This window comes from Salmo trutta, chromosome 7 (genome assembly GCF_901001165.1).
Source record: "Salmo trutta chromosome 7, fSalTru1.1, whole genome shotgun sequence".
NCBI classification, from domain to species: Eukaryota; Metazoa; Chordata; class Actinopteri; order Salmoniformes; family Salmonidae; genus Salmo; species Salmo trutta.
This window is the reverse complement of record NC_042963.1, coordinates 9,650,325-9,765,221: the sequence shown is the minus strand read 5'-3', so window position 1 is coordinate 9,765,221 and position 114,897 is coordinate 9,650,325. Positions and strand designations below refer to the sequence as shown.

The following is a 114,897-nucleotide window of genomic DNA, read 5'->3' as shown; positions in this document are numbered from 1 at the left end:
GTCGTTTGCCCCAGGTAACTGTGTCCACTGTACTTTACAGGTTGACAGGTGATTTCCTGACACTTTTCAAGGCAGCTGCAGTATTTAAACTTCCTATGCTGCGGTTTAGTGACACAGTAGGAAAAAACACTTAATGAGACAGATGGGATGACATTTTAATTACTTATTTTCACCTCCCATGAGCAGGTTTCCTGCCGCAGTGCCAGGGTGTCCAGACTAACGTAAGCGGAAATCCTACAAAATATTGTCATTCATGTGTGCAAGTATCTCCAGTAGGCCTATTCACTGGAACCACAAACAAGGGAAGACTGTCTGAAGGGCATAAAATTCTCTGATCTTACATTAAACCATTTGTGAACCACAACTGGTCTTATCTGGTCCATCACATTTACATTTTAGTAGACACTCTTATCCAGAACGACTTATAGTAGTGAATGCATACATTTCAATTCATTTCATGCATTTTTTTTCCCTTACTGGCCCACCGTGGGAATCGAACCCACAACCCTGGCGTTGCAAACACCATTGCAAACACCATGCTCTACCAACTGAGCCACAGGGGGGTATGGATGGATAGCTCATAGTCAAAGCTGTACTGCCTTCATGTCGATGTTCTAGCAGCATTGGTGTTGTTAGGATATAACATTACTCAACAAAGATATGCACACAGAGAAACATTCTGTTCAATGACAACTTATTTACTATCAACCAGCGTTTCCTAAACTCGGTCCTGGGGACCCCAAGGGATGCATGTTTTGGTTTTTGCCCAAACACTACACAGCTGATTCAAATAATGAACTCATCATCAAACTTTGATTATTTGAATCAGCTGGGTAGTGTTTGGGCAAAAACCAAAACGTGCACCCCTTGGGGTCCCAAGGACCGAGTTTGGGGAACCCTGCAAGCAATGTGTCTGCTTAGAGTAATGCACTAAAGTACCTCTCATTATTGTTGTCGCAGACTCTCATCATCCCAGAGACAGTGTAGCTCTAATTGGACTAGTTGGTGCCATTTACCTTCAATGGATCGACCGTGTGCATAAACACCTGGGCCCCAGATCTGCCAGTCGGCAAGAGAGAGACTGAGACAGTGAAATGTTAGCCTTGCCAACCCTGATATGCATTGATCTGTTTGTCCCCTGTTCTGTCTGAGGATATTGATCTTTAGACGGTCATTAGTAATGCCTCTGTTTTTTCTTATTTTTCATTTAACTAGGAAAGTCAGATAAGAACAAATTCTTATTTACAATGATGGCCTACCAAAAGGCAAAATGCCTCCTGTGGTGATGGGGGCTGGGATTAAAAATAAATAAAATATAAATATAGGACAAAACACACATCATGACGAGACAACACAACACATAAAGACAGACATAAGACAACAACATAGCAAGTCAGCAACACATGACAACCCAGCATGGTAGAAACACAACATAACAAAAACATGGTAGCAACACAACATGGTAGCAGCACAAAACATGGTACAAACATTATTGGGCACATTACTGTTCATTGTGTTATTTAATTAAAAATAATTTGCTTTTAGTTTGGTTTCTTAAAATAGCTTATACCTAAATATCAGTTATTGCTAGAGGGATTACTGACAGGGTCAACTATTATTTTCTAAATTGGATAGCTGAATCCAGATGGCCTATGATCAATCTTTCCACATCTTAAATGTAGATGCCAACTATATTAGTCAATCATTAAAAAAAATACAAAAATTTAAGATTATAAAAAAGCTACGTTTTTAGCCTTGAACAAAGCTTTATATTCAGTGGTTGTTTTTGATTGGCCTGGTATGTAAACAGCATACCGTCCGTGGATTGGCTGCGCAAAACCAGACTCAGACCAATGAGAGAAAAGAGCGCGCGGGACATGGAAGTAGCTCGACAACAACATCCGACCATGTCAAAAAATTATTAGCTAGTTAGCCATCCAAATATATATATTAACGTTACCAGCATATGAAAAATATTCTCAATAACTTGCTAGCTAGCTGACTCACTTTACTAGGAGGTGAAAATGCTTGTTCTTGTTGCATACTAACGTTAATTGCCATAATCATGTCGCTGGGTGCGTCAAGTATGTGTCCCACTCAGAAAAGGACACTCTCGTGTCTGCTCGGTAAGTTGGCTAGCTAGCTAGCGGTAGCTTTGCACCACAACCCCAGGTTTTGAACTGGGTAGCTAGCTAGCGATCTACTACCCCATTCGTAGATGCGAACTGCTTTAGCGCCTATTGACGATAGTAGCGGTGCTAATTAGCTATCTGCGTCTCCAAACACCTGTGTGTAAACGGAAGACGGACGCAACAAACGTTGTCATCATTGTCACTGAAAAATACTGTCTACTGCAATATTAAAACACGGTGCATTTTGTATTTGAGAAATTATTTTGATGTGATATAAAGGTAGAGGGATTTATGTTTCTAGAACCGTACCGCAATTTAGCTGTTTTGGTAAGTTCCAGAGCTAATTCGCCTTTATTAAACAGAACATGTAAGGTCCTTGGACTATAAGGAGTAACGTTAACGTCACCTCAATAATGGACTAAATTAGCCTATCTACTTGCCACTCCCGTTCTAATCTCTTCCATTCTGTAGTTTATCTAACGTTATTCCGTAGCCTCAACTTGATCTTGACATTTGTTTTATTTTTTAGTCATTTAGCAGACGCTCTTATCCAGAGCGACTTACAGTAGCGAATGCATACATTTCATACTTTTTTCCCCCCTACTGGTCCCCCGTGGGAATCGAACCCACAACCCTGGCGTTGTAAACACCATGCTCTACCAACTGAGCCACACGGGACTGACCCATGTCTTGACTCAAAACCCTAACCAATCCTTCATTGTCAAAGACTTTACCTGACTTACAGATTTTATAATGATAAAAGAACACAGTGTTGATCCTCCCACAGCAGGGCGTGTTGGGAAGAGGCCAAAGCAGGAGAATGCACAGGAGCTGCAGGAGGCAGCAGTCCAGCTGCTGAACAGACACCAGAACCTCTCAGATCTGTTTCTGGAGGTGGGGGTGAGTGAATGAGTCCAGTCTAGACTGGGATGGAGTCAGTGGACTGTGGTAGCAAGGGGCACTATAAATAACATTTTGTGCCCTAAATTAGACCTGTCAGATTTAGACAAGTTACTTACTTTATCCTTCTTCTAGAGTCCAAATCCTTGCAATTTAATTTGCAAGGAGTACTCTGGACAGAAAAAAGCAGCCAGTGAAAGTCCCTCACCTACAATTGGGGGTTCACTTCTGGGTGAGTTTTCAGGATATCTCCTCCATCAGGTAAATACTCTCAATGTGTCAGTGGTGTATGTACTAGAATGCTACACTGTGTGTGAGATATAATTATGTAGAAATTGATATGTGTGTTTTCAGTGAATGAGTTGAGGAGGAAGGCTGGGGAGCTGGGGGTCCCGGTGGCAGCCCTGTCAGTGAAGATGGTGGTAGAAAGACTGTTGGACCTGACCGGCCATATCAAAGGGGACCGAGAGCAAGTGCTGCTCAACTCCACTCAAAGGGTTTGTGCTGGGAATATTGTCTGGATATGCATCTATGTCGATGTTTGTTGTCCCCCACAATTAAATCGACCGTCATTGTAAATAAGAATTTGTTCTTAACTGACTTGCCTAGTTAAATGAAAAATCGGGGGACAACGGGGGAGGGGTCTGTGGTTATTGTCATGTCATCTGTTTTATATGCTAGTTTATCCATTGGAATGGGACCCCCAACTCGTGGTAGACATATGTATTGTATCCTACAGAAAGCATTGTTTTCTGCAATATCTCAGACACCACTGGCTCAATTTTGACGAATCTCGGGTTAATGATGCGTCTTGCCATAGAGATTTGGCATTTACAAAATTACTCTGATTGGCCCAAGGTGGAAGCTATAGTAGTTAACTGACATTTGTTAGTCGCAGGATACCTCAATTGGCCCAAGGGGGGTGGGTGCTGCACCATTTGTGTGGGACAACATGTTTACTGTTGCCTTATTTCAAGTATGATTTTTCATCATCCAACATCTAGGCCTATAGGTAGGGGTGAAAGTAAGCCTGTCCGGTATGGAGTCCCAGCAAAATAAATAGTGGAGGTACAGTGTTCCGGTAAAACACAACCCTATCAGAATAATTAAAACAAAGATGTCTGGAAAGCTGTATGTTATTATACCGTCATTTATCATTACCGCTTGTCAGTTGCATGAAACATTTGGGAATGGACTTGAAAACAGGTGGTATACGCTCCAAAATGTGGTGTGGTTCCATGTGTACACTAACGTTTTACCAAGGCAGAGATGACTGGCCGGGGTCGAGACGCGCACGGACAGCAGTGGACGCATCAATCAGTTCAGTTTACAAGTGTATGGTGTATCAATGAAGGGATTCAATTAATCCCCCTGAACTGGGTAAGCGTTGATTGCATTAAATTTGGAACTAGACTGCCTCCCGGGTACAAGCAGGGTGGCTTGTTCTGGCCGACATGGCGAGGACGGCTCGAAACAAAAGTGATGGAGGTTAAGTGCGTGGAGTAACGAGTACGATTCTGTGTTTTCATGTGCAAAAGTGATAGATTTTGATAAAAACACTTTGGCTTTCATAATGATATATATATTTTTTAATCTTTGACATACAGTTTATTAGGTATACCACCCTGTTCACAAAAAAGGATCGCTCCTTCAGTGAGTCACGTGGCCATGGCTTGCTATATAAAAAAAAAAATATATATATATATATAAAGCAGACAGACATTGAGGCATTCGATTGAACATCAGAATGGGCAAAAGGAGTGACCTTAGCGACTTTGAGCGTAGTATGATCGTCGGTGCCAGGCGCGGCGGATCCAGTGTCTTAGAAACAACCACCCTGTCATGGGCTTTTCGCGCACGACAGTGTCTTGGGTTTACAGAGAATGGTGTGACAAACAAAAAAACATCCGGTCAGCGGCAGTCCTGTGGGTGAAAAACAGCTCGTTGATGAGAGAGGTCGATGGAGAATGGCAAGAATCATGCAAGCTGACAGGCGGAACACAAAGACAAATAATGCCGCAGTATAACAGTGGTGTGCAGAACGGCATCTCAGAAAGCACAACTTGTTGATCCTTGCCACTAATGGACTACTGCAGCAAACGGCCACACTGGGTTCCACTCCTATCAGCTAAAAACAAGAAGCAGCAGCTCCGATGGGCACGTGATCACCAATGCTGGACAATTGAGGAGTGGAAAAACATTGGCTGTTCCAATGAATCCCAGTTCCTGTTGTATCATGCTGATGGCAGAGTCAAGTTTTGGCCTAAGCAGCATGAATCCATGGCCCCATCCATCCTGGTGTCAACGGTACAGGCTTGTGGTGTACTGGTGTGGGGGTTGTTTTCCTGGCTCACATTAGGTCCCTTGATACTAATTGAGCAACGGTTGAATGCCACAGCATATCTGAGCATTGTTGCTGACCAAACCCAATAGAGCAAGGATGGGCAACTTTGATGGGGGTCAGTGCACTGTTGTAGATGCTGGAATTATTTTAGAGTGGACAATCGTGCTCAGGTATCCTGCTGTTTGAAGTGATTTGTTTGACAATCAGATGAATACATCATGCCTGGTCGTGTTCATGCCACATTAAAAGGTAATACATTTTTTACGGTTAAATTATATATATTTAGTACTAGGCCCATAAAAATAATTTGGTGGTCCCGTACCAGGACGAAATTACATCTAGTTTCACCCCTGCCTATAAGACTGTTTGAGATGTTTTACATAGCCTATGCCAGTGGTTCTTAACCTGGGTTCGATCGAACCCCAGGGGTTCGGTGAGTCAGTCTCAGGGGTTCGGCGGAGGTCAAGACACACACCCGACTCATATGATTCGTGATGACACGCCCCGCTTGGCCATCATTGGCTGCAGGTGATCACGCAACATCGCTTGGCCTATCTGTGCTGCAGGGAATTTGGCGCGCTCAGTAGTCGAATTGTGACTGTCGTGATGGTTCGTCGTGTGATTTCTTTCTTAATATTTTAATCCCTTCATACGAACTATGTCGAGCAAAAAAAGAAAGTGGTCGGACGAATATGTACAATATGGATTCACATGTATAACGGAACGTGATGAGAGTCAGCGTCCTAACTGAAGCAAGCAATTGCCACGCACTTAGATGAGCTTGCAAAGTCTCTCGACGGATACTTCCCTACAAGAGAGTCATATCCAGCATGGGTGAGACAGCCGTTCACGTTTAGTGTTGAGACAACAGATGTCAATGATGAATACCTCGATGAAATCATTGAAATTCAGCAGAGCCAGGTTCAACAGCAACTCTTCAGAACAACAACGCTCTCAACGTTTTGGTGTCAACAAATGGTAACGTACCCTGTTATTGCTAAGAAAGCTCTGGAGATTTTCATACCGTTTGTTACAACATATCTTTGCGAGCAATCCTTTTCGAGGATGCTGGACATAAAAACGAAGAAAAGGAACAGACTTTGTTGCGAAAATGACATGAGAGTGGCACTTGCCAAGGTGAAGCCGCGCATTTCTGAACTGGTCTCTGAAAAGCAACAGCAGAAGTCACACTGATTTGCAGTAAATATTCATTATTATGTTTTTGTTTTTGTGTGAAAATCATGTTTTAATGGTTTTGTTCTTTGAACACTGATGTTGATGCACGGTTCATTTTGTGCACCAGTAAAATATATACCTATGTTTTGAATTTTATTTTTCCAATTAAGAAGGGTTCGGTGAATGCGCATATGAAACTGGTGGGGGTCAGTACCTCCAACAAGGTTAAGAACCACTGGCCTATGCCTTTAGGAATGTTCACCGCCCTCTGTCCAGGTCCAGCTCGCTGTGCTTCTCCAATCAACCCGTGAGCTTCTCTCTCTTGAAGCCTTCTGCTCTAAACTCTTCTGGCAGGAGTATTGGAGGGATCAGGTGAGTGTGTGTGTGTGCACAAACCAGACTCTTGTCTTTCTACTGCCAATGCCATACCTTCGGGTTTTGGCAATTTGAGCCTATTTTTGATTTTTTGTTTCATATACCTGTTTGTGTGTACCTGACAGTTGCTACAGTTTTTTTCCATTAACTTGTCCAGTGATTTTTGTTGTCAACAGTTAGAAAGTTCTAGAAAATAGATGCGACAATTACCTGTTACGGTGCGTTTCCATTGATCTGTCTTGTGTCGATTAAAAACATCTGGACGTAATGTCACAAAACAAAAGTTTCCGCAAAAACCTAGGACCCTGGAGTGTTGAATAAAAATTGAGTGTTTCCAATATCCATTTAGGCAAATTGCACATGAATAAATTGGTGACAGCCTGTATGCCCTCCCACCTATCTGATTCATGTTCTGCAAAAGCTAGCATGGATAGAATGCATGAATTGATTTGCCATATTCTAATAATTCTCATGTGCCAACGTATCGCCATGGTCTGTGCCATGGGGAAACTTGCATCCAGAAAAGTAAAGCGAAGCAATTCGTTCTTGAAAGTCAGGACAATCCTTGTCCTGCAAATAAACATGATTTTTTTGTAGTTGAAAAAACTTGTATATAGCGTGCAGTAGGCATGTATAATTAATGTGAAGTCGAGCTTTATAGTTACGTGATGACATCACGTCTCCTGCGTACCTTCAGAATTATACGAAGAAAAAAAAATCTTTTTGAAATGTTATTTTGTTTCGTCAGAGAAAATGTGTACTGATGTCATGTTTTTTTTTGTTATTGTAATTTAACATTTTATAATAGAAAAAAATAAGGATAATTTATTTGAAAAACACTTTACATTATTTGTTGCAAATAAAGTTAGACAAAAGAAAAATCCAGCCCTGGCAAACATTTATCTTTAGAACATTTGTCCTATAGCTACCGTTTCCCTTACACATATCGCAATGTTATTTTTTTTGTGGCATTGCTTTTGTCTAATAAACCTGTGTCAATCGAAACCTGCCTAGTGATTTCCTTCCCTGTTCCTTGTGTAGAAACAGCCCATGCTGGAGGTGGTGCACCACTTACACACTCAGAATATCCTCTCTCTGGAGTACATGTTGGAAAGGTATCTGAAGTTCTAGCTGATAGCTACCCACTGTTATACAGTGTATGAGATTCTGTGTGTTGTGGGATTCAAAAACATTTCAGATTGTTTCTATCCCACATACCTCATTTCAATCTCTATTAATTGCTAGGCTATTAATCATCCTATTTCACATGTGCTCTTATTGCAGTGATGATGGGGTGAGGTCATGGTTGATGTCTGAGTTGAAGGCTCTCTGTGGTAGGACAGCTACTGAGGAGGGAGATGGAGTACCTCAGCAGGTTCTCTCAAGTAAGCCTTTACAGTAGTGTCTCATCCATCAAGGTGAATCAGTACTATGTATACACATCTATTCTTATCTGGCAATCACCTCACCTCAGTCTGCCAGTGTTGTGTCCATATTTGCGCTTTCTATATGTGCAAATGTGTATTGTGTTGCAGCTGTGGTATCTGTGTTGGTGCGAGCTGTTTTTGAGGAAACCCAGGACTCCACAGCAGCACCATGCAGGAGGCTCTCCCAGGTGTGCCGTTCAGTGCTGGATGACATGCTCTCCTGTGAGTATATAATCCCTCTCATTGCAGCTCAAAGCTGCATTCAATAGACAGAGGCTCTATCTTGTACAAGAATCTTTTGTTAACCTTTTGTGATATTTATTATGTTTGTCCATTCTTTTTAAGGGGTACTGGATACTTTGAATTGCAAGCAAACCCTGCAGTCTGGTGAAACAACAGCTGAATTATGGTAAAGGAGAAAAGGCTGCCAACCAAACGGAATTATAGAACAGGCATAATAATCCATATTCACTCTTTTTATGTCTCTTTCTGTTTATAAAGGGTACAGATGTTTGATGCTTCCTTGTGTGGTGTGTCTGTATCACCTGATGCACTGCGCCGTTTCTTCACCCACTCTCTCACACACACTCTCACCTACAGACCTAGACTCAAAGGTAAGATCACAGAACATATAATTGACATTTCTCTTTAATATAGCTTCTCTTGTAAAACAGCCACCTATGTTGTCAAGTTCCATCTCATCCTGTCATCTGAGTGTTCTCCTCAACCTGTATTGTCTAGTTTCTGATGCCATTGCCATGCAAAGAGAGTGGGGCTTTGCTAAAACCTGCAGACTGTTGACCTCCTTGTTTCGTAAGGTAAATGACTTGTGCTTTGCTCTACTCTGTTCTAAAGAAACATGTAAATACCTTTTGCACATCTATAAATAGATTAACTTGTCTGGTTAATGTGAGCTGCTTCTCAAAATATGTATTTTCTTATGTAGTTATTTGTGTGGGTGTGACTGTACATCAGAACGGGAATGATAATATCCCTCTGGGTGTGATTTATGACATCATGGTGTTTTCCAGGACATTGTGATCTTTTGTGAAAGTACAGTAGGATGTGTTCATTGTATTATTAAGATTGACATTTGAAACATGTACCATTTTCTTTGTGTTAACTGTCAGGAATTGTGAATTTGCCCAAGGTGTGGGAATGCTGGATACAAGGATAAGGCGAACAAATTCTTTATTTAAAGGTTTATTAGACATACATATGGGGCGACAGACACGTTCCTCTGAGATGTTCATAGCAATCTGCCAACCTACTCAAGGACAGGCAGGCAGAAATACTATTTCTGTTCGTTCTCCAAGTGTTCCAGGCCCCTTGCCTGATGACTCAGAGCAGTGGAAGAATTCAGTCTATGTTTGCTACATACAGTGCCTTCAGAAAGTATTCACACCCCTTGGCCTTTTCCGCATTGTGTTGTGTTACAGCCTGAATTTAAAATTGATTAAATCAATATTTTTTTTGTCACTGGCCTACACACAATAACCAATAATGTCAAAGTGGAATTGTGTTTTTTGACATTTTACAAATTCATAAAAAATGAAAAGCTGAAATGTCTTGAGTCGATAGATATTCAACCCCTTTATTAGGGCAAGCCTAAATAAGTTCAGGAGTAAAAATGTGCAAAATAAGTTGCAAGGCCTCACTCTGCGTGCAATAAGTGTTTAACATGATTTTTGAATGACTACCTCTTCTCTGTACCACACACATACAATTCTCTGTAAGGTCAATCAGTGAATTTTGAACACAGATTCAACCACAAAGACCAGAAGTTTTCTAATGCCTCACAAAGAAGGGCACCTGTTGGTAGATGGGTAAAAAAGTAGGACAAATATTGAATATCCCTTTGAGCATGGTGAAGTTATTAATTATACTTTGGATGGTGTATCAATACACCCAGTCACTACAAAGATACAGATGTCCTTCCTAACTCAGTTGCTGGAAAGAAAGGAAACCGCTCATAGATTTCACCATGAGGCCAATGGTGACATTAAAACAGTTAGAGTTTAATAGCTGTGATAGAACTGAGGATGGATCAAAAATATTGTAGTTACTCCACAATACTAACCTAATTGACAGAGTGGAAAGAAGGAAGCCTGTACAGAATCAAAATATTCTAAAACATGCATCCTGTTGTCGTCAAGGCACTAAAGTAATACTGCAGAAAATGTGGCATAGCAATTCACTTTTTGTCCTGAATACAAAGTGTTGTGTTTGGGTTAAATCCAATGCAACAGTGAGTATGACTCTCCAATTTTCAAGCATAGTGGTGGCTGCATCATGTTAAGGACTGGGACATTTTTCAGGATAAAATGGATTGGAGCTAAGCACAGGCAAAAACCTAGCAGAAAACCTGGTTCAGTCTGCTTTCCAATAGACACTGGGAGATTAATTCACCTTTCAGCAGGACAATAACCAAAAACACAAGGCCAAATCTACACTGGAGTTGCTTACCAAGAGGACAGTGAATGTTCCTGAGTGGCCTAGTTACAGTTCTGACTTCAATCTGCTTGAAAATCTATGGCAAGACCTGAAAATGGTTATCTAGCAATGATCAACAACCAATTTGACAGAGCTTGAAGAATTTTGCACAGTCCAGGTGTGGAACTCTCTTAGTGATAACATGTTACAACATTGATTCAGGGGGTTGAATGCTTTATCTAATCAAGATATATGGAACAAAAATAAACTGCAGTCTGGTGAAAACCCTGGTGAGGATGACAAGCACGCAGATGAGCTTCCCTGAGACTGTTTCTGACAGTTCAATTATTATTATAATTTTTTTGTTATTTTTGTTAGATTTTTTCTTCAACTTTGACAGACAATTTTGTGTAGATCGTTGACAAAAATGTACATTAAATCGATTTTTTTCTCACTTTGTAACACAGCAAACTGTTGAAAAGGTCAACGGGTGTGAATACTTTCTGAAGGCACTGTATTTCAGTCTGAGACTGCCGTCATTGAAGTTGTTTGTGGGGATGTGAAAATGAGGGGTTGGATCATTTCCAACCAATAAAAGTGTCAAAGTCGATGTGTTTTCTGCCCAACCCATCGGTTTCTAGGAACAGGGAGAACAGTTAGAATGTGGTTGTGTTCTAGAAATTGTCGGGAGGTACTCGGATCCAGACTCATTGCGGAGAAGAAACTAATGTCTGTGGGTGTGGCTTAGCGTTTGGCCGGAGAACCCCTGGTCAAAACATGAATCAAGGTTGTCGGGACCACTTGGGTCACAGAGTGAGCCATATAATAGATGTGTATATCATTTGACACCACCGATGACAGAATTTACAGCTATTTGCCCTTGGCCTCAGGGAGGTCACCTAGGATACCAGGTTCTGCTTTTTGGTGATTCCTAACCTCTTGGAAGTTACTCGGGCTGAGTTCAGATTTAAGAGGGGACATGGCTCCAGTCCATTTAATAATTGACCAGTAAAACCGGTCTATAGAATAACAAGTGTAAACTTTTTATATTGGAGAGTTGTGACTTGACTGTCTCTGTGGTATAATACAACATTCAGACCTTTCTCTTTGTCTTAGTTGGCAGTGATATTCAAGGTAGAGGAGCTTCTCTCTCACCTGCAGCAAGTACTGGAGACGCATGAGGTCAACTGGCAGCATGTGCTCTCCTGTCTCTCTACCCTGCTGGTGTACAATCCGAACACCCAGCCTAGCCTAAAAGGTATGCACAAATCAAAATAAAAGTGTATTCATCGCGTGCACACGATCCAGTGGGTGTAAATGGTACACTGAAATGCTTACTTGCAGCTCTTCCTTAACAGTGCAGAATAAATGTAAAGTAGCAGCACGCACACACACTTAAATGTCATAGGAGTGTTGTTGGAAATAATTATTTTTCTCTGTACCTCAGAGCTGCTGTCCAGGCTCCTAAGCTCAGCATTTGAGGGGTATGACTTGGAGAACATGATCACTGCCTTCCTCCTGGCCCGTCAGGGTGCGCTTGAAGGGCCTGGTGTTTTCCCCTCCTACAGCGAGTGGTTTAAGGCAAGTCCCCTCAGAGCTTAGTCAGTGGCTACTAGAATATAATTTATTGGTCCCCTTTCTTCTTATGTTTGGCTCTTTTCAATAAAGTTGGCTTCTGTCCTGTCTTCCAAGATGTCTTTTGGCGGTGCTAGCAGTTACCACGGCAACAGTAAGAAGTCTTTGGTGTTCCTGCTAAAGTTCCTGTCGGACCTGGTGCCCTTTGACCCCCCACAGTATCTGAAGGTCAGGTGACAGACACTGTTTGGCTCTACTTTAACACTTTACTGCTGGTCTGGGCCCAAGTCTAAGTGTTTCTGAATGCTAATGTCTCTGGATGGTCTGGTCTCTCAGGTCCACATCCTCCATCCGCCCTACGTGGCAGTGAAACACCGGGCCCTACTGCAGGAGTATATATCCCTCACCAAGACCAGACTGGCTGACCTGAAGGTAGGGCCTAGATTCCCTGAACCAGTATTTGATGATGGTACATAGACAGACTGAGAGATACAGTTAATACAGTTATTACAATGTAACTAACTCAGACTGGTTGACGTGTCATACCACAAACCCTCTCATCATGCAGCCCATTAATCTACTCTCCTCGAGCTGTATAAACAGGGCCGCCATGTCTCTGTCTGCAGGTCTCAATTGAGGAGATGGGCCTTTATGAGGATATCTCTGGAGCAGGAGCCTCAGTGCAGGTTGGAGTGCTTTCTGCTGGTTGTTTATGCATTTGTGTACTGTCCCTTTTCATTTTTTTTCTTTTTTATATGTGCTCATGAATGTGTGTATCACTCTTTGTATCTGTTCTATATGCCTTCTCAGCCCCAGTGTCAGGCACGTCAGGATGTGGAGAAGGCAATCTCGTTGTTTGGGAGCACAGGAAGGATATCTGCCACTGTCATGGAGGCCAGGTACCCTACATGCTACATAAATCTCACAAATCACCTATTGAGATCAATGTACTGCTTGACCTACTTATCCTGTTGTCCTATACTGTCTTTTTATGTTTTACAACACTCATACTCTTTTCCTACTCCAGCATTTTCAGAAGGCCTTATTTCCTGACTCGTTTCCTCCCTGCCCTCCTAACCCCACGTGTGGTAAGCCTTGTGCTCTCTTGCTTTAGATTGAATGGATTTGACTGAATGGTGTGTTTATGTGGTCTGTCCAGATATTGTATTCTTTGTCTCTGTCCATTTCAGCTTCCTGTGAAGCCTGACGCCAGGATGAATTTCATAGATTCTCTTAAAAAGTATTTTCTGGCATTCACACTCAGCCATACAACAACTCACCACACAGTTTTCTGTCATATCTTTGAGACTGATACAGATGTTTTTTAGATGTTGATTCCAGTTTGTTTTCTTCTGTCCACTAGAGCGGAAAAGATCCCAGCTGCTCAGCACTCCTCCTACATAGAGTCATGTCAGAGAGAGAGACAGAGGCAACAGGACGGTGTGTACCATCACATTATACCATGTTTAACACCCTACGCATTTTAATATAATCATAGATTTAATATTAGCTTATTCCACACTAAGCACCACTGTAGTCATATATCTCTGTGCTTTTGTCCATGATTGAAGAGCTGTGTTTTACTTGTGTGTTATCAGGTAAAGGAGTCTCTGTGGTGAATGATGATGATAACCCACAGGAGGTTCTACAGGTCCAACTACAGGAACATAGAGCCCTGCTAACAGAGGGGGGCAGTGACGGAGGTGAGCAGACTGCAACACACACATACACACACCAAAGCAAACCTAACCTATCTTATTCTCTGGCTTTACAGAGGTGTCAGCCCAGCTGGCCAGGATCTCCCATACTCTGAATATTGTGTTCCCTGAACGTGCTGAGGAACTGATCAGCCAGGCAGTCATCAAGCTTCATGTAGATGAGTCTACTTTCTCTGAGCTGCACAATAAAGTAGGAAGGAATGCGAGGAACTTCTGTATTTCTCTCTTTCTTCTACTGTTTTCCCTCTGCTCTGTCTCACCTTTTCGTTCCCTACTCTATTTGTCTGTCTGTCAGGTTATTTGTGCTGGCCACGCTCACTGTCTCTGTCTCTCACACTGTCTGCTTATCTGTCCTATCTTTGTTCAGGTGGTGAACATGATCCTGAGGAGCTTCTGCCAGAGCCTTTTGGATGCCTCCAGAATAAGCCCACCAAATAAGTGAGGAACTAATCATGTCACTTAGTACAAATCTGAAAGATGTATGGAAGCGTGAGATCGTTTTTAAAGTCTATCAAATCAAATGTTATTAGTCAGATTGTTGTGCGTATTATGTGCTTGTTAAAAGGCGGTGTGTGGTCAATCCGACGTCTGCATTGGGCGTGCAGCATTTATAGTGGTACGGCCTCTGCAGAAGTCAGGGTATTCATACTTCTTGCGCTTCACAGAGCAGCGCATAGCTGTTGAGCAGAGCTGTTGTGAAGGAAGTGAGTTTGTGTTTATACAGGACCTCCTGCCCCCACCTACCGTCAACCAATCATGACAATGCGGCGCTATACGGAGCTCTCCGAATTGTTAAAAAATGTATGAGACACATGGCGATGCGGTATTGAGCTCAATTTGGCTTCTGCATACGTCCGGAGGCCCCGCAATTGCGTCACAGACTCCATTCTGAGCCTGCGGCCACATTTTCTGATAAAGTGTAAATGGGCCCTTCGCCTCCACCAGTGTAACACAAGTCAGCATAAAACTGCACTACTCTCATTTGAGTTGAATGTGATCTGTGACCCAAGACAGAGCCCCTGGGCATCCCAGTTTGTCAATATCCTGCTGGGACACAGACAGCTTCTCACTGCCCTCCTGCACCGCATGTGGGACCTGCTCCACAACCAGGTATCAATCTCTCTTTTGCTCTTTCCATTTAATTTTTACTGCCTCTTTCTTTCTCTCGCTCTCTCTCCTTTTTACCTCTTTCTTACCTCCCTATTTTAACTACAGTCATCTTCTGTCCTTCTCTATAGGGGGTATCATTGAGTGCTGCACATGTGCTTGGACTGGCTGCCTTTGTTGTGCACCTTGATGCCTCCCAGGCCCAGTGCCCCAAGGTGCAGCTGTGCCCACCCCTACTGCCCGGCCCTGTGTCAGTACCAGAGGCACTGACCACTGCTCTGCCCTGCACCACACAAACCAACATGCTATTCTGTGTTAGGTGGGTGAGACTGGAGAGGGACCCTCAGCATCTAGGATTACATAAAATAATTATACAATATATTATAAACCAAAAGGCACAGTTAACTTTAGTTCAATAGGACAGTGTAATCATAAGATGTATTTATGTGGACAGCTTTGTTTTTGTTTGCCAGGTTCTGCGTGGCTGCAGTTTGCTATGGTCTCTGCAGGAGTGAGTCACTGTGTGATCAGCCGCAGCAGCAGCAGTATAATCCCTGCGGCCTCTATAAAAAGGTATGCACGTTATTCTTTCAGTGTCACTGAAATTATGCTCTCTTATCACCCAGCCACACTCTGAGATGCCCTTTATGCAAGCAGCAGGGGGCTGGTATTTGAGCAGAATGTCACATACAGTAGGGCTGCAGTTGTACCTCTCTGCTTGACTGCACAGATCCATGTCCTGCCTATTCCTGAGTGTGTGTGTGTTTTGTATTTGGTATTTGTAGCTGCTGTACCTAATTCCCAGACTAATGCCAGATATGAGGAGGTTGCCCATTGAAGCGAGTGGGGAATCGGAGTATGTGGGGGCAAACAAACAGGGTGAGGAGGAGAATCGTGGTTTGTGGAAGAGTGTTACTGACACAAATACGACCTGGAGGAAGTCAGCCTGGGAGCTATGGAAACACGCCCCCTTCCGTCTCCTAGTAAAACTCCCAGAATACCAGGTGAGGAAAACTGTCTAAACATTGGCGTAAAGCTCCACCAGCCTTCTCAGCACATTGACATGTCTGCTTCTCATTTTCTTGGAGAAGTTCTAATTTTCTTCTTTGTCTAGTTCTCATTTTCAGAGTGGCTGGCAGCTGAACTCAGGGTTCAGAGGAGTGAGGATGCCCTGTCTGACCCAGATAGGTGAAGCACGTGCCTAAATATGCAGCGCATACACACATTAATATAAAAGTTTGGTATATGTTCATCTCTTTTTGGTATTTTATTAGGATCCCCATTAGCTGTTGCGAAAGCAGCAGCTACTCTTCCTGGGGTCCACAGGAAAAATGACTTAATACAGAACATTAATAGACAAGAACAGCTCAAGGACAGAACTACATACATTTAAGAACGGCACACACAGCCTTCATATCAATACATAGACACAAAATACACTACATGACCAAAAGTATGTGGACACTTGCTTGTCTAACATCTCATTCCAAAATCATGAGCATTAATATGGAGTTGGTCCCTCCCTTTGCTGTTATAACAGTCTCCATTCTTCTGGGAAGACTTTCCACAGGATGATGGAACATTGCTGCTGGGACATGCTTCCATTCAGCCACAAGAGCATTACAGGCTGACTACACCAATCGCGTTGCAAAATAAATGTCAAAATCTTTATTATTCAGTTATTGCACCCACACTGCTCGTGCGCGCCAACGAGCGTCTGCGTTGCCAAGGACTAAAATAGAAGTCAGTTCTATTTGTGACGCAAATCGCGCTGCAAGTCCTGCCTCTCCCATCTCCTCATTGGTTTATAGAAGCAGGTACCCACATGCCATCTCGTCATTGGTTAAACCCACGTGGGTGACTGAAAGCCGAAATAGGTCAGTGGAGGTAATGCACCTAATTTATGAAAGTTGCGAATCGCAATATAAAGTCAAGAGAAGAAAAGGCCTGGAAGGAGGAGAGAGGACTAGAAACGATTCGGTTGACTGTTTTATGTGTGGATTAATTGGTGGAGTAGAGGACCTTGTGCATTTCAGGTAAAATAACAACTTAATGTTTATATCCCAGGACAAATTAGCTAGCAACAGCAAGCTAGCTAAATAGGACAAATTAGCTAGCAACAGCAAGCTAGCTAAATAGGACAAATTAGCTAGCAAGTGCAAGCTAGCTAGCTAAATTGCCATAAATGTTTAATGCTTTTTGACCTGTCCCCAAATTAATATAATTGGTTCAGAGTTTGTTTTGCTATTTTAACCTGCGTGTCGTGATCGCGTTTGGTGTGGAGGGACAAAATACATTTATGCACGATGGCGCACGCACGCAGCCGGTTTGGGTTCCGTATTAGTGAGGTCGGGCACTGATGTTGGGCGATTAAGACTGGCCCGCAGTCGGTGTTCCAATTCATCCCAAAGGTGTTTGATGGGGTTAAGGTCAGGGCTCTGCAGGCCAGTCAAGTTCTTCCACACCGATCTCAATGAACCATTTTGCTTTGTTCACTGGGGCATTGTCATGCTGAAATGGGAAAGGGCCTTCACCAAACTGTTGCCACAAAGTTGGAAGCACAGAATCGTCCAGAATGTCATTGTATTCTGATTTCCCTTCACTGGAACTAAGGGACCTAGCCCGAACCATGAAAAACAACCCCAGACCATTATTCCTCCTCCACCAGACTTTACAGTTGGAACTATGTATTCGGGCAGGTAGCATTCTCCTGGCATCCGCCAAACCCAGATTTGTTTGTCAGACTGCCAGATGTTGAAGCGTGATTTATCACTCCAGAGAACACGTTTCCACTGCTCCAGAGTCCAATGGTGGCAGGCTTTACACCACTCCAGGCGACACGTGGCCAAATAACAAGTATCCCGTTTCAGGCTCAACGTATAGACAATTCAGACCAATCAACTTGCCACATGTAGCTATGAGTCCTGGACTGAAATTCCTCCCGTGTCCCTGACCCATTAATCTTCAGTTCCCCATTACAGAAAAACAACTTTTTCCATATATCATTAATTCCTTCTTGACCTTTAGTCCTCTGCTGTTTTGTATTTATCTTAAAATATTCTTACACTCCCCCTAGACCATTTTAAAAAGAAATATACTTTAAATGTATTTTTAGAAAACATGAAAAAATAGACAGTAACATTTTTTGTTGTAAGCATAAAATCATTCACATTAAACCTTGCATTTCTATAAAACACAAAGGGCATATTTTACTTGCTTTTGCAATAAGAAATAGATTTCAAACAAAGTTAAAGAAAATAAGTATTAACAGATGTAATGATGATGTCCCTCACAATTCCTACCACATCCTGTATTAGGAGAACTCACAAAAAAATAATTGTCTGCAAGACAATAATATTAAATCGTTCTATTGGCTTGGTAATCATTCAGAGTCCTGTAAAAGTGACCAGCTCTTCCACACCGGTAGCAGTCCGACATAGATCATTTCTAATAGTTATGTTCTGACAGTCTGCCGGTAGTGAAGAATTCTTCTTCCGTTCCACTGGTTGATAAGGACTTTATTTTATTGAACACTTCACCGGTGATCTTGTATAGATTTAAGGTACAGGCCTTGGGTCAAGGAATATTGCTGCAACTTCAGACGATAGATTCTCATAACCTGTAACGAAGGAAACAAAAAGTGAAATTAACATGGCCTGGTTTCAAGAAAAATTGATATTTCACATAGATTTCCCTAAGTAAGCATGTCCAGATTAAAATAATAATAATATATATATATATATAAATATATATAAAATGATTTTTCAACGGCGATACCGATTATTGGAGGACCAAAAAAAAAGCCACTACCGATTAATCAGCTGATATTTTATTTTTTATTTATTATAATTTTTTTAATATATTTGTAGTAATGACAATTACAACAATACTGAATGAACAATGAACACTTTTATTTTAACTCAACAGTGCTGTTTCTGTACAGCACTTTGAGATATCAGCTGATGTAAGAAGGGCTATATAAATAAATTTGATTTGATATAATACATAAATAAAATCTATTTAGTTTCAAATAAATAATGAAACATGTTCAATTTGGTTTAAATAATGCAAAAACACAGTGATGGAGAAAAAGTAAAAGTGCAATATGTGCCATGTAAAAAAGCTAACGTTTAAGTTCCTTGCTTTGGTCATTAATTTGGTCAAATCCGGAAACTATCATTTCGAAAACAAACGTTTATTCTATCAGTGAAATAAGGAACCGTTCCGTATTTTATCGAATGGGTGGCAACCCTAAGTCTAAATATTGCTGTTGCATTGCACAACCTTCAATGTTATGTCATAATTATGTAAAATTCTGGCAAGTTAGTTCAGTTTGCAACGAGCCAGGCGGCCCAAACTGTTGCATATACCCTGACTCTGCTTGCACTGAACGCAAGAGAAGTGATACAATTTCCCTAGTTAATATTGCCTGCTAACATGAATCTTTTAACTACATTTGCAGGTTTAAAAAAATATATACTTGTGTATTGATTTTTATTAACAAATGCGCTTTTGTTAAATCATCACCCGTTTTCACGGCCGGATAAAAATGTCCCCCGTAACAGCCAGTGGAATCCTGTGGCGCGTTATTCAAATACCTTAGAAATGCTATTACTTCAATTTCTCAAACATATGACTATTTTACACCATTTTAAAGACAAGACTCCTCGTTAATCTAACCACACTGTCCGATTTCAAAAAGGCTTTACAATGAAAGCAAAACATTAGATTATGTCAGCAGAGTACCCAGCCAGAAATAATCAGACACCCATTTTTCAAGCTAGCATATAATGTCACACAAACCAAAACCACAGCTAAATGCAGCACTAACCTTTGATCTTCATCAGATGACACACCTAGGACATTATGTTACACAATACATGCATGTTTTGTTCATATTTATATCAAAAAACAGCTTTTTACATTAGCATGTGACTAGCATGTGACTAGCATTCCTACCGAACACTTCCGGTGAATTTACTAAATTACTCACGATAAACGTTCACAAAAAACATAACAATTATTTTAAGAATTATAGATACAGAACTCCTTTATGCAATCGCGGTGTCCGATTTTAAAATAGCTTTTCGGTGAAAGCACATTTTGCAGTATTCTGAGTAGATAGCCCGGCATCACAGGCTAGCTATTTTGACACCCACCAAGTGTGTCACTCACCAAACTAAGATTTACTATAAGAAAAATTGGATTACCTTTGCTGTTCTTCGTCAGAATGCACTCCCAGGACTTCTACTTCAATAACAAATGTTAGTTTGGTTCAAAATAATCCATAGTTATATCCAAATAGCGGCGTTTTGTTCGTGCGTTCAAGACACTATCCGAAGGGTAAAGAAGGGTGACGCGCCCGACACGTTTTGTGACAAAAAATTCCAAAATATTCCATTACCGTACTTCGAAGCATGTCAAACGCTGTTTAAAATAAATTTTTATGAGATTTTTCTCGTAAAAAAGCGATAATATTCCGACCGGGAAACCCTGTTTTAGTTCAAAGACGAAAAAATAAAAACATGGCGTCGCCTCGTGTACGCGCCTCAGTCTCATTGTCCTCAGATCGACCACTATCCAAATGCGCTATTGTTTTTCAGCCATGGCCTGCAAAGCCACCATTCATCGTTCTGGCGCCTTCTGAGAGCCTATGGGAGCGTTAGAAAATGTCACGTTATGCCAGAAATCCCCTGTTTTGGTTAGAGATGATCAAGAAGGCCAAGAAATAGTCAGAGAGAGTGCTTCCTGTTTGGAATCTTCTCAGGTTTTGGCCTGCCAAATGAGTTCTGTTATACTCACAGACACCATTCAAACAGTTTTAGAAACTTTAGGGTGTTTTCTATCCAAATCAAACAATTATATGCATATTCTAGTTACTGGGCAGGAGTAGTAACCAGATTAAATCGGGTACGTTTTTTATCCGGCCGTGCAAATACTGCCCCCTATCCCCAACAGGTTAACAACCTGTGTTCTGGTTGGCATAAGACATTGTTTGTCACCGTTGTCAGAATCTTTTGACTCAAAGCCAGGCAGTGCTGACCAGATGCTTGAAACCTGATCATACTTGCACAACTCAGCATGAGGGTAGATTGAGGGAACAAAGGGCCCACAGGTGGGGGCAAAGTCTGCCACCCTTGCCTCCTGTAATTGTTGAATTTTGCCTTTTTTAAGGTTTTTCTGTTCACCAAGAGCCCTCACTCTCTTTATCTCTCTGCAATGTCCTATCATAATTATGAAGAAAGAATTTCTCATCTCATTTTATTACTTTGTGTCCATCGTGTCTTTGTTAATGAGTTAGACATTTCTCTGTATTTTTCCCCAAGCTTTTGTATATCAGACAGATTCCATGTTCCAGCTTTGTCAACAATAACGGAATATTTCTTTATCTCTTGCCTACACTTCAATCCAAGGTAACGCCAAGTAATTTAGTCTCCTCAACTTGTTCAACAGCCACACCATTCATTGCCAGATTCAGCTGAGGTCTAGAGCTTAGGGAATGATTTGTACCAAATACAATGCTTTTAGTTTTAGAGATGTTCCAGATCAGTTTTATTACTGGCCACCCATTCCAAAACTGACTGCAGCTCCTTTTATTTATTTTTGTATTTTACACCCTTTTTCTCACAAATATCCAATTGCAATCCAATTACGATCTTGTCTCATCGCTTCAACTCCCCAACGGGCTCAGGAGAGGTGCAGGTCGAGTCATGCACCCTCTGAAACATGACCAGCCAAATCGCACTTCTTAACATCTCTGGTATCAGTGGACGCTAGCGTCCCACCTCGACAACAGCCAGTGAAATTGCAGGGCGCCAAATTCAAAACAACAGAAATCCCATAATTAAAATTCCTCAAACATACAAGTATTATACACCATTTTAAAGATAAACTTCTTGTAAATCCAACCACAGTGTCCGATTTCAAAAAGGCTTTACGGAGAAAGCACACCATGCGATTATGTTAGGTCAGCGCCTAAGTCACAGAAAACCATACAGCCATTTTCCAGCCAAGGAGAGGGCTCACAAAAGTCAGAAATAGCGATTAAATTAATCACTAACCTTTGATCTTCATCAGATGGCACTCACAGGACTTCATGTTACACCATAAATGTGCGTTTTGTTCGATAAAGTTAATCTTTATGTCCAAAAACCTCAGTTGAAATTGGCGCGTTATGTACAGTAATCATTGACTCAAACAAACATCCGATGAAAATGCAGAGAGCCACATGAAATTACAGAAATACTCATAATAAACATTGATGAAAGATACAAGTGTTTAACATACTATTAAAGATAAACTTCTCCTTAATGCAACCGCTGTGTCAGATTTCAAAAAGGCTTTACTGCGAAAGCACACCACGCGATTATGTTAGGTCAGCGCCTAGCCACAAAAACCATACAGCCATTTTCCAACCAATGAGAGGTGTCACAAAAGTTAGAAATAGCGTTAAAATTAATCACTTACCTTTGATCTTCATCTGGTGGCACTCCCAGGTCTCCATGTTAGACAATACATGTTTGTTTTGTTCGATAATGTCCCTCTTTATGTCCAAAAACCTCAGTTTTGTTGGTGCGTTTAGTTCAGAAATCCAAAGGCACAATGCGTGCTCTCAAAATCAATCCTCAGGTTGTTTTTGTCATAAATAATCAATAATATTTCAACCGGACAAAAGCTTCGTCAATAGAAAAGGAGAAACAAGAAAGACGCGTTCCCGATCACGCGCAGGACTCATGTCTGGAAATTTCCACTGTCCACTCATTGAAAGTGCTGTATCTCCCTCATTTTTCAGAGTAAAAGCCTGAAACGATGCCTAAAGACTGGCCACATGTAGCGGAAGCCATAGAGATCGGGAACTGGGTCCTAAGTCTTTGTATGGTGGATAGGCTTTCAATGGAAAAACAGCCTTTCAAAATAATAGCACTTCCTGGTTGGATTTTCCTCAGGTTTTCGCCTGCCATATCAGTTCTGTTATACACAGACATTATTATAACAGTTTTGGAAGCTTTAGAGTGTTTTCTATATAAATCTACTAATTATATGCATAACCTAGCTTCTAGGCCTGAGTAGCAGGCAGTTTAATTTGGGCACGCTTTTCATCCAAAATTCCGAATGCTGCCCCCTACCCTAGTGAAGTTAACATCCGCCTGCTTAACCCGGAAGCCAGCTGCACCAATGTGTCGGAGGAAACACTGTTCAACTGACGGCAGGCCGCAGGCTCCCAGCCCACCACCGGGAGTCGCTAGAGCATGATGAGCCAAGTAAAGTCCCCCCCGGCCAAACCTTCCCCTAACCCGGACGGCGCTGGGCAATTGTGCACTGCCCTATGGGACTCCAGGTCACGGCTGGTTGTGACACCGCCTGGGATTGAAGCCGGTTCTGTAGTGACGCCTCAAGCACGGCGATGCAGTGCCTTAGACTGTTGCGCCACTCGGGAGGCCATGCAGCTCCTTTTTAAGAGTTTCAGTGACTTCCTTAACTGTGGTTGCCGACATGTATATGGTTGAATCATCAGCATACATGGACACAAAGGCTTTGTTTAATGCCAGTGGCTGGTCATTGGTTAAAATAGACAAGAGTAGAGAGCTTAGTGAGCTCCCCTGCGGTACACCACATCCTACATGTTTGACATTAGAAAAGCTTCCATTAAAGAAAACCCTCTGAGTTCTATTAGATAGATATGAATCTACGATATGACTGAGGTTCAAAAGCTATAGCGCTCTCAATAACCAGTTATGGTCAATAACATCAAAGGCTGCACTGAAATCTAACAGTACCGCTCCTACAATCTTCTTAATATCAATTTCTGTCAACCAATCATCAGTCGTTTGTGTCATTGCAGTACATGTTGAGTGCCCTTCCCTATAAGCATGCTGAAAGTCTCAATTTGTTTACTGAGAATTAGCATTGTATTTGGTCAAACACCATTTTTCTCCAACAGTTTGCTATGAGCTGGCAGCAAGCTGAAAGGTTTGCTGTTAGAACCAGTCAAGGCCGCTTTGCCCCTCTTGGGTAGCGGAATGACTTTGGCTTTCCTCCAGGCCTGAGGACAAACACCTTCCTCTAGACTTAGGTTAACGATATGACAGATAGGAGTGGCCAGAGTCAGCTACCATCCTCAGTAGCTTTCCATCTAAGTTGTCAATGCCTGGAGGTTTGTCATTATTGATCGATAACAATGTTGCGTACTGGTATGTAACAGAGCCTGTGTGTGTATCAGACAGGAGTATCAGCAGTGGGCGTGTCAGCAGCTATACCTGCCATCTCCTGTGGACCAGGGGGGCTGTGCAGGAGACTTAAGGACAGCCTGCTCCCACATTCTCAATGCTGTCATGGACCAGAAGACAGTATGGTCAGCATGATTTGGCTTATGGCCTCCTGCACCTCAGATCATCCTGATTATTTGAATAATAGACATTGTTGAGTTGTTTAGTCTTTATCGCCTCTCTTTGTGTCCTTAGTGCTCAGACCCAGGAGAACACTGATCACAGACCCTCAGAGGCAGGCACCTGTCTCCCAGACATTCTCTCCAGACTTCAGGTACAGTACACAGGCCTTTTGATTGATTGATATGTTAGTTTGTTTCTGTACATGATTCCTGTTAATGCTTTGTATTTCCTGCATATGTTTTGCACTGATTTTCCTGTGTGTGTGTGTCCTTTGGTGTCTTTATAGGAGATTGTCTATGAGATGGAGCTCACTAGTCGCTCTCAAAGGACTCAAGATAAGGGACATTTCCTATTGGATCTGATTTCACATAGATGCTCTGTGACCTCTGACCTGCAGAGTATCAGCAGTGAGCTTAGCCTTCAGCAAACATTACATACATGGAACAGGTAATGTACTGACACATACACGTCCTCTATACTAGGGCTTTGGCGGTCATGACATTTTGTCAGCCGGTTCATTTTCATGCAAAAGAAACATGACAAGAAGAACATGTATTTCAGAAGAACAGAATATGAGTTGGCCTACTATATGTTATCTGGCTATGTGTCCTGCTGTAGGCTTGTTCATTTAGCAGACAAGGTATACTTATAAGTCCCGCGCCATTATTTTATAGTATGATTTTATAGTATGAAAATAAGAAGAATATTATTTTCCTCAGGCTGCACATGCTGTTCTCTCACCAACTGATCATATTTTCACCCGTCAGATTATTCTCAATTCAATCTCGTCTTTACTAATATGTCACATTTAGAATGGCCCATTTATCAAATGGGCAGGGGGAAAAAACAAATGTAATTTGTATGCACTCGAATAGCAATTAGAGGCCGCTTTCTCGACGGTTGGTTTTTCAATCATGCCGGGTAAGCTACTCTGGTGATTTCACTCCACACATCAACCACTGTTTGAGGAGCATGGAGCCTCTTGCGATATTTCGGCCAAACTCTGTATGCCATGGGCTCTCCAACCTTGTCCTTGCAGCTACCCAGTGCTTAATTTGGGAAACCAAGTCATATCTGTTTTGGAACATCGATAGTAACATGTTTTCACAAGGAAACATATTTCAATAAACTGTTGACAGCTCCTCTCTGCGTGCTGAAGAAAGGAATGCAGGAAAGAGGGGAGGAGATTGATACATGCGGTGGTGAGATTTTCTGTAGCTGAAGGTAATGTCAGCCTATTAATTATGAAAATATAAAAAATACCCTATTGCTAGGCTATTGATAGTCAAATACAAATTCACTATAATTGTAGACTAACTCTGTCAGCTGCCCAGCTAGACCAATTTATGTACCAAAGACATCTTAAATATATTTTTTTAATGTTTTTTGGCCATGCGTAATATGCGGTAGGCTATGTATTGTATAACGGCACAATCATTATTTGAATTCAGTTTTTTGGAGGGCGGGGTTCATGTATAGGCCTATGTGTATTTATAAGCTCTAATATGCGTATGGCGTTTTGAATTTATCAGCACCTTAGAAATAAAGTGCTGTCCATTTCGTTGTTAGGCTTTGAAACAACATACCGTACACAACTACCATGTTTTCCACTCAGTTTCAACCTGTTGTTGAACTTCTCTCTTCAAATTGATCAATCACAATGAGCACAATAGTCATGAGTCTTGCTGCCACTATGGTCACCGCAACAGCCCTACTCTATACCAGTGATTCCATATTTTTGTTCTAACTTAACTCACTGAACTGATTTAACCCTTGATTAGTTGATTTTAGGTGTGTTAGTGCTGAGCTAGCAAAAATATGCAACCCTGGGTGGGCCTGAGGACTGCTCTACACCATAGAGATCCACTGTACTACAGTGTGAACGTGTGTGTATATTAACTTTAACAAAACGTGTGTTTGTGTATCATAGGGTGATACTGGCACTCCCTGCAGTCATGTTGGTTACTGTGAAGACTGGAGGAGGGAAGAGGACTCTGGACTGTGAGACCCTCATGGAACATATCAACCAGTATCAGGTATGCCACAATGGGGGTTGAGGGAGGGAGGTTATATTAATGAATAATTCATTCAAGCTAATGTATTGTAGCTACAGTCTGTGTGAATCAATCCATAGTTCACTTCTCATCTTGACGAAACAACCTACTATAGATGCGTTTTCCCAGATTTGATCATTATCGTTATACAATATCTCTTTGTGTATCAGAGGAAGGGCTGTTCCCCAGCTGGACTGCTGCCCTACCACCTCACAGCACACTTCTTAAGAGTAAGTTCCACTCACAGATTATTAACTGTACTGCTCTAGACCTGGGTAGACGGTGTTAACAACAAATTGTGATATTTATCATAAGAAATAATTTCTCATAGGCTGTGCTCATGGCCAGTGTGAGCTGTGACTGTGCATCAGGAGAAGTGAACAAGGCCATGTCCCTGATCAGTCTTCAATGTCCACTGCTCCTCGTCTCTGCCGGGGTACCGTACATTATACTTCCAGGATCACGTCTGATTTGTTCATCTGAGAGTTTTAATGTATGATGCCGACTGAGTGTAATTTGTGTGTGTGTTGGGCAGCACTGGTGGGGCCGTCTCTCCCCTGTATTGGTGTCTCTCTGGCATCGCCTCACTGACGGACAGCCCCTGCCTCAGCAGCTGCAGGTCCTGGCTGATTGTCACTTGTGGGTCTGCAGGTAAAACAGGATCATGCATACATGCCTGTGTATATAGACAGCATTTACTGATAATACTCCTTTACAAACTAAATATTTAGACTTTTATTTCTGTAATTTTTTTGCGCATTGATTGATTGTGTTCTTTGTCCTGTCTCCTTGGCAGTTCAAAGGATGGAGTGTCATGCCCTGTCCCCTCTGCCCCGCCCCTGCTCCTGGCAGCTTTTCTGCACTGTGTATGGGAAGGCCAGGGGAGTGGCAAGGGCATCAGGACAAGCCTGGAGATGTTGGGACAGCTGACAGAGCACCACAGTCAGGTAAGTACACTTCTCTTCCCTATCACCAAGTGTTTCAAACTCAACCTCGATGTTTGTTCAAAAGGTTCACTAGCCATGTTTGTAAGCTTTGATGGAGTGGACACAACACCGCCAATTGAGAAAATCTATTTCACACCACATAAAGGAGGTCAAAGTGCCCAGAAAAAAATCCCCATTTACGTAGGTTTCTTGGGATATATAGGTTTCTTGGAATATATTATTGGAATGTATTGGCAGTTGTGACACATTAGTAAGACACTGACACTCACATGCTCAGAACTAACCTTTGGCCTCACACAAACACAGTTTCTTGTTCGTGATTCAGGAGTAGAGACACTCAGATGATTAGGGAACCAACTTAGCAGTTTTCTATTAGACGTGATCATTGTCACGAGACCATTTTGTCATTAGTTAGTAGACACCAGGGAAACTGCCATGTAACCTCAAATAATTTATGCTGCCATTTGTCCCCAGCTGCTGGTGTTTCTGCTGTTCCTCTGTGTGACTGACCTCCTCACAACTTTTCTCACGCCCCAGGTACATTTACATTTAGCATACGCTCTGATCCAGAGCGACTTACAGTTAGTGCATTCATCTTAAGAAAGCTAGGTGATACAACTACATATCACAGTCATAGTAAGTACATTTTTACTCAAAGTATTTATTAGCCAAGTCAGTGCTAGTAGGAAAAGACAAGTACAAGTGTTTTTGTGGGAGGGTGGGGGGGGTTGCTGTGGGATTTAGTCAAGATACTGAAGAGGTGGGTTTTCGGAAGATGGGCAGGGACTTGGCTGTCCTGACGTTAGAAGGAAGCTTGTGAAACCATTGGGGTACATCATTCCTACACCTTAAGGCCAGGAGTGTTCCTGGCTAGGGCACATGGGAACTCGTAGCCCAGTGGTTCCCAAATGTTTTTGGCCCACGACACCATTTTTTAAATTGTTTTTGTTGTTGCCCGCACCATGTAAAAAATTTTTTTTTATCAATGGCCAATGTTTACGTTTTTAATTGGGGCTATGACAGTCTATTATAAATCAGTCAGACCGTACTTTTGACAGTATTTTAATCTGAAGGAAGTATGGTTTGAAGTGACAGAAATGCATCGGCAAGTTCAGAAGATCATCAGGCAATAATTTATGAACTTCTGTGTAGAAAAGAACATCATCATTGATGTTCTGTTTCCTCTCCAGTCTGTTCTGAGTCCTGCGCGGCTACAAGTTCCTGGGAGTCTTATCTTTCACTGATAGGGCCATATGTTGTAGCTTAAACTGTTGAAAAGATAGATCTACATTTATAGGAAGAAAACAGAAACCGCTCTGTTTATTACAACTGCATCTAGCTGCTACTGGAGAGATGTAACCCTGGTTCTTTGAACCAAACGTGTTTAAAAAAAAATATATATATATATATATATATATATATATATATATATATATATATATATACATACTGCTCAAAAAAATAAAGGGAACACTTAAACAACACAATGTAACTCCAAGTCAATCACACTTCTGTGAAATCAAACTGTCCACTTAGGAAGCAACACTGATTGACAATACATTTCACATGCTGTTGTGCAAATGGAATAGACAACAGGTGGAAATTATAGGCAATTAGCAAGACACCCCCAATAAAGGAGTGGTTCTGAAGGTGGGGACCACAGACCACTTCTCAGTTCCTATGCTTCCTGGCTGATGTTTTGGTCACTTTTGAATGCTGGCGGTGCTTTCACTCTAGTGGTAGCATGAGACGGAGTCTACAACCCACACAAGTGGCTCAGGTAGTGCAGCTCATCCAGGATGGCACATCAATGCGAGCTGTGGCAAGAAGGTTTGCTGTGTCTGTCAGCGTAGTGTCCAGAGCATGGAGGCGCTACCAGGAGACAGGCCAGTACATCAGGAGACGTGGAGGAGGCCGTAGGAGGGCAACAACCCAGCAGCAGGACCGCTACCTCCGCCTTTGTGCAAGGAGGAGCAGGAGAAGCACTGCCAGAGCCCTGCAAAATGACCTCCAGCAGGCCACAAATGTGCATGTGTCTGCTCAAACGGTCAGAAACAGGCTCCATGAGGGTGGTATGAGGGCCCGATGTCCACAGGTGGGGGTTGTGCTTACAGCCCAACACCGTGCAGGACGTTTGGCATTTGCCAGAGAACACCAAGATTGGCAAATTCGCCACTGGCGCCCTGTGCTCTTCACAGATGAAAGCAGGTTCACACTGAGCACGTGACAGACGTGACAGAGTCTGGAGACGCCGTGGAGAACGTTCTGCTGCCTGCAACATCCTCCAGCATGACCGGTTTGGCGGTGGGTCAGTCATGGTGTGGGGTGGCATTTCTTTGGGGGGCCGCACAGCCCGCCATGTGCTCGCCAGAGGTAGCCTGACTGCCATTAGGTACCGAGATGAGATCCTCAGACCCCTTGTGAGACCATATGCTGGTGCGGTTGGTCCTGGGTTCCTCCTAATGCAAGACAATGCGAGACCTCATGTGGCTGGAGTGTGTCAGCAGTTCCTGCAAGAGGAAGGCATTGATGCTATGGACTGGCCCGCCCGTTCCCCAGACCTGAATCCAATTGAGCGCATCTGGGACATCATGTCTCGCTCCATCCACCAACGCCACAGACTGTCCAGGAGTTGGCGGATGCTTTAGTCCAGGTCTGGGAGGAGATCCCTCAGGAGATCATCCGCCACCTCATCGGGAGCATGCCCAGGCGTTGTAGGGAGGTCATACAGGCACGTGGAGGCCACACACACACAACTGAGCCTGTTTTAAGGACATTACATCAACGTTGGATCAGCCTGTAGTGTGGTTTTCCACTTTAATTTTGAGTGTGACTCCAAATCCAGACCTCCATGGGTTGATCAATTGGATTTCCATTGATTATTTTTGTGTGATTTTGTTGTCAGCACATTCAACTATGTAAAGAAAAAAGTATTTAATAAGATTGTCTTTCATTCAGATTTAGGATGTGTTGTTTAAGTGTTCCCTTTATTTTTTTGAGCAGTATATATTATATATATATGTATATATATATTTCAAAGTTTCTCTCACGATCTCATTTTCAAATCAGGCGACCCCTAGTTTGGGAAACGCTGCCCTACATACTCAACAGTGTAACAGTAACGTATTCAACAGACTAAAACAACTTTTCTGCTAACAAAACATCACAATTCCAACGTTTCATACAACTTTTGTGTGACATGCTACATAGAGGGTGAAGGGCCTACAGAGAGCTCAGGAACTCTGTAAAGATATCCTGACTGTCCTTGTGGACTCTGCTGACTGGCTGCTACTATTCAAGTCACCTTGCTCTGGTACAGTATATAACTTGCTTATTTACAGTAGCCTCTGGCTTTGAATATGTCCCATTTTGTGTCTCTGTAATGTTATATTTGGTATTTTATAATATTTTGTTTTTCCTATTCAAGAAAAAGGCCTATACCAGCCTGTGGCCGTGGTAACGTCAGATGAATACACAAGACTGATGCCTTTAGCCTTTTACAGGTATATTTACTTGGTGGTCAAACTGTTAGTGTTGTCATCCATTTTCTTGTTTATATGTGAGTTCTGTATGTGTATTGTTTCACTGCCAGCCTGGTCCCCCATCTTAACTCTGAGGTATTGGAGAAAACAGTGAAGGCCCCAGGGTTCCTCCACACTGCTGTGCTCTGCTACTCCTCCCTTATCAAGCTCTTTATGGACGGCCAGACTCCCTGCCCTGTGACCGAGCATCTGACTGACCAGGTGAGCTTATTTTGATATGCAGAAAAAGCTGCACTGTGGTTGACTGGTATGTGGTCACCAAACTACTGACAGTGGCGTTTTTCTGAACCCGGGTTTTGGTCTCGCAGATGGACCCCTCATATATTCTGACCAGGGCCCAGCAGGTGCTTCTGAAGACTATATCTCTGACATCCCCAACCTCACTGTCTCAACATCAGCTGAACCAGGTAACACATTTGTGCACTGACCACCCAGAGTAAGGCTGATCTCAGTCTGTGTAGTACTGGGTTGAAATCAGATGGATATGATACATTTATTTGATTTTCACAAACATCGCACAACTACAGCCTATGATTTCTTTCTGGGCTTTACCTCGCATCAGACTCCATTTTTTACCAATGGCTCTCAAAACCCAAAATAATGATATATCCTGATACATTCTTTTGAACTACACAATACCCTACTTGTGACTCTTTCTCTCTCCTGTTCCTAGCTGGAGGCCTTATGTGTTGATCTGGACCCGGAGGTGGCAGCAGCTCTGGTCTTTCACCTCAGCTCTTCCAGCCTCAGCCCAGAGCTGGACTTCCTGTGAATGGATGGATATGGGGCTACAGGCACACCATGGACTGTTAATGACACTAACTTGGCTTCCTTCATGAACAAAATATATAAAAATGATTCGTATGGGTGCGAGAGGACTTGGTCTTTGTCCTCCAATGAAGAATATACTTGGATAGCTACATTATAATGTTGCCTTTAGGTTTATGTGGTTGGCAGTTGTATTTTAATTCTGTCTGTGTGTGGAAGGGATTGTGGGTTTGGGAGCGCAGTGTATATTCAGCATTGTAGAAAATACATGTACACAGAAGAGCCTGATCACTTGTATAGCTGTTTAAGTTTCACCAGCCCTTATGAATGTAAGGAATAAACTTCCATCAAATATCTTAATTTAAAAAAGCATTGATCTACACAATTTATCATCATTCATTTTCCACTATCAAGTATGCTGTGGGTTTAGAGCAGGTATGGGGAAAGTGGTGAACCCCCCCCCCCCATTTTTAGGAACTGTTGGGGTCTCAACATACTGAGAGTTAGAATAGTATTATACACAAGGTGCAATTTTGTCATTTGGTTGTGCATCAGCAGTTTCTCTAGTTATGTCAGTCACAGCCAGTCACACAATTAGCCCATGTCAGCAAAAAATAAAATGGTCTAGCGGCCAGCACAGTCTAAATGTGTGGTTATCATGGTCGAATTACCGACCGGGGGGCCACTGTTGATTTTGTTGCTCACTCAGATATTTCAAAACGGCAAAAGTTTCTCTCAACCCTATGGCAAAATAGGTGGAATTGCAGGAAATAAGCTGTAAAACAGAACATTTTTCTCTACGCCCCATGGCAAAACGTGTAGAAATGCACAAAAATAAAACTTCTCATTTTTGCATGTGTGGGTAGGCAGACCTACGAGTCACTGCTGCCCCTCATGAGCAGTGGTGGAAAAGGTATCCAATTCTCATATGAGTAAAAGTAAAGATACCTTTTAATAGAAAATGACTCAAGTCAGTCACCCAGTAAAATACAAGTATTTGGTTTTAAATATGTAAAAGTACAAATAAACCAGATGGCATTCAAAATGTAACAAGTACTTTTGGGAGTCAAGGAACATGGAGTAAAAAGTACATTATTTTATTTAGGAATGTAGTGAAGTAAAAGTTGTCAAATAGTAAAGTACAGATACCCCCCAAAAACTACTTAAGTAGTACTTTACACCACTGAGTTCATATTTTTCTGTGGCCCCAGTCAGTTGCCTATTCCTGGTTTAGAGCATGAACTGTACAAGTCAAATCAAATGTTATTGGTCACACACATATTTAGTGGGTGTAGTGAAATGCTTGTGTTCCTAGCTCCAACAGTGCAGTATCTAATACTTCAACAATACACACATGTAAAATAATGGAATTAAGAAATATATAAATTAGGATGAGCAATGTCTGAGTGGCATTGACTAGAATACAGTATATACAATTGAAATGAGTACAACAGTATAAACATTAAAAGTGACTAGTGTTCCATTTAAAGTGACCAGTGATTCCATGTCCTGTTCAAATTAGTCACTGTACCCATGACCATTCTATACCAGACTCCTTATATAGAGGCTCAAGGGACGTTGTGTTCTTCGCAGCTCCTTGTCGGTCACGGACCTAATCAAGTCTATCAACCGGTGTATGGGTTCAGTTCCCCAGTCTCTGATGGTCCATATGTTGGTTGTTGGAGGGGCTGTCAATGTTTCTTCTGACAGCTGTTAGTGTGAGGGGATGCACCGTGGCCGTTGAGGTTGTGGGCCTTCTCAAAGCGCTCCCCACACAGTTCACATGCAAATTCCAGATCAGCCTCTGCCTTGTTTGGTCATCTTAAAGTAAAGACAAAAAGGCTTAGTGAGGGTGCCAAATACAAGCTTGAATTCTTGTGCCCCTATCCATCCCTTCCATTATTACAGACTCACCCAAATCATACCACATAATCAAAGACTTGGCTAACTCCTGACAGACTCACCAGTGCTTGAGCCCCTCACAACACAAATCAGCAGAACCTTGCCTCCTGATATGAGCTTAATCTCCCCCTGTAGTGGCTTGACCCCTGAGTGGCGCATCTGGTGCAGACAGGTGTTTCCTCTGCTTAAAGGTCTGACCACATTGGTCACAGATGTAGTTCCCCAACTCTATAAAAAGGATAATGGTCTAACTTAATACCAACACACTCTGGCAGCATCCCAAATGGCAACCTATTCCCTTTATAGTGCATTACTTTTGATCAGGCGACCAATCAGGCTTTCTAAAGTAGTGCACAATATAATAACTAGGGTACCCTTTGGGACAGACATCTCTCTGTCTCCAGTAAAAGCGCTGTCCAGTCCAAACCTACCTGTGTGAATGAGTTGGACGTGTCGCTGCAGGTAGCGGTCAATCATGAAGACCTTGTTGCAGCCAATGGTGAGGGCAGGGCTGCTCGCAGACCTCTTCATAGTGCTCCTTAATGTGTTTCTGTACCCCAGAGACAAAACGGTAATGTACCAACAGACATGTTCATTGTCATAAGAGGATAAACAGTGCTGTAAGGAGGACTTGAATCTGACCTTAATGCCCTCCGCTCCTTTTTTACATGTTTTTTTAAACAGATAAGCAGCCTGGGTATGGACATTTGTAGATATTGGGCAGCTCCTCTCTGACAACCAAAAACAAACATGGATACTACACCTTATTTCAATTGCTTCTTTTATTCTGGTTCTCTTCTTCGGGGAAGCAATTCTGCAAGGCATGGGAAAAGGAAGAAAACACAGCCACGATGCCCTTTTTCCGCTAGTAATAAGAGATCTTTCTGTCCACTGATGTGTTATTTTGGTTTGATATGCAAAATAGCTAGAACCAGGGCATCGTGCACCCCAAAAATCTGCGGGGGGGCACAAAGTACTTGGATGGCTGGGGGGGTGGTGTTTGGAGAATTTAGCATTTTTAAAACAGCTTTTTCCTGCAATCTATAGTCATAATCATCATTATGCTTAATTCTTTGTAAAGAAACATGTATATTTATCTGCATATCTAAGCATACCTCTTGAGCTGTCTGTATCCTCCACCCTGGTTAAAAAAAAAATATGCTTCTCTGCTAAATTCTGGGTAAAAGATTGAAAGGAAAGTCAGTCTTATTCAGTACATTTAGCTATTGCTTGCTTTTCTAGTCTACCAACCTTGCCAGCAGGCATGCCAGTTAAGACAAGCTAGCTACTCTAACTTGATAGACTGAAATGGCATCTTGGTAGCTAGTTATGAGGTTGGGAACCTATCTGGGCTAGCTCAAGTCAGCTTCATAAAATTGGTAGGTGGCTAGTAGTATTACAGAGAAACAACAATTATTTTTAATCAGGACAAATCTGAAGGGGCACGTGACCCTGTGCCCGCTATGGGCATGTTGCCTCTGGCTAGAACCCACTCACTACTTCTCTAGGTATGGCTCAAATAATTCATCAGAGGATACACTTTTCCTTTTCTCTTCTAACTCATCCTCGCTGGACACGTTCCTAAGATTTTACACAATAGCCTATAGTTTAACCAATCTTAACTTTCCATCACTTCAACCATGTTTTTCATTGTCCACCTTCCAGTAGGGGCTCCCTCTCAGTGTGTTCAGGGTTTGCTCTGGGCTTTGTGGTCTGTGTCCCCATTCCGTAACTATGTCCATCCACACACCCCCAGACCGCACTTACTGAGCCCCAGCACTGCCTCTCCAGCACTTCTTTCAGGTCAGGGCAAGAGCGGCAGTCCTCTGCATGGTGGTGGGCCCAGGACACCAGGCTGTGGAGACACTTGGGAAGGAGGGGATGGAGGGTGCTGGTAAAGGAGAGGTGGTTGTCAGGTTGAAGGTAAAATAAATGGTACAATTGGTAACAGTGGTTATAACCATGAAAACCATATCTGCCTATCAAAAATCTGGTAATCATCTTGTCCTGATGGAATGTATCCACTTACACAACAAGATGGGATCGTGGAACGTGGATCACGGTTCAGTGGCACTCCAACTATGCCCTGAAAGTCTATGTATAAAAACAGTGGCGACTGGGCTGGCTCTGTCTGGATTCCCTGGCCACTTGTCGAAGGCATGCTGCAGCCCCTGAGGTGAGAACTTTCCATGACAGAATGCAGTGCTAAGTCTGCCCATACCTGTAGGTTCAGTCAAGGAAGTAGGTTGCATTTGAGAACGTTTAACAGCTGATACTTTACCTTATGGAGGTAAAACACCTGACAACAACCAATCATTGACCTCAAAATCTAGACTGCTTGTCAAGAATTTTGAAGGGGACTCACAAGATTTCTTTGATCTATGCTGTGGACGATCCTTCCCTTCTGTCGCCACAGCTGACACGGCTGTGTTCAATTGTAATATTGCAGATCTGTCACTGATGGTGAAGTTATCTTTGCAGAATTATTATTGGTTCTTCCTCGCCGCCCAACATATTTCTTGACCCCCGCAACTAACTGTCTGGCTTCTCTGTCCTGCTGCCACATCGGAAAACCGCGCTCGCCTCACTCTCTTCTTCATAACACAGTCCTGAGAGAATAGGGAGGATCCTAAAGGAAAATCATATCAATATAATGTGGCAGTAGCTTTCAAAGTAACTTGAGCCTTAAATGGGAGCTATTCATAAAGCTGTTTATTACCAAAGTTGTTTTGAAAGCTGCAGCTGCGACTTCCAATGAGGAGAACACTATTCGCCTTAAATTCTATCAGTCATATGTAGTTTAACCACTTCGTTGGTGGTTTAGTAAAATATCGTTAAGCACGAACTGGTAACGGTTTATATTTTAAACAACAAAACCCGGAAGTAGTACGAAAATAATAAATATCAAAGAACCACCAGACTTCAGAGTGCATATCCGGAACATTGATTGGCCGCAGTTGGCGCTGCGTTGCAATGAAGCACCTTCAAAATGCCATGAAAATGGCTAAAGTGGCTATACAGCTGGACGCGGGGAACCGACAAAAGGTATTATACTGTATATATATCAATAGAGTGACAATTTCAGTGGCAAACGAGTTATATAGCCAGGAGATATATGCTTTATCGTTGATGTAAACAATCCACAAAATAGGCGGGGCTATCCGATGCCAGCTGCAGTCTATAGTGTGTGATTGCGGCCTTAAATTCGGAGGTTTCTTGCTTGTGGGCATTCCTGCATTTGCAGGAACTTCCCATTTGTTCCTGCTTGTGTTTAAGTAACTTTTTTTTTATATTCTAGATTTCCCTGATTGTCCATGGGATTAAAATGTGGGTCAAAAGGGCAATAAAAGTATTATCAGAGGTTTTTCCGTTTAGGCTATGCCATCGTTGTAGTATTATACATGTGCAACGTTTTATCTTAAAATGTATGTGTAATCTGATGCGTCGGATAACAGATGGGTGCTTTTAGCAACGCGGGTGTATTACACTAGTGTTGCCCATTCTAGATGTTTAGAATGCCTGACCCTAGATTTATGCTTGTTTAGACCTAGCTGCACTGGGGTCGGAAATGCAATTGTGGTTACATTAAAACACCTGTAATCAGATTACAGATACTTTTGAAGAAATATTATACTTTTTATTTTATTTAACCTTTATTTAACAAGGCAAGTCAGTTAACAACAAATTCTTATTTACAATGATGGCCTAGGAACAGTGGGTTAACTGCCTTGTTCAGGGGCAGAATTACATATTTTTACTTTATCAGCTCGGGAATTTGATCTAGCAACGTTTTGGTTACTGGCCCAACACTCTAACCACCTGTCGCCCTCGAGAAAAAAATACTTGTTCCGCCTTAGCGAGGATGACCACAAATCAGAGACCACTATGATTACACACCAAATGCGTTTTATGGATTGTGGGAAAAGAGCAGGAATATCCTTTTGTAGGCTACAGTCCGAGGTAGGTCTTCCAATGACAGGGGTGTAGCCTACAGTCGATACAGATATCAATTTATTGATATCTGCATAGCGCATTGATGTGAATCACACTGCTGATCTTTCATTTAGCTATTTGCGCCTTACAGATTGTTGTGGATGGCTGTTCATAAATGGGTATTTTTAACTAATAATGGTTTAATTGCAGAAATTAAAGCTGCCTATCAATCATTGTTTTTGCGACAAACGAACATCCAATAAAAAATGACCTCTTGCAGCAAGTTTGAGGGAGTTCCGCTCTGTTAAAACAATTTTGCTAATAGACATAGTACCAGTCAAAAGTTTGGACACACCTACTCATTAAAGGGTTTTTCTTTATTTTACTATTTTTTACATAGTAGACATCAAAACTATGAAATAACACATGGAATCATGTAGTATATTTGAGATTCTTCAAAGTAGCCACCCTTGATGACAGCTTTGCACACTCTTGGCATTCTCTCAACCAGCTTCACCTGGAATGTTTTTCCAACAGTCTTGAAGGAGTTCGCACATATGCTGAGCACTTGTTGGCTGCTTTTCCTTCACTCTGCGGTCCAACTCATCCCAAACCATCTCAATTGGGTTGAGGTCGGGTGATTGTAGAAGCCAGGTCATCTGATGCAGCACTCCATCTCTCCCCTTGGTCAAATAGCCCTTACACAGCCTGGAGGTGTATTGGGTCATTGTCCAGTTGAAAAACAAATGATAGTCCCACTAAGCGCAAACCAGAAGAGATGGCGTATTGCTGCAGAATGCTGTGGTAGCCATGTTTGTTAAGTGTGCCTTGAATTCTAAATAAGTGTCACCAGCAAAGCACCACCATACCTCCTCCATGCTTCACGGTGGGAACCACACGTGGAGATCATCCGTTCACCTACTCTGCTTCTCACGAAGACACGTCGGTTGGAAGCAAAAATCTCAAATTTGGACTCATCAGACCAAAGGACATATTTCTACCGGTCTAATGTCAATTGCTTGTGTTTCTTGGCCCAAGCAAGTCTCTTCTTATTGGTGTCCTTTGTAGTGGTTTCTTTTCAGAAATTCGACCATGAAGGCCTGATTCACACAGTCTCCTCTGAACAGTTGATGTTGAGATGTCTCTGTTACTTGAACTCTGTTAAGCATTTATTTGGGCTGCAATCTGAGGTGCAGTTAACTCTAATGAACTTATCCTCTGCAGCAGAGGTAACTCTGGGTCTTCCTTTTCTGTGGGGCTATCTTCTGTATACCACCCCTACCTTGTCACAACACAACTGATTGGCTCAAACACATTAAGAAGGAAAGAAATTCCACAAATGAACTTTTAACAAGGCACACCTGTTAATTGAAATGCATTCCAGGTGACTACCTCATGAAGCTGGTTGAGAGAATGCCAAGAGTGTGCAAAACTGTCAAAGGCAAAGGGTGTCTACTTTGAAGACTGCGTTGTTGGTTAAGGGCTTGTAATTAAGCATTTCACTGTAAGGTCTACACCTGTTGTATTCGTCCATGCGACAAATAAATAACGTTTGATAAAGATAAAACCTAATTGTATTATTTTCTGTAGTAGAAAGCAATGGGTTAGAAGAAGCCTACATAACTACCCCATAAAGTAAAATGCAACATCCATTTATAGCCAGCTATGTGAACTCTAACATTGATTTATACTGCAATAAATGTTGTTCAATTGGTAACATACATTTTTGTATTCTTCTAATGCCTCTTAAGGGGAAAGTAATGAAAAGTAATCAGAACTTTTGGATTACCGAAATTAACATTTACGTTATTGAATAATTACAATTTTGGACAGGTAACTGGAACAGATTACATTTAGAAAGTAACCTACCCAACCCTGTATGCCACTGTACTCCAAATTTGACCTTTATCCACACTGCTCTATCGAGAAGGTTGAAATACTGCTAGTTTTCTGGGAAAACTGCCCTTTTCATCCTCATGCAAGCTAGCATTAGCCACAACAGCCGTTATGGAATGGCACATCGCGTACCACGACAAAGGAGCTGATTGGCTGTGGTGGCTACTGTTAGCTAGCATGAGGACAAAAAGGGCAGTTTTCCAGTAAAAAGAGCAGTATTTCAGTTTTTTCTATGGATCAGTGTGGATAAAATGTAAATAGTCCGGGTGGATTAATTGTTCAGCAGTCTTATGGCTTGGGGGTAGAAGCTGTTAGGGAGCCTTCTGGTCCTAGACTTGGCACTCCGGTTCCGCTTGCCGTGTGGTAGCAGAAGGAACAGTCTATGACTTGGGTGACTTGAGTCTTTGACAGTGATGTACTAGGCCTTACGCACTATCCTCTGTAGCGCCTTACGGTCAGATGCCGAACAGTTGCTATACCAGGCGGTGATGCAACCGGTCAGGATGCTCTCGATGGTGAATCTGTACAACGTTTTGAGGATCTGGGGACCCATGCCAAATCTTTTCAGTCTCCTGAGGGGGGAAAGGTGTTGTCGTGTTCTCTTCACAACTGTCTTGGTGTGTTTGGACCATGATAGTTTGTTGGTGATGTGGACACCAAGGAATTTGATACTCTCGACCCGCTCAGTCCCGTCGATGTTAATGGGGGCCTGTATGGCCCTTCTTTTCCTATAGTCCACAATCAGCTCCTTTGTCTTGCTCACATTGAGAGAGGTTGTTGTCCTGGCACCACACTGCCAGGTCTCATCGTTGACGGGGATCAGGCCTACCACTGTTGTGTCGTCAGCAAACTTAATGATGGTGTTGGAGTCGTGCTTGGCCACTCATCATTTGCGCCAACAGTTTGGAAACATAAGGAACGTATCTTTTATCATCGAAAAATAATGTAAAAAAATTACTACACACCTTTATATGGTTAGGGTTCCCAGCACGGCCATATTTCCATGTTCCAGCACTTGTTTATGGAAAACAGATGGAAGACAGTCGACTATCTGCGCTAATTAGCTATCTGCGTCTTCTAACACCTTTGTGTAAACGGAAGATGGTCGCCACAAACGTGTTGTCACTGAAAAATACTGTCGCCTGCAACTGTGTTAACCTTAAGTGTATATTTTGCAATCGTGAAATTATTTTGATGTGATATGAAAGTAGTCAGCATGTAACGTTAACAAAACTGCGGGACAGCAGTGCATAGCTGGTAGTGAAGAACACTGTCTACCGGTGTCCTAGCTAGCTAGTGTGGTGGCTAATTTCCGCATTACCAAATGAGGAGTTCCAAAACACACCAGTCCGAGTTAAACTACATCTTTAATACTTAAGATACTTTTGCAAAAGTTCTTGACCCCACCAATGCATTCTCTCGAATGAATCATTTAATGAGGTGCTTACAGAATGGCTCAGGGATCTTTTATAGCAACGATACAGCCCCTTCAACGTACATTGACAAACCACAGATACTTAGTAACAGTTCACAAAGGTTACGTTTTGTATGACAGATATCCATAAAACACATCAGACAGTAACTGCTATGTCAACAGGATTAATTATATAGCCCAGTTTCTGGTCTCCTTAGAACTGTCCCTCCCAGGTACGGTATAGAACGAAAACACCATTTCATCCAATATATCAATTGTCAACTCTAGATACTCCCATCTCAAGCAAACCCCCTCTTGACCCCACTCCTGGACAGGCTCACTGGAGGGAGTGAGCCTCTAGGCCATATATTATCACAGGACAAGTGTGAGATCTAAGAGACCATGGTCCCAGACACTGCCATAAACCTCCCCACAATAAGGAAAAGGAGGGTGTGACTTGCTCATAGACATTGTGGAGACAAGTCATTGGTTCCCCAGTAATCACGCCATCCCTTCACATGGTTTAAGCATAGGTAAAGACACATTCCCATGACGACAAGTCTGACCTCTCCTCTCTCTGGGCCCCAAGTGTCTGAGCCCCAGCTAAGGTAGACATGCAACTGAAAAGACACCAGAGTCCAATGGACACTTTCTAATGACAAGTACCTCAAATAAGCATATTATACTAATAAAACATCTTAATTATCTATGTTACCCAACTAATTCTGATTCGTCCACGACACTAACTACCGGTGTCACCCTGTCTCCTGTCTGTGTAAAGTTACCGCAGAGCTAGCTAGCACTCAGTGACCGCGTTTACATGCACACAGTATTCTGATAGTAGTTCATATCCCGCTTAAGGTCTTTTTCGGGATAAGCTGTTTACATGCACCTTTGCTATCACGCTCATGAGAATCCCTGTATCCATGAACAGAATATTCCTCATAAGTACAGTGCATTCGGAAAGTATTCAGACCCTTTTTACACCTTTTGTTACGTTACAGCCTTCTTCAAAAATGTATACACATTTTTAAAAAAATCATATATTTTTCTTGGTCACATCCCTTGGTCAGGGAGGTGACCAATAACCCGATGGAGCTCTGTCAGGGTGACCAGAGTTCCTCTGTGGAGATGGGAGAACCTTTCAGGACAACCATCTCTGCAGCACTTCACCAATCAGGCCTTTATGGTGGCCAGACAGAAGAAACTCCACAGTAAAAGGCACATGACAGCCCGCTTGGAGTTTTCCAAAAGGCACCTAAAGGACTCTCAGGCCATGAGAAACGAGGTTCTCTGGTCTGATGAAACCAAGATTGAACTCTTTGGCCTGAATGCCATGCCTCACGCTTGGAGGAAACCTGGCACCATCCCTCAGGTTAAGCATGGTGGTGGCAATGTCATGCTGTGGGGATGTTTTTCAGCGGCAGGGACTGGGAGACAAGGCAGGATTGAGGCAAAGATGAACAGAGCAAGGTACAGATATCCTTGATGAAAACCTGCTGCAGAGCACTCAGGACCTCAGACTGGGATTAAGGTTCACCTTCCAACAGGACAACGACCCTAAGCATGCAGCCAAGACAATGGAGTGGCATTGGGACAAGTCTCTGAATGTCCTTGTGGCCCAGCCAGAGCCCGGACTTGAACCCGGTCGAACATCACTGGAGAGACCTGAAAATAGCTGTTTAGCGAGGCTCCCCATCCAACTGACAGAGCTTGAGAGGATCTGCAGAGAAGAATGGGAGAAACTTCCCAAATGCAGGTGTGCCAAGATTGAAGCATCATACCCAAGAAGAGTTGAGGCTGTAATCCCTGCCAAAGGTGCTTCAACAAAGTACTGAGTAAAGGGTATGAACACTTATGTAAATGTGATATTTCAGTTTTTTTAACACAATTGCAAAGATTTAAAAATATGTTTTTCTTTGTCATTATGGTGTATTGTGTGTAGATTGATGAAATTAGAAAAAAAAAATCATCCTTGTTAGAATAAGGCTGTAACGCAACAATGTGGGAAAAGTCAAGGGGTCTGAATACTTTCCGAATGCAGTGTGGATGGGTTAAATGGAATAAATGGGTTAAATGGAATAGTAACCGAAATATGGATACTGACATGTAGGCCTATAACCTCACATGTAGCGTAATATATTATTAGCTCCTGCAGAATTATGCATTTCTTACAGTGAAACTATACAACAAAAATGTATTTTGTCTCAGGAAAAGGAGTGGAGAAATATGATTGCTTTCTTTCAGCATCTCTTGCGACGATGCGAATGCGAGGGTAATGTGTTTTCTTTGAAACTGTTATCCAAGCAGACAGTATTTCAACCACAAAATATGCACCCAAGACAAACTGCATTCTTATCAGAAATGTGTCTTGTCATTTTTCTCAGCTTTTCATTTCCTTAAAACCAGTCAAACTGATGACATTTTGCAAAGGAATAGTCTTTCCACTGTTTTGGAGTTATTGCGTTTTCTCCCCAGTCCCTAAACTAAACAGACAACTTCACTGGTGTTAACTATAGATTACTAATGCATTCATTCTATCGATGTAAGACATTATTCCGGTGAGCACTACTTTATTTAGTCTTCTAGGGCAGGTATTCCCAAACTGGGGTACGGGTACGCGCAATGCCGTCGGGGGTACGCCAAATAAAAATTGGATTCTCATAAAAAAAAATTAAATAGTTTTTTTCACATTTTCAAACAAGCTGTCAGGCATTCCGTTGGCAGCAAGAGCCTCTCGGCGGATGCTGTAGTGTACCTAAGTGGCGTCGGGAGCCATGACAGGGAGACATAGTGGAGTGGTAACGCGCGTGCAAGCAGTTGTTCCCGATGCCACTTGGGTACACTGCAGCATCCACTGAGAGGCTCTTGCTGCCAAGGGAATGCTTGAAAGATGTTTTGGACACTACAGTGAAAGTGGTTAACTTTGTTAAAGCAAGGCCCCTGAACTCTTGTGTATTTTCTGCACTATGCAATGATATGGGCAGCGACCATGTAACGCTTTTACAACATACAGAAATGCGCTGGTTATCAAGGTTTTTTTTTTTTTTTTAATTGAGAGTTGAGCTTAACATTTTCTTTACTGACCATCATTTTCACTTGTCTGACCGCTTGCATGATGATGAGTTTCTCACACGACTGGCCTATCTGGGTGATGTTTTTTCTCGCCTGAATGATCTGAATCTAGGATTACAGGGACTCTCCGCAACTAAATTCAATGTGCGGGACAAAATTGAGTCTATGATTTAGAAGTTGGAGCTCTTCTCTGTCTGCATTAACAAGGACAACACACTGGTCTGTCATCATTGTATGATTTTTTTTTTTTATTTTTTTTTTGTGTGCAAATGAACTCAAGCTTATGGACAATGTCAAATGTGATATAGCAAAGCACCTGAGTGTGTTGGGTGCGCAATTACGCAGGTACTTTCCCGAAAAGGATGACACAAACTGGATTCGTTATCCCTTTCATGCCCTGCCTCAGTCCACTTACCGATATCTGAACAAGAGAGCCTCATCGAAATTGCAACAAGCGATTCTGTGAAAATTTCATTTAATCAGAAGCCACTGCCAGATTTCTGGATTGGGCTGCGCTCAGAGTATCCTGCCTTGGCAAATCGTGCTGTTAAGACACTGATGCCCTTTGCAACCACGTACCTATGTGAGAGTGGATTCTCGGCCCTCACTAGCATGACAACTAAATACAGGCACAAACTGTGTGTGGAAAATGATTGAAGACTGAGACTCTCTCCAATACAACCCAACATTGCAGAGTTATGTGCATCCTTTCAAGCACACCCTTCTCATTAACCTGTGGTGAGTTATTCACAATTTTAGATGAACAAATAAGGTTTTATATGTAACATGGTTAAATAAAGAGCAAAATTATTGATTCTTTTTTTGTGCCCTGGTCCTATAAGAGCTCTTTGTCACTTCCCACGAGCCGGGTTGTGACAAACTCACCTTCATTCTTATGTTTAATAAATGTATAGTGTGTGTGGGAGGCTTACAATGATGGTAAAAAAAACATTTGAGAGTGTGCTAGAGGGGGTACCCAGCTGGAGGTTGGGGTACGGGACTATAAAACATTTGGGAACCACTGTTCTAGTGCAACAAGTTATGACAAAAGAAAAGCTGCATGTTTCACACTATAGTTGACAAATAAATGGCCTACCAAATGTCGGAAAGTATAATATAGCTTACCAAATGCCGAATAGTATAAGCATAAACTAATTTAAATTTAAGTAAATGAATTATGGTCTGCACAATTATCACGGTGGATCGAACTGCACAGGTAATTGCGGGCTGCAATCACACCCTTCTCTGCAGTGGCAACATGTAACAATTTTTTTCACTCATCATCACTGTAAAATAAAAAAATGTAACTGCTGCAATATCATTTGTTACAGTAGTTGCCCTGTTGGTATTATGTGATAATGTTCTATCTATACGTTTTAATGCTATTATGTTTCAACTGTTTGGAAGTTTACAGCTGTCTTTTTCTCTCTAGGAAGCTTACTGTGAATACTTGAGGAGTATCAACTTCATCTCCCACGCACTTCTGGAGGATGCTGAATCAAGGAGTAGGATGAGACCTGGACTATATTCCATTATGCAAAACTAAATAAAGGACAATTCATACATCTCCTTTCATTCAAGATGTGCTCTGTAAATGAGTTGTTGTGACGCTTTCAAGATGGGACTGCAACTACATCTTTATGGCAGTCACTGGCTGTGTTTATTGTACATTTCTTCACTAACTGATATTTTATTTTCTTTCCTCACCCAGAGGAGGAGGAGATGGTAGCAGTAGAGGTGGAAAAGATGTTGAGGCTAGCTGAGCAGTGTTTGGAGAGAGTCAAGTCCTTTGTAGGAAAGAGAGATGAACCCCCTACCCCTCCCTCTTCCACCACCACACCAACCAACTCAGCAGCACTCAGCCTGACCACAGCCTTAGCCCCATCTGTTGCAGTAAACCCTGGAAAGATTGGTAAATATATTTATCCTCAAATTTTGCTATGTTTTTCAAATTACTTTTCCCCAGAATGTATCATCCTCCTGTCCCTCCTCCAGTTTTGCCACAGCCACAAGAGAAGATTATTGACTCGGGGCCTAAATATAACCCCAGGCCTGGACACCGCAGAGTTCTCTCTGAGGGTGGAGGGGAGGTCTCCCTCTTCCTGCCCCCAGAAGTCTTCCAGAGGTTGCAGACAGTGGAGTCACAGGACACCAGGAAGTGAGTTATCATAGAAACTGAGGACTAAACAATCTGGGTGCAAATGGGGAAATATAAAATATATAAATAGTCCTTCAGTGACAGCAGAAGGACTCTGTTTACAGTATTCATGAGACGCCTTCATCAGAAGTCAATTAGAGAATGGTTGTCAATGTAGAACTTTTTTACGTTGTCAAAGAGGCGGGTGACTAAATAATCTACATGTAGAATGCAGCCCCCTTGTGAAAACTAAGCGAATTGCAACAACTCAGCCTGAATTCAAACAATTCTCCCCCTCTCCTAGCTTTACTCCCCTCACCCACTTTTGCGTCTCCCCGTCCCCTCCCCCACATTTGCAGCTTTTTACTCTCGGTTTTTAACACCAGCTTCAAACATCTGAAAATACAATATTTTGGGTTATTTAAAATATATTTCACATCGGTTTAGATGTACAGTGATTCTCTACACTATACTTGCTTGTTTTGTCACAAACTGACATTATTAAAACCAGGAAATGGCAGAGCGAATTCTACTACCCAAGTCTGCCATTGTTGATTCTGCTCCTGAGGAGATTACCAAGCCTTTGTGAGACACTGATGGAAGAGAGGGAGGGTGCAGCTTTCCCATTTGACAACATCTTTTGTTGTCAAATAGGAAGGCTGCACCATCAGAATGCAATTTTGTATCGGTCCAAAATATTTGTTTTGTGAATAAAATTCCACTATTACTGCAGATACACTGAGTGCACAAAACATTAGGAACACCTTCCTAATATTGAGTTGCACCCTCTTTTTCCCTCAGAACAACCACAATTCGTCGGGGTATGGACTCCACAAGGTGTCAAGCGTTCCACAGGGATGCTGGCCCGTGTTGACTCCAATGCTTCCCACAGTTGTGTCAAGGTGGCTGGATGTCCTTTGGGTAGTGGACCATTCTTGATACACACGGGAAACTGTTGAGTATTCAGACCCCTTCTCTTTTTCCACATTTTGTTACGTTACAGCCTTATTCTAAAATGAAGGAAAAAAATCCTCAGCAATCTACACACAATACCTCATAATGGCAAAGCGAAATCAGATTTTGGGATTTTATTTGCAAATATATTACAAATTAAAAACATCTAATTTACATAAGTATTCAGATCTTTTGCTATGAGACTCAAAATTGAGCTCAGGTGCATCCTGTTTCCATTGATCATCCTTGAGATGTTTCTACAACTTGATTGGAGTTCTCCTGTGGTAAATTCAATTGATTGGACATGATTTGGAAAGGCACACACCTGTCTATATAAGGTCCCACAGTTGACAGTGTATGTCTGAGCTAAAACCAAGCCATGAGGTTGAAGGAATTGTCCATAGAGCTCCGAGACAGGATTGTGTCGAGGCACAGATCTGGGGAAGGGTACCAAAACATTTCTGCAGCATTGAATGTCCCCAAGAACACAGTGGCCTCCATCATTCTTAAATGGAAGAAGTTTGGAATCACCAAGACTGATCCTAGTGCTGGCTGCCCGGCCAAACTGAGCAATCGGGGGAGAAGGACCTTGGTCAGGGAGGTGACTAACAACTCGATGGTCACTCTGGTAGAGCTCTAGAGTTCCTCTGTGGAGGTGGGAGAACCTTCCAGAAGGACAACCATCTCTGCAGCACTCCACCGGCCTTTATGGTAGAGTGGCCAGACAGAAACCACTCCTCAGTAAAAGGGACATGACAACCTGCTTGGAGTTTGCCAAAAGGTCCTTGATGAAAACCTGCTCCAGAGCGCTCAGGACCTCAGACTGGGGTGAAGGTTCACCTTCCAACAGGACAACCACCCTATGCACACAGCCAAGACAAGGCAGGAGTGGTTTCGGGAAAAGTCTCTGAATGTCCTTGAGTGGCCCAGCCAGACTTGAACCTGATCAAACATCTCTGGAGTGACTTGAAAATAGATGTGCAGCAACGCTCCCCATCCAACCTGACAGAGCTTGAGAGGATCTGCAGAGAAGAATGGGAGAAACTCCCCAAATAAAGGTTTGCCAAGAAGACTTGAGGCTGTAATCGGTGCTTCAACAAAGTGGGTCTGAATACTTATGTAAATATATTTCTAGAAAAGGCCCATGGAGTTGGTGCAATAATCGTTTAATTCATTGCCTCTTACTCAGCTGGGCCAGGGGCGCTTTAATTAGGTCAGGTGGAAATGTCCGACAGATCTCCACTCCATAAAAGGAGGAAATTGCCATCGCCTGATCGTGCTGCTTTCTCTTCCTTAACTCCGTCTAATCCAGACGTTATGTGCATCCATGAATCCACCACAGAGTACTCAGTAAATATACCACTTTATGGTTAAAGGAATTCCTGCCTCAGTCTCATCCATTCGTCTGTCACCTGACCCGTGACCACCTGTTCACCCTCACTGTCAGTCATCCTACCTGTCCAGCTACCCACACAGATTCCAATAATCTTTCAATGGTCCCTCGAGCCAGATGATGACGGAACCAAAGACAGGTGAAAAGGAAATTAAGGGGGATAAGGAGGAATTGTCTTCACTGGAAGGAAGGAGAAAGGAAGAGAGCAGCTGAGGGAAAGGTCTTGGAACAAAGAAAAGATCCAGGAGCTAAGCCCATTCTATTCAAGTGTTTGGAATGGTCCAGTGAAAGATTGGTGGAATCTGTGTGGGTAGCTGGACAGGTAGAATGAAGGTGAAGAGGTGGTCACGGGTCAGGTGACAGAGGAATGGATGAGACTGAGGCAGGAATTCCTTTAACCATAAAGTGGTATATTTACTGAGTAGTCTGTGCTGCATAACAAAGGAAACAGAATAACATGTATCCAATCAAATTCATAATCACAAAGATCAAATCATAATCATTCATTAAACATAATTAGGTAATTCAGCAATTCAGTTCAATAGGAATCATCTTTGAGTCATTTAGGCTCGTAACTATTTATCATAAATCATGAAAGAATAATACAAACAATTATCGGTTATTCAATCTATAATCACCATTGGTTGGATATCAGAGTCAATCAGTTCAACAAACAATGACTTTCTTATTTCACCCTTTCAAGTGTCTTCATGTGTACATGTCATTTCATTACATATTAACCATATCGATTGCATAATTGGCCTATTATGATCCGTAGGGCCGTGATCATTGACCATTCACATTACACAATATGTTTGAAGCGTGCGCTCCAAGCTGCGCTCCGCTGTAATAACTCTAAACAACAACTGATGGCCCACTCTCCCAACCGCAACAGATAGTTCAGATGAAAGGTAACAGATTCGGTGGATTCATGGACGCACAGAACTTCTGGATTAGACAGAGTTGAGAAAGCTGCGCAATCAGGCGATGGCGATTTCCTCCTTTTATGGAGTTGAGATCTGTCGGACATTTCCACTTGACCTAATTAAAGTGCCCCTTGCCCAACTGAGTAAGTGGCAATGAATTAAAGGATTATTCCACCAACTCCATGGGCCTTTTCTACAGCCACCCCGGAAATTTGTTAAATTCCACTCTCCTCAAAAATGGCTCATTGCTCCCTGTCCTCTGTCATCTCAGGGAGAGGAATTAGTCGGGCAACTGGCCGGATATATGTCCGGTTCTTTACCTGGATCTCCACTGATCTAACACGACCGTCGGTCCCAGGCATGGTCTTTGTGATACGGCCCACAGGCCAAGAGGCTCGAGGCAGCTGAGGGTCCACCATCATTACGACTTGGCCAGTTTCCAGGCTGGCCATTTCTCTCCGCCATTTCCCTCTGTGCTGTAGACTTGGTAGGTAATCCCTAATGAATCGGGCCCAGAAATGGTCAGCCAAGATCTGGCTGTGTCGCCAACGAGGTTGGTATCAGCATACATGGCTTGAGGAAATGACGCATCTCGGCGTCCCATCAAGAGCATATTCGGTGTAACCGGATCGGGGTCAGCGATGTCTGCAGAGATATCCCAAGGGTTTGGAGTTCAGTATCCCTTCCACCTCTATCAGGACGGTCCGCAAGACAGTTTCAGTGACAGTTTGGTCCCCCAGGACGACTCGTAAGGCCGTCTTTACAGATTTGATCTCTCGCTCCCATGTTCCTCCAAAATGAGGAGCTCCTGGAGGGTTAAATTTGAATGAGATTTGTTGTTCCATCAGCTGATCCTGGAGGCTAGGTTCCATGACTTGGAAGGCTTCCTCCAACCTGGCTTCTCCTGCCTTGAAGTTTGTGCCTCTGTCAGCCAGGATCTCGTAGGGTTTCCCCCTGTCGGGAGATAAACCGCCGTAGGGCCATGAGGAAGGCTTCAGTATCCAAACTCTCCAGTAGGTCCAGGTGGACACATCTAGTTGTCAAACACTTGAATAGAATGCCCCAGCGCTTTTCCACTCGACGACCTAGCTTGATCGTCAAGGGGCCAAAGCAATCGACTCCTGTTGACCAGAAGGGTGGTTTGAAGAGGCGCAAGCAAGCAGGGGGTAAATCTGCCATTTTGGGCACAGTGGCTCTGGCCCGCCATCTCTGACATTCCACGCAGGCCTACTGGTGCTTACGAATGGCTCCTCGTCCTCCAAGTATCCAGTACTCCCGCCTCATTTCCCCATAGACTCTCTCTGGCCCTGGGTGGAGAAGCCTCTCATCATAACTCTTGATGAGGAGCCTGGTAATAGGGTGTCTGGAGTCAAGGATATTTGGGTGGATAGCATCGGGATCCAAAACTTCTGCTTGGCGCAGCCTCCCTCCGACTTTGATCACTCCAAACCTGTTTTTGCTTCGTCATTATGGTGTATTGTGTGTAGAATGAGGGGGAAACTATTTAATACATTTTAGAATAAGGCTGCAACATAACAAAATGTGCAAAGTCAAGGGGTCTGAATACTTTCCGACGGCACTGTCTCAAGGCTTAAAAATCCTTTAACTTGTCTCCTCCCTTTCATCTACATTGGTTGAAGTGGATTTAACAAGTGACATCAAGGGATTATAGCTTTCACTTGGAGTTACCTGGTCAGTCTGTCATGGAAAGAGGCGTAATGTTTTGTACACAGTGTATATTATGGATTTCTTTCTTAATTACTTAAAGACAGACTTGGTTAGTGCAGAGTATTTTAATACTGCAGAACTGGAATGCACATAGTGTGCCCACCCCAGTTGTAGACTTGATACTTTTTAAACCTTTGGTAAGATGAGACAAAACGTTTCTGTATGTTTTTGTGTATATGAAAGGGAGCTTACACCCATAGAGGAGGCATCACGGTTGAACCAGAAGTTGAAAGCAAATTGTGAAGCTCGTCTGGCCCGACTGCCCCCTGCTCAGGCCCGCACACAGAAGACTTCTCTGGTCAGTTTTTGTGTTATGTCACTTATACCAAACAGACACCACACACCATATTCAGTTGAACAAAGTTTGTATGTGTGTGTGTCAAACTTTTATGTAGTGGATATAACGTCTGTGTGGATATCACAAACTTTCTTTTTAGCTTTGTTCTACTGTAATATGACACACATTATTAAACTTAGAATGAAAGTAGCAGCAAGTTTACTAACAAGATCCCTCAATTTGTCACAATTGAAATGTCATCCAAAGTAAAGCAGAAAGGTTGAAATCCACACAGCTGTTATATTCACTACACATACTGTGCACGGCCATACACACACACTTGAGTACCAGATGTTGGTATAAAATCAAAGTTGGACCCAACAAGAGCTCAGGAGGGAAAATGGTGGAAGTGCAGGTTGATTCTGGTGCGCGATTGAATGAATTAATTGAGAATGAATGGAAGACGGAAGAACTTCGGTTTCTGGTAGGAATGCAATTTGTCAACAATGATCAATTTGAGGTCACAAATACGTTAAAGGAGGCATTAAGAAAGCTAGTCAGAGGGACCAGGAGTGGTTTTGTTTTGAGTTCCTTTGTCTCAAAAGAGGAGGAGGAGGAGGCGGCGGCATTGCGGCTCCTTAAAGGATCAGAATCTGAAATGGAGCGCTTTTATTTTCAGTTCAATCAAATCCAATTTTATTTGTCACATGCTTCGTAAACAATGGGTGTGGACTTATGGGCCCTTCCCAACAATGCAGAGAGAGAAATATTAGAAAAGTAATAATACATACACAATGAGTAACGATAACTTGGCTACATACACAGGGTACCAGTACCGAGTTAGGATGTGCAGGGGGACAAGGTAATTGAGTAGATATTGTCACAGGCCGGCTCATAGCCTGTGGCAAAAATGAGGGGACATCAACAACAGGTATAGGCCAATTCAAAAGGTTCTTTATTGTAAAACAAAACTATTAACTCTAAACAAAGAAAAAGGAATGAGGTGTGGAAATGTCATAATGTAGGGTGTATGGAGGCGTGAATATGTGTGTGTGTGTGTGTGTGTGAACATGACTGAGTGGAAACTAAATAAACCTACAAAGGAACAAACAAAACAGGATCATACCTGGAGGAGCAGGGAGAGAGAGAGGTTAGGAGAGCAGTTTTATACCCTGAGCCCAGGTGGCTCCAATCACTAACGACCCTCCTCTGCCTGCAGGAGGAACCGCCCCTGCACTGCAGAGGAGGAGCCGTGACAATATGTACATACAGTACCAGTCAAAAGTTTGGACAAGTTTTATTTTTGTTATTTTTAATTTTTAATTTTTTAAAATTATTATATATTTTTTTGCATTGTTGTTTTCCTTTCTCTTTGCCTTTTTGTTCATTTTGTTTGTTGTTGGTACATGGGGGGTGGGGAATGGAATTATGTATATTTTTTTTAATAAAAAAACATTCTCGGTGGGTGTCTTGGATGGTTGAGGGGCAGCTCTTGAGGAACTGTGGGGATCTTGGTTCTGGTGGCCTGGCGGTTGGGAGCTTGGGCAGGTGGCTGATGGATTGCTGATTCGGGTCCCCGTTTTAGACCTTGTGGGAGATCTGTCGACGTTCCCTTGAGCAGGGCGTTGACCCTGGTTGCTTCTGTGTGTCACTCTGGATGTGAGTCTGTTAGATGACTAATGTGATGTAGTGAAGCCGCTCAACAACTACAAGTATATTGTATGTTCTAAATATTCAGTAAAAAAGGATAAAAAGAGAAGAAAAAATGAAAGAAATTAGCATACAAAAATATTTAAAGTAACTACATTGTAAAATAATAGTGTAGACATCACAGTGTGCAAAGCTGTCATCAAGGCAAAGGTTGTTACTTTTTGAAGAATCTCAAATATAAAATATATTTTGATTTGTTTAACTTTTTTTTTTTTTTTTTAAATGTAGTTACTACATGATTCCATACGTGTTATTTCATAGTTTTGATGTCTTCACTATTATTCTACAATGTAGAAACAGAAAAAATTAAGAAAAACCCTGAAATGAGCAGGTGTGTCCAAACATTTTACTGGTACTGTACAACTAGGAATAAAGTGAATAGTCCACATGACAGATAATAAACAGTAGCAGCAGTGTATGTGATGACTTGGGTGGCTGGAGTCTTGGAAAACTTTTAGGGCCTTCCTGACACCGTCTGGTATAGGGGTCCTGGATGACAGGGAGCTCGGCCCCAGTGATGTACTGGGCAATACGCACTACCCTCTGTAGCGCCTTGCGGTCGGATGCGATGCAGTTGCCATACCAAGCTGTGATGCAGCCAGTAAAGATGCTCTCAATGGTGCAGCTTTAGAACTTTTTGAGGATCTGAGGGCCCATGCCAAATCTTTTCAGATTCCTGAGGGAGAAGAGGCGCTGTTGTGCCCTCTTCACGACTACGTTGGTGTGTGTGGACCATGATAGATCCTTAGGGACATGGACACAGAGGAACTTGAAGCTCTCGACCCGCTCCACAACAGCTCTGTTGATCTGAATGGGGGCGTGCTCAGCCCTCCGTATCCTGTAATCCACGATCAGCTCCTTTGTCTTGCTGATGTTGAGGGAGAGGTTGTTGTCCTGGCACCACACTGCCAGGTCACTGACCTACTCCCTATAGGCTCTCATCGTCGTTGGTGATCAGGCCTACCACTGTCATGTTGTCATCAAACTTAATTATGGTGTTGGAGTGGTGAACTGCTACGCAGTCGTGGGTGAACAAGGAGTACAGGAGGGGACTAAGCACGGCAGATGTGTTGTTGCCTACCCTCACCACCTGTTTGCGGCCTGTTAGGAAGTCCAGGATCCCATTGCAGAGGGAGGTGATCAGTCCCAGGATCCTTAGCTTCGTGATGAACTTGGAGGGCACTATGGTGTTGAACGCTGAGCTTTAGTCAATTAACAGCATTCTTACATAGGTGTTTCTCTTATCCAGGTGAGAAAGGGCAGTGTGGAGTACAATAGCGAGAGCTTCATCTGTGGATCCGTTTGGGTGGTATGCAAATTGGAGTAGGTCAAGGGTGTCTGGGATTATGGTGTTGATGTGAGCCATGACCAGCCTTTCAAAGCATTTTATGGCTACAGATAGATGTGAGTGCATCAGGGCGATAGTCGTATAGACAGGTTACCTTGGTGTTCTTCGGCACAGGCACTATGGTGGTCTGCTTGAAACATGTAGGTATTACAGACTGGGTCGGGGAGAGGTTGAAAATGTCAGTGAAGATGCTCTGAGTACGTGTCCTGGTTATCAGTCTGGCCTTGTGACGTTAACCTGTTTTAAAGGTCTTACTCACATCGGCTACGGAGAACGTGATCACACAGTCGTCTGACAGCTGGTGCTCTCAATTGGTTCAGTGTTGCTTGCCTCGAAGTGAGCATAGAAGGCATTTAGCTTGTCTAGTAGGCTCACGTCTCTGGGCAGCTCGTGGCTGGGTTTCCCTTTTGAAATCTGTGATAGTTTGCAAGGCCTGCCACGTCTGACAAGTGTCAGAGCCGATGTATTAGGATTTGATCTTAGTCCTGTATTGAAGCTTTGCCTGTTTGGTGGTTCATTGGAGGTCGTAGCGAGATTTCTTATAAGCATCCGGATTAGTGTCCCGCTCCTTGAAAGCGGCATCTCTAGCCTTTAGCACAGTACGAATGTTGCCTGTAATTGCCTGTAACGGTCACTGTAGGGACGACGTCGTTGATGCACTTATTAATGAAGACTGATGTGGTTAACTCCTCAATGCCATCAGATGAATCCTGGTGCTAGCGAAACAGTCCTGTAGTTTAGCATCCGCTCCATCGGACCACTTCCATATTGAGCGTGTCACTGGTACTTCCTGTTTGAGTTTTTTTCTTCTTCTTGTAAGCAGGAATCAGGAGGATAGCGTTATGGTCAGATTTGCCAAATGGAAGACAAGGGAGAGCTTAGTATGCGTTTTTGTGTGTCGAATAAAGGTGATCTACAGGTGTTTTTCTTTTTTCACCTCTAGTTACACAGCTGACATGCTGGTAGAAATGAGGTAAGACAGTTTTCAGTTTTCATGCATTAAAGTCACCGGCCACCAGGAGTGCCGCCTTTGCATGAGTATTTTCTTATTTGCCTATTGCCCTATACAGCTCGTTGAGTGCGCCAACATCGGTTTGTGGTGGTAAATAGACAGCTACGAAAAATATAGATAAACTCTCTTGGTAAATAGTGTGGTCCACAGCTTATCATGAGGTATTCTAACTCAGGCGAGCAGAACGTCGAGACTTCCTTAATATTAGAGATTGTGAACCAATTGTTGTTAACAAAGACACACCTCCCCCTTGAGCTTACACGACGCTGCCTTTCTGTCCTGCTGATACATAGACAAACCAGCTAGATGTATATTGTCCTTGTTCAGCCATGACGAAACAGGATACTACCAATTTTTTTTTTCTTTTTTAAGGTGTCATATCTGGAGTGTTGTTGGACATTGTGATTAGTTATCTTACACAGAAGATTCCAGGAGTGGTTAAAGCATGTCGACTAAACCGTGTAATAGATGGAGGAAAGTCAATCGGTTTTACTGATGTTTGAAGAAGTATCTGCCTACTCGTGAAACTGGGATATGTAAGATATGCAGTGAGAGCATTTGTGAAAGCCGTTGCAGTGCCGAAATTGCAAAAGGTATGGTCATGTGTCAAGTGTGTTCAGATGAAATCAATAGGTTGGTGAAGAATGTGATGATCTACAGAGTGGTAGGCCACAAGCTCACAGAACGGGACCGCCGAGAGCTGAAGCTCATAGCGCATAAAAATTGTCTGTCCTCTGTTGCAATACTCACTACCAAAAAACTGCCTCTGAAAGCATCGTCAGCACAAGAACTGTTCGCCGGGAGCAGTGTTGGCTCTGTAGCAGTGGAAAAGTGTTCTCTGGATTGATGAATCAAGCTTCACCATATGGCAGTCCAAGGGACGAATCTGGGTTTAGAAAATGCCAGGAGAACGCAACCTGCCCAAATGCATAGTGCCAACTGTAACGTTTAGTGGAGGAGGAATGATGGTCTGAGGCTGTTTTTTATGGTTCGGGGCTAGGCCCTTAGTTCCAGTGAAGGGAAATCCGAATACAATGACATTCTAGACGATTCTGTGCTTCCTACGATTCTGTGCTTCCAACTTTGTGGCAACAGTTTGGGGAAAGCCCTTTCCTGTTTTAGCATGACAATGACCCTGTGCACAAAGCGAGGTCCATACAGAAATGGTTTGTCAAGATCGGTGTGGAAGAACTTGACTGCAAAGAGCCCTGACCTCAACCCCATTAAACATGGGATGAAATGGAACACCGTCTACAAGCCAGGCCTAATCGCCCAACATCAGTGCCCGACCTCACTAATGCTCTTGTGGCTGAATGGAAACAAGTCCCCGCAGCAATGTTCCAACATCTTGTGGAAAGCCTTCCCAGAAGAGGGAAGGCTGTTATAGCAGCAAAGGGGGGACCAACTCCATATTAATGACGAACAGATGTCCACGTACTTTTTATATCCATGTACTTTAATTGTTCCAATGATGCGTTATGCACACTAAGAGATGTAGCACAGACTTCCTCGTGTATATACTCGCAGGGTGGTTAGGAGTGACTTCTTCAGTAGCCTACTCGAGTGCAATCAATGACAACCCTTAAACTATGACGTTTCATTGTTCAGACCCTGATAAGCCATATATAATGCAATCGGCCAGCAGTTAGCCGACCTCAGGCTAATACTGGTTGTAGTGTTGAGGTGATAATAATTTTTTTATGTTTACCTTTCAACAAGAATTCTGCCTCCTGGAAAATATTGCTTGTCTTATTTACTAATTACATTGTGTGTGAGATATCTGACATGCATGCTTTTAACATCTCTAGAAAGGGTATAGAAATCTAAAATATTTATACATTTTCTTTCAGACTCTCTCTCTTCAGAGGCAGATGATGGAGAACCTGATTATTGCCAAGGCCAGGCAAGATGCTGTATCCTTCGTTTCTGATATTTAATGTGGACTTTCAGTTGCCTGGCTACCCAGAGTCCTTGCTTCAGCCAAACACTAGGCCACACCCACGGACGTTAGTTTCTTCTCCGCAGTGAGTTTGGATCTGAGTACCTCCCCGACCCTTCACCGAATACGAACACATTCAGGACCGTCTGATTTGTGGGTTGGGCCGGAGCCAGAACACACAGCGGTTTGACATTGTCATTGGCTTTGATACTATGATTGGTTAGAGACGATCCAATTGCTGATGACTTTGTTTTGTACAATGCCCCTCATCTTCACAAACGATTTCAATGATGGCAGTCTCAGACGAAAGTATGAAGCGAATGACAGAGCAGCGGAAGAATTTGGTGTGAGTTGTCGACTTGTCAGGCTAGACTTTCGGGGTCAGTTTATTATTATTATTATTATTATTATTATTATTATTATTATTATTATTATTATTATATAAGTCTAGGGGTTATTAGGTAAGACTGTCCACTTGAGTAAGACCAGGAACCAAATGATGGTATCTTGGTTCAAGGATCCCTACGTGTGACCCTTGGAACACATATTCCAGACACCTCATGCACTGGCGTACCGGACACACCCGCAGACCACGCAAGGAGTGGCCTAAAGGGTTACATCTATTATAGTGATCGACCTATTGGTGTTTAAAGGTAAACACCTTCTGAGATAATGAATGCTAGTGGTTGTCCATGGTGGTAGGCATATAGCTTTGGGGTGAGCTGCTATATTATGTTTAGAGCCAGTGGACATTTGGGAAGAGTTCCTTAATGTCTGTGAAGCTCCAAAGGAAGATGGAGGAAAGGAGACTGAGGCTGCAGGAGGAGGCCAACAGGTGAACATTCATCCACTCTGACAGTAGAGCTCGGTACACATCACAGTACAAGTCTCACAGTTGTATGACCTTCCAGGCTAACAGCATAAGAAATGTCGGAAGTATAACTGTGTAGGGATTAGAATCAGAACAGAAAGCCGATACTTGTGTGCTTGCAGTTAAGTATAGAATATTTCCCTTCATTGACCACTCAATCCACCCATGATTGATGTAGTATGAATGAAAGTCATTGAATGGTGCTTGGAGCTGAGCTCCAGTTACATCCATATATCAGATTAGTAATCTGTCTGTGCTGTATGCAGGAGGTTTGCTGCGTCTGGAACAATTACTGGAGAAGAACAGGAACAACGTGTTCTGTACACAAATATTTTGGAATATGAACAAGATCATGTGAGTTCAGAGTTCAGTGACAACTTGACCAGCCTTTGTGTTGATAAGTGAACTTTAGTGTTTGTTTTCAGAGAATGAGAAGGTTATTGGCTAAGTGACTGCTGTCGAGTTGTGCCCTCATCCTGTGTATGTGTTTGACTTACAGGACTGGCCCAAGCTTTGGAAAGCGAAACTCAAGAAAAATCCTGATGATGCCACCTTGGTCACCGGCCTTGTTTCATGTCTTCTCAGGTACTGAACACGAGGCAGTCATCTATTTTGCCAAACATAATGTTACTTAATTTCCATTTGAATAGAGGAGTAACTTGTGTTGTCTGCTCTGTGTATCCTAGCTGTCCAGACCACCCTGTGATTAAGCTACTGAAAAGGCTCCAGTACAGAGTTTACAACAGGCTCTATCCAATCGTGAGCAAGAGTCTACCTGCAAGTCCTGCCCTGCCCATGAAACCCTCCCGCAGCACTCAGAGCTTGTTGATCTCAGACTCCCATCAGAACGTTTCAAAATCTGCCACGGGTCACAGTCTGTCCTCCGACGCCTCTTTCAATGTCTCCTCCTCCCATGACCATAATGACAACGAGGCGGAGTTGGATAGTGATGGGCCACATACTCTGGACGGGGAGAATTTGTTTGAGGATATGGAGCAGTTCCTGACACAGATGGACCGGGCCCCCTCTCATAGGGACCCTGACATGATCTTTGAACCATCACAGTTAGATCAGGAGTCCCTTGTTCAGGACTTGGAGATGCATGCTCTCAAAAAGCACCTGAATGCTATAGTGAAGGACATCCATATTGCCATTGGTTAGTAGTAAACCTCACTTTGACAGGAAATGTGTTCTCTAATGGAAAATATATAGAACAAATGATAAACATATTTGTTTGTGTTCCAGATCAACTGCTGTCTCTGTGTCTGCTCTCATTTGAGTGTCTGAACACAGCCAGTTCTAAGGACCTGTGTGTGGCCAGCATAGAGGAAGCCTTCTTCACTCCCATCTGGAGACCTCTGTTGACCCTCTTCAGGTAAAGCAGCTTCAAGACTTATCCCCTCGTTTTGCTTTTTTACAATTTTCTAGTCTTTTTATTTACAGTCAGTGCTTATACGACTACTTACATTTTTATGGCCAATATACTAAAACCCAGTCCAACACTATGTATTTTGCTGCTCTGATCACATTTACATATTTTGTCATGATGATGATTGAAACCTCCTTGTATGCAGAATGAGGCGGATGTCAGGCAGTGGTCAGTAGATGGCGTCAGTAGGCTACAAGTAGAAACTGTTTAGTGAGATGATTTCTAGACCTGTTACAAGTTTGTTGTGCAACCATTCGTTGATCTATTCAATCTTATGTCCATTTAGAAAGTAGTTCAGGCTGTCAGTCATGTCACAAAACCTGTTGATTAGTCATGGGTAACCCCTTGCATCTTTGTGTCCTGGACTATGCAGGAAGGTCCACAGAGAGAGGGAGCTGTCCTTTGAGTCCAGTATGAGGCTGTATCAGGATGCCTCACCTGGTGACGTTGGTGTCGCATCAAAACTGTACCCCCAGGACCCTGTTGTGATGCATGGTTCCTACCCCTATGAATCAGCAGTGCAGGAGCTTCGCTTGCTGTGCAGAGATTGCTGTCCCCAGAAAAAGCTGGAGTGCATTGGTGAGTGAACCCCTTAAAACCCTCACTGGACAATGATAGTGTGGGAAGTGTTCTTCACATTGCTCATACAGGGGAAGCATTTGATCTCTACCAGCACCATTGTTTATTGAATGCTGAATGAATGGCATGGGGGACAAATCCATGTCTCTCTGGCACAATAACATCCAGTACACTTTATTTTAGACAGGCTGGAAGCTGAATTGACTTGTTTGGTCTAATTGTGTAATGTTATTGATGTTGTTTTCCATATGCCTATCTATGAGTCACCTTTGTTTTTGCTTTCTGTTCTGTTGCAGTTCGGACATTGCGTCTGATCTGTGCTTGTGCTGAGGACTACTGCTGCCTTCATGAGGCGGATTCCAAAACAGCAGCCATGTGAGTCTAGTACTGCAACATTGCTTTTATGAATATGAACATGCTCACATGCTGGACTATGCTGATTTCTCTTTCTTTCTCACTCTCTGACTCGCACACATTTCAAATAGCGGCCTCATCCTGGCCGACCCTCAAAGTGGGTTGCCTTGTCTGGAACCCACCCAGGCAGGTCCCAGCTAGCATAGGAGCCGTGGGAGGGAAAGCAGCTCTACTGAGTAGCAGAAAGAGCTATAGGTCAGAGACCATCTGAAGGGAATACAGAGTGTAGACGCTAAGTCATGCTCGAGGTTTGGGTGGGGGGCGAGTAATATAGTGAGGAAGTTTACTGGGTTGTTTGCTTGATTTAGGGGTCTACTAGTTGAGGATTTAACGAGGCTTGCCAGTGTAGGCAGGAAACTGATGAGGTAGATCACAAACGTTTAAGAGCCAGTCCACAAGCTACCTAAATGACGCCCAGTAAACGGCTGTCTGCATCGTAGCCCATTGCATGAGCTTATACAAGGCGCCTTTAAAACGAAACTGTTAGAGGATGTGGGCTCCAATTCTATGCTCCCCCGCCCAACAAAACAAATCTCTGTCCCTCTCATTTTCTCTCTGTCTCATATTAATGTTTTAGTGGCATTCAGAGAAAGGCTCATGCTCTGTATCTGTCTCCTTGTATCAATGTAGTCGGAGCTGAATTCCACAAAGCCTGGTCTCTGCTCCACTCTGTTGGTGGAGTTTCATCAGGAACTTCCTTCAGCGTGGAGTTTAGTCAGCTAGGTCTAGTCAAGATATTTTGGGGTGTGTGTGATGTTTGGTTTTGAACATGGCATACTGTTAACAACAGTTTCCATTTTAGGGGGTAATATCTTTTCTCCATTGCTTCTTAATGTTCAGTGTGTTTCACTTGAAGAAAAAGGTTGCCCACACTATTGAAAGAAGTGCTTCCTATTCTGAGGAGTCAGTTTGAGACTGTAGAATGAATGAATGGGTTCAATGTGACCATTATTCTCACTAATTACTTTCTATTGTGTTCACATGAAAGTATGAATGCAGTACGCATGTGTGAACATTATCATTCCATTTTCCCTTTTTTCTTGTCACCTTCGTTTCCTTTTTACACACACACACACACACACACACACACACGCAGTCCGCAGCCAACTTCCTCATTCATTGTTTGTCTCATTCTTTCTATTGTTTCTGACCAGGTGGGGGCTCATTTTGTTTTCTCCATCCTCTTTTGTCTGAACCAACTCCCATTTCAATTTCTTTTTCTCCCTCACACTCCTCTACATCTCTCTTCACTTTGTCTTTTTCAATATCAAAATGTTTTTCTCAAATTAACCGTTTCATTTTTGATTTCAATCTGATTTTTCTGATAATGTACTGGCTTTTTAATTATGTCAACTTTGTCTATGACTGGTTGCATTATGACGTTTCATGTTTGACCCTGAATTTAATATTTATGCTAAAACTGGAATTTGTAGACACTAATTTGAAGGTTCTAGGAATGTATGTGTCTGTGCGTATTTACAGTTAAGGAGGGTGTGATTTGTTTTATTTTTTTATTTTTTTGGTTTTGATTATGGGTGTAAAGTGTGAGCCCTGGCTCTCTGGGGTTATATGACACGGTCCACACCTCTTTAACTTGCATGCCAGGGATTTGGTTACCTCTGGCTGGGTCAGTAAGGGGACAGTCATCCACCTTCTCACGCAAAGCAATCTGTGATTGCGTGTGATGGGTGATTAACAAGGGTCACTGGACCAGTGGAGATATTATCATTAGTGAAAATGTGTACCACAACAGATTATAAAAGTTTTTAACACTTGAATTCTAACACAACCATTTCAAATATGATTTCATTTCATTTTTAACTGTTTGTAATCACTTGGCTTCTTCTGTTTCTTTGTTAGTGGGGCAGATGACTTGTTGCCCATCCTCTCCTATGTGGCTCTGCACTGTGAGCTGCCTCAGCTGGTGTCAGAGTGTGCTGCCCTGGAGGAGTTCATTCATGAAGGGTAGGTCTCCAACTTACACACACACTTTTAAAAGTTCACCTCACAGAAAACATGTCCCCAACTCCATTGTACCTCTCCCCCTCCAATCTCAACTTCTGACTCTGTAGACTGTCACCCTCTGGCTTAGTCTGTATCAGTTTCCCCTTGCGTGTCAGCTCAGACCACACCCGAGAGCTCTATTTATCTTAGTAAAAACAGCCTTTAATAGGCTGGTTAGATTGGCAGTGATAAAGGAATGTGGGGATATTCTGGTTTGGTTTTCCTTTCCAATAAAAATACAAATAAAAGCCTACTTGATGTTTATACAGCTCAGTGGTTTGGAAGAGCAGAGTGTAGGGAAGGCTGGGCTCACTGGGTCCAAGGCCCTACCGAGGCGGGCCCCCCATGTAGGAATTATTGCTGTGATTTCCAGAATGACACGTCAAAAAGTAAAGAGGATGGGGTGATGTTATTTACATGCCTATAAAAGCACGCGCCCCCTGCCCACCCCCACCATAGAAGCTTAAGGATAGATATCTTTCGATCTCTCTTTCTCTCACTCACTCTCACACACACAGCCCTGGCATGAGTTGCTCTCGTGTCTTGGTCTCATTAGCTTAAGGTCACCCAGAGTTGACTTGAGGCTCAGGCCTTTCACTGCTCCCTTAAGAAAACCTCCACCCTGCTTACTGTCCCCCCCTTTTCATCCTCCCCACAAATCTGCTCTTCCCTCCCCCTTTTATATACAGATGGGCCAGGAAAAAAAACTTGTTTTACTGGACCATTTGCCTTGTTTAGTCATGGTATGGTCTGATATGAGGGAAGTTGTTGCATAAAACCATCTTTATGGTAATCCTCAGAAGGAAATGATGTGAGCGTTGATTTGTTAAGGGCAAAATGGAATAAATGAATAACATATCAGGTGTTGGTATTCAATCACTCCATCTACAATGATGATTACCAAGATGCGGTTATGTTGAATTTCTTTTATTGATCTGTCTGTAAATTGTACAACAATGGTGCAGAGAGTTCTAACAGTTCTTCTCTATCTCAGGTATCTGATTGGAGAGGAGGGCTACTGCTTGACCTCTATGCAAAGTGCTCTGCAATATGTGGAGTCATTGCACACAGGAGGTTTTCAGTTGCACAACACTAAATCTGCCTGATACAGGTAATATACATCCAAGATGATCAAAAGTCACACTGAGTACAAACAAGATCTTTCTCAAATGCATCCTCATTTAGAGGCAATTCTTCAATATTATTTCGTTTTTAATCTCAATTGTTTTTATGTTACCCTTAACAATGGTAAAATGAAGTGAAATGTTAAGTTGAGAATTCTATGATAACATTGAGAAGGGCCCAACTAGAAGTGATTGAACTGATTGGGGTTGGAGGGTTCATTGTTCTCAGTATCTATGAAGTTGGATGTCGTATAGTATAGCGGGCCATTGAGCAGTCTTCCCAGAGCTGGAGAATTAATCCCTGTGTAAATTCTATGTGACATCATCAAACAGTCCCACCTAAACTCCCGGTGACATAATTAATCCATGCTAACTAAACATTTGACTTAAAAGTGTGCTCTGTCAGTTATGCAAGGCTGTTCAGTTATGAGAAGGACTCCTCTGTTTCACATTTCAGATGGAATAACAGATTTAGTTTAAACGTCAATCCGATCTCCTCCCAATTCATGCGTCCTAAATGGAACAGTCCGTTGTCGCCATGGATATAAAGGGGGGTGATTTGGAGTGTCCCTGTAGCCTTTTCTCATTGAGTGGTCAATCAATGTTTTACGGAGTTTAATCGAATCATTTTATTTGGGGATTATTGGCATTCTTAATTCAGCTCCTGTTGATCTGAATTGATTCTGTATAACTACACACATGGGCTTGTTACTGCACTTCTACATAACATGGAGGTGCAGGCTAGTGCTATAGTCTGATTCTCACTGAAGTGTGGACTCTTTCACCCCTTATGGATGTCAGAAGGAATGGACTGGTGTAAAAGGGAAACTCCCTAGCCCATGCTTACACTAATCCAATGCTTTTAACTCCATGAGGGGGTGTAAGCAAGTGTACACTTTGGGTAGAAGGGTAACGGATCGGAATGCAACCCTGGACCAAGCGAATAGCTACTTTTTTACACTTAAGAACATTCAACCCACAAGTTTATTGATTGAAAGGGCATCCATTAAATACAGTAACAGGACACTTGAGCACATTGTTGGTCTCACATTGTGTATCTGGGTGTTGGGTACCAATGAATTGAGTGCTTATTGTTTGCTGTTTCAGAGTGCTGCTTTGAAATGGAAACCAGTATTTCCCCTTGTTGCAGTGCTCTGGAGTGGCAGTGCCTGTTAGCTGCAGCCTGGACCACCATTCAACTTAATTCAGATGTTCTGCGCAAGAAAGGATCCTATACTTCGGCTTTCAAACACATTTTTTTTTATTTTTTAAAGTGATCCCTATTGAACTGTAGTTTCTATGCAACAATGGTTCTGATGGGCTGGACATAATTTCCAAGTTCTGTTTGTGTTCAGCCAAGTGTGTTCAGCCAAGTGATTTGACATGGCCTGTTGATTGTTACTTGGACTAGCTGCAATGTGGAATGGTCTGGATGGACTACAGCGTCTTTGGTTGTGAGGCCCCTTATTTGAGGGTCAATTAGGTCAAATGCTTGAAGCTTTGTCATAAGTCACTGAGGTCTGGAAAATATTTTATCGCTATTGTCCAATATTGCTCATTTTTATTGCTTTCATTTATGAACTGACCCTGTCATTTACCACCATAGAGCAAAATGTGTGTATTTTTGAAACTCTAAAAAAGCATGGATTGATAAATGATTGTGTAGATGCTTCCAGTATATTATGATAAATGATTCTTATTTTAGGAGAGGAGATGTGGAAATGAAGACCCGGATGCCTTTAGATGTATTTAGATTCTAGTTTCATTTTAATCCTTGCATTCAGGAGATGTTTTAGGATAATGCTAAAGAACTAGGTTGGTATTTATTGTGCTACCTGAGAATGTGTGTGTGTGTGTGTGTGTGTGCAATAATGTGTGGGAACAAATCCTCTGTGTAAAAGTACATGCAAAATTGAGATATGGGGCCCCCATGTGACCATGATTTAAAACAAATTTCTTGTTCAAATTAGTTAGTAATAACTTGTTGGGAGATATTTAGAAGTAATCTTTTGTATTTTGTGCTCTTGGGTGGATGGCGTTATAGAGGGGATTCACAAGGGGGTGTGTTTAATTGCTCTTTAGGAGCATCTTAGAACAGAAATTGGTAATACTTACTTTTTAATTATAACTTTTGCACTTTAGGTTTGTCCCACTTCTGAAATCCCCATCACTTAAACAAAATCACTGTAATAGTGTGCGCGCAAGCATGCACTTGCAGATGAAATGTTAAAGCAGCAGGGACTGCTAAGATATGAAAGGCATTTTGACATCATGGTTTAATGTTTTCACAACAATGGTGTTTTATACTTACAGAATTTAACATGAATTTATCATGAACTGGTGTTATTACAGTATTAGGTTGAGGCATGTTAATTAAAGTTTTATCAAATCAAATTTTATTTGTCACATGCGCCGAATACAACAGACCTTACCGTGAAACGCTTACTTACAAGCCCTTAATCAACAATGCAGTTAAGAAAATATTTACTAAATAAACTAAAGTTTAATAAATATAAGTTATGTAATAAAATAGGGGGGGTCAATGCACATAGTCCGGGTGGCCATTTGACTAATTGTTTAGCAGTCTTATGGCTTGGGGGTAGAAGCTGTTGAGGAGCCTTTTGGACCTAGACTTTGCGCTCCAGAACCGCTTGCCATGCGGTAGCAGAGCGAACCGTCTATTACTTGGGTGACTGGAGTCTTTGATTTTTTTTTTGGGGCCTTCCTCTGACACTGCCTAGTATATAGGTCCTGGATGGCAGGAAGCTTAGCCCCGGTGATGTTACATTCCCCAGTTTCTGTGTTTTGGGTTTGTTTGTGTATGTATATTTTAGGAAAGGGCTTCCTGAAGTCCAAAGCAGCTTATTGGTCGGCCCCATTTCAGATTGGCGCTCTGACCCCGCCCTCTCGTCAGGAGATACAGCTGTCGGCAATTATAAACTCCTTCCCCAGCTGGATAAAAGCCAGTGTTGCTTTGTTAGGAGAGAGAGCTTCTTAGTATGTCCTGTGTTTTGTTGTTGGTCTGTATAATTGTTGTGAAGTATTTTGTAGCTGGTTCTGCAGACGTATGTCAAAAGGACTTTTGATTATTGAATTTGTTCACTTTACGTTAGAATAATTACTATTTTTGTTCCCGAAGGGGAAGGCACCTTGGGAGTGCTTAGGCAAGAGGCCTGTGGGCATACATATACCCGTAGTATTTACTATGTCTATGCACACTAGGTAAGACCTGGGCGGACCATCCCCTGTATTGGCGTGCCAGGTGGTGCTAAGATGGGTAAGTAATGGGTAGGTAAGGTAGGAGAGGGGGCTCTTTAACTTTTTACTCTCTTTGCTTTGGTTCCGTCCAGCCCCTTTTCCCCAAATTACCGTGTGAAGGAAATAAATTCCCTGCGATAAAATTCTCTGCCTCTGTCATCTGTACCCGCACCTGCAATCCCATACCTCTTTCACTCCACGGGGAGTTGAGTGTAGCAGGGTGTTGCGTTCCCTCCTCCAAGAGGTGTGCGTAACAGATGTATAATTTTTTTTTTTAAGAATGTTTAGAAATGGAGTCCAGTTGTCTGGATATTTGGATTCTATTTCTATGTTTTATAGTGTCTAGGGGACATGTGCTGAGAGGTGACTAGTTAGTTTCTACCAGGCTCTAACAGTCACTCAAAGCACTGGAGATAAAGGCAATGGTCACGTTCCAGGCTGACTACTTAAAAAAAAAAAAAAAAAATTTAACCAATGTCTTTTCTCTTCTCTACACATCTACACTGCATGAACAAAAATGTGGGTACCTGCTTGTTGAATATCTCATTCCAAAATCATGGGTATTAATATGGGGCCAGTATCCCCCTTTGCTGCTATAATAGTCTCCACTCTTCTGGGAAGGTTTTCCACTAGATGTTGGAACATTGCTGCAGGGACTTAATTCCATTCAGCCACGAGCGTTAGTGAGGTCGGGACCTGATATTGGGCGATTAGGCCTGGCTTGAAGTCGCTGTTCCAATTCATCCCAAAGGTGTTTGATGGGGTTGAGATCAGGGCTCTGTGCAGGCCAGTGCAGTTCTTCCACCAATCTCGGCAAAACATTTCTGTATGGACCTCGCTTTGTGCACACGGCCATTGTCATGCTGAAACAGGAAAGGGGCCTTCACCAAACTGTTGCTACAAAGTTGGAAGCACAGAATTGTCTAGAATGTCATTGTATGCTGTAGCATTAAGATTTCCCTTCACTGGAACTAAGGGGCCTAGCCTGAACCATGAAAAACAGCCCCAGTCCGTTATTCCTCCTCCACTAAACTTTACAGCTGGCACTATGCATTCGGGCAGGTAGCGTTCTCCTGGCGTCTGCCAAACCCAATTTGTGTGTGTACATAGTTGAAGTCGGAAGTTTACATGCATGTTAGCCAAATGCATTTAAACTCAGTTTTTCACAATTCCTGAAATGTAATCCCAGTAAAAAAATCCCTGTCTTTGGTCAGCTATAGCATCATCATTTTATTTTAAGAATGTGAAATGTCAGAATAATAGTAGAGATGGTTTATTTAAACTTTTATTTCTTTCATCACATTCCCAGTGGGTCAGAAGTTTACATACACTCAATTAGTATTTGGTAGCATTGCCTTTAAATTGTTTAACCTGGGTCAAACCTTTCGGGTAGCCTTCCGCAAGCTTCCCACAACAAGTTGGGTGAATGTTGGTCCATTCCTCCTGACAGAGCTGGTGTAATTGAGTCAGGTTTGTAGGCCTCCTTACTCACACATGCTTTTTCAGTTCTGCCCACAAATGTTCTATGGGATTGAGGTCAGGGCTTTGTGATGGGCACTCCAATACCTTGACTTTGTTGTCCTATAGCCATTTTGCCACAACTTTGGAAGTATGCTTGGGGTCATTGTCCATTTGGAAGACCCATTTGTGACGAAGCTTTAACTTCCTGACTGATGTCTTGATGTTGCTTCAATATATCCATATAATTTTCCTTCCTCATGATGCCATCTATTTTGTGAAGTGCACCAGTCCCTCCTGCAGCAAAGCACCCCCACACCATGATACTGCCACCCCCATGCTTCACGGTTTGGATGGTGGTTTTTGGCTTGCAAGCATCCCCCTTTTTCCTCCAAACATAACGATGGTCATTATGGCCAAACAGTTCTAATTTTGTTTCATCAGACCAGAGGACATTTCTCCATAAAGTTCAATCTTTGTCCCCATGTGCAGTTGCAAACCGTAGTCTGGCTTTTTTATGGCGGTTTTGGAGCAGTGGCTTCTTCCTTTTCTGAGAGGCCTTTCAGGTTGTGTCGATATAGGACTCGTTTTACTGTGGATATAGATACTTTTGTGCCTGTATCCTCCAGCATCTTCACAAGGTCCTTTGCTGTTGTTCTGGGATTTATTTGCACTTTAAGCACCAAAGTACATTCATCTCTAGGAGACAGAACGCGTCTCCTTCCTGAGCATGTATGATGGCTGCGTGGTCCCATGATGTTTATACTTGCGTACTATTGTTTGTACAGATGAACGTGGTACCTTCAGGCATTTGGAAATTGCTCACAAGGATGAACCAGACTTGTGGAGGTCTACAATTATTTTTCCTGAGGTCTTGGCTGATTTTCTTTTGATTTTTCCCTTGATGTGAAGCAAAGAGGCACTGAGTTTGAAGGTAGGCCTTGAAATGCATCCACAGGTACACCTCCAATTGACTCAAATTATGTCAATTAGCCTATCAGAAACTTCTAAATCCATGACATCATGTTTTGGAATTTTCCAAGCTGTTTAAAGGCACAGTGAACTTAGTGTACGTAAACTGCTGACCCACTGGAATTGTGATACAGTGAATTATAAGTGAAATAATCTGTCTTAAACAATTGTTTGAAAAATTACTTGTGTCATGCACAAAGTAGATGTCCTAATCGACTTGCCAAAACTATAGTTTGTTAACATGAAATTTGTGGAGTGGTTGAAAAATGAGTTTTAATGACTCCAACCTAAGTGTATGTAAACATTCGGCAATTATTCAGACACCTTGACTTTTTTCACATTTTTACTTTACAGCCTCATTCTAAAAATGAGGAAAACAAATTACTTATCTATACACATTGCCCCATAATGACTACATTTTTAGATATTTTTTTTCTTCAGATTTCTTAAATAAAAAAACATACCTTATTTAAATAAGTATTTAGACCCTTTGCTAAATTGAGCTATTGTTTCTACAACTTGATTGGAGTCCATCTGTGGTAAGTTTTTCCTCTTTTGCAACCCAGGATCTCTACTTGCACATCATCTGCACATCTATCACTCCAGTATTAATGCTAAATTGGAATTATATATATATATATATTAATTATTTTTTTCAATTGATGAGCATGATTTGGAAAGGCACGTCTGTCTCTATAAGGTCCTACAGTTGACAGTGCATGTCAGAGCAGAAACCAAGCCATGAGGTCAAAGGAATTGTCCTCAGAGCCCTGAGACAGGATTGTATTGAGGCACAGATCTGGGGAAGGGTACCAAAAACGTTCTGCAGCATTGAAGGTCCCTAAGAACACAGTGGCCTCTGTCATTCTTAAATGGAAGAAGAGCTGTCCGCCCAGCCAAACTGAGCAATTGAGGGAAAAGGACCTTGGTCAGGGAGGTGACCAAGAACCTGATGGTCACTCTGACAAAGCTCCAGAGTTCCTCTGCAGAGATGGGTGAGCCTTCCAGAAGGACAACCATCTCTGCAGCACTCCACCAATCAGGCCTTTATGGTAGAGGGGCCAGACTGAAACCCCGCCTCAGTAAAAGGCACATGACAGCCCACTTGGAGTTTTCCAAAAGGCACCTTAAAGGACTCTCAGACCGAGAAACAAGATTCTCTGGTCTGATGAAACCAAGTTTGATCTCTTTGGCTTGAATGCCAAGCGTCACGTCTGGAGGAAACCTGGCACCATACCTACGGTGAAGCATGGTGGTGGCGGCATCAACCTGTGGGGTTGTTTTTCTGCAGCAGGGACTGGGAGACTAGTCAGGATTTAGGGAAAGCTGAACGGAGCAAAGTACAGAGGGATCCTTGATGAAAACGTCAATTTCTAACATTTTTGACATGCGTTTTTATGGATTTTGTTGTTGTTATTCTGGCTCTCACTGTTCAAATAAACCTACCATTAAAATTATAGACTGATCATTTCTTTGTCAGTGGGCAAACGTACAAAATCAGCAGGGGATCAAATACTTTTTTCCCTCACTGTATGTTAGTTTGAGTCGGAATCAATATGCTATTTTATTGGAAAAACCACAATAAACCTTCATCTTAATTTGTGTGGAGTGTCTTGGACTGGGTGGTTATTATAAATGTGTGTGTGTGACAGAACCTATAGGACTTAACTATAAAGAAGTCGAGGGGAAAAAAATCATTTTGAGAATGTGTTCATTCCCATTCAAACTCACTTCTGATACGATATGCCCAATCAAAATTTGAAACAGTCAACCAAATCCTTACACAGCCCTGCTACATGCCCCTCCCCTCTGCACAAAGTGAGTCGACTGATGCTAGAGTCTAATGAATTAGGATGAAGATTTGATTAGAAAAGGAAGACTTAGCCCCAGCCAGAGTGGTTGGGGCAGTGTAAACCTGACGGAGCTGTGTGCTGGAGGCTGGGCAGGGAGAAGGAGAAGACGTAGGCTCTGTGGGGCAGATGGCTGGACTGTTCAGAGAGTTTCCAGACCAGAGGAGAAAACATGCCACTCTGAATCAGGAGGAGTCTGTAGACAACCTCCCCCAACCCGGAATACCCTCTCCTTCGCCTGTGGAGAACATTAATAACTTTAATGCAGATCTCTTGCTCACTGCAAGTCCCATTGAATCTCTTCCAGTCCACTTACCTTGTCACCTACATAAAAGCTGAAATCCCTGTCAGAGCCCGGGTCCTATCAGGGTCCATTATGCCATAACAGACTGTACTCAGTCCAAGCCTTCTCTCCTTGCAAGACACAATCCCTGCACCATTCCAACAATCACTGCTCCAACATTTTGGCGGCCCTTCTCTTGACAACGGAGAGAAAAATGGTGTTGGAGTTAATTTCCTTGATGTAAATCTACACATTTTGCCAATGGAGAGAATATTTTGCAATTTTATAACAAATTTCATGCAATTCTACTGATTTGGCCATAAGCGGGAGAGAAATGTGTGCAGCTTTTAAGGAAATATCCTGCAATTCTACACATTTTGTTTTGACTTATGTCAAATCGGAGGGCTTGTTGTCCGGGCCTCTGGTAGTCTCTATGGGGGTGCCACAGGGTTCAATTCTTGGGCCAACTCTTTTCTCTGTATACATCAATTATGTCGCTCTTGCTGCTGGTGAGTCTCTGATCCACTTCTATGCAGACGACACCATTCTGTATACTTCTGGCCCTTCTTTGGACACTGTGTTAACAACCCTCCAGACAAGCTTCAATGCCATACAACTCTCCTTCCGTAGCCTCCAACTGCTCTTAAATATAAGTAAAACTAAATGCATGCTCTTCAACCGATCGCTGCCCGCACCTGCCCGCCCGTCCAGCATCACTACTCTGGACGGTTCTTACTTAGAATATGTGGACAACTACAAATACCTAGGTGTCTGGTTAGACTGTAAGCTCTCCTTCCAGACTCACATCAAACATCTCCAATCTAAAGTTAAATCTAGAATTGGCTTCCTATTTCGCAATAAAGCATCCTTCACTCATGCTGCCAAACATACCCTCGTAAAACTGACCATCCTACCGATCCTTGACTTCGGCGATGTCATTTACAAAATAGCCTCCAATACCCTACTCAATAAACTGGATGCAGTCTATCACAGTGCCATCCGTTTTGTCACCAAAGCCCCATATACTACCCACCACTGCGACCTGTACGCTCTCGTTGGCTGGCCCTCACTTCATACTCGTCGCCAAACCCACTGGCTCCAGGTCATCTACAAGACCCTGCTAGGTAAAGTCCCCCCTTATCTCAGCTCACTGGTCACCATAGCAGCACCCACCTGTAGCACGCGCTCCAGCAGATATATCTCTGGTCAAGCCCAAAGCCAATTCCTCCTTTGGCCATCTCTCCTTCCAGTTCTCCGCTGCCAATGACTGGAACGAACTACAAAAATCTCTGAAACTGGAAACACTTATCTCCCTCACTAGCTTTAAGCACCAGCTGTCAGAGCAGCTCACAGATCACTGCACATGTACATAGCCCATCTATAATTTATCCCAAACAACTACCTCTTCCCTACTGTATTTATTTATTTTGCTCCTTTGCACCCCATTATTTATTTTTCTACTTTGCACTTTCTTCCACTACAAATCTACCATTCCAGTGTTTTACTTGCTATATTGTATTTACTTTGCCACAATGGCCTTTTTTTGCCTTTACCTCCCTTATCTCACCTCATTTGCTCACATTGTATATAGACTTATTTTTCTACTGTACTATTGACTGTATGTTTGTTTTACTCCATGTGTAACTCTGTTGTTGTATGTGTCAAACTGCTTTGCTTTACCTTGGCCAGGTCACAATTGTAAATGAGAACTTGTTCTCAACTTGCCTACCTGGTTAAATAAAGGTGAAATAAATAAAAAATCAAATCAAATAAATTCCTTTACTTTAGATTGTTTGTATTGTTAAATATTACTGCACTGTTGGAGCTAGAAACACAAGCATTTTGTTACACCTGCTATAACATCTGCTAAACACGTGTATGTGACAAATTGGATTTGAATGAGAGTGATTTACAAAATCAATGGGTGCCTCCTCGGTCTGTAATTTGACCATGTATACTAGAAATTCAGATAGCTGGCTAGACTAACTTACCGGTCTTAAAAATATTAGCTGACACGGGCTAATTAAGTGACTGTTAGTGACTGACATAAGAGAAACACTGCTGATGAAGAAACACATTTCTAAATTGCACGTTGTGTATTCTACTAACCCCACTGAGTTCATAAATATATATATATATATAACTCATCAAAAAAATAAACGTCCTCTCACTGTCAACTGCGTTTATTTTCAGCAAACTTAACATGTGTAAATGTTTGTATGAACATAAGATTCAACAACTGAGACATAAACTGAACAAGTTTCACAGACATGTGACTAACAGAAATAGAATAATGTGTCCCTGAACAAAGCGGGGGTCAAAATCAAAAGTAACAGCCAGTATCTGGTGTGGCCACCAGCTGCATTAAGTACTGCAGTGCATCTCCTCCTCATGGACTGCACCAGATTTGATAGTTCTTGCTGTGAGATGTTACCCCACTCTTCCACCAAGGCACCTGCAAGTTCCCGGACATTTCTGGGAGGAATGGCCTTAGCCCTCACCCTCCGAACCAACAGGTCCCAGACGTGCTCAATGGGATTGAGATCCGAGCTCTTCGCTGGCCATGGCAAAACATTCCTGTCTTGTAGGAAATCCCACACAGAACGTGCAGTATGGCTGGTGGCATTGTCATGCTGGAGGGTCATGTCAGGATGAGCCTGCACGAAGGGTACCATATGAGGGAGAAGGATGTCTTCCCTGTAACGCACAGCGTTGAGATTGCCTGCAATGACAACAAGCTCAGTCCAATGATGCTGTGACACACCGCCCCAGACCATGACGGACCCTCCACCTCTAAATCGATCCCGCTCCAGAGTACAGGCCTTGGTGTAACGCTCATTCATTCGACGATAAACGCGAATCTAACCATCACCCCTGGTGAGACAAAACCGCAATTTGTCAGTGAAGAGCACTTTATGCCAGTCCTGTCCGGTCCAGCGACGGTGGGCTTGTGCCCATAGGCGACTTTGTTGCCGGTGATGTCTGGTGAGGACCTGCCTTACAACAGGCCTACAATCCTTCAGTCCAGCCTCTCTCAGCCTATTGCGGACAGTCTAAGCACTGATGGAGGGATTATGCATTCCTGGTGTAACTCGGGGAGTTGTTGTTTCCATCCTGTACCTGTCCCGCAGGTGTGATGTTCAGATGTACCTATCCTGTGCAGGTGTTGTTACACGTGGTCTGCCACTGCGAGGACGATCAGCTGTCCGTCCTGTCTCCCTGTAGTGCTGTGTTAGGCGTCTCACAGTACGGACATGGCAATTTATTGCCCTGACCATATCTGCAGTCCTCATGCCTCCTTGTAGCATGCCTAAGTCACGTTCACACAGATGAGCAGGTACCCTGGGCATCTTTCTTTTGGTGTTTTTCAGAGTCAGTAGAAAGGCCTCTTTAGTGTCCTAAGTTTTCATAACTGTGACCTTAATTGCCTACCGTCTGTAAGCTGTTAGTGTCTTAACGACCATTCCACAGGTGCATGTTCATTAATTGTTTATGGTTCATTGAACAAGCATGGGAAACAGTGTTTAAACCCTTTACAATTAAGATCTGTGAAGTTATTTGGATTTTTACGAATTATCTTTGAAAGACAGGGTCCTGAAAAAGGGACATTTCTTTTTTTACTTTTAACAATGCACATCTGTTAATTGAAATGCATTCCAGGTGACTACCTCATGAATCTGGTTGATAGAATGCCAAGTGTTCAAAGCTGTCATCAAGGCAAAGGGTGGCTAATTTGAAGAATCTCAAATATAAAATACATTTTCATTTGTTTAACACTTTTTTGGTTACTATAATATTCCATATCAAATCAAACTTTATTTGTCACATGCACCGAATACAACAAGTGTAGACTTTACCATGAAATGCTTACTTACAAGCCCTTAACCAAAAGTGCAGTTCAAGAAGAGTTAAGGAAATATTTACCAAGTAGACTAGACTAAAATAAAAAGTAATAATAAAAAAGTAACATAAGAATAACAATAATGAGGTTATCTACAGGGGGCACCGTTACCGAGTCAGTGTGTGGGGGTACAGGTTAGTTGAGATCATTTGTACATGTAGGTGGGGGTGAAGTGACTATACATAGATAATAAACAGCGAGTAGCAGCAGTATACAAAAGGGGGGGTCAATGTAAATTGTCCGGTGGCAATTTTATTAATTGTTCTTGGGGGTAGAAGCTGTTGAGGAGCCTCTTGGTCCTTGACTTGGCGCTCCAGTCCCGCTTGAGAAACAGTATCTGAGAAAACAGTCTATAACTTGGGTGACTGGAGTCTCTGACAATTTTATGGGCCTTCCTCTGACACGGAGGAAGCTTGTCCTTGTAGTGATTTACTGGGCCATTCACACTACCCTCTGTAGCGCCTTACGGTCAGATGCCATGCAGTTGTCACACCAGGCGATGATGCAACCGGTCAGGATGCTCTCGATAGTGCAGCTGTATATCTTTTTAAGGATCTGGGGACCCAAGCCAAATCTTTTCAGTCTCCTGAGTGGGAAAAGGTTTTGTTGCGCCCTCTTCACGACTGTCTTGGTATGTTTGGACCATGATAGTTTGTTGGTGATGTGGACACCAAGGAAGTTGAAACTCTCGACCCGCTCCACTACAGCCCTGTCAATGTTAATGGGGGCCTACTCGGCCCGCCTTTTCCTGTAGTCTGCGATCAGCTCCTTAGTCTTGCTCACATTGAGGGAGAGGTTGTTGCCCTGGCATCACACTGCCAGTTCTCTGACCTCCTCTCCATAGGAGGCCTACCACTGTTGTGTCGTCAGCAAACTTAATGATGGTGTTGGAGTCATGTTTGACCACGCAGTTGTGGGTGAACAGGGAGTACAGGCCTCAGTGTAGCACTATTATGTGTTATTTCATAGTTTTGATGTCTTAATAAAGAAAAACCCTTGAATTAGTAGGTGTGCCCAAACATTTGACTGGTACTGCATATATACATATATATGAGTCATGCACATATAGTCATACCCCTTGACTTTTTCAACATTTTGTTGTTTTACAGCCTGAATTCAAAATGGATTAAATATACATTTTTTCTCAAACATCTACACACAATAACCCACAATAATAATGACATTGTGAAAAAATGTTTTTAGAAATGTTTGCAGATTTATTGAAACTGAAATACAGAAATATTTAATTTACATTAAGTATTTACACCCCTGAGCCAATACATGTTAGAATCGCCATTGGAGGTGCAGCAGCAGAATTCATGATGGGGACACTGAGGGATTCCCTTTAACCAGAATGGGGGTGGCTGCTGCTATAACCTGGACCGATAACAATCCCGACCCCAATGACTACACCACTGGTAGTCTGTTATATCAGCCTATAACCATGTGTGGGGTGTAGTGCCCTTGCTCTATTGTGTGATATATACCAGTGGGAGCAGCAATAGGAAGCCCTAGGATGACATTGTAGGGCTGAACTTGACTGCATCTAAGGTGTGGTCTTCCTCATACAAGGACCATGGCCAGTGCCCTGGAAAGCATGAATGACAGCTACCCAGTGCATTTGTCATCCCATTGTCACTGCCTGCTGACATCTACTGTTCACGTCAACATTGGGAACTTACCTGATGAACTGTGTGTGTGGCCACGCCCTGATGATGGTTGCGTGCAATTAGCTTCCATTTCCATCTCCCTCTGACCTCAGAGCTGGCCACAGATGTGACAAATGTCTCTGGAGTGTGTAAGCCTATATCACTGGTTTCCAAAAACACCAACGACCATCTGTTTTTAATAGATACAGAATTAAACAGATCACTCTGCTCTCTCTGTCATCACACTCTAGGAGTTGTTCCCCTATCTGTCATATGTGGGACCACACACACACGTCATCGGAACTAAGATGAATTGTAACTAAGACACACACAAACACTTGCATGTGCTTAAATGATACACATGCACACGTTCTTATACGAAATTGTAATTGTATTTTCCCAGTTTCCCAGAATGTACCAAGTTAATCTGTTGCCTGTCTGTCAGCCTGACTGTATGTTGTGGTGTCTTTTGGCCTGTGAATGTGAGGCATGCGTTTTTAGGAATGTTAAACTAAATAAGCATTTTGGTAAGGACTTGCTACACTCGCACACAAAGGGGAGCATGATACGGCCAACGTCTCATATTTGTTTTTCTGTCCGTTTCAGTAGTTCAATCCCTCTGCTGATTCCTATGTTTTGAGGAGTCTGGGTCAGTCCAATTTTGTTTCTCAAAACCAGAGGAGAAATTTGACGCCCACTTTAACTGTTCTGCTTTGCTCCTTACCATGGCTTCAGCCTGTCCTAAGTGATTTGTTGTGTCATCAGGTATAGGCCCAGCATTAACATATTACACTTAAGTAGTGCAATTAATCAGCTGCATTTGAATCATTTTCAGTACTTTTTGAATTACATCTGTAGTTATGTCTGCTCTGTCTACTGCAGCTTGAATGCCTCTTGATATGTCAAATGAGGTCAAGTGCCATACAACCATCATAATACTCTTTCTTCTCCTTAAAATATGAATGTTACCTTTGTCCTTTTCCCATACATTCAAAAATCCCTTCTTCCTCCCTTTGCCCTCTTTTAGAGGCTGATTCCCAATTTGACCTGCCTTGTAAGAACTTGTAAGCCCACTACCATCCGTCCTTGGTCTCTCCCTACAAAATATTCATATTTTTCTATTAGAATAAGAAAGGGCATCATACAGGAGAGTATGTAGGCATTAGTGTATGTAAATGTTTTGTGTGTGAGATGGAGTGAGACAGACTGGCGGATTCTCCCCCGCTGTTCATTCAAAGTTGGCCTAATTGAGCTGTCAGCCGACACGGTCAAAACAAAACCACTGCCAACAACCTCTGACCCAACTGCATAATGTAGTTAGCGTTGCCTTGACACAATTCAGGTTTCTTTATTGGCATGACAAATATACATTCTTGTTGCTTAAGCATGTATGCCATTAACAGAACAGTAAACAAAGACAATGCACTCTGTGATATTTATTTTCCCTCTATCAGACCTCCCACCGCATTGTTTATTTATGGGATGTGCTGTCCCAGATAAAGGGGTTGGGTGGAGGGCGCCTGTGAACAGGACAGAGAGTCACGCTAGGGAGACAAATGTGCCACCCCCCCCCCCCTACCGTCTACCCTCCCTGTCCCCCCGTCGTCTTTTGCTGCCTCATCTCAGAGTCATCCTGCACTTTCCCCAATAGAGCGCATCTAAATAATCTACTATGCACCTGCACAGTTCCATTGACATCCAGGAAGGTAGTGCATTATGTGGTTACTAGTGCATGAACACTGGAACAATTAAGGACTATGCAGAATCTGGCATGAATTCACATAAAGCTTGGCATCTTCCTTACAGGGTTATAATATGACATGCAAAGAAAATCACATTCCTGACTATACAGTAAAATGGATGTGGAATGAATCAAGCACTATAGTTGAGAGTCTGCAGGGACTTATGACAGAGCGGGGAAGAATTATATGTTACCCTCGAGAATGAATTTTTTTAAGTCTGCCGCGGAGTTGACAGGGAACACTGTGTGGGTGGTGTTCTTTCTCTCCACCAACGTGGCCACAGCCTCACCAAGGTCCAGGTGGTTCAGGTAACCAGGAGCCATGCGCTCTGGAGGGGCCACACCTGTGTTGATCTTTACCTGAGAGAGCAAGTGAATGGAAGCCAGTTGGCATTGGTTAACAGTGGTGTAAAGTACTTAAGTGGTACTTTAAAATAGTTTTACTTAAGTTTTTTTTAATTTGTATTTACTATTTATTTTTGACTCCACAACATTCCTAAAGAAAATAATGTGCTTTTTACACCATATATATTTTCCCCTGACACCCAAAAATATTCATTACATTTAGCAGGACAGGAAAATTGTCCAGTTCACGCACTTATCAAGAGAACATCCCTGGTCATCCCTACGGCCTCTGATCTGGCGAACTCACTAAACACAAATGCTTCGTTTCTAAATTATGTCTGAGAGTTGAGTTTGCCCCTGGCTATCCATACATTTAAACAATTGCACTGTCTGCTTTTCTTAACAAGGAATTTGAAATTATTTATACTTTTGATAAAGTATATTTTAGCAAATACATTTACTTTTGATACTTAAGTATATTTAAAACCAAATACTTTTAGACTTTCACTCAAGTAGGATTTTACTCGGTGACTTTCACTTGAGTAATTTCTCTTTTAAGGTATCTTTACTTTGACTCAAGTATGACAATTTGGTACATTTTCCACCACTGTTGGTTAATGATAGTGTACAGCAGATTGGCTGAGTGTACAAACATTAGGAACACCAAATATTGAACTGCACCACTTTCTGCCCTCAGAACAGCATCAATTAATCGTGGCATGGACTCTACAAGGTGTCAAAAGCGTTCCACAGGTATGCTGGCCCATGTTGACTCCAATGCTTCCCACAGTTGTGTCAAGTTGGCTGGATGTCCTTTGGGTGGTGGCCCATTCTTGATACACATGGGAAACTGTTGAGCATGAAAAACCCAGCAGCGTTGCAGTTCTTGACACAAACCAGTGAGCCTGGCACCAACTACAATACCGTGTTCAAAGGCACTTACATATTTTGTCTTGTCCATTCACCCTCTAAATGACACATACACAATCCATGTCTCAATTGTTCCAAGGCTTAAACATCCTTCTTCAACCTGTCTCCTCCCCTTCAGCTACACTGATTGAAGTAGATTTAACAAGTGACATCAATAAGGGATCATAGCTGTCACTTGGATTCATCTGGTCAGTCTCATGGAAAGCGCAGTTTTGTATACTCAGTGTATATGAACCAACAAACAAGACAAGGGAAGGGTGTATTCAGGATCACAATGTTGCAGACAACTTTTACTGGCAATTGCTATTTGGGTAGATTGAGACAAGTTCTGCAACTGATAGCATGATCCTTAATATACCCAAGCTATCTATCTAACTATACAATGGGGGTTTTATGTTATAGATCTTGGCCACACCTGGTTGAGTTTGCAGGGCACTTCTGGGTACTCCTCTCGTAGTACCTGACAGAATGCCAGGGTGCTGGCGGAGCCAACAGTCAGGAACCCTGTACCTGGCATCAACAGCTTCTCTCCAGCACCACCTGCGGCGCGGCACAGCACACATCACTGTCCAATAACCCCCAAGCCATGCTCAGCATAATGTGCAAGGACAAAATGTTGTGTTATCAAGCGGGGAAGAAAGTTGTTCCTCAAGACATGTGCACTAACAAGTGTTGACGATGTCACGAAAATGGTCCAATCACTTTCACAGAACACACTACTGTACTGGCTGGGATGTAGGGAGGGGCCCAGGTGGGAGACTCACCTGTGATAAAGGTGTAGGTGCAGTTGGGGTCGTCTCTCACCAGCGGAAAGAAGACCTTCCATGATACAAAGGTGCTAAACAGCAATGTCTCAATCACCTATGGGTGGATGAGAAGTATTAAAATAGATTAATACAGATTACAAAGTAGTGAGAGGAAGAATTCAAGATGAGGGAAATCTAAATAGATGTGGAACTGACAGAAAAGAGAGGAAGGTTGTGGAGTGTAGATTTAAAACAATGAAATCATGACAGTTTAACAGATAATGGGGATGATAAACTCTGGATCATGGATTAGTCAGTGAGGTGTGTTGAAGACTCACCCAGTGTAGTTCTTTCAGAGTCTGGGTATGTGGAGGTCCACCCTGCCACCAGCTGAATCCCAGAGATGACACAATGTCTGTCACCTTGCCAACAGACTTTAGAAGGGCGTGCTTGACCACCTCTGCCCCCTCCTCTGAACCTGAGACGAAGAGTAACAGTTTGAGAGGCGTTTCCATACATTACTTTTTAGGGATATGGGATACCTTCAACAATACTCTCATTTCTAAAATATGTCTATGTAAAATGTTGTCACCTGCCAAGGAGTGTGAATGGGTGCTCTTACCAACATCCCCGACTAGGGTAGTGAGGTTGTCTCGGCTGGAGGGCGAAACAAACCCCCTGAGCTTCTCTAATCCGCTGTCTTCTCTGGAGATGACAGCCACCTTAAAACCTTGAAACATGGACAGTACAGTCACAATCAGGAAATACACAAATGTGACTATGGCAAACAGAAGGGTCATTTTGCTACAGTAGATGGGTTTACTTATTGCTAAATATTTTATTTAACATTGTAGAGTGTCATGGACAATATATTATACTATTCAACAAAACACAATTCAAGAAACCAGAATGTCCACTTGACAAGTGATGGATACTTAAGGCAACTTGTCACCTGAGGAATGACAGTGCGGTATAAATGAAAAGGGCTACACCAATCGTGGTATTTCGATTCACCATACATTTTATTATCTATCGCGTCCCGAGAAACATATGTGAAAACGTTAAACCAAGATACACAGGCTTATTCTAGGCTACCAGCACTTTTGACGAAATACAACAATGTATTCACATTTCTCCCGATGTTAACTGCTAGTGGAGTGCAAGACAACATCAAGTTTTGTACATTCTTAGGAGAATCACAACTTGAAATCTGTGCGTAAAGGAGAGGCCGGTTATTTTACGCGCGTTGACAATTCACAATTCACCTTGACAACGAACGGTAGCCTCATAATTTTTCCCCTTAATTACTCAAATCTTTCTCATCTATTACCCAACATAATTTGAGAAACAAACAAAACAACTACTTCCCGGCAGAGCCAATTTGATCCACCCATCAACGACCAATGGCAAATGGCGCACAGATTTATTAGACCTCTTCATATATCCTACATATTTTGCACGCGGGAAATTATTGATTACGTTGCACAATTTAATCCTGCCCATTAACCGTGGGCATTGTCTTGAGGCAGGTGTAATGGTTTCAAGACTCCATATGCTCCTTAACTCAATAAGGACATCTTACCTTTGTCGAGGAGTGCTTTAACTATTCCAGAGCCCACTGTTCCTGCTCCACCGAGAGCTAACACAACTCTGTCCGCGTTTGACATGCTGAATAGGTCCAAAGGAATTTAAACACCGCTGACAGTCTGAGTCTATGGAGAGTACTTTGTACCACCCGGGACCTTTAAACAAATAACAAGGGCCACAGTTCCGCCCTTTTACCAGTGTCACTGAAGCCACGCCCGTATCAGGTGAAAGAACAACCGCAAACCTAATTGACCTCCCATATATATATATATATATATATATATATATATATATATATATATATATATCTCTACAGATACTTCATATATTAAATTCATAGGCTGTATTTTGAATATGTATATGCTTTATATGAACATTTAAATAAAAATGCAAATTAATTGCTTATTAATTTAGTATGAATATTACATTTTTTTTTGTTAATTCCGATTCAGTTGTTCTTCACCATTTAACACAGCCACAAAGGCATATACCCCGCCCAGAGCCATGTATTTAGCGAGATGGACAAAGGCAGTTTCAACATTATGATGCATTAACATGACACTTCAACATTCTGTCAGCCAGAAAATACCACCCCCCTGACTAGAAAGTCGTTGCAAGCTTTGAAAATAACAGTTTATTTTTTTTATTTTCATCCTACCCTGTGATTTCTCTTTTTTTTTTTTTTAAGATGACTTCTTATCTTTTCAACCACAGATCATGGAAACGCTGTGTTTTCACATTATGTAGACACTGGTTTTGTGCTGGAGATAATAATTATGAGGTTGAAAAGTGGCAAATTTTCCCTTTGAGACCAAAAAGCTTATTTTTGGTTTCATAATTTTTTACCACTTTACTTTATGGCTGTGCTATAGATGGGTTAGCTGACAACTTCTCGAAACGACAATACATGTGGGGAATAGAAGGCGACTCGTTTCGGCTAGTTTAATGTTGTTCTTTATACCATGTCTTGTTTTGAGGTGTTTTGACTGATTTCATGGCCAATGCCAATATGGCTAAAATTCGCTACCTAGATAACCAACAACTGTAATGCTGTATTTGAGAGACAACAAGTGCTCATTGTGCAAATGTATTTATGTTTTCAATAAACATTGGAGACAAAATGTAGTTTAGGCTACATGTTGTCAACAATCTAAGCCAACCTATCTGTTTTGACCCATAATTACTCATGCATCGGTTTTGAGGCTAGCCTAGTGGTTAAGAGCATTGAGCCAGTAACTGAAAGGTCACAGGTTTGAATCCCAAAGCCGACTAGGTGAAACATCTGTTGATGTGCCCTTGAGCAAGGCACTTAACCACAATTGCTCCTGTAAGTCGCTCTGGATAAGAGTGTCTGCTAAATGACAAAAATCTAAACAAAGTTGGTCTGGGGGCTGAGCTAAATCGAGTGCACCCACATTTTTGAGCTGTCACGTGACAGTTAACTTTTCTGAACTTTTGGTTGGGTTCAAACATAAAAATCACGCTCATCGATGTTACAGGTTTAGGGTGAGTAGCTACAGAGATACCATAGATAGATAGAACAATGAGACAGATATTCTCCTGGACGTATAAATGTGAAGAATCCGCTTGGCGTTTCCACGAGGAAGCCCATTGGCCAGCAATGGGAGAAGATGGATGGAGATGGATTTTGGAAGACATTCTGCACATTTTCTCATCAATTAAACATTTGGTCTCAATACTGTTTGCTATTCCCAAAACTAAAATCTGTTACGAACAGAGTGGATAAAGTTTTGTAGACTTTACCTTTTGCCAAAGTTTTTTAAAAAATGACAATGTTTCGAAGGAGTACAAAAGTGAATCGAGTTACTGCGCAAGCGCCTTTGACAGAGTAGGCGTTCCCTAACAAAAATATGCAAATATTCTCGGAACGCACCAATAGGCTCTCGCTAGCTCTTCCCATTATGACTAATTTGTTCCCATTGGAAACGAGAGGCTGTGGTCTATCTTAGTTATACAAATCTTTGGAAATAATTTTGAGGAGATGTGAAACTCCATTGGAATCGTATTAATGCCCATTGTGTACGTTGCCCGTGCCTTGGCAATGGGCCGCGCGGTGCATTCTGAGCTATTCTGGTACAAAGCGAGTTCTCCAATGAGTGAATGGGAGTCAATTGTGCGCTAGCTCAAAACCCCAACATGAATTTCGTGAACAACAAGCATAACATTACAAATATTTTACGAGATGTGAGATAATTAACGTGTTCTCTGTAATATCGTATAGCTTTGGATTCGTGACATGTACTTTCGAGGAAAATAGTGTCAAGTCGCGTCAATTCGAATCTGGTATCAGAACAAAATAGTCAGCACATAGTAACTTCTGATTTCTTTGTACTTTAATTAATGCAAACACATTTATGGTAAATATGTGGTTCGTATATACGGGCTCCCTGTAACACCACGCAGGGCAGACAGAGAACTGAGTTTCGCATCCTTTGCTTTTCATTAAATACTCTGACAGAGATAGTTCCCGCTCACTGCTGGCCTGTCAGAGGGAGGATGAGCGTGGTTTAAACTTACTCATCCTATCGTTGGCGTGCAGGTTGGTCCCAACCTCGAGACGCCTCCTGTTGCCGGCCGTAGTTATTATCTTTGGCAGTCGATTTATCTTGTGACTGCACAATGCAGTTCTCTAAAACCCCGACACCCCTCCGCATATACATTTCACCCATATCCTGCCCTTATCTTTTAACAAGCTCTTCCACATCCCTGATTTACTCCATCTGCATTATTTCCATATGACTCACCATCCCATGAGCCCCTTCCTCTCACACAGCAGTATGCTCTTATCATATAGAGTATAAACTTAATATTATAGCATAGCTTCTTTGTTATATTATATAGGTTATGCAAACAAATAGTTGGTCAAACCCTAACAATAGGCAGATTTCTCGATTCATACCCTGACTTTGGGAAGGCAATTTGTGACGATGGTTTAGCAACCGCGCGACGCAGCAGGATAACGTGAACCTGATTGGTCGACAGTCTTCTGGGTGGGGCGTAATACCAAGTATTTTTTATAACTAAACCAAGAGACCACCAGCCTGTCATTTCTTCTTCTTCTATGGTATATTGGCGATCGCACAATGTAATGTGCATTCCGCCATCTACTGTGCGGGATGGAAACAGGATTCCCAAAAAATTGAACAAAAAAAATCTTTTTTTTAATCAAAATAGAAAAAAATGTATAAATAAATCAAACAAACTAAATCAAACAACTTCAAACGCTATTTGTTTTTAAAAAAATAGAATGTGATTTTTTTTAAACAAAAAGCAATTATAGTCAAGTCATGGGTGGAATAAATAAATCATGAACAAATATAAATGAAACAAGGTTTTCATCACTATTGATGTTTATTGCTTTGAACTGTACAAATTGGAAAGACACATTTTACATATAGTATTTTATAGAACTTATACAGTAAATGAGCCCCATTAAACACAAATGAAGGCCCGTCTACACACCACATGAGGAATAAAGTTTTACTGTGTGTGTGTGTGTGTGTGTGTGTGTGTGTGTGTGTGTGTGTGTGTGTGTGTGTGTGTGTGTGTGTGTGTGTGTGTGTGTGTGTGTGTGTGTGTGTGTGTGTGTGTGTGTGTGTGTGTGTGTGTGTGTGTGTGTGTGTGTGTGTGTGTGTGTGTGTGTGTGTGTGTGTGTGTGTGTGTTGCAAATATATTTCTTGCTCTTTGATGCATGTGTACTGTGTCTTCCTGTCCTTATTGGGTCCAAAGTGAATCGCAGCGGTTCTTGTTGCTACCGGCTGCAATCTAGAATGATGAAAACAGTTCAGTCATTTTTCTAACATCTCACTCACATATAGTGACAGCAGGCCAAGGTAGGAGAGTCAGACACACACACATGCAACAACATCACTCACACTTACTTCCAGTATTGGAGTTGTGACAGAGATCCTCTCTGTTCACCAATCGGGGTGGCCCGCGGCAACACAACCCCATCCATTACAAGGGACAGCAATGGGGTTTCCTCTCAAAGCGAGAATGTCTGTCTCCACACTGAGCTGCCAGTTAATGCCAACCAGAAACGCCAGCTAGCAAAGTCCAAATAAAGAGTTGGCCAAATCAGTGTTGGATAGTGTGGATTCACACTCGCTGTCTGCACAAGCATCAGGGAATGCCTCACCTGTCTCCAGCGGACAGTCAGATCTGCAGCTGCATGAAGTCCTACTCTAGTCTAGGCATATCTGTCCAACATTGCAAGAACTGCAATATCTTTCATAGCGTGAGCTGCCCCCTTCTGGATATGTGCAAATAAGAGGGCCATAAAGTAAAACTTAGTGAGGCTGACAGTTCTACAGGAGCAGAGCGAGAGCAGTGGATTATTACCAAGGCGAGGAAGCCATAGAGATGGAGGTGTCTCCACCTCACAAGAATCCACTTGATGACTTTGAAGCAAGAAGCTCTACCCCTCTGCCCGTTCATTTTAATGGCTGTTGCAAAACTGCAAATCCAGACCCTGAGGTTTTCTGCCTCACCTGCAGGGTCTTCCACACTAGTGCCTGCAAAGAGGTGGCGATGTGCCAGGGAAACCATGTGATCCTTCAGGTGTCTGCACAAGTACGCCAGGGTGAAAAAGGGTCCCTTTAATTCTGTGTAGGTACTGCAGTGCTGAGTACTGCAAAGGCTGTTGGTATAGAACACCATTTAATTATGCTTGTGCCCAACATTTTCACCAGTCATCCTCAGTTTAAATGTAGAAATAAATTGAAAGGCACTTGATGTACATTGGGAAAAGCACTGATTTAAAACAATGCCTAAAAGGCTCCTTAGAATCAATATCCCTCCATAAAAATAATAATGGAAATCACTTACAGTTACAGTGCCTTCAGAAAGTATTCACACCCCTTGACTCTTTCCACATTTTGGTGTTACAAAGTGGGATTCAAATGGATTTAATTGTCTTTTTTTGTCAATGATCTACATCAGGTATTCCCAAACTGGGGGTACGCGCAAAATAACAACAACATGTCAAATACAGGTAGCCTAGTCAAATAATTAACATCCAATCACATTAACCGTTACTCTCTTGCGGGAATTCCACTAACGGTCCGTATGTAGCCAACCGTAGCTGCTGCTCATGTTGGTATCTGTACTGATGGCGCAAAAGCCATGCAGGGAGACATAGTGGAGTGGTAACGTGCGTGCAAGCAGTTGCCCCCAACGCCACTTGGGTACACTGCAGCATCCACCGAGAGGCTCTTGCTGCCAAGGGAATGCGTGACAGCTTGAAACACTACAGTGAAAAGGGTTAACTTTGTTAAAGCAAGGCCCCTGAACTTTCGTGTATTTTCTGCACTATGCAATGATATGTGCAATGATATAGGCTTTTATAACATACAGAAGTGCGCTGGTTATCAAGGAGCAAAGTATTGACACGTTTTTTTTCAATTGAGAGCTGAGCTTAAAGTTTTCTTTACTGACCATAATTTTCACTTGTCTGACCGCTTGCATGATGGCGAGTTTCTCACACGACTGGCCCATCTGGGTGATGTTTTTTCTCGCCTGAATGATCTGAATCAATGTGCGGGACAACATTGAGGCTGTGATTAAGAAGTTGGAGCTCTTCTCTGTCTGCATTAACAAGGACAACACACAGATCTTTCCATCATTGTAAGATTTTATGTGTGCAAATGAAGTGAAGCTTACCGACAATGTCAAATGTGATATAGCGAAGCACCTGAGTTGGGTGCGCAATTACGCAGGTAATTTCCCGTAAAGGATGACACAAACTGGATTCGTTATCCCTTTCATGCCCTGCCTCCAGTCCACTTACCGATATCTGAACAAGAGACTCATTGAAATTGCAAAAAGCGGTTCTGTGAAAATTTCATTTAATCAGAAGCCACTGCCAGATTTCTGGATTGGGCTGCGCTCCGAGTATTCTGCCTTGGCAAATCATGCTGTTAAGACACTGATTCCCTTTGCAACCACGTACCTATGTGAGAGTGGATTCTTGGCCCTCACTAGCATGACAACTAAATACAGGCACAGACTGTGTGTGGAAAATGATTTAAGACTGAGACTCTCCAATACAACCCAACATTGCAGAGCTATGTGCATCCTTTCAAGCACACCCTTCTCATTAACCTGTGGTGAGTTATTCACAATTGTAGATGAACAAATAAGGTTTTATATGTACAATTGTTAAATAAAGAGCAAAATTATTGATTATTATTATTATTTGTGCCCTGGTCCTATAAGAGCTCTTTGTCACTTCCCACGAGCCGGGTTGGGACAAAAACTCACCCTCATTCTTATGTTTAATAAATGTATTGTATAGTGTGTGGCAGGCTTACAATGATGGCAAAAAACAACATTTGAGAGTGCGCTGACCCTGGTGCTGGAGGGGGTACACAGCTGAAGGTTGAATGTTTGAAGGGGTATGGGACTATAAAAAGTGTGGGAACCACTGACCTACACAATAATCACATCAAATTGGAAGAAAAATTCAAATATTTGTAAAAAAATATATATAATATGGAAAATAAAACACTAACATATCTTGATTAGATAAGTATTCAACCCCCTGTTAGACTACAGGGGGTTCAATACAATTTTAGAATCAACTTTGGCAGTGATTTACAGCTGTGAGTCTTTCTGGATAAGTCTCGCTAAGAGCTTTCCACACTTGGATTGTGCAACATTTGACCATTATTCTTTTCAAAATTCTTCAAGCTCTGTCAAATCGGTAATTTATCATTTCGAGACAACCATTTTCAGGTCTTGCCATAGATTTTTAAGCAGATTTAAGTCAGAGCTGTAACTCAGCCACTCAGGAACATTCACTGTCTTCTTGGTAAGCAACTCCAGTGTAGATTTGGCCTTGTGTTTTAGGTTGTTGTACTGCTGAAAGGTGAATTCATCTCCCCGTGTCTGCTGGAAAGCAGATTGGACCAGGTTTTCCTCTAGGATTTTGCCTGTGCTTAGCTCCATTCCATTTGTTTTTTATCCTGAAACCCTCCCCTTAACTTAACGATTACAAGCATACCCATAACATGATGCAGCCACCACTATGCTTGATTATATGGAGAGTCACATTCAGTAATGTGTTGTATTGGATTTGCCCCAAATATAACTTTGTATTCAGGACAAAAATTGCTTTGCCAAATTTTTTTCACTATTACTTTATAGGGCCTTGTTGCAAACAGGATGCATGTTTTGGAATATTTTTATTCTGTACAGCCTTCCTTCTTTTCACTCAATTAGGTTAATATTGTGGAGTAACTACAATGTTGATCCATCCTCAGTTTTTTCCTATCACAGCCATTAAACCCTGTAACTGTTTTAATGTCACCATTGGACTCATGGTGAAATCCCTGAGCAGTTTCCGATCTCTCTGGCAACTGAGTTAGGAAGGACACCTGTAACTTTGTGGCGACTTGGTGTATTGATACACTATCCAAAGTGTGATAACTTCACCCTTATCAAAGGGATATTCAATGTCTGCTTTTTTTTAACGAGTTCTACCAATAGGTGTCCTTCATTGCAAGGCATTGGAAAACCTCCCTGGTCTTTGTGGTTGAATCTGTTTGAAATTCACTGCTCAACTGAGGGACCTTACAGATAATTGTATGTGTGGGGTACAGAGACGAGGTAGTCGATTAAAAATCATGTTAAACCCTATTATTGTGAACAGTGAGTCTATGTAACTTATGTGAATTGTTAAGCCCATTTTTACTCTTGCCATGAAATGTGGCTGAATATTTGACTTGAGACATTTCAGCTTTTCATTTTTTATTAATTTGTAAACATAAAAAAATAAACATAATTCCACTTTGACATTATGGGATATTGTGTGTAGGCCAGTGATGACACAATGTAATCCATTTTAAATTCAGTCTGTAACACAACAAAATGTGGAATAAGTCAAGGGGTGTGAATACTTTTAAGGCAAAGTACATGTTGCCTTCAATTCAAAATACCCTTAATTTGTAATAATTTATAAATTAGCTTTAGCCCACCCAGGGATTAAAAGTGGAGTGCCAAACTCTTGTATATTTTTCTATTTTGGGCTCTTGGTAGGTCCTTAAATTTCCCTGAAAGTGACCTTTGTTTTCCATTATAATTTATCCAGTCTCATTGACCGTTGGGATCTGGAGCCTTAAACTTATGTTATGAGTCTGAAACCAGTGATTACATGTTGCAGCTCAAGATTTAAGATAATACTGCCAAATGTGGTTTGAGGTTAAGGTGTTTGCTTTCATTATTTGTTCTGTTTTCTGCAAGATATTTGAATTAAAATGGGATTTAAAATAGGAACAGATGTCTCTCGTGCTGTGCTTTTTAGATGTTGATGTTGCAATGCAGCATATAAAATCTATTCAGTTTTTTCTTTACTTCCAACATTCAGCAATATTTTCTCTGTGGTCAGCCATCTGGTGACACCACAGTTTAGTCAATATTTCAGTTCCTTTAAAAATGCCCACACAAATTGAACAACTTGCAAGATAATCGAATATTCATCCAGACTATAAATCTGCCTTCATAAATACATTATTTATTATTAAGAATTTACAGTTTAATCAGTCAAAGGAAAGGTTTCAGAATGGTCTTATCTGCTGCCATGTTATGTCCAAGAACTGTCTTTAAGTGCTGTGGGTCAATCAGGGTGACTAGGTTTGTTTGAAACGGCTACTCGTTCTTTGCTGCCCAGTTCACGTTAATGAAGGTTTTACTGTCCATGCGGTCAATGTATAGGACTCCATCCAAGTGATCCATCTCATGCTGTAGGATGCGTGCGGGCCAGCCGCTCACTTGCCAGGTCACAGGCTCCGCCTTCTCATTCAAGCCTTTGAAACAAAAAATGAAAACATTAATAGAAAAACCAAACGAATGCCTAATTGATCTGATGTTCACCAGCCATGGGTCGAGAGATTTAGGTCAGATGGCTGTTTCGGGTAGATTAAATCTGGGGTGTAATCATTACTCCAAACAGTTGCAAAACATGACTTTAAAAAAAATGTAGCTGCTCTCTGGAACACGTTACTTATCTCACCTGAGACTTCCACAGAGAGGTAGCGTGGAACAGTGGCCGAGAACCCCGAGATGCTCTCACAGGCTTCCTGGAACAAAACTGTGCGTCCATCTAGGACTCGCAGCTGGGGGTTGATAAAGATCCGCAGAGGCACAGTGGTCAGACCACGGGCTTCACGTGCAGCAGGCAAGCTGTCCTCCAACATGCGCTCTGGGAACTCCAGAGCTAAAATACGAAGTGGCACTCCAACTTGAGGTGCACTCAGTCCCACACATTCAAATTTCCGCATCACCTTTACCATGGTCTGGATCACCTCCTGAACTGCCGGACCCTGTACTGCCCCAGGGTCCACCGCTGCAGCCTGGGCTCGCAGCACCGGTTCACCCACCTGGCAGACATGGGGGTATGGAGGACTTGGTGGGGGCTTGATCTTCCGCTTCATGTACTGTAGGTAGGAACGAACCTTGATGTTTGTAGAATAAGACCGGTAGGGGGCCATGGAGACAGGAACTACCCAGCCAATGGATCCAATGGAATGGGGCCGTGGGGCTTTTGAAATACACATTCTGTAAGCACTAGTCAACAGCACTGAAGAGCACACAGTTATATTCATGGTTGGGTTCAATACTGGCAGTAGTCAGTCTGCTACAGCCCTGCAGGAGACAAGGAAAGAACTGTCAAGAAGGAAGTCAACTTACTGTAAATAATATGGACAACAACAAATTGGTGTTGGGCAAAGATTGGTATACATGCACATAAAAAATGGCCTGTTTACCAAATCAATGTAACCCGGGTATAACCAAAATAATTTCACATTATCACATGACAAGTTTACATATTGAGCAGCTAACCTAGCTAGTAAGCTAATAGCTACAGCAGTTAGTTAGCTCACTGCACACGATATTGAAACCACGCAAATACAATGAACTCGAGTATCCTATCCCATGCAAGCGTTACACGTTTCCATACCATAAAACGTTACCCTAAATTTTATTATATTGATTGCAGTTGCAACAGTGATGCCATTCTTATACTGTAATTTATAAATTCATAAAAATACACACGAGCGTGTAATGACATTAAGATAATCACTTCCTGGTCAATTATTTTGTCAGGTCTTCAAAATAAAGGTTCTTTATTGTGGAAACGTGAATATTTAAAACATTTTATTTAACCTTTAACTAGGCAAGTCAGTTAAGGGGGTAAAGATTGAATAACATAGAATATTTGTGCTGTATTGAACGCCTACCCATCATATTTTTATCGGTTATGTTTTGTACATATTTAGCAGGTTCCCTTGAATACTTAGTTTTGACAAGTTCTTGGACGGTCCTGACCCGGAAGTATTTGGCCGTGTTTTGTCGGCCGTCATTACGCTGCGTTCAAAACAAATGGAAAGTCTGTCAGATCATGACGACAGTGACCTTCATTTCGGAAAGTGATGACGCGAATGCCGACCGGCTTGTAGGGGCAGACAACGGATGCATTTATTTTATCTGGTAAACATCCATCAATTATTTGGTTATTTATTAGCTATAATAAAACCAACCGTTCTAAATGCAAAGTGGTAATCAGATGTCTTATTCAAACTCAGCTTGCAAGCCTATGATGATGTTTGCCCTTTTCATAGTTACTTGTCTTAACCAGTGGCGATTTTAGCGAGTACATGTTGGTGGGGCAAACTCGGCAAAATTTTTTTAGATGCATGCCAGCAAAGCCACTAAACAACACAACATTAACAATACGTTAATTGCACTATAACGGTGACAAACAGTGCTCACAAACTTAGGGCCTACATAAAGCTGTCCCAACAGCAGAGCTTTCTTTTCAGCACCATGGAGTGAATCCTTACCACCACTACACCTGGCAGGCTTCCTGCTTTGCAGAGTTGCAAAGAAAAAGACATATCTCAGACTGGCCAATAAAACTAAAAGATTAAGATGGGCAAAAGAACACAGACCTGTGAGCCCCAGTCTCTTTCCTGCTCCTCACACACTATGTCCAGCTCAAAAGTTTTTAAGACATTTTAAACTGGAAAAAGAGGCAGTCACGGTTTTAACTAAACACCGCTCTATTCTCTCTCTTGTGCAGGAGCAGGAACCAGTGTGTCCAGTGTTCGGGCATGCTACAGGCGAACCCACAACGGTTTGGTGCAACGTGGCCCATCCTGTTCTGCTGAACCGGCAACGGGACCTGTCCTGGATGGTCGCCCACGACATCCTTCCAGTCAGGGCCCGTTATGCACTTCCAGGGCATGGCGAGGACACCCAAGTGCCCCCGACCAGGCTGCGGCCAAGATGAGTCGGTGAGGCACTTGCTCTGGGAGTGCTGAGCCGCCAGGGACCTGTGGAAGGAAGCAGGCCCCCTGATCTCCTCGTGTCTGCCAGCAGGGGACGACCTAACGCCCCAGCACGTGCTGTATGGGGTGGGCCGAAGGCCTATTCCACCGAAGGCCTTCCCCAAGCTCTGGCCCACCCTCACGTGTCTGAAGGATGCACTGTGGTCCTCCCGCAACCTGCTGGTAGCAAAATGAGTAGAGACCACCCCCCAGGCAGTGGCCATGGTAGCCACGGAAGCCCTGGGGAGGTACAGAAGAAAGGAGGCCTCGACCCCCAGGCGTAGGGTCCCCCACAACACCCAAGGTCCCGGAAGCCACTGTCTGACAGCGCTGCGGTGCCTAGGGCGATGCGCCTAGGGGAGGGATCTCCTCTGGGCCCCGAAGGACAGGACGGTTATTGATTCGGAAGAGCAGGAGGAGGCGAGTTGATAAGGACTGACCCGTTCCTGTACAAAGGACCGAAGACAGCTTTTTAACAAAGTGACCTTTTAACATGTTTTCATGTCTTTAAAAAAGTATTTTGTACACATTTTAAATGGCTTTTACAGATTGGATGTTTTACAAGAAAAAGTACTTTTATTGATGGTTGTTTCTATTGTTTTTAAGTAAGAAACATGTACTTTTTAACAAATTTAAATGTAATATTCTAACTCTAATTCTCTCTTTCTCTTTCTTTCTTTCTCTCTCTCGGAGGACCTGAGCCCTAGGACCATGCCTCAGGACTACCTGGCTTGATGACTCCTTGCTGTCCCCAGTTCATCTGGCCGTGCTGCTGCTCCAGTTCCAACTGTTCTGCCTGCAACTATGGAACCCTGACCTGTTCACCGGACGTGCTACCTGTCCCAGACCTGTTGTCCCAGACCTGCTGGAACCCTGACCTATTCACCGGACGTGCTACCTGTCCCAGACCTGCTGTTTTCAACTCTCTAGAGACAGCAGGAGCGGTAGAGATACTCTCAAAGATCGGCTATGAAAAAGCCAACTGACACTTACTCTTGTGTTACTGACTTGTTGCACCCTCAACAACTACTATGATTATTATTATTTGACCATGCTGGTCATTTATGAACATTTGAACATCTAGGCCATGTGCTGTTATAATCTCCACCCGGCACAGCCAGAAGAGGACTGGCCACCCCTCATAGCCTGGTTCCTCTAGGTTTCTTCCTAGGTTTTGGCCTTTCTAGGGAGTTTTTCCTAGCCACCGTGCTTCTACACCTGCATTGCTTGCTGTTTGGGGTTTTAGGCTGGGTTTCTGTACAGCACTTTGAGATATCAGCTGATGTAAGAAGGGCTATATAAATACATTTGATTTGATTTTATATTTTCCTATGACTTTATGGGTACAATTATTTTTCTTTATGGAGTTCTTAAGACTAGTGATTTTAATTTAATTTAGTTATTTGAAATGTTGTTTTATTTTTTTGAACAGTAGTGTTTTTTTTACACATTACTCACATGGGGAGTTATGTGTCAAAATGGGGGGAGGGAACAGTCCTTTGAGGTTTTGGATTGAAGTTTACACACCTTGAGTGATGTGTATGGAGTGATATCAAATTTTAATTGTCACATACACATGGTTAGCAGATGTTAATGCGAGTGTAGCGAAATGCTTGTGCTTCTAGTTCCGACTATGCAGTAATAGCTAACTTGCAATCTAACCTAACAATTTCACAACAACTACCTTATACACACAAGTGTAAAGGAATGAATAAGAATATGTACATAAAAATATATGAATGAGAGTTGGCCGAACGGCATAGGCAAGATGCAGTAGATGGTATAGAGTACAGTATATACATATGAGATGAGTAATGTAGGTTATGTAAACACAATATAAATTGGCATTGTTTAAAGTGGCTAGTGATACATTTATTACATACATTTTTTCATTAATAAAGTGGCAAGAGTTGAGTCAGTATGTTGGCAGCAGCCACTCAATGTTAGTGATGGCAGTTTAACAGTCTGATGGCCTTGAGATAGAAGCTGTTTTTCAGTCTCTCGGTCCCCACTTTGATGCACCTGTACTGACCTCGCCTTCTGCATGGTAGCGGGGTGAACAGGCAGTGGTTCGGGTGGTTGTTATCCTTGATGATCTTTTTGGCCTTCCTGTGACATCGGGTGGTGTAGGTGTCCTGGAGGGCAGGTAGTTTGCCCCTGGTGATGCATTGTGCAGACCTCACTACCCTCTGGAGAGCCTTACGGTTGTGGGCGGAGCAGCTGCCGTACCAGGCAGTGATACAGCCTGACAGGATGCTCTCGATTGTGCATCTGTAAAAGTTTGTGAGTGTTTTTGGTGACAAGCCAAATTTCTTCAGCCTCCTGAGGTTGAAGAGGCTCTGCTGCGCCTTCTTCACCACGCTGTCTATGTGGGTGGACCATTTCAGTTTGTCCGTGATGTGTACGCCGAGGAACTTAAAACTTTCCACCATCTCCACTACTGTCCCATCAACGTGGATAGGGGGCTGCTCCCTCTTCTGTTTCCTGAAGTCCACGATCATCTCCTTTGTTTTGTTGACATTGAGTGTGAGGTTATTTTCCTGACACCACACTCCGAGGGCCCTCACCTCCTCCCTGTAGGCTGTCTCGTTGTTGTTGGTAATCAAGCCTACCACTGTAGTGTCGTCTGCAAACTTGATGATTGAGTTGGAGGCGTGCATGGCCACGCTGTCATGGTTGAACATGGAGTACAGGAGAGGGCTGAGAACGCACTCTTGTGGGGCCCCAGTGTTGAGGATCAGCGGGGTGGAGATGTTGTTACCTACCCTCACCACCTGGGGGCGGCCCGTCAGGATGTCCAGGACCAAGTTGCACAGGGCGGGGTCGAGACCCAGGGTCTCGAGCTTAATGACAAGTTTAGAGGGTACTATGGTGTTAAATGCTGAGCTGTAGTCGATGAACAGTATTCTTACATAGGTATTCCTCTTGTCCAGATGGGATAGGGCAGTGTGCAGTGTGATTGCATCGTCTGTGGACCTATTGGGGCGGTAAGCAAATTGAAGTGGGTCTAGGGTGGCAGGTAAGTTGGAGGTGATATGATCCTTGACTAGTCTCTCAAAGCACTTCATGATGACAGAGGTGAGTGCTACGGGGCGATAGTCATTAAGTTCAGTTACCTTTGCCTTCTTGGGTACAGGAACAATAGTGGCCATCTTGAAGCATGTGGGGACAGCAGACTGGGAAAAAGATGTTTTGAATATGTCCGTAAACACACCAGTCAGCTGGTCTGCGCATGCTCTGAGGACGCGGCTGGGGATCCTGTCTGGGCTGGCATCCTTGCGAGGGTTAACACGTTAAAATGTTTTACTCACGTTGGCTGCAGTGAAGGAGAGCCCGCAGGTTTTGGTAGCGGGCCGTGTCAGTGGCACTGTATTGTCCTCAAAGCGAGCAAAGAAGTTGTTTAGTTTGTCTGGGAGCAAGACATCGTGGTCCGCGACGGGGATGGTTTTCCTTTTGTAGTCCGTGATTGACTGTAGACCCTGCCACATACCTCTCGTGTCTGAGCCATTGGTCAACTGTGCCCAAAATTGATTTAGACCTTTGTGGTATCATTTTGATTGTAGAGGTCTATACACTACATAAAATTATAGTAATTTCGATTAAGAATGCATTGAATTACTGATCTGTATTATAATCATCATAAATAAGTTAATAGTAGAATTATGGGTTAATTATACTGGATGTTAATATAAATGTACATTCTGCCAATGTTGATATGTGTTAAATTGAGGGTTTTTTGATTTTGAGTGATGGGACCAATTTGAATCACTGACCAATGTCATTCTACATTTTGGTTGGATAATTCATTGGATTTTTAATTAAGATTTGGAAACTGAATGATTTTTAAAACTGAAGGATTGATTTGAGTTTAGTATGTTAATAACTGTATGAGTGAAGCAATAAAGGTATTAGGGATTGATTGTTTTGATTGTTGTTATGAACTAAAGATGTTGACCCTATTCTCAGCATGGCCTGCTGAATGGAGAGGGTGAACTCTGATCTGGAGAGTGAAACTGATCCTAGTCTATTTGCTCTATAGGCATTGCCTTATAAATAGTGGAATCATCATACGAAGGGCTATATAAATAAATTTGATTTGATTTGATTTGATACTTGTCTTGGGTCATGTTCATTAGGCACCAACGGAATACATTTTACTTTAACCAGGAGTCACTACCTGGATTTGTCCATCAATTGTTATGCAAATTTTAGTTTCTGGGATGGAAATAGTCATTTCCACCATATCATGCTGATCCATTGGCATGTGATAGATAACTAAAGCTTATTTTATTAAACTCCAATGTTGCATGCCCTGCATTATGCATTAAATATGTGCTTTTCACTGTTTATGAAGATATAGCTTTGAATCTCATAAACTGTATGCATCTTTTGTTTTTCTTCATGGGTTTGTGCAGGTGACTGCGTATCATAACCTCCCCAGACAAATTGCTAGAGTGCTTAGAAAATGTGTTGGAGGTTGAAATTGGAGACAGTGCTAAGTTTCTTGAAAGGAGGATGAGCCAGTGCTATGGCAGCCAGTCACGTGCAGGAACCCATGCAATGAGTTATTGCTTTTGTGCTTCTTGGTTTATGTAGAATGTATGCATTTTCTACATGTGAATGAATGTTCTTAAATCTTGTAATTTTCTTTTAAATTGAGAGGATTCTCAAAATGGGGGATTATGGTGGAAAATTGCAAGACTATGTTATAATACTTTTATTGCATCAAATGGTTGTTTTATGAAACAGAATAGAGTATTCTGTTACCTATTGTGTGTGTGTTCTACTGAGGATGGGCCTCTGGGAGATAACACTGACAGGAGATTTACGATATCTTTTGGGTGATAAAACCTAAAGAGCATTCCAGAGCATGAATTAATGTTTCTGTTCTATACCATACCAGGAAGAGATGGTTCCAGTTTGGAGTCAGAGGAACAGACACTGGTCTCTACACAATGAAAACTGTTGACACAGCAGATACTGTCTGCTATGTATTATAGGTATCTTTCATACAGATCTTAACCTTGTTCGTCATGTAGGTTGAAAGGGGTGTATCTTGGCTATAAAAGACCTTTGTACTTTTGTCTAGGGGCTCTCAACGAATCATCTGAGCGTGAATCATCGACCAGTCATGACCAGCCATCATTATCGTAGAGCACTCAATCGATTCACTTTATATGTGTGCGTTGTATTGACCTGCTCCCTTATTAATAAGTGATTAAAGATTTAGTTTAAGTATAACTCTGACTTGTGTGATAAGTTTGTCTCTCCTCATTTGATAGTAAAGAAATGAACAACCACAGGCTGCTCGACCATGGATGGCGCCGACAGACATGGCATCTCTGCTTCTAGCTCCTAAGCAACTTTGCAGTAATTTGTTTTTTTGCTTGTTATTTCTTACATTATTAGCCCAGAATGTTTTTTGTGTTATTACATACAGCCGGAAATAACTTTTGGATATCAGAGCAGCGGTAACTCACCAGCTTTACGAATAGGAATACGACTTTCCCGAATTGGATCCTTTGTTCGTACCCCCCAGGGCAATTGAACTTATCCCTAAGGCTGCTCCAAGACGCCCCCGGTGGAGAAAAGGTATTCGGAGTGGACTTCTAGTCCAACTCAGGAGGAAGCAAACACAAACAGTTTAGTTATTCCATCCGAAAGGCAGTCAAACAGGCAAAACATCAGTACAGAGACAAAGTGGAGTCACAATTCAATGGCTCAGGCATGAGACGTATGTGGCAGGGTCTACAGACAATCACGGATTACAAAGGGAAAACCAGCCATGTCGCAGACACCGACGTCTTGCTCCCAGACAAGCTAAACACCTTCTTTGCCCACATTGAGGATAACACAGTGCCACCGATGCGGACCGCTCCCAAGACATATAAGCGTGTTAACCCTCGCAAGGCTGCCGGCCCAGATGGCATCCCTAGCCGCATCCTCAGAACATGCGCAGACCAGCTGGCTGGAGTGTTTACGGACATATTCAATCTCTTCCTATCCCAGTCAACTGTCCTGATGTCAGCTTTGCACACTCTTGGTATACTCTCAACCATCTTCATGAGGTAGTCACATGGAATGCATTTAAATGAACAGATGTGCCTTGTTAAAAGTTAATAATAAGAAGACTTGCTTGGGCCAAGAAACATGAGCAATATCAATCAATCAATCAAACATATTTATAAAGTCCTTCTTACATCAGCTGATGTCACAAAGTGCTGTACAGAAACCCAGCCTAAAACCCCAAACAGCAAGCAATGAAGGTGTAGAGCACGGTGGCTAGGAAAAACTCCCTAGAAAGGCCAGAACCTAGGAAGAAACCTAGAGAGGAACCAGGCTATGAGGGGTGGCCAGTCCTCTTCTGGCTGTGCTGGATGGAGATTATAACAGAATATGGCCAAGATGTTGAAATGTTCATAGATGACCATCAGGGTCAAATAATAATTACCATTGTGGTTGTTGAGGGTGCAACAGGTCAGCACCTCAGGAGTACATGTCAGTTGGCTTTTCATAGCCGATCATTAAGAGTATTTCTACCGCTCCTGCTGTCTCTAGAGAGTTTAAAACAGCAAGTCTGGGACAGGTAGCATGTCCGGTAAACAGGTCAGGGTTCCATAGCTGCAGGCAGAACAGTTGAAACTGGAGCAGCAGCACGGCCAGGTGGACTGGGGACAGCAAGGAGTCATCAGGCCAGGTAGCCCTGAGGCATGGTGCTCAGGTCCTCCGAGAGAGAGAAAGAAAGAAAGAAAGACAGAAAGAAAGAAAGAGAGAGAGAGAGAGAGAGAAAGAGAGAGAGAGAGAGAAAAAGAGAGAGAATTAGAGAGAGCATACTTAAATTCACACAGGACACTGGATAAGACAGGAGAAATACTCCAGATATAACAGACTGACCCTAGCCCCCTAAACTACTGCAGCATAAATACTGGAGGCTGAGACAGGAGGGGTCCTTGAAACAGTCTTGATATGTTTGCCAAAAGAGAGATCAGGGTTCAGAGTAACGCCGAGGTCCTTCACAGTTTTATTTGAGACGACTGTACAACCATCAAGATTAATTGTCAGATTCAACAGAAGATCTCTTTGTTTACAAATAGACATTAGACCGGGGCAATCTGTCCTTTGGTCTGATGAGTCCAAATTTGAGATTTTTGGTTCCAAACGCCGTGTCTTTGTGAGACACAGAGTAGGTGAATGGATGATTTACGCATTTGTGGTTCCCACCGTGAAGCATGGAGGAGTGATGGTGTGGGGGTGCTTTGCTGGTGACACTGTCAGGGATTTATTCAGAATTCAAGGCACACTTAACCAACATGGCTACCACAGCATTCTGCAACAATACGCCATCCCATCTGGTTTGCGCTTATTGGGACTGTCATTTGTTTTTCAACAGGACAATGACCCAAAACACTCCTCCAGGCTGTGTATGGGCTATTTGACCAAGAAGGAGAGTGATGGAGTGCTGCGTCAGATGACCTGGCCTCCACAATCACCCGACCTCAACCCAATTGAGATGGTTTAGGATGAGTTGGTGTTAGGTGCCTCCTAAGAAGAGGTAGGTGCAGGTGTCAGGAGCAGGAGAGCAAGGAATTTCCAGTAGCACAAACGTTTGTTGAACGTCCCAAAACACGACAATTACAGGTGGGGAAACACACCCAACGAAGTTGCCACACACAGGGAAATAAACGTAACACACGGAGGAGAAACCTCTACTCCTAAATACACTACAAACGGTACAACACGACCGTGAGAAAAAAAACCCTGTGGCGCAAACACGCACCCCTAGCAGAGCAACAACAGCAAATAATCCCGCACAGAATAGCAGGCATAGAATAGCAGGCAGCGGAGGTTAATAAACCCACCGAAATTAACTAATGCAACACAGGTGTAAACAAAACAGACAGACACAAACGAAAAGGAAAAACGGATCGGTGGCAGCTAGTAGGCCGGCGACGACGACCGCCGAGCACCGCCCGAACAGGGAGAGGAGCCACCTTCGGTGGAAGTCGTGACAGTTGGACCGCAGAGTGAAGGAAAAGCAGCCAACAAGTTCTCAGCATATGTGGGAACTCCTTCAAGACTGTTGGAAAAGCATTCCTCATGAAGCTGGTTGAGAGAATGCCAAGAGTGTGCAAAGCTGTCACAAAGGCAATGGGTGGCTACTTTGAAGAATCTAAAATCTAAAATATATTTGTATTTGTTTATCACTTTTTTGTTACAACATGATTCCATATGTGTTATTTCATAGTGTTGATGTCTTCACTATTATTCTACAATGTAGAAAATAGTACAAATAAAGAAAAACCCTTGAATGAGTAGGTGTGTCCAGACTTTTGACTGGTACTGTATACCTGCCTTCTGTAAGGCCCTATGATCTGTGAACCGTGCATGACAGACAATATCTTGATGTCATTATACTCCGTATAGTGTTTTCTCAAATATGGAATATGTCTAGATTCTGAAATACACATTTTCACATAAATTTATTCAACATAAAAAAATATTACTATTAATTCCTCAAAACGACCGTTTTTATATATACTGAACAAAAATATAAATGCAACATGCAACAATGTAAAGGTTATGCTGAGTTACAGTTCATATAAGGAAATCAGTTGATTGAAATAAATTCATTAGGTCCTAATCTATGGATTTCACACGACTGGTAGGGGTGCCGCCACTGGTGGGCCTGGAGGGCATAGGCTCACCCACTTGGGAGCCAGGCCGACCCACTGGGGAGCCAAGCCCAGCCAATCAGAATGAGCTTTTCCCCCACAAAAGGGCTTTATTACAGATAGAAAAACTCCTCCGCACCCCCCATTTCTTGGATCTCTTATTTCAGCTCATGAAACATGGGACAAACAGTTGACATGGTGTGTTTATTTTTTGTTTAGTGTAGTTTATTTTTACACATTGTTTGTAACAATTATACTCTACAAACATCTACAATTTCTTTCTGGTACTTTTAATGATATGACCCATTTTATACATAGAAATTGACATTATAGGTCATTAACCAATCACAGCCCTCTTTTAGGATTGCACACTCAGCAAGACACCAGCAGAGGGAGTTCCCTTTGAATCCATTTTCCCATTCACTGTGTTGGTTGTTGGTGGTGCGCATAACATTTTTCATACCTTCAGAATTAGCAGAGTCCACTCTGGAAATGTGATGTACTTGTAGGGTATATTGTTCCAAATAATGTCTTAAAATGAACAACATCAAAAGGGTTATTTTGAAATATGAATATATTTAATGTTGAATAAATGAATGTGAAACATTTAAGAATCAAGACATACTCCATATTTTAGAGCACATAATAAGGAGTATAATGACACAAATGTTTTCTGTATCACTTAGTGTTCACAGATCATATCGTCTTACAGGAGGCATGTATAGGTCTAAAAAGGGCCTAAAATGGCCATTTTCATTATGATTTTCTCAAAAATGGTTTGTGATAAAACTGTAAGAAGAATTTCAAACATCCTTCCTCTCAATGAAGTTTCTATGTGAGATTTGTCAGAACAATCTGCGATACCAAAACTATTTTCCGCTCCCGCTGGTGTGGAATCGCCCAACAACAGATGTACAAATGGAGAGCTGTGAATCACTCCTGGCTGTGATGTGAGTGACATGTTAAGGGTCATCAAACTGTCAGTGCATACCCCCTATGCATTTGTGTTGACACACTGCCTTTAGAGGGAAAAGTACTGTTAGTCCATAATCATTTTAGGGTAGGTCAGGTGAGGACATCGATTTAGGGTATGTGTTTCAAGGTAAATGTTTTATTTGTTCAGAATGTTGTGTATGTCGAAGGTGGACAGGAACATGGTCAACATAGGTACCGAGAATGACAGGGTCCTTCACTGACTCAACCCCATCACACTGGCTGGTGCATAGGGCAAAGGGTCCTTAGCCAGATGATAAGGGAATGGTGGGGTACAAAGTTCCAGGGGAGTTTTGTGTGTTTTGGACTACTGCAAAATGTTCTTACTAGGATTTGTATTTATTTATCTTGAGAGAAAGTACATTCCTCTGTAAATGTTTCAGGACACAGCTCTCTCTTTATCAATATTGCACCACGAATCCTTCAGTCCCAGTTCACTGATTTACCCATCATGAGGGTAATCAACCCTAGAGTGAAGCAAAAAAACAACAGTTATGCTGTAGGCTACCTGTTACATTACTGTGTTAAATAAAAATGGTCAAGTGTGAATTTAGAATGTGTATAAATTGAAGCTTTATTTTCCACACATGAAGCAATTGCACTGTATCGTATACTACTTATCTGTATTTGACTGTATATACCTATTTAGCTTACATGTACTCCTGTATACATACTGTACGTGCTGTGGTCATTTGGGTCATTTGCCAGAAATCATAATTCCCTTCAGAAACTGGATCGCAAAATAACCCAATGCATGGAGCATTGAAACACCACTGTCAAAACCAGTTCTGGAGAGACGATCATGTAAGCAAGGTGTAGCTGTTCCATAGATTAGGGTCTATTAGCCTACTTACCCCCATTTTTACATAGTTTTTTTTTACAATGGAAAAATCATGCTAATCTGCACTCAAGCTGACAGAGCCTCAACACGTTTTTGAGAGATCCGTTGTTAGAGGCTGAAATCAATTACTTTAATAAATCGAAACTGATTGATGAAACTGATTGATGGTTCATTAGAAAAAAAGAATCTCCCATTCATGAAAATGTGCGCATTACGCACGAGAACAGCACATGGGTCTCCTGTCACGAGTCTCGTATATGTCCTTTGGAAAGAGTTAAATGATACAGTTAAACCCAAACCTTGAGGTGTTTCACATGTTTGGGAATGGTGTAGCAGGGGTGTATGGCACAACACTCAGTCTCCACCAATGAAGTGATGGGCAGGGTTCAACACCCATTTTCGGGGGCTTGCTATAAAGCTGGTTTATAACAGACTTATCAGTGTAAGTACATATTGAGTATTTTACCTGAATTCCTTCATTTGGAGTGTGAAATTATTTTGAGATTGTAAAGGTATTTAAAAGTTATTTTGTCATTTAAATGTCTGATTACGCATTTAACTACCCTTTGCAAGTAAATATCCAATTTATTAACAGGAAATGTAAAATCCGCTACGGGTCAAATTGATTATTGACTTTTATTTAAGGTATAGCTCGCATGTTTATTATTACGCATGCAGAAACAAATATTACCTTATTTAAAAGAGATGCCTATAGGCAATGTCGTTTCAGAACATTTGTTGTTTTTGTCTTATTTCAAATCTCTTATGTTTCTCACATTTTTGGGATAACTCAACGAGTTGATTAGATTTTATTAGGTTCAATTTAAGTCAATTAGGTTATTAATGTATTGTTCTTGCGTGATGTAAATTTGTTTTACTTCTTAGCGTATGGACTATACAATGCATCTATTTATACTGCGCTTGTGATAAGATAGCCACTGATAGACTTGTCCAAGTCCGATCAGTCGATGGCTCTTCATTAGGCCACCTTAATGTTCAACTGCGCGCATATCTTCATTTCAGTTCAGAACAGTAAGCGCAGCGCGTTTGAGTTCAATCTGGATTTTATAGACATGGCACCTGTTGAATTTACATGGGTAATTGAACATCTGGGCTAGCCTACTTCTCTGCACTGATGTTTAATTATCCAAGTTTATTTGCAGTTTTCCAATGTATTATTTGTATATTCATTCCTAATATTAGTATAGTATAGTATTTTATTTGTATGATATTTAAAAAAAAAATGTAATGCAGGAATTATTCATCGAAATCTATTTGTTTTACCTATCTTTTTCTCCCAATTTGACTTTTCTTCCTATCACTTCCATCTGGAGCTGCAGTTGCAACATGGAGGACAATTCCTATGTGGTCAAAATGAATTGGAATGGTGTCAATGAGAATAATTCTCTCAATGGCGTCAATGGAAAAGGTCTTAATGGGAATGGTATCCAACATAAGACTGTGAAAGGCAGTGTTTATAAATCCAAGCAGAAGAGCCACAGGCGGCGATGGAACATCCGGCCCTCAGAGATGTCAATCAACACCTTGAATCCCATCCGTGCCATTGTGGACGGGATGAAGCTCACACCCAACCCCGAGAAGGCCATGATTGCTCTATCCATTGGTGAGATGCTACACCACTATCTTATTTGCATATACTCAGTGTGTTCACTTGTGATGTGCAGTTGTCCAGAATTATGTTTCTTGTGTACTCCTTTGTCTTCCTGTCACACATTCAGGGGACCCTACAGTGTTCGGGAACCTGCCTACCGATGAAAAAGTTAGCCAGGCCTTGAAGGATGCCATTGACTCACACAAATACAACGGCTATGCTCCATCTGTTGGTAAGACTCACACAAATACAACGGCTATGCTCCGTGTGTTGGTAAGACTCACACAAATACAACGGCTATGCTCCGTGTGTTGGTAAGACTCACACAAATACAACGGCTATGCTCCGTGTGTTGGTAAGACTCACACAAATACAACGGCTATGCTCCGTGTGTTGGTAAGACTCACACAAATACAACGGCTATGCGCCTTCTGTTGGTAAGACTCATACAGACACTTTATCACAGCACCAACACTTCAAAAAGCTTGTCAAGTGCAAAAAACGAAGGATAGAGTGAGATGGCGTAAAATTATATTTTTTTGTAAAGAAAATGACATGGTAATTGAGAAGATATGAGATGAGGCACAGCTAAAAGGGGAGTTGGGGGACTTGCAAGGGGTTGAGAGGTTGGATGTTTTTTAAAGGAATTTTGGTCAGGGAAGTTAAGAGAGCTAAGTGAAATAGGGCCATTTACCTGTCTGCAGATGAACTGAATAGGTTCCCCGCTATGATTGATGATGATTGTAGCTCTAATGAAGTATGCATGGGAAATCTCCCTTTGTCCCAGCAGACTACTGAATACAACATACAATACAAAATATAAGCTGTTGTCTTCTACTCATCGACAGGTTATCAGAAGAGCAGAGATGTGGTGGCAAACTTCTACAGTTGCCCCGAGGCCCCCTTGGAGGCAGAGGTGCGTTTACCTGACTCATCCTTTATCTGCTTTTCCTCGTTCAAACTTTATTTTTCTTCACCATATATTCACCTCTGTCTCCCTACTGTAACTTTTCCCCAGAACTAGAGGACATACAGACCTCTAAAAATCTCTTGTTATCTTCCTTGCAGGATGTGGTTCTGACCAGTGGCTGCAGCCAGGCTATAGATCTGGCCATCACGGTGCTGTGTAACCCTGGAGACAACATCCTAATCCCCTGCCCTGGATTCTCCCTCTACAAGACTTTGGCTGTGTCTCTGGGCATCCAGGTCAAACTGTACAACCTGCTGGTGAGTACTGGAGGGAGAGGGGAGGGATTCAAATGGGAGGGAGAGTGACAAAAACATGTTTTGAGGAGAAGGAACAAAATAGAGGGAAAATTAAGCAAACAAAGAAAAAGCGGGCTGATATAGATTTTTTTGTGAAGAGAAAGAGAGAGGGAGAGAGCAAGGGCGGGGAAAAATATATTGTTGAAAGGGAAAGACCGGGGTAAATGCTGAGTTCTTCCTCACTGGTGCAAATCTAGCACTTATAAATCACATTGGATGCTTTCTTTCCTTTAGGCTTACACACACGCACACGCCTACGCACGCACACGCCTACGCCTACGCACGCACACACACACACACACACACACACACACACACACACACACACACACACACACACACACACACACACACACACACACACACACACACACACACACACACACACACACACACATAACCACACGCACACAATCATGCTACATATTACATACATACAAATACATAAATACTTGGAGCTGCATATCATTATGAATTTAATTACATCCATAACAAATATGAACAACATTTCAAAACTGAATTCAGGTCACTCTGGGACACAGTTGTATGTCGTGACTCTTGAGGTCATTGTGTTTACATGATAACTGCACACAATGTAAAGAGCTGCTACAGAGCCACCTTACAGAGATCCCATTAAACCAATCAACTATCAAACCAAATTAGTTTATAGTCAGACTACTCGTCTCAGGGTGCAGTCAAAGGTCAGTTGAGATAGTTAGGGCAGTGCAGAATCTGCAGATAGGTTTGTGTGTTTTCAAGTGCATGTGCCTGCTCTCTGCCTCATAGTGGCTTTGTCTGTCCTTGCAGCCAGAGAAGTCTTGGGAGATCGATCTCCAGCACATGGAAAGCCTGATCGATGACAGGACAACCTGCCTGATCATCAACAATCCTTCCAACCCTTGCGGCTCTGTCTACAGTAAAGAGCATCTAAAGAATGTCCTCTCAGGTGAGCTCTGTTCATTCACCCCCTGAGCCACAGTGTTCACTCTCACTATAGCACAATATAAGGATTTATACTAAAACAATTGACTGTGTCTATTCTCGTCTAGTTGCCTCCAAAAATTGCATCCCAATCCTGGCTGATGAGATCTATGGTGACATGGTGAGTTCAAGACACACACAGAAGCCCTATAAGAAACAAACACATCACAGACAAACACTCATAAAGACTAATAGAGAACTGCCATTGTGTCTGTTGCATAAAAGGAGAGGATAATGTATTGTCTTCTGGCATTGAGGAGTTGTTGAGCTTACTTGGGTCTAACACAGGGTGGATTGGGTTATGGTGGTCTATGGAGGTGTGGTGGAGTACAGTAATAGCCAGGTCATGCATCCAGGAGGAGGCTTCTAGTTCTGGGGTATAGCCTACGTGCTGGCCACTGGCCCTCATGTAATACATAATACCAGCGAGGCACATTCTTTAACATTCTGTAACAGGGAGGTTTTCCCTGGCTCAGCTCTGCTGGGTATCCGAGGAGACCTGCCTGACACGTCCACATCAGCACTGGGGGGATTATGGGTGTCACAGGCTGAATGCGGGGCTGGCAGTGGCGGGGCAACAGTGCTTAGGTTAGGTCAGCCAGGGCAAGTGAAGGATGAGCCACAGAGGTAATACTGTAGTAGTGCTGAGTGATTAGTGCTTTTTGAGGACGGTTCAGTTTCGTTTAGATGAATGAAAAAAATATCCTAATAATAATTTCGGTTTCGATTACTTTTTTAAACATTAAAAGCAGTATGTGGGTTGAATTGTCACGCCCTGACCATAGAGAGCCTTTTATTCTCTATGTTGGTTAGGTCGGGGTGTGACTAGGGTGGGTATTCTAGGTTGTTTTATTTCTATGTTGGCCTGGTATGGTTCCCAATCAGAGGCAGCCATTTATCGTTGTCTCTGATTGGGGATCATATTTAGGCAGCCATTTCCCCACTGTGTTTTGTGGGATCTTGTTTTTGTGTAGTTGCCTGTGTGCACTCCAGAACGTCACATTTCGTTTGTTCTTTATTGTTTTGTTTGTGCTGAAGTTTCACTTTATAATAAAGATGTGGAACGCTACGTACGCTCCGCCTTGGTCCAGTTCTTACGACGATCGGGACATGAATGCTGTAACAACACAGAATAAAACAGTGAATCAAAGTTCCATGATGCTTATCACATAGAAACCATCATTTATTCACATTACTTTGATAAAATATTTCAGCTGTTGTGTATATTACATTTGTTTTATTTGATTACTTTATTATTTCATTCCAAGTCATCATCTCATCTCTATAGAGCTGCTGCCTATGCTGTCTGACAAAATCACTATATTGTAGTTCTTCAAAGTAAATAAGGCATACTTTTATGCCTGCTGAATACCAACTATCAATCACTTAGAAAATGTATTTTCAGGTAGAGATACCTTGTGAAGCAGCAGCTGATCTCTGTACCACCTCAAAATCGTCAGTAGGTGCTCCTCTGCTCTGCTTTGAGGGTTGGAATTAGTTTAGTAATTTCCGAGAGTTGTTTTAAGATTTTGGGGGGATAGTTTAATGTATTGGAATTTGTTTTTACCATTGTTGGCTGTTAAACAGCTTATATTTTTAAATTGACATTCTGTAAGGTGTTTTAAGATGTGTTTAATAGGGGAACAGTATTTTTGCAGTATTTCATGCATTGATGAGATTTACAAGAAATCCGTGTTTTTTATGATTAGTCCCTGTGAGAATGGAGAGAGGTGGTTGGGGTGATTTGTGAATCCTTTAGAGGGGGTGATTGGGGTTGTTGAGTGCATAAATCACATGAGCTCTGAATCCACCAATGTCTCACTCAGTACAACAGAAGAACTCAGAATGACTGTGCACTTTTTCCGCATGTGTCTGCGATTAATGCAGATGTGAGGGTAGTATAGTGCGAGAGCGGGTGAGAGGGTGGGGGTGAGTGGGGGTGTTTAGGGGCTGCGTGGAGGCATGACGTGTCTGGGCAGCATCAGTTCCATCTCACGGTTAGAGGGGAATGTTTGGCAAGCACCAGGCTCTCTCCCTAAGGGCCCCTGTGGGCTCCTCTCTGAGGAAAAAGCCTATCGCTCACGAGAGCTTAGAGTGGTGCCAAAAATGCTCTGTTTGTAAATTAGGTCTGAGGTGAGGTTTAAGATGAGCTTTTTCTGAACTGTCAGTCATTGTGCTCTGACCAATAGGATGCGGGGCGGATCCCAAACGCGACGTCAAGGCCTCATCTCTAATGAAAGCCAGCTTACTACAGTTACTGTACCAGCTCATCTGGAGTTATTTCACTTCTTAAAAAATGTGTAATTGGATTACAGTTACATACTCAAAAACAGCTTAGTACATTTTGAATTACCCAATCTAAAATCAAGATGAGGGCTGCAAGTGTTTGCCTCAAACACACTGAAATGGCAGATTTTCAACATCTTTGAAAGCTGTGCTGAAGTGACCTTAAGTGGAAATTGAAGATTTCCCCTCTATTCTAATCTATTTGAAATCTCCAAAACTGCCATATTTGCTCTCCTTGGTTGCTTTTCGCAGAAAGGTATTTTAATCAAAAAAGTCAGTCCCACTAAACATCAGGGTCTTTGTGTCAAAAGGACATTTTTGATTAGTCAACACAGCTCTACCCTTTCCCCTTCCCAAGCTGGCCTTCAATCAGATTTATCTTGGATCCGTCTCATCTGTTGCATTTCCTTTTTTCCTGGCCACAATCTGCTTGGTGGCTGGGTGTATTTTTCAAGACATTTGCCCAACCCTGAGTGTACTGCTCTGTAGTGTGGATAGAATATACATGTATCACTATGTAAAAACACTTTCCCTTTAGTGTAAACTAACACTGATGATTTGACATTGTCCTCTACAGTGTTTTGTATTGATATGAGTGTGTACTGTATCTCCATTATCAGGTGTTTCCAGGTTGCAAGTACCAATCTATGGCGTCCCTCAGCAGTGATGTGCCCATCCTGGCATGTGGCGGTCTGGCCAAGCGATGGCTGGTTCCTGGCTGGAGGATGGGCTGGATCCTCATTCATGACAGGAATCAAATCTTCGGAAAAGAGGTATGTCCTTCAGCCTCTCACTAATTGCATATGTAAGGTTCAGTTTATCTATACACATACAATACACTACACCAGTGTTCCCTAACTGACAGCTCAAGGGGGATTTTACGTGGTCCCAGAAGTTTTCTGAGCAAAATCTTAATTTTTTAAAATTCTCATTTTATTGTTGGATGTAAAACACTGTAAAAAACGCCAGCAAATCAGGTCCAAGTCATTTTAATTTGGGAAATCTGTTCCAAAGTATTCCCACGCATAATAGAGAGATATACACTGAGTATACAAACATTAAGAACACCTGCTCTTTCCATGACATAGCCTGACCAGGTGAATCCAGGTGAAAGCTATTATCCCTTATTGATGTCACTTATTAAATCCACTTCAATCAGTGTAGATGAAGGAGAGGAAACAGGTTAAAGAAGGATTTTTAAGCCTTGAGACAATTGAGACATGGATTGTGTATTCTGAGGGTGAATGGGCAAGACAAAAGATTTAAGTGCCTTTGAACAGGGTATGGTAGTAGGTGCCAGGTGCACCAGTTTATGTCAAGAACTGCAACCAGGCTGGGTTTTTCAAGCTCAACAGTTTCCCGTGTGTATCAAGAATGGTCCACCACCCAAAGGACATCCAGCCTACTTGACACAACTGTGGGAAGCATTGGAGTCGACTTGGGCCAGAATCCCTGTGGAACGCTTTTGACACCTTGTAGAGTCCATGCCCTGACGAATTGAGGCTGTTCTGAGGGGAAAAGGGTGGGGGTGCAACTCAATATTAGGAAGGTGTTCCTAATGTTTGGTATACTCGGTGTATGTGATTGTACACAAATGTAAGCAAGGTTTGAAATTATTATTTTAGTCATATTTTTTCTGTTTGGGCTTCTTGCGGTCAATTTGCAGTCTACACATGATTTGTAATTATGTTCCGTCCCCCTGACCATCTGCTCAAGAATCTGCTTGATGTTCCCTGCACTACACCAATACTCCCACAGTAAAATTAGTCTGTGCATGTCCTCTGGGGTTTGAATCACTTCTTATGTATCTAATTTGTTTCTCTTCTGTGTTTAGATTCATCAGGGTTTGGTTAAGCTTAGCCAGAGGATTCTGGGTGCCTGCACCATTGTCCAGGGGGCGATAGAGAGCATCCTGAACGACACACCCCAGGAGTTTTACTACAGAACCATCAGTTTCCTCAAGGTGAGTCCCCCTCCCTTGAACCTTCCCCAATTATATTATTTACAGATGGTAGTAGTCTAACATATTGATGTATCTGGATATCTGTCTGTCTGACTGTCCTACTGACTTGTCTATTGACTGGTTTCCTGCTTCTTTCTCAGTCAAACTCAGAGATCTGTTTCTCTGAACTGTCCACTGTTCCTGGGCTGACCCCTGTGCTGCCAGCAGGAGCCATGTACCTCATGGTGAGTCTCACGTGTCCAGAACTCTTGGTGTGGAGTTGGTAGGTGGGGAGATAATAGAACAGACCAGGATACTTAGTGCGTGTCTTGGCATTTCTAGGTGGGGATTGAGATGGAACACTTCCCAGAGTTCCAGAATGATGTGCAGTTCACTGAGCGTCTGGTGACTGAGCAGTCCGTCTTCTGCCTGCCTGCTACGGTAAAACATCACACACACACACCCATCCATCCATCCATCCATCCATCCATCTAATGGTCTCATCCATCCTTTTTGTCTACCGAGGGTGGAGAAATGTCCTTGTTCTGACTTTTACAACTCTTCTCTCCCTGCAGGCATTTGAGTACCCAAATTACTTCCGGATCGTGGTGACCGTACCAGAGGAGATGATGGTGGAGGCATGTGCACGGATCCGGGAGTTTTGCCAGCGCCACTACAGACCCTGCAGCCAAGACAGCAATGAGCTGGACCAATGAGAGACAGCCTGAGAGAGAGGGAGACCAGAGAGTATGGACGTAGTAAGGGACAAAAGTGAATGTGAAAAAAAGAGAACGGGAAGAGAGCGGGTGAAAGAAAGAAGAGAAACTAGAGAAGAGGAGTGAGAGAATTATGTTGCACTGTAGGAGCAAAGGATTTAGCAATGTAATTGGTGGTCGTCCATCTTTGGTAACTTCAATTTATGAGCAAACCTGATATTTATATTTTGTACGGCCATTTTATGTTAACCTTAGTTTGACTTATTATTTGGCTTCATGGTTGTACAAATTCTCAAGGCTCCAGTGTTATTTTACATGTTGGGTTGACCAGAACACCATTGGGCATATGGGACCGGGGGTTTACCTAACCCCTTTGTTCAAACCATGATGGGGTTAATGGTTGGGTTGATCCTACCAGGAAAACAAATGGAACTCAAGCACCAGCACAGATCAGATAACATACAGCGCTTTCCATAGTCTGTGTTACATACTTTTTCTTGCTAGGATTACGATGCTCAACCAAAACCTTTCCTATCTACTTGTTCATCTATCTTCATGTAATATTGAATGTTTTTTTTATGTCAAAGTTATTTAAACCAAAGTAAAGCTATGAAATACCTGTTTTTTGTTGTTGTTGTGACTCACTAGCTCATGGTAATATAAAAACTAAATCAAAGGATGTATCCACTAATTTATTGATTATAGTTTGTTATTGAGGCCTACATCCAACCCAGACATGGGGATTTGACCTGAGCTGACCTGTCCATCAGTAAAGTCATGTAACAGCTTCAGGGTTGAATCAGTCCAGAATGGGGTTGGAGATGGTTAGGGTTTCACTCATTGGTCCTTTGTCTTTGTCACGCCTGCATGTACCCAGTGTTTATGATCAGGTGTAAATCTTCAAAAGACTTCAAGAGAATTAAAACATGAACACGACATTGACTGAATTGAGTCTTGAGCTGTTGTCATTTCATACTTTGTTTATTCAGTACTCTTATAGATTTTCTGCCAGAACTTTCTCTTATACTAAAATGTTATACCCCCTAGAAAGATCTCGAATCACCTTCAATTTCAAAGCGCTCTGAAGGCTCCCAAGGATTTAAAGAAAACAAACATCCTCACAAATGATAAATATTACATTGGAAAACTTCCCCTCTTACTAGACACAGATATATTTATCAGTTTGACTATTTGTACTGTAGATACACTTGTGGTTCAATGGTATGCTTCTCAAGAGTATTGTAAAAAATGAAAAATCGGTGTGATGACTGACTAGCATGAAATCATTACACACAGACACTGGCACATATAATCACATGGATGATACAGGGACTAATGGTCTCTACTGAAACCGTTCTTGACATTTCAATAACAAATCTCTGTGTGCGTTCACATTTCTTTTAAATTACTTCTAGAAAACGTTTTATGAGCTCTTCCCTATGACAGGTGGAGAAATGCTCACCACTGACACTATCTGGACCTGTGGAAGGTCAGAACATTATCTTCTCCCCTTCTCTTTATCAACAACATTATACTGTATCTCAAAGCAACAAAACGATTTGTCTTTC

General features: G+C 42.4%; 5 protein-coding genes and 2 long non-coding RNA genes across 13 annotated transcripts; 4 read left to right on the top strand and 3 right to left on the bottom strand.

Annotated features, from left to right (window-relative positions):
- Positions 1 to 1,851: 1,851 nt before the first annotated feature.
- fanca (FA complementation group A) lies at positions 1,852 to 32,259 on the top strand. 2 transcript variants are annotated; one of them, XM_029757858.1, is made up of 42 exons: positions 1,852 to 2,126; positions 2,920 to 3,032; positions 3,168 to 3,264; positions 3,387 to 3,529; positions 6,829 to 6,924; positions 7,969 to 8,042; positions 8,212 to 8,312; positions 8,463 to 8,576; positions 8,700 to 8,763; positions 8,856 to 8,968; positions 9,096 to 9,172; positions 11,904 to 12,045; positions 12,235 to 12,368; positions 12,480 to 12,590; positions 12,699 to 12,794; positions 12,989 to 13,048; positions 13,173 to 13,261; positions 13,390 to 13,450; positions 13,553 to 13,602; positions 13,726 to 13,802; positions 13,961 to 14,065; positions 14,137 to 14,270; positions 14,448 to 14,518; positions 15,091 to 15,190; positions 15,319 to 15,506; positions 15,661 to 15,760; positions 15,973 to 16,191; positions 16,302 to 16,375; positions 24,408 to 24,539; positions 24,649 to 24,727; positions 24,863 to 25,023; positions 26,507 to 26,612; positions 26,801 to 26,860; positions 26,962 to 27,066; positions 27,166 to 27,281; positions 27,427 to 27,577; positions 28,052 to 28,114; positions 30,788 to 30,890; positions 31,005 to 31,080; positions 31,170 to 31,320; positions 31,428 to 31,526; positions 31,793 to 32,259. In XM_029757858.1, exons 1-42 carry the CDS (start codon positions 2,066 to 2,068, stop codon positions 31,889 to 31,891), a joined length of 4,365 nt encoding a protein of 1,454 aa, XP_029613718.1. In that variant the 5' UTR covers positions 1,852 to 2,065; the 3' UTR covers positions 31,892 to 32,259. The 2 variants fall into 2 exon arrangements, with proteins under 2 accessions (XP_029613718.1, XP_029613719.1); XM_029757859.1 differs by lacking the exons at positions 1,852 to 2,126; positions 2,920 to 3,032 and having other exon boundaries at positions 3,205 to 3,293.
- An 822-nt stretch (positions 32,260 to 33,081) lies between these two features.
- Positions 33,082 to 36,670, bottom strand: LOC115196882 (uncharacterized). Of its 2 annotated transcripts, XR_003878926.1 has the most exons (7): positions 36,509 to 36,670; positions 36,155 to 36,418; positions 35,819 to 36,010; positions 35,557 to 35,680; positions 34,221 to 34,339; positions 33,852 to 34,017; positions 33,082 to 33,708 (listed from the first exon to the last, which is right to left on the bottom strand). It is a non-coding gene; the product is annotated as an uncharacterized LOC115196882 (long non-coding RNA). The 2 variants fall into 2 exon arrangements; XR_003878925.1 differs by having other exon boundaries at positions 36,155 to 36,668.
- A 75-nt stretch (positions 36,671 to 36,745) lies between these two features.
- On the top strand, positions 36,746 to 66,346 carry vps9d1 (VPS9 domain containing 1). 2 transcript variants are annotated; one of them, XM_029757861.1, is made up of 16 exons: positions 36,746 to 36,834; positions 45,540 to 45,612; positions 45,819 to 46,019; positions 46,103 to 46,265; positions 51,429 to 51,543; positions 57,443 to 57,505; positions 58,314 to 58,366; positions 58,669 to 58,756; positions 58,902 to 58,987; positions 59,089 to 59,558; positions 59,648 to 59,777; positions 60,205 to 60,410; positions 60,707 to 60,785; positions 62,685 to 62,789; positions 63,823 to 63,939; positions 65,103 to 66,346. In XM_029757861.1, the coding sequence occupies exons 1-15, from the start codon at positions 36,763 to 36,765 to the stop codon at positions 63,932 to 63,934; spliced, it is 2,016 nt and encodes a 671-aa protein (XP_029613721.1). In that variant the 5' UTR covers positions 36,746 to 36,762; the 3' UTR covers positions 63,935 to 63,939; positions 65,103 to 66,346. The 2 variants fall into 2 exon arrangements, with proteins under 2 accessions (XP_029613721.1, XP_029613720.1); XM_029757860.1 differs by having other exon boundaries at positions 65,060 to 66,346.
- Positions 66,347 to 78,651: 12,305 nt separating this feature from the next.
- On the bottom strand, positions 78,652 to 82,818 carry LOC115196878 (uncharacterized). The gene is made up of 6 exons (XM_029757857.1): positions 82,668 to 82,818; positions 81,708 to 81,815; positions 81,424 to 81,563; positions 81,104 to 81,200; positions 80,755 to 80,879; positions 78,652 to 79,424 (listed from the first exon to the last, which is right to left on the bottom strand). Exons 1-6 carry the CDS (start codon positions 82,750 to 82,752, stop codon positions 79,248 to 79,250), a joined length of 732 nt encoding a protein of 243 aa, XP_029613717.1. The 5' UTR covers positions 82,753 to 82,818; the 3' UTR covers positions 78,652 to 79,247.
- An 8,227-nt stretch (positions 82,819 to 91,045) lies between these two features.
- Positions 91,046 to 92,773, bottom strand: pdf (peptide deformylase, mitochondrial). Of its 2 annotated transcripts, none has more exons than XM_029757855.1 (3): positions 92,652 to 92,773; positions 91,704 to 92,335; positions 91,046 to 91,497 (listed from the first exon to the last, which is right to left on the bottom strand). In XM_029757855.1, exons 2-3 carry the CDS (start codon positions 92,293 to 92,295, stop codon positions 91,340 to 91,342), a joined length of 750 nt encoding a protein of 249 aa, XP_029613715.1. In that variant the 5' UTR covers positions 92,296 to 92,335; positions 92,652 to 92,773; the 3' UTR covers positions 91,046 to 91,339. The 2 variants fall into 2 exon arrangements, with proteins under 2 accessions (XP_029613715.1, XP_029613716.1); XM_029757856.1 differs by having other exon boundaries at positions 92,665 to 92,773.
- Positions 92,774 to 92,981: 208 nt separating this feature from the next.
- Positions 92,982 to 94,649, top strand: LOC115196876 (uncharacterized). The gene is made up of 2 exons (XR_003878924.1): positions 92,982 to 93,181; positions 93,774 to 94,649. It is a non-coding gene; the product is annotated as an uncharacterized LOC115196876 (long non-coding RNA).
- Positions 94,650 to 104,876: 10,227 nt separating this feature from the next.
- Positions 104,877 to 114,276, top strand: LOC115196871 (tyrosine aminotransferase). 3 transcript variants are annotated; one of them, XM_029757850.1, is made up of 12 exons: positions 104,877 to 104,968; positions 105,867 to 106,150; positions 106,266 to 106,370; positions 106,987 to 107,054; positions 107,207 to 107,365; positions 108,212 to 108,350; positions 108,454 to 108,506; positions 111,292 to 111,444; positions 112,506 to 112,634; positions 112,775 to 112,858; positions 112,956 to 113,054; positions 113,189 to 114,276. In XM_029757850.1, the coding sequence occupies exons 2-12, from the start codon at positions 105,874 to 105,876 to the stop codon at positions 113,327 to 113,329; spliced, it is 1,407 nt and encodes a 468-aa protein (XP_029613710.1). In that variant the 5' UTR covers positions 104,877 to 104,968; positions 105,867 to 105,873; the 3' UTR covers positions 113,330 to 114,276. The 3 variants fall into 3 exon arrangements, with proteins under 3 accessions (XP_029613710.1, XP_029613708.1, XP_029613709.1); XM_029757848.1 differs by having other exon boundaries at positions 104,953 to 105,038; XM_029757849.1 differs by lacking the exon at positions 104,877 to 104,968 and adding an exon at positions 104,999 to 105,038 and having other exon boundaries at positions 105,861 to 106,150.
- Positions 114,277 to 114,897: the final 621 nt, after the last annotated feature.

Coding starts and splice junctions, on each gene's coding strand:
- fanca (XM_029757858.1), top strand. CDS start 2,066: ATGTCGCTGGGTGCGTCAAGTATGTGTCCCACTCAGAAAAGGACACTC. Junction 24,540..24,648: donor ATGGACCAGAAGACAGTATG/GTCAGCATGATT, acceptor TTGTGTCCTTAG/TGCTCAGACCCAGGAGAACA. Junction 26,613..26,800: donor AACATATCAACCAGTATCAG/GTATGCCACAAT, acceptor TTTGTGTATCAG/AGGAAGGGCTGTTCCCCAGC.
- vps9d1 (XM_029757861.1), top strand. CDS start 36,763: ATGAAGCACCTTCAAAATGCCATGAAAATGGCTAAAGTGGCTATACAG. Junction 58,367..58,668: donor CTGCAGGAGGAGGCCAACAG/GTGAACATTCAT, acceptor TGCTGTATGCAG/GAGGTTTGCTGCGTCTGGAA. Junction 59,559..59,647: donor GGACATCCATATTGCCATTG/GTTAGTAGTAAA, acceptor TTTGTGTTCCAG/ATCAACTGCTGTCTCTGTGT.
- LOC115196878 (XM_029757857.1), bottom strand. CDS start 82,752: ATGTCAAACGCGGACAGAGTTGTGTTAGCTCTCGGTGGAGCAGGAACA. Junction 81,564..81,707: donor TACCCTAGTCGGGGATGTTG/GTAAGAGCACCC, acceptor TCTTCGTCTCAG/GTTCAGAGGAGGGGGCAGAG. Junction 80,880..81,103: donor CACCTACACCTTTATCACAG/GTGAGTCTCCCA, acceptor GCCGCGCCGCAG/GTGGTGCTGGAGAGAAGCTG.
- pdf (XM_029757855.1), bottom strand. CDS start 92,295: ATGAATATAACTGTGTGCTCTTCAGTGCTGTTGACTAGTGCTTACAGA. Junction 91,498..91,703: donor CCTCTCTGTGGAAGTCTCAG/GTGAGATAAGTA, acceptor TTTGTTTCAAAG/GCTTGAATGAGAAGGCGGAG.
- LOC115196871 (XM_029757850.1), top strand. CDS start 105,874: ATGGAGGACAATTCCTATGTGGTCAAAATGAATTGGAATGGTGTCAAT. Junction 106,151..106,265: donor CATGATTGCTCTATCCATTG/GTGAGATGCTAC, acceptor TCACACATTCAG/GGGACCCTACAGTGTTCGGG. Junction 113,055..113,188: donor TCTTCTGCCTGCCTGCTACG/GTAAAACATCAC, acceptor CTCTCCCTGCAG/GCATTTGAGTACCCAAATTA.